General features: G+C 43.1%; 7 protein-coding genes across 10 annotated transcripts; 4 read left to right on the top strand and 3 right to left on the bottom strand.

Annotated features, from left to right (window-relative positions):
* The first annotated feature begins 9,454 nt into the window (after positions 1-9,454).
* On the top strand, positions 9,455-11,755 carry LOC118567135 (zinc-binding protein A33-like). Its single transcript, XM_036151427.1, has 2 exons — positions 9,455-9,665; positions 9,737-11,755. The coding sequence occupies exon 2, from the start codon at positions 9,754-9,756 to the stop codon at positions 11,137-11,139; it is 1,386 nt and encodes a 461-aa protein (XP_036007320.1). The 5' UTR covers positions 9,455-9,665; positions 9,737-9,753; the 3' UTR covers positions 11,140-11,755.
* Positions 11,756-12,224: 469 nt separating this feature from the next.
* On the top strand, positions 12,225-14,303 carry LOC118567251 (tripartite motif-containing protein 35-like). The gene is made up of 2 exons (XM_036151925.1): positions 12,225-12,229; positions 12,633-14,303. Exons 1-2 carry the CDS (start codon positions 12,225-12,227, stop codon positions 13,897-13,899), a joined length of 1,272 nt encoding a protein of 423 aa, XP_036007818.1. The 3' UTR covers positions 13,900-14,303.
* A 620-nt stretch (positions 14,304-14,923) lies between these two features.
* Positions 14,924-35,487, top strand: ergic3 (ERGIC and golgi 3). Of its 2 annotated transcripts, XM_036151425.1 has the most exons (14): positions 14,924-15,118; positions 16,412-16,482; positions 19,003-19,090; positions 19,165-19,284; positions 20,504-20,600; positions 20,689-20,854; positions 22,955-23,012; positions 25,562-25,576; positions 26,867-26,898; positions 26,994-27,090; positions 30,278-30,342; positions 30,459-30,595; positions 32,885-32,940; positions 33,016-35,487. In XM_036151425.1, the coding sequence occupies exons 1-14, from the start codon at positions 15,031-15,033 to the stop codon at positions 33,093-33,095; spliced, it is 1,170 nt and encodes a 389-aa protein (XP_036007318.1). In that variant the 5' UTR covers positions 14,924-15,030; the 3' UTR covers positions 33,096-35,487. The 2 variants fall into 2 exon arrangements, with proteins under 2 accessions (XP_036007318.1, XP_036007319.1); XM_036151426.1 differs by lacking the exon at positions 25,562-25,576.
* Positions 27,394-29,252, bottom strand: romo1 (reactive oxygen species modulator 1). Its single transcript, XM_012855893.3, has 3 exons — positions 29,111-29,252; positions 28,035-28,165; positions 27,394-27,631 (listed from the first exon to the last, which is right to left on the bottom strand). Exons 2-3 carry the CDS (start codon positions 28,163-28,165, stop codon positions 27,523-27,525), a joined length of 240 nt encoding a protein of 79 aa, XP_012711347.1. The 5' UTR covers positions 29,111-29,252; the 3' UTR covers positions 27,394-27,522.
* Positions 35,488-36,894: 1,407 nt separating the features above from the next.
* Positions 36,895-39,111, bottom strand: LOC118556673 (nuclear factor 7, brain-like). Of its 2 annotated transcripts, none has more exons than XM_036124759.1 (2): positions 38,762-39,111; positions 36,895-38,690 (listed from the first exon to the last, which is right to left on the bottom strand). In XM_036124759.1, the coding sequence occupies exon 2, from the start codon at positions 38,671-38,673 to the stop codon at positions 37,285-37,287; it is 1,389 nt and encodes a 462-aa protein (XP_035980652.1). In that variant the 5' UTR covers positions 38,674-38,690; positions 38,762-39,111; the 3' UTR covers positions 36,895-37,284. The 2 variants fall into 2 exon arrangements, with proteins under 2 accessions (XP_035980652.1, XP_035980653.1); XM_036124760.1 differs by having other exon boundaries at positions 38,790-39,111.
* Positions 39,112-59,431: 20,320 nt separating this feature from the next.
* Positions 59,432-79,187, top strand: LOC118567250. The gene is made up of 6 exons (XM_036151920.1): positions 59,432-59,515; positions 59,985-60,050; positions 60,205-60,287; positions 60,367-60,450; positions 60,532-60,737; positions 78,789-79,187. Exons 1-6 carry the CDS (start codon positions 59,432-59,434, stop codon positions 78,965-78,967), a joined length of 702 nt encoding a protein of 233 aa, XP_036007813.1. The 3' UTR covers positions 78,968-79,187.
* On the bottom strand, positions 75,729-78,612 carry LOC118567304 (nuclear factor 7, brain-like). Of its 2 annotated transcripts, none has more exons than XM_036152133.1 (2): positions 78,382-78,612; positions 75,729-78,282 (listed from the first exon to the last, which is right to left on the bottom strand). In XM_036152133.1, the coding sequence occupies exon 2, from the start codon at positions 78,263-78,265 to the stop codon at positions 76,880-76,882; it is 1,386 nt and encodes a 461-aa protein (XP_036008026.1). In that variant the 5' UTR covers positions 78,266-78,282; positions 78,382-78,612; the 3' UTR covers positions 75,729-76,879. The 2 variants fall into 2 exon arrangements, with proteins under 2 accessions (XP_036008026.1, XP_036008025.1); XM_036152132.1 differs by having other exon boundaries at positions 78,354-78,610.
* Positions 79,188-105,601: the final 26,414 nt, after the last annotated feature.

Raw genomic sequence — 105,601 nt, 5'->3', positions numbered from 1 at the left:
ATACGTTAGAAGAAGAATTTTAAATTCTATTCTTGATTTAACAGGAAGCCAATGAAGGGAAGCTAAAATAGGAGAAATATGATCCCGCTTGTTGATTTTCATCAGAACTCTTGATGCAGCCTTTTGGATCAGCTGAAGACTTTGAACTGCATTTTGTGCACTTCCTGATAGTAAAGAATTACAATAGTCCAGCCTTGAAGTAACAAATGCATGGACTAGTTTTTCAGCATCACCCCTGGACAGAATGTTTCTAATTTTGGCGATATTCCGGAGGTGAAAAAAGGAAACTCTGGAAATCTGTTTAATATGAGATTTAAATGACATGTCTTGGTCGAAAACAACACCAAGATTTTTAACTTTTTTTCCAGAGGCCAAGTTAATGCCATCCAGATTAAGAGACTGATTAAGAACTTTATTTTTTGAAGACTCTGGCCCAAAGATTACAACTTCTGTCTTGTCAGAATTTAAATGCAGGAAATTTAAAGTCATCCAGCTTTTGATGTCATCAAAACATGACTGCAGTCGAAGTAACTGATTGGATTCATCAGGATTTATGGATAAATATAGCTGAGTGTCATCAGCATAACAGTGGAAATTAATCCCATGCTGTCTGATAATTTTGCCAATGGGAAGCATATATATAGTAAATAGAATTGGTCCAAGGACTGAACCCTGTGGTACTCCACAGGTGACCCTAGAGTTTGAGGAAGATTTATTATTAACATGGACAAACTGGAATCTGTCCGACAGATAAGATTTAAACCAGCCTAATGCTTTTCCCTTAATCCCTACAGTATGCTCAAGTCTTTGTAGGAGAATATTGTGATCAACTGTATCAAATGCAGCACTGAGATCTAACAGGACAAGTATAGACACAAGTCCATTATCTGAGGCCATGAGAATATCATTGGTGACCTTCCCCAGAGCTGTTTCAGTGCTATGATGAGCTCTAAAGCCTGACTGAAACTCCTCAAGTAGGTCATTACTTTGTAAATGTTCACAAAGTTGATTAGCAACTACTTTCTCAAGAATTTTAGATAAGAAAAGAACATTAGATATAGGTCTGTAATTTACTAACTCATCTTGATCAAGAGATGGTTTCTTAAGTAAAGGTTTAATAACAGCTACTTTAAAAGCCTGTGGTACATATCCATTTACCAAGGATAGATTAATCATGTCTAAAATAGGACCACTGATCAGAGGGAATACCTCCTTAAACAACTTGGTTGGGATTGGGTCTAACATACAGGTAGAAGGTTTAGATGAAGCTAAAAGTTTAGATAGCTCAGAAAGCTCTACTGCTTTTAAACAGTTCAGACACTGCGCAGGTTCTAAGGATTCCTCCAATGCTGCCTCACTTACTGAGGACGAGGTAATCATGTTTGGGAGGATGCCAATTATTTTATTTTTAATGGAATCAATTTTATTTATGAAGAATCCCATAAAATCATTACTGCTAAGAGCTAAGGGTATGGATGGATCAACAGAGCTGTGGCTCTGGGTAAGTTTGGCAGCTGTACTGAAGAGAAATCTAGGATTATTCTTATTCTCCTCAATTAATGATGAAAAATATGCTGCTCTAACTCTGCGAAGGTTCTTGTTATACAACAATAGACTGTCCCTCCAGATTAGGTAGGATTCATCTTGGTGTGTAGAGCGCCAATTAAACCAAGGAGCCAGCTTCCTGTGAATAATCACCTTCTTTTTCAAGGGAGCTACATTGTCTAATGCAGAACGCAATGACGAAGTCATACCGTTTACAAAGACATCTATTTGTGAATTGGAAGAAACAACATTGCTGCCATCTACAGGGCATTTCTGCAATACGGAGGATATTAAAAAGGGGACAGACTCTTTAAGTTTTGATACAGCATTATCCGATAAAGATCTACTATAATGGAACCCTCTTTTGGGGGTGGAGAACTCAGTTAGATCAAACTCAAATGTAATTAAAAAATGATAAGATAGGACAGGGTTGTGAGGAAATACTATTAATTCTTCACAATCAATGCCATATGTCAGCACAAGGTCTAAAGTATGGAGCCAAGAGTGCGTCGGTTTATGCACATTTTGAGCAAAACCAATTGAATCTAGGATAGTTTTAAAGGCTACACCCACTATAATAACCTTATCAGTATTTAACACCAAATTAGATAAGAAATCTGACAACTCATCCAAAAACTGAGTGTAAGGGCCTGGTGGACGATACAAAACAACAAACAGAAGAGGTTTTATTGCTTTGCAGTTTGGATGAGGGAAACTGAGGGTTAAATGTTCAAAAGAACTGTAATTATTAATTGGCCTGGGACTAATTAATAAATCAGACTGAAAGATGGTTGCCACTCCTCCTCCTCTTCCCACAGGTCTGGGAATGTGGAAATTTGAATAATTGGAGGGAGTTGACTCATTTATACTAACGTAGTCCTCTTGTAGCCAGGTTTCTGTGAGACAAAACAAATCAATCTGTTTATCAGAAATCAATTTGTTAACTAACAAAGTATTTGGAGGGAGAGACATTATATTTAATACACCACATTTAATTGTTTTATTTTTAGGTTCAAGGTGAACCGTATTGATTTTTATTAGGTTTTTATGATTTGTTCCTTTTAGATAAGTTTTTGATCTGTTAAGTTTTGGCCGTGGGAAAGACACTGTCTCAATAGGATAATGGATGGGTAACAGTACAGAAGCTGCAGAGAGGTGTGTTAAACTACGGCTCTGCTTCCTGGTCTGGACCCTGGGTTGTCAGCATTTAGGAGAACTAATAAATCCGGCCAGATTTCTAGAAAGAAGAGCAGCACCATCCAAAGTAGGATGGATGCCGTCTCTCCGGATCAAACCAGGTTTTCCCCAGAAAGTTCTCCAGTTATCAATGTAGCCCACGTCGTTTTCAGGACACCACCTAGACAACCAGCGGTTGAATGATGACATGCGGCTAAACATGTCATCACTGGTCAGATCAGGCAGGGGACCAAAGAAAATTACGGAGTCCGACATTGCTTTAGCAAACTCACACACCGAAGCAACACCAACTTTAGTGACCTCCGATCGGCGTGACCGGGTGTCATTACCGCCAGCGTGAATAACAATCTTACTGTATTTACGCTTATCCTTAGCCAGCAGTTTTAGGTAAGATTCTATGTCGCCCGTTCTGGCCCCTGGCAGGCATTTAACTATGGTCCCTGGTGTCTCTAGTGCCACGTTTCTGACTATTGAGCTCCCAATAATCAGGGTCGGCTTCTCAGCGGGTGTGTCGCTGAGTGGAGAAAATTTGTTAGAAACGCAGACGGGTTGGTGGTGAACTGGGGGCTAAAATCTAGAGCTATGCTTCCTACGAACTGTCACCCAGCCGGCCTGCTTACCCAGCTGCTCGGGTGCTTCTGGAGGACCACTAAGTGAACTAACGCTAGGTCTATGTGGCTACGCGCTAGCAGAGGGGCGGCTATCAGCTGGTCTTTCCATAGCACGGAGCCGGGACTCTAATTCTGACACCCTCGCCTCCAAAGCTACAAAAACACTACATTTATTACAAGTACCATTATCACTAAAGGAGGCAGAGGAATAGCTAAACATCTGACACAGAGAGCAGGAGATAAGGGGAGACTTAGTCAGAGACGGAGAAACTGAAGTAATAGTAGGAGAGGAAGCCATTGTGGAGCTAAAGCTAGGCTAGGCTAAAGCTAGGCTAGCGCCCTTCTACCACGCCAAGAGAGCAAACCGTGAAACACGAGGAGTTCCCAAGCGTGATGTGCAGCAACAGAAAATGTTTTAAAAGTGCTTATGTGTTAGAAACAGATGTTACAGCAAAGAGATTAAAGATAAAAGCGAGAGAATCTGGAGCAACAAACCGTTGCTCACGCAGTGAAAACAGGAAGTGATACAATACCCCTTACCGCAAACAGGAAGTGACGTCAGCAAAGGAGGAGGATCATTTTTGGATTATGATTTTGACCACTGTTTTTCCCATATCAGCTCATTAAATCCTGCTTTTTCTTAAACCTCGATTGTCTGGTCGAATTCTGGGTCCTCCTGTCTCTGAGCCGCCCCATGACAGAATGAACTGGCCATACCAGACCCTTTCCCAGACAATCCAGTAGAGGTTTTTTTTGTCTCTCTCCTCTTTTTCTTTTTTTTCCCCACCATGAACCCGACACCAAGTTTGCAAACTGGACTTAAAATTATGATGGACACTTGGGCTGTGTTGGGGACAGAAGAGGACAGAAGAGGGTTCGCACACCGCCGCGGTGCCGGCCGGCGGGGTTCGCACACTGCCGCGGCTCCGGGCGGCCGGCGGGGTTCGCGCACCGCCGGCCGGCTGGAGCCGCCGGCCGGCCGGCCGGCCGTAGCCGCCCGCCCGTAGGCCGCCCGGAGCCGCGCCGGGGTTCGCGCACCACCGGCCGCCCGCCACCGCAGATGCTGTTACGCATTTTCCTCGCCCTTCCACCGGGCGATTCCCACAAACGTGGGAATCGCCCGGCGTTCCCCCATGACTCACAACAAATCTGGTGCAGATCGGTCGTTGCAGCGAGGAGATATAGCCGTTGGATAATGATAATGCATTTGGCCACCGGACCGGACTAAATTGTTCGGCGGGCCGGAAAATGTATACCGATTCCTGGACGGTGACTACAAACAGAAAAAAACTGCAAATGACACCATGAACGCCGAGCAGGAGAAAAACAACGACTTACCTTTCTATCAACTCGGCCCGTTTTCCAGTCTTTATAAGCCCTCGACACTCAAGCCATCGTTTGAGCTGAACGTTGGTATGTTGTTCCACAGTTCTACCAGTAAAATGGGCGCCTGGACATTCTTTTGTGAAAGTTTAACAGCTGTAAAGTCGGTCATATCGTTGTGTCTGTTGCATGTGTAACGGCTGGTTGCTACGTGCGCTCTCACACTGTTTGCCCAACCTGGGTTGGTTTAGTGTCTGTTCCTTTCCACGTGTTTTCTGTCAGCTTGTTTCCTCCTGCAGCCTCTTCCCTCCCTCTGATTACATCCACCTGTTTCTGGTTAATTGGCTCACTCTCTCTTCTTTGTTCTCCTGCCTTTTTAAGTCTGTCTCCTCTGCCACTTCCCTGCCAGTTCATCGTCAATTCTTGTCATGTCTATAGTGTCTTTCCATGTCAAGCCTCCGGTGAGTTTAAGTTCCACGTTTTCCTTTTGCCTGTTATATCTACCTCTGGATCATTTAAGTTTGCCTTCTCCCTGTATGAGTTTTTGGACTGCCATATTTGTATCATTTTTGGATTATGATTTTGACCACTGTTTTGCCCATATCAGCTCATTAAATCCTGCTTTTTCTTAAACCTCGATTGTCTGGTCGAATTCTGGGTCCTCGTGTCTCTGAGCCGCCCCATGACAGTAATGGATGCTGGAATTGTGAGAGTGGCTGGTCGGCTAAACAAAGCAGAAATGCCAAACATCCAGCTATCTTAACCAAAGACATGCATATTTCTGCTCTGATTCTGCGCCTCATCAATCAGCAGCTGGGCCACACAGGAAGAAATCATATGCTGTCCAGGTTAAGACAAAAGTACTGGATCATAAATGCAAATTCTGCTGCCAGCAAAGTTATATCTCAGTGTGTTGTCTGTAAACGCCACAGAGGAAAGTTTGTCGAGCAAATGATGGCTGATTTACCAAAAGAAAGAGTGTTGCCGGATCCAGCTCCATTCACTGATGTGAGAATGTATTATTTTGGGCCCATACATGTAAAAAGAGGACGAAGTTACCTGAAAAGATATGGAGTGCTTTTCACTTGCATCACTAGTCGTGCTTTTCATTTGGAAGTCGCCTACTCCCTGAATTCAGATTCCTGTATAAATGCAGTCAGATTTGTTTGCGGAAGAAGACCAGTTTCATCCATCAGGTCTGACAATGGCACAAATTTTGTTGGTGCGAATTGAGAGCTGAGAGAGAGCTTGGCTGCTTTGAATCATTCCAAGATCCAAAGAGGTTTGATTCAGGATGGCATAAACTGGAAGTTCAACACACCTGCAGCTTCTCATCATGGTGGTGTTTGGGAGCGCCTGATCCGTTCAGTGAAAAGTGTGCTTACCTCTATTCTTAAACAGCAGATTCTGGATGACGAAGGACTTCAAACTATCTTTTGTGAGGCTGAAGCAATTTTAAATGACAGACCCATCACCAAGGTCTCAGATGAATCAAATGATCTTGAAGCTCTCACACCCAATCACATTCTGACGCTTAAGAACAAACCCATCTTGCCTCCAGGCTTGTTTCTATATGCCAGAAAGCGATGGAAACAGATACAATACATGGTGGAGCTCTTTTGGAAAAGATGGATTTCTGAGTAACTAGCCGTGATGCAGGAGAGACAGAAGTGGACTGGACCTAAAAGATGTCTTGTTCCTGGGGACATTGTTCTGGTTGCAGATGCTACAGCCCCAAGAGGATCATGGATAATGGGAAAGGTTTTGAGTGTAAACAAAGATGCAAAAGGCCTTGTGCGATCTGTTCGCCTTCAGACGAAGACCAGCATCTTGGAGAGGCCAGTAACGAAGCTCTGCTTGCTGCTGGAGGCAACGCTCTAGAATCTAGGACTCCTTTCTTTTCCACATTCTTTCTTTTTGTCTTTTACAGATTTTCTTGGTAAACAGTATTGTAGAATAAGAGGGAAATAAAAGGATCACAGTAGTAGTTTTTGTTTGTATTTTGCAGTTGTTTAGTAGTTTGTTTCCTTGAGAGTATGGTTCCTTATAAGAATAACAGTAATAGTGATTAAGTGTAAGCACAATTAGGGGCCGGAATGTAGGAGGCAGGAACAGTCCATGGTGGGGGTGTGAGGGGTCCCTGATGATGTTACGGGACACGCAGCGCTGAGATGAAATGTCCTTAATGGAAGGAAGAGGAGCCCCGATGATCCCTTCTGCTGTCCTCACCACTCTCCTCACGTTCTTCCAGTCGGCGACACTGCAGCCTCCACACCACAAAGAGAGACAGCTGGTCAGAATGCTCTCTATGGTGCTTCTGTAGAAAGTCGTGAGGATGGGCGGGGGCAGGTGGGCTCTCCTCATCCTCCTCAGGAAGTACAAGCGTTTCTGTGCCCTCTTCACCAGTGACGTGGTGTTTACAGTCCAGGTGAGGTTGTCTGTGATGTGCACCCCCAGGAACTTGGTGCTGCTGACCACCTCCACAGCTGAGCTGTTGATGAGCAGTGGAGCATGGTGAGGCCGGTTCTTCCTGAAGTCTACGATGATCTCCTTCGTCTTCTCCACGTTCAGGATCAGGCTGTTGTCTCTGCACCAGCCCACCAGCTGCTCCACCTCCTCTCTGTAGTCCTGGTCGTTGTCGTCTCTGATCAGGCCCACCACCGTTGTGTCGTCTGCAAACTTCATGATGTGATTGGTGGTGAACCTGGGGACGCAGTCGTGTGTCATCAGGGTGAACAGTAGGGGGCTCAGGACGCAGCCCTGAGGGGAGCCCGTGCTGAGGGTGACGACATCAGAGGTGTTCTGTCCGACCCGGACCGACTGAGGTCTGTTGGTGAGGAACCTGCTGGAGTCTAAAATCCAAGGCGTGTTGGTCAGGTCTCGGGTTCAGAACATCACAGAGATGGATGCTCCCTCTAGCTTCTTCTTTAGCTTTGAGAGGAAACGCGGGGAGAGGAAGGTGATCAATTCTTTATGCTGGTGAAGATTCTTAGTAATGGTCATTTCACAAAATGGTCATTTTTTGAGGTTTGAAGACGTTTTGCCTACTATCTAGAAAGCTTTCTCAATTCTAAATGTCTGGAGTAGTGTTGTGCAGTTGTTTTTTTCTGAGCTGTATGAAAACGAAATGTCGTTCTGTATGCACTCTGTGCATACAAAATGACAATAAAGAAAGTCTAGGTCTAAATTTTGTTATTTAACTTTTTTGTATGATCCATTTTTTACTATCAGACACAGGGCAGCAGCTGAGTGAACCAGGCCAGATTAGGAGGAGGGCTGTCAATAAGGAGTCGCTTGAGGAGTTCTGCGCTTGGCTGCCCCAGGTCTCTGAGGAGACCATCGCACAGCTTCAGTGTCCCCTGGGGGTACAAAAGCTCCACACAGCCCTCTGGAGCATGCAGGGCCAGAAGGCTCCCAGCATCGATGGTCTCACGGTGGACTTAAGATGATGTACAGCAGCATTGAGAGCATGCTAAAGATTAACTCCTGTGTGCTCCTTTTAGAATGCGTAGAGGTGTTCGGAAAGGCTGCGCTCTGTCCGGGATGCTCTACGCGCTCTCCCTGGAACCCCTGCTTCAAAAGATACATTCAAATGTTCATGGTTTGGTTTTACCTGGTTTTAGGAGCAAAGTGGTTTATTTGCCTATGCAGATGATGTTGTTTTTACCAGAAACCAGCAAGATGTTGACCGACTGGACGAAATAACAAACAAGTTCTCTGTTTATTCTGCTGCAAGGGTGAACTGGAAAAAAAGTGAAGCCCTAGCCGTGGGTAAATGGCCTGAAGGGCTCCCGGTTATCCCTAAAGGGCTTTTATGGAAAAAAGATGTTTTTAAATATTTTGGTCTGGTGACTAAGGAAGACCATGGTTATCTTCAACAGAGGACTTTACACGGTGCCATCGCCATAAACTCGTTTTTGTCAGTTATTAATCACGGTTTTTCAAATGAGTGTCCTTTCTGCAGTCTGTCTGAAAATGTATTTCATATTTTTTTGGACTACATCAGACTAAAGACCATTTTTTGCTTTTTAACAAGTGTTTTTAGTCTCTTTGGTACCATTTTCTTATTTCTCTATTTCTTGGAGGAGTCTGCCAGACCAAAAGAAACAAGCCAAAGTTCCAATTTTTACATTTTTAATCAGCGAAGCAAAGAGGGCCATTTACTTGTCCTGTAGAGACAGACTGCAGGTGGGACCTCATCTGTAGCTCTGTGGAGTTGCAACGTTAAAGCCAGGATCAGGCTGGAGTTTCACTACCACAGAGTCAATGTGATGCGTATGAAAAAAGAGAACTAAAGTATAACAAGCTTCTTATTTAAGTATTTCAACTAAATGAAAATTGTTCCAGTATTTGAGCTATTGTAAATAAAGTTTTGTTAAAAGTCAAAAAGTCTTCTTCATCATCATTTGCAATCATATCGAACAGGTTTAACCTCTGCCCCCAGAACCAGTACAGGCCACTGTACTCTAAGCATTATGGGAACAGGAGTGTTACTGCTACAATAATGAAACAAAACTCACTTCATAGACGTCTGCCACAATAACTAAACAGTCATAATCAACACATATCACAGATATTATGTAACGAAAAAAGTTTGATTTGGACTTAAAAGAACTATAAACATTCAGGAAGAAAAACTTTATGAAAGGAAAAAATACATATTTCACCCACAAGTTCAAGAAGAGTAAACGTAAGAAAAAGCTTACATAATGTATTTTCTGTAAAACTGCAGACACACACATTCCTCTAGAGGGCGCTACATATCTGCCTCCAGGCTGATTACAACAGGAACCCTTTAAAAAAACAGGAAACAGTTCAGAAAGTGTCAGAGATTAATGGAGAATCCACCGTGAGGATCACCTTCATCATCACCTTCATCAGCTACTCAGGGCAGACTAACAGTGAACGAGGAGAACAGAGAGAGCTGAGGGACCGAGACGCTGAAACACAGACTGCTGCAGGTGGAAAGACAAGAAAATCAAAGTGAAAGTAAGAGAAGAAAGTTTCTGCAGGAGGGAAACTGACTTCCTGGTTTAACGATCTGTCTGCTGTGTTTTCAGCTTCACTCAGAGACTAAATGGCTTCCAGATTAGAGGAGGATCTCTGCTGTCCGGTCTGTCAGGACATCTTTAAGGATCCGGTTGTTCTGTCATGTAGCCACAGCTTCTGTAAGGAGTGTCTGAAGAACTGGTGGAGAGAGAAAGCAGCACAAGAGTGTCCAGTTTGTAAGAGAAGATCTTCTAAGGAAAATCCACCTGTAAGTCTGGCTCTGAAGAACCTGTGTGAGACCTTCCTACAGCAGAGAGACCAGAGAGCTTCAGAGGATCTCTGCAGTCTGCACTCTGAGAAACTCAAACTCTTCTGCCTGGACCATCAGCAGCCAGTGTGTCACATCTGCAGAGATTCAGAGAAACACACCAACCACAGATTCAGACCCATTGATGAAGCTGCTCAGCAACACAAGAAGAACCTTCAGGAAACTCTGGAACCTTTAAAGAAGAACCTGGAGCTCAGGAAGAAAGTTCTAGAGGAGTTTGATCAGACAGCAGAACACATGAAGGTCCAGGCCCGACACACAGAGAGGCTGATTAAGGAGCAGTTTAAGAAGCTTCATCAGTTTCTAGCAGAGGAAGAGGAGGCCAGGCTGGCTGCACTGAGGGAGGAAGAGGAGCAGAAGAGTGGGATGATGAAGGAGAAGATGGAGGCTCTGAGCAGAGAGATAGCAGCTCTTTCAGACACAGTCAGAGCCACAGAGGAGGAGCTGAGAGCTGAAGACGTCTCATTCCTGCACAACTACAAGGCTGCAGTGGAAAGAGTCCAGCGCTGCCCCCTGCTGGAGGATCCACAGCTGCCCTCAGGAGCTCTGATAGACCAGGCCAAACATCTGGGCAACCTGGCCTTCAACATCTGGAGCAACATGGAGAACATGGTCTCCTACATTCCTCTCATCCTGGACCCAAACACCGCTCATCCACAACTCATCCTGTCTGAAGATCTGACCAGTTTGACTTTAGGAAAGAAACAGCAGCTTCCTGATAATCCAGAGAGGTTTGGGTCACGGTGGTCTGTCCTGAGTTCTGAGGGCTTCAACTCAGGGAACCACAGCTGGGATGTTGATGTTGGAGACAGTGAAGCCTGGGAGCTTGGTGTGTTTCCAGAGTCTGTCCAGAGGAAGGGACTCATATACTCTGGAAGGTTGATTCTAGAGTTCTATGGAGGTAAATACTCAGCAGGGTCTCCTTCATCTCCTCCCATGGTTCTCTCAGTCCAGAAGAAGCTCCAGAGGATCAGAGTGAATCTGGACTGGGACAGAGGAAAGCTGTCCTTCTCTGATCTGGACACTAACTCACACATACACACCTTCACACGCACCTTCACTGACAAGATGTTTCCATACTTCTTCATTGTGGATAATGTAAAAATGCTACCGATGAAGATCTCAGTGAGCAAACAGCAGCTCTGATGTTCTCAGCATGAAGAACACAAAGTCCAGATGAAACCTTGATGATCTGATTGAAACTCTGGGATTTTAAACAGAATCTTGGAGCTTTTTATTCTGAATTACTTTGAATTTAAACTTAGTTCTTGGGTTACTTTATATTTTGGGTTATTAATCAGATTTATTTGTAGGTTAATTATTATTGAAATGTTTAGTAAAAACCACTGGATTAAGTTCCTTAATAAAATGGAAATGATTGGTGTAAAGCCATGTCTTGTGTAAATGAGCAAGTAGCTTTATACTTTAGAATAATATTCAATAACAAAGAAAATCTCTTTTAGCATTTAAACAACCTATTGATGCACACTTGATACGCATCAGGTTCACCTTCTTGTTATCTTGATGCATTTTCTCAACATTTGGACTTTTTCCTCAATATTTCAACTTTATTATGTTATAAAAATAAAAACAACCACCAGTTATTCCCTCTGAGTGAACCTGAAACTCCTTCATGGCCAATTTTAACTACATTTTAACAAATCAGACAAGACTAAACAATCTAACAGCCCACATAAAGAGAAGGTTCGGTTAGTTTTAAGGTAAATTGAGCCAAATCAGACGAGCTAACAGAGCTAAACTTCAGAGATCTTTGATTGGACTAAATCCAGTCAGGACATGTGGGGGTGGGGGGTGGTCCATTTAAATCTTAGGGTGGTGGTTTTACTATTGTCATAAAAGAGGAAACAAACAAAACCTATCACACACCATTTGTCTTTTTTCAGTTTGTTTTCACAAATGTAAATTTCTAACAGACAGGAAATTAGAATATTAAATTTAAAATATTTTATGAGAATTTATTGAGTTTTATTCATTTTTGAAGATTTAACTGAAATATTAAGCAATACTAAATGTTGATATATGATGTAAATGCTATATGCTAAAAAATAAAGTTTTGGCAATTGTCATGTTCGGCTTTATATGTTTGGCCCACATGCAGAAACACATTGGGCAACAGGAATCAGTTAAGCTGTTTATTGGTGATAAACGGTCGCTCAGGGAACGACAGGACTGAGACCCGTTTAATCACCAAAAGGGAAGGAAGGACGATTATGGGGTAAGTTAACTGGCAAACGATCTGAGGTACGTAAGCTTACCGCCAGACGCGACAACCGGACTGGGGGGGAGGACGGAGCGGACTCAGCGTGTTCATTGGAGCAGGTGTCAGGTATCTGAGTGACCGGTAGGGCGTGGGCTGAGGGTGGTCCGAGCATCGCCCAAAATCCAGAGAGCCAGGGCAGCAAGAGGAACCAGACTGACCTTAGCTTGGAGCCGGAGCAACAGGGAAACCCGAGAGAAGGACTCAGAGTTGACGACACGGGAGTGATCCTCCAGGAAGGAGACTAGGGTAGGCTACTCGAGAGGGAACCTGGGAGACACAAAGGTAAGCAGTTAGCTCAGGAAAATTGTCTCTTTGTCTGAGACAGGGGCCTTTAGTCATACCGTGACCGTGAGACCAGAGAGAAAGCAGCACAAGAGTGTCCAGTTTGTAGGAGAAGATCTTCTAAGGATCATCCACCTTTAAGTCTGGCTCTAAAGAACCTGTGTGAGACCTTCCTACAGCAGAGAGACCAGAGAGCTTCAGAGGATCTCTGCAGTCTGCACTCTGAGAAACTCAAACTCTTCTGTCTGGACCATCAGCAGCCAGTGTGTCACATCTGCAGAGATTCAAAAAAACACATCAACCACAGAATCAGACCCATGGATGAAGCTGCTGAGGATCACAAGAAGAACCTTCAGGAAACTCTGGAACCTTTAAAGAAGAACCTGGAGCTCAGGAAGAAAGTTCTAGAGGAGTTTGATCAGACAGCAGAACACATGAAGGTCCAGGCCCGACACACAGAGAGGCTGATTAAGGAGCAGTTTAAGAAGCTTCATCAGTTTCTAGCAGAGGAAGAGGAGGCCAGGCTGGCTGCACTGAGGGAGGAAGAGGAGCAGAAGAGTGGGATGATGAAGGAGAAGATGGAGGCTCTGAGCAGAGAGATAGCAGCTCTTGCAGACACAGTCAGAGCCACAGAGGAGGAGCTGAGAGCTGAAGACGTCTCATTCCTGCACAACTACAAGGCTGCAGTGGAAAGAGTCCAGCGCTGCCCCCTGCTGGAGGATCCACAGCTGCCCTCAGGAGCTCTGATAGACCAGGCCAAACATCTGGGCAACCTGGCCTTCAACATCTGGAGCAACATGGAGAACATGGTCTCCTACACTCCTCTCATCCTGGACCCAAACACCGCTGGTTCAGGACTCATCCTGTCTGAAGATCTGACCAGTCTGACTTTTGGAGAGAAACAGCAGCTTCCTGATAATCCAGAGAGGTTTGGGTCATGGTGTTCTGTCCTGAGTTCTGAGGGCTTCAACTCAGGGAACCACAGCTGGGATGTTGATGTTGGAGACAGTAAAGTCTGGAAGCTTGGTGTGATAGCAGAGTCTGTCCAGAGGAAGAGAGACATAAAGTTTGGATTTTTGGTTCTATTGTTCTATGAAGGTAAATACTCAGCATGGTCTCCTCCATCTCCTTCCATGGATCTCTCAGTCCAGAAGAAGCTCCAGAGGATCAGAGTGAATCTTGACTGGGACAGAGGAAAGCTGTCCTTCTCTGATCTGGACACTAACTCACACATACACACCTTCACACACACCTTCACTGACAAGATGTTTCCATTCTTCTACATTGTGGGGAAAGTAAAAATCCTACCGATGAAGATCTCAGTGAGCAAACAGCAGCTCTGATGTTCTCAGCATGAAGAACACAAAGTCCAGATGAAACCTTGATGATCTGATTGAAACTCAGTGATTTGAAACAGAATCTTGGAGCTTTTTATTCTGAATTACTTTGAATTTAAAGTTAGTTCTTGGGTTACTTTATATTTTGGGTTATTAATCAGATTTATTTGTAAGTTAATAATTATTGAAATGTTTGGTAAAATTCACTGGATTTTATTTAGGGGATTTAAAGGGAAGGGTCCTGAATGTCAATGAATGCCACACTTTTCAGATATTTACTTGTACATTTTTGTTTTGCTCCACTTAATAAAATCAGACTTATTGACATTTGTGTTTTTAATGCTGCAAAATGTGGAATAGTTAAAGGGGGATGAACTCTTCTGCAAGATGCTGGATGTGAAGCTGGATAGATTTTATAGATAAAGTCAAATTAATGAGAAAGAAAAAATATTGAGAAAAGTGTATAAGGTTTATTAATAAAATGGAAATGACTCAAGACGTCAAAGCCATGTCTCGTGTAAAGTAGGTTTACATTTTAGAGAAAGATTGAATAAGAAAATCTTTAAGCATTTACACATTCTGTGGATCCACAACGGATATGCATCAGACTCTTTTCTCGTTATCTTGATGGAATTTCTCAATATTTTGAATTTTTGCTGAATATTGTTTATTCTGTTAGAAAAAGAAATTCAATGACCAGCTCTTTTTTTTCCTTGAGTGATCTAAAAACTCCTTCATGGCCGATTTTAACTATTTATTTGGAAATTAAACAAGACTAAACAATCCAATGACTCACATAAAAGAAGAGTTTCAGTCTTTTTATTCAACTAAATTAGAACCACAAAATCCAGCTTCTCCGATCAATTAATGCAAATTGAGTTATTTATCAAATGAAACTTTGCTCATAAAATAATAAAGTTTATATTTTGTCTGTTGGTTCTTCTTCATTTGCTCTGTTAATCCTCCCGTTGTTCAATAAAGTTTTGTTGAAAGAAAAGAAGAAATTGACGCGGCTGCCGCTGATTGGCCCGTCCGTGCATGACGTGACCCGGAAGTGAAGTTACCGATGCGTTTGTGGAGTGGAGGACTAGTCCGACCAGGTTCTGCGGTGTTCGGGTGGATTTTCTGCGGGACGCGATGGAGACGTTAAACAAGCTGAAGTATCTGGACGCTTATCCCAAAACTCTGGAGGATTTCCGGGTGAAGACGTGGGGAGGAGCGACCGGTAGGAGGCTTTACCCGAGCGGACACGCAGGGTGCTAGCTGCCGCTGCTCCCTGCCGGGCTAAAGCAGTCAGATAAAAACACATTAAATGGTTAAAGGCTGTAGATTAAAGCAGTTTAGTGCAGCTGCCTGCCATCAATGGACAGAAAATACACCTGTTCTTTCGATAATCACTTCATTTTACCAGCTCTGCGGTAAGAAGGCAGATGTTGAGGTTTATATTAGCATTTTTATTTATTATGGAGCCCGTTGTTGGTGGATCTGATGTAAATCATGATCAAGCTGCAGAGAAATGAGGCTTTCTGATCAAATGAGCTGCAAACAACACAGCAGATGTTTTCAGTCTGTTTTTATTGGAGAAGTAAGACACGTTTAGGCTTTAAAGCTTTCCTTTAATCTACGCTGAGAGGGCAGATGTTGGTCAAAATGAACAGTATCATGATAGTTTAGATAAAATAAAGGTGATATAACAATGGGGGGGAAATGTATTACTGAAGCTGTACATCATTTCATGCTTTATTTCTAGTGTTTCTTGAAATAAACTAATTTACTCAACAGTATTTGGGGGACCGACTGGTTTGGTTTGTGTGTAGTCCCGTGACATTGATGCAGTGGAATGAGAAAAAGAAAGGAAATATATAACTTGGATAAAGATTGGTTATTATAACAGCAATCTTAGTATCTGATATTGATATTTGCCCAAATCGTTATATCGGAGCATCTCTAGAGAGCAAAATTCTTATTATATTAAATAACAAAGTGATTACAGATCATTTAAAGTCGGCTATTACGTGACGGTAATGAGTTCAGATCCTAAAGACTTTAATATTTAAGTAGACAAATTTTCATATATGTATTGCAAGTTAATTTAAATTAGGCCATAGATAAATTATATTTTAGTTAATAATTATTTATTGTATTGCCACTTTTAGCCAAATAGGAAAATAAAGAACCAGACGTAAAGAAAATTATGTATTTTTAGATTTTAACAGACATGAAATTGCTAAAATGGAAACGAAGAACAGATAAAAACCTAAGGCATGATTAGATTAGCTGATAAAGTGACCGTTGACCTTTTTATGGGTGAAGTTACAGTCATGTTTTCTGTCTGGATTAAAAGCTGAGGACAGTTTGTGGATCATCTCAGGTTTCCAGGCAGTTTCCCAGCTGAGGAGAACCTAAAATAAAAAGTGCTTCACATAATGTGGCTGAACCCTGCAGGGCGGCACATTAATGCTTCTTCCCCAGATTAAATGTAATGCTGAATAAAACATCCACCACTGTGTCTCCTCAGTGACCATCATCAGTGGCGTCATAATGTTGATCCTGTTTGTCTCAGAGCTGCAGTACTACCTGACTAAAGAGGTGAGTCCCCCCCCCCCCCACACATCCCTTCACCTCCTCTCCTCCATGTCAGATTAAATCCAGCTACGTGATTTAGCCTCTGACTCCTCTCTACGCCTGATTCTCTAAACCAGCTCAGAGTGTTTCTGCTGATTGAACAAACGCTGCTGCCTGTTTTTTTTTTTTTTATTAGGATTTAAAGCTGCAGAGGTTTATCTGTAAATCTGTTAATCCTCCAGTTATTGTTCACGCAGAGATTTACTTGTTCCATCTGTTTCCAGCTTTTTGTGTCATGTTTGAAGGAAACGAGGAAACGTTTCAGCCATTTGAGGCAGACTACCAGCGGGGGAAGCTGAGTTGGACTTTAACCGAGTTTAGAGAGAAACCGACGGGCGTGTTTCCTGTCAGACCGGTTTAGTGTGTCACAGTTTGCTTTAAAGTAAACGGCTAAATGTTGTGTTTGGGCTGATCAAGCTGGAAAATGTTGGAGAGAAGTCAGAATAATTGGGAACATAAAGTGTTTCCCTCCTTATGGATTTCTCTTGTTTCTGCAGATTTGTCCCAATTAAATTTCTCAGACCATCAAAGCAATGTTGATATTAGACAAAAATAAAGCTGCAAAACCAGCAGCTGTACTTGGAGGGTTTACTACGACTGTAAATGTGTCTCTGAAAAGACGGTGGAGGAGGTTTGACCTACTCTTCTTTGCTGAATGTGTTTAATTTAGAAACTGAGAATGTTCCATCTTTAACAGGTTCAGACTTTGACTAGGCCACTGTTGTTTATTATGCCATACGGAGGTAAACGTACTGTTGCTAAACCCATGTGAGCTTGAGTTTACACTCTAAACCAGGGTTTCCTCTAGGACACAGGTGTCAAACTCAAGGCCCGCAGGCCGAATCCGGCCCGTTAAGGTAAATAGTCCGGCCCTCAAGAGCCAAAAAAAAAAAAAGCATATCATGTCATAAAGTAGAGGCATATATCCTTTTAAAGTGTATAAAGTGGCTAAATCTGTGCCTCCTGTAAGTGTAACTCACCCCAATATCAACTTTTTTTGCAGATAAACTGTATAAACTGGGCCTAAGATTGCTACTTTTATGTCACTGTGCATTTTTTATACTTCTATGTGAACTGGAATGAAATTATGAAATGAAAAATGCCCTTTTCATGACTTCATGACGCCAAAGTGGCCCTATATAGAAATGAGTTTGACACCCCTGCTCTAGGATTTTATCCACCGTATTTTTCAGACCATAAGGCACATTAAATATTCTTCTAAGTGTGTAATATCACTCCTTCACGTCCACATCTGGAGAACAGAGTAGCTGGACTACACTGGCCTGTTTCTATCATAAGGCCAAAATAAACTTTTATAATGAATTAACTTACTAGGTTTATTGTTGCTAGCGCGTACTCCAGGCTGCCTTACATGAATGCTCTTCTAGTTTAGACATTACAGTCAGGCAGTCTGGTAGACAGCTCAGGGGTCCGAAGATATTGACCGTAATGCTCCTAATATCCATTAAGCGGAGCGGCTTCATTGCTAACCAAAGTCATATTTACACATTTTAACAGATTTCTGAGCACATTGTACCACATAAAATCAGCCAGTAAGCACAACGGTGATCATAGATAAGGCGCACCATCAATTTTTGAGAAGATTTAAGGATTTTAAGTTAGTTTATAGTCTGAAAGTCTGCTTATGAGACAGCGCTGAGGGAATACGGAAGGACTCTAGTAGTAACAGTAACGGTACAGATTGCTGCTTTCATGTGAAGCTGCTAAATCCCCAAAAACACAGAGAAAAGTCACTAGATTTGTTTCTAGTTGCTTTTTTTTTTAATAAAAGTTGCTAGAGGGGTTCTGAAAAGTCCCCAGATATTAGTCGCTAAGGTGAAACACTGAACTGTCGCCTCTAGTTCTCCTTCTCTAATGAGAGCAGCGCAGCAGCCGCCAGCAGCTTTACAGACGGGAGCGTTTTTTTTTTTTAAGTAAATAATATGTAATGATATATAAAAACTATTTTAAACTCTGATTATGATGAGAATAAGCGCACAATAATAATAAAAATAATAATATACAGTATACTACATCACATGCTTTACATTTTTAACAATTTTTTTCATTCATTCATTTTCGATTAATTCTTAATTAATTCTTCTGATTTATTTCCTGTATTTTAATCATGTAAAGCACTTTGCATTGTCTGTGTACTGAATTGTGCTATATAAATAAATTTGTGGCGACTTTTATTTTGGTGAGGCGGCACGTTCAATTACATGTAGCAGCCAGGAACCTTGTAAACTGATGATTACAGAAAGTCTCCAGGATCCCCGATTGTTTGTCTGCTAATCTGATTTTGACCAGTTTGTTGGTCCAAATGAAGCAGAAGATCCTGTAAAAAATATCTGAAAGTCATGGATTATAAAACGGGAAACAACCTGAAGTTGTGTCCCTTTGTTTCAGCTTTTGTTCAGTCTTTAATGTGTCGCTGTGGGACAGTTTTGTGTTTCCATAAATTAAGTTATCGTTTCCCCTCAGGTCCACCCGGAGCTGTACGTCGACACGTCGCGAGGAGACAAGCTGAAAATCAACATCGACGTGATCTTCCCTCACATGCCCTGCGCCTGTAAGTCCTGCTCCTGCCCCCCCGCCCTCTGCTCAGACCTGCAGGCGACCCGAGTTCATTAAGATGTTTCTCAGATCTCAGCATAGATGCGATGGACGTGGCCGGTGAGCAGCAGCTGGACGTCGAACACAACCTGTTCAAGCAGCGCCTGGATAAAGACCTCAAACCCGTCACCAACGAGGCAGAAAGACACGGTAGGCTCTCTGTTGGTTGACCTTTAACCTCTGGACAATGGTTAACCCCCTCCTGCCAGGCGGAGCGGTTCTGTCAGGAAAAGCAACGGGTCCTGCTTTAGTCCACCATGTTTAGACTCAGGTCCAGTTTGACCCGGTACTAACGAGCGTCAGTGCCTGCAGGGGTTCTGCTCAGTCTTTAAGCCTGGAACTGGTTTTTTAAACCGTTTTCTTTGTATTTATGGAACGACGTAAGCATAATATGCAATCCATAAAAATCATGATCATAACCTGGATGACTGAGAATCTTCACCAGCGTATGCAGAATATTGAAAATAACTTTTTTTTTCTTAATTTCCCTGTTTTTAAACATGATTTCTGAAAAGATTTCAGGAATATATTAAAGATTGAAGCCGGGATTTTCTGTCAGAATCTCTGTCAAACTCCAGGTCCAAATATCAGTGGTTCTGCCCCGTGGCTCAACAGTTGATTTGGGTCCAGATGAGACCTAATGCAGGACCGGTTTTTGGTCTAGATGGACTAAACTCACCTCGTTATGAGTTTGCAGGATGTTTCACTCCAGTCCTGAAAGGTTTTGGATCATTTGATAATTTTCCAGGACTGAATAAGTGCATAAACATTTTTTTTCTTTACTTACTCCATTTCTAAAAGATAAAAAAAGAAAATCTATAATTAAAGCATTATAGGGTTTCTTACATTGTGTGTAATTAGCATCCTTTATTCTTTATATGAGCACAAATTTCTTTTTTGATCCCCTTTTCACTGGTTTTGGTTTTAAGCTCCAAATATTTGTATATTTTTGTCCTGTTTATTTTTCTTAATTCTTCAATATGTAGTTAAAGTAAAACAAATTGAAATAAATATGAATTTTGGTTAATGAAAAAATAAATAAAAAGCAGAAATAAAATCAATTGGAGCGTTTTTGGGGCAGTTACTAAGCGTAGTACCACCAGGAACTTAGTCATTTACGTCAAATGAACGACACGGTTCATCGTAGCAGAACCATCTGGGCTTTCAGAACACGCAGCGGGGACAGTGGAACCTTCTCGTTCTGCTCGCCTTCAGAGCGTTTTCAGGCCGGGTCTCAGGTGTCCAATAATCCGACAACAACTCAGGAAAGAGTCTCCTGGGATGACTTTACGTTTACGGTGAAAATGCCGCTCTGGACTCAGACAACGCATCAAACTCGTGCTGTTTTATAAAACCTGTTCTGTTCCAGAACTGGGGAGAGCAGATGACGGGGAAGCGTTTGACCCGAGCACACTGGACCCCAACAGATGTGAGAGCTGCTACGGCGCCGAGACCGACGACCTAAAGTAAACCGCCGACACTCAGGCTCTGCTCCTCTGGAAGGTTCTAGTTTTCCTGCTAACTCTGTGTGTGCGTGTGTGTGTGCGTGACCAGATGTTGTAACACCTGCGACGACGTGCGCGAAGCGTACCGGCGCCGCGGCTGGGCCTTCAAGAACGCCGACACCATCGAGCAGTGTAAGAGGGAAGGCTTCACGCAGAAGATGATGGAGCAGAAGAACGAGGGCTGTCAGGTCTACGGCTTCCTGGAGGTCAATAAGGTAAACACTTCGACTCTTTACCGGGTCGACCCGTTTACCGTCTGATCAACAGGCTGATGGGAGCAGGGAGCAGATAGTCCAGAGTCCTGGTTCCTCTCTGGTGCTCAGCCCACATGTTCCTCTGAAGAAGGTTCATGTCTCGGGTTGTTTCTCCTCCTCAAAGATCCTATGGAGACCCGTTTGCAGTGTTCTAGTCGAGGCAGCCAGGTTTCTAGTCAACATTTTGTGCTATTTCAACACTCTGTGATGTCATGCAAAGATCCCAGAGCCTTCTGGAAGACACAACAGGCCCACAGCATCACAGACTTCCACTGTGTGTAAACTTTTGACACAAACTCAACTTATGTTCCACGACGAACCCACCGGTTTGGCTTTCTGCTGAAGAATCGTACATCAACGTGTCCTTTCACGTCATACGAGTCGACCCACTGAGATCATAGAGTGTGTGCGTTCAGATCGTGCTGCTGGGGTTGCAGAACCAAACAGGTTTGGGTTAAAGACCCGGCGTCTAAGATTTTCACACTGTCGCACCATCTAGTGGTGCGCTAAATAAATTACCAACGACTTTACCGTAGTTACTACTACGGAAGCCACGGAGTGTCATAAATGTCAACATGTCCTCCATGTGTTAGCGTCTGCTAATCGCTAACAGCTACGGCCATCGTGTGAAATGGTTTTTAGCTCTGTTGTCAAGTCTGTTTGTTTTTGTTTTTTTTCTAAAGTCTGCTTGTTAATTAAGTGAGTCGTTTTTTTGGTCTCCTTTCTGAATGTGCTGTCCCTTATTTGGGCTCTAATGTAAGCGACTATAAACGGCAGTAAAGAGACTTCTGGTGTTGCTCTACAGAAAGTGTGAACCGGCCGGTTCAGATATCCCTCCGCCGCTCCGTGTCCACACATAGAGGAGAGAGAGGAACGAACAAACGAGCCGTCTCCACCAGGAGGACAGAGTAGCTGCTGCTCTACACTCTTTCTAACATAACACCAAAAATAAACTTCACTGTTATATTAACTCACCTGTCCAACAGAAAGCTGCAACCTCTGCTTCTGTTTTAAATCCCACTTCCCTCATGAATTATCTCCACCTGGTAATAATAGCTGCGCCAATATAGACTCATATCTCCCGGTTATTACTTCTTTTTCTTTTCTTGATTACTTTCTTTTCCCTTTTGCTGGGCAGAGAGCATTGATGGTCCTCTGTTTCAACAGAAAACATTAAATAGATGATCTACGGTCGTCTTTGCTTGTTTTTATTCCTCCTCCACTGACAGCGTGTCTTCATTTAGGAGACAAGTTTGTCGCCTTTCAGCTGCTGTAATCAGAAATAGCGACACAACATGGCGCCTCCCAGTGACGCACCAACACCTAAGTATTTATAAACTACTAATTCTAAGTTATGATAACGCTTTCATTTCTGATGTGACGTTATTAGACTTTGCCAGAATATGTATTTATAAAAGCAATGCTTGATTTTTGCTAATTAAAAGCCAAATTAGTTACACACGGTCCCTTTAAATAACTTGCAGCACTTCATCATTACGTGCATTCAGGCTGAGCTGTGTGTCGTGCAGCCCGGCCCAAACACGTCAAACGAGGGTGTCCAAACCTTTTTTACACCATGGACCAGAATCACCAAGTGGAAACCACTCAGGGGCCACAATATATTTCTATAGAATATATTTCTATACAATCAAAATCACACAAAACCCATCTCGTTGTCACTGTCGGCACCAGAGTCACACATCACAGGATCTCCCTGTCACTCCTCTGTGCTTCACCTACAGATGGCGCTGCTGTGCCGACTGCCTTCGTTTCCCGACAGGAAGTCATGTACAAAATAAAAGCTTCTAGAAACTTGACCACTTTTTGATTTAGCTAAAAACTAATTTTTTTAAATATTTGACTTTTAATAGTTGGATTTTCTCCATGTTTTGCTGCTGCAATGACAGATTAAGTTGTTTTTATAGCTCTTTGCTCCTATTTACTAAAAATATAAAATCTCTGAATCCATATTTCTTCCATTCTCAATTATTATTAATTTGTTAAACCGCAGCGTTAAGCCAATCAAATTAATCCAGAGTCGTTTCAATCTCTTTGTTTTAGGTGGCGGGAAATTTCCACTTTGCTCCAGGAAAAAGCTTCCAGCAGTCCCACGTCCACGGTGAGAAGCGTTTCTTTAACTCGTCGCTGCAGAACCGAAGTTTGAAACGTCCTTTGTTACGTTTTAGCTCAGAAACCTCCAGTTTACAGACGCGTCTAAATCTCATGCGGTTTAACCAGCTCCTTTCTGGTTCAGGTTAAACTCAGATTTAAGTTTTAAGCTAATTTGACCTTTCAGGGAGCTGGAATAAAATAAATGAAGGATAAAAATAACATTTACGCAACAAATTGTGGCGTTGCCGTCAGATCAAAGGGCGTTTTCAAACTTGACTGGTTCCCATTGATCCATCCTCATGTTTGTCTGTCGCTGCTGTTCCACTCTGATAGCGTATAAACGGGTCCAATGGGACCCGCTAGGGATAATACCGGTCTCAGCGCCCCCTGGTGGCAGCGGTGTGTCTTCTGCAGCAGCCTTAGAGAGAGCAGCTTCACCGTGTTTCAGGAGTCTTGTTGGTTCCTGGGTTTTCCAGAACATCTCTAAGTCGGTTTGGATCAGATGTAGTGATTCAAACACACACTGATTATTTCCCAAAGCCCCGACCGCTAAAGTATGTTTATTTTATACCTGTATGTTCAGTTCTGAGTCCGTTAAAGGACCTTTATCAAACTGATTATGGTTTAGGGAGTTTTTAATAAGAACTTGGACTTTCTTTAGATTTTATTATCATCAATAGTACTAAAAAAATATCCTGATGCAATCTTTCCACCTCTAGACTACGAGTGGATTTTAACAAAATCCCACAATATTTTCACCCCTATGGACCCGATTCTTCTGCTGCTCCGTACTTGATATCTGTGCCAGTAATGAGACATTTTGAGAAAAATAAAAAGCAAACCTTTTGTTTTAAAACAATGTTATTGGTGTAAAACTTATTATAATAATGATAATGCTATGTTGACTTTTTGGTAATTTTTAAGGACCTGATTTTATGAAAAGTTTCTGGGGCTGCACGGTGGAGCAGTTTGGGGCTCTAGTGCTTAGCAGAGAGAGGGTCCTTGGTTTAAATCCCGTCCTTTCTGTGTGCTGCTTGTTCACCTGGTGCATGCATAGATTCTGCATGTTTTGCATTAAACTTTAATTTCACTGCATATGTTTCCAGTATTTTGCTCATCCAGAATGCATCTTATTATTATTATTATTATTATTATTATTATTATTATTAGTGATTTTTTTTTGCTTTTTATTGAGAAGCAAAAGACAAAATATTATAAATATAAACATATTCATAACATACACAGCCTGATCCCTCCAGAGAAACTGAATCAAACATATAATTAGGATCAACATAACATTAAAGTTATATAACAAAAATCAGTTACAAAAAAAGGTAAATAAATAGAAGTTCTCAATGTTTTAGTATTTTAATATGAAGTGGGGTCAGTCATCCTAGTGGGGCGGTCAGCATTATTTATATCTAAATTCAATTTTAATTTTATTTATTTATATAGCGCCAATTCATGAAACATGTCATCTTGAGGCACTTTCCAAAGTGAAATTCAATCAGATTATACAGATTGGTCAAAAAAAAAAGCAGTCATCCTGGGGGGAGGGGGGGTCGTCAGTATTATTTATATATAAATTCAATTAAATTTCAAATTTATTTATTTATATAGCGTCAATTCATGATACATGTCATCTCGCGGCACTTTACAAAGTCAGACTGGTCAAAAAATGTCCTATATAAGGGAACCAGTTGATTGCATCAAAGTCCCGACAAGCAGCATTTCCACTATCCCAAATATAGAGGTAATGGCAGAGAGTGTGATTATAGAGCATCCAGGCCACCGTAGTTCTGCCGCTATGAGAGCACACTTACACCACTGCAGGTAAATACCTTCTTCCTCTCCTGATGAGTTGTTTTCCTCCAGCTGAGCTGCTGCAGCGACACGTTGTCTGCTGCCACCAGGCGCTGCTGAAAAGTACAATTTTCCACTCAGTGTTCCTCTTCCTCTCTGTCACCGCTGTGTTTTAACTGACTCCTTCTGTAGCGTCTAATCAGGCAGGAAATTAAAACCAGGCTGCACCCAAACGTTCAGTCATCCTGCAACAAATTCTCTGCTTTCATTGGACTTTTACCAGGATTAAACTGGGTTCCCTGCTTTGGTTCTAGTTTCCTGCTCTGAGAACGCGTGCATGTCTCTGAACCTCTTTGTCTCGTTCACTTCTCACATTATTTAAAGTTTTAGCTGCAGAAATGAGAGATTAGAGGTTCCTGCTAGAACGTCCTCCTCGTTCTGGACGGATGTCACCGTCAGGCTCCTGTGGGTCGGGCTGCACAGTCGCTGTTGTTTATCCCACAAAATAACTTTCATTTGATATTTGGACAAATCCAGAGTTTATTGATCTGTTTGACTCGGTTAAAATTTAAATCCAACCTTTGGCAAAGTTTTCTGGGATCGTTGAGATCTCTAGAAATGTCTAAAAAACCTTTTAATGGTGTAAAAAGAGCAACTTGTCAGAGTTGTGCAGCTCCACCTTCAGCTCTCACACGTTTCACGGTTTGTTGTCTCCTGCACTATTCTTGTGACTCTTCTCTCTTCTTTCTGCAGTGCACGCTGTGGAAAGTAAGTCCTTCTTTCTTTGCAAATACGACCCGCTGAATGCATGCAGTAAATGTTAAAAGTATCAGTCAGTGGATGTAAAGCGTCCTCGGTATGAAGGTCGAGGAAACGTTTGTGGTCCGGTTCTGCTTTAAAGCCGATTTCTGATAACTTAATTAAATTATTACCGTTGTGTGGCCCCTGTAATGATTCTGGGTGCCCCCCAACTACATTTCAATAAAGATGGAAAGTTTTGTTTTTAATTAGGGCAAAATTATTAAAGTATCCTACTATTGAAAATGTTAAGTACAAAGTATTCATCTTTTAATAGAAACACTTTTGACATTCTCTTTAATATCATAACATCTAATGACATTTAATTACTCAAATGCAGACTTTGGTGCATTCAAATCTGCTTTTAATTCAATTATTAAAATTGGTTAATTGCAGCGAGTGTTTTCAAGGAACAACTGACCCAAATACTGTTCTTATATTGCTAGACCAAAAAGAGTTCAGTTTATTATTGTTAAAGAATCAAATTAAATTATTCCAAATAATCTGCAAACTGGATGAATATGACAAACGAGCAAAACCCTTTCAATTTTGGATCTACAAAGATTTGCACATTCATTTCCTACAAAAATTGACTAATTTATTTAAAATCATTTTGTGGAGCAGGTACAGGTTTTTTTTATTTAAGAAAAATTGTTAATTTTTTGGCCTTCAAGTTTCTTTTGACTTGACAATTTTGGCCCACATTGAAAAGTTTAGACACGCCTGCAGTAAATGCATCGGTTGTCATCTTTATTAACCTGGACAGATTTCCTTTGAGCTCTGATCTGATTCTAGTTTTCATACGAAGGGCAAACTTTTCTGAATAAAGAGATTTCTGGACCTTTTAAAATGTTACTCTGAAATAAAATAAAATGTGCTGCAATAGAAGCAGCGCCTTTAAATCAAACTAAATAGAGGAATTTATTTTCTACCTTTTTACTGATCTGAAAACTTCAGAACATTCTGTTGGACCCGATGCGTTCACAGACCAAAGAGAGTGGGAGTTTTCAGCTTCGATGCAATGATAAGGAAATAAAACTTAGTTTTCTGTGTGAGATCACATCCCAGAAACCTGGTAAATATGGTTAAAATGGGTTCTGTTGGTCACTTTAGCAGGAAAATCCAAATGAAGGACGTATAATACTGAGGTTTTTTTCCAGCTGCTTATTAATCTGAGTGTTTCTGATTTAATACTTTTATTATAAATTTAACTTCATGTTTTTGGATCACCTTTAATAACAGTAAAATCTCTGTTTGCAGTACACGACCTGCAGAGTTTTGGATTAGACAACGTAAGTTACTGAACACGTTTTTTTTTTTAAATGTTAAATTTAAAACTGATTTTTTTTTTTTTCACATTTGACCTTTTTATGCCGCTGTGCTGCAGATCAACATGACCCACCTGATCAAACACCTGTCGTTCGGTAAAGATTACCCCGGCATCGTTAACCCTCTGGACGGGACGGACGTCACGGCGCCACAAGGTAACAAACCCGGTTTAGGTTTTCTCTGAGCCATCTTTGTAGAAAAGTTTCTGTTATTCTCTCTAACCAAAACTCTTAAAGCTACTACCAAGAAACTGAGGATTTCATACATATGAAGTGTAATCTGGTCTATTGAATTAAAGTGTTAAACTCCAGTTTAACGGACCAGAACATGAAGTTCTTGTTAGTCCTCCAGCCAGATAAGCTAACTGTAACCGGCTCAGGCAGATGTTTGGGTTCTCCATCTTATCCCAGTTGTTCTGGTTCCGCGGACGCGTCAGAAAACACACGTTCTCCCTGGAGATCATTTAACAAACGTGAACTTTTATTAACACTAGACTGTGGGTGACAGCAGAGAGTTGTGGGTTCTTTGAAGAGTCCCGTGGCTGTACAGTTGTTGAAGGGAATAAAAGATGGAGGTTGTGGTTCTCATCAGCAGCGGATGCCCATTCCGATGGCCATGAAGGTGCCGAACGTCCCTCCGCTCTGCATCATGGTCTTCCCAACTCCTCCCATCAGCTCTCTGCCCCGCATCCCGATCCTGCACATGAAAAAAAAAAAAAAAGTTTAAGAGTCTTAAATTCACCACTGAGTCTGTTAGCCTAACAAGCCTGCATCTCCTTAATAATGCCGCTTTAATCACTGACAGACGTTTGTGTTATGAAGCAGTGTTCCTCATTCATATGGTGTGATTAAATTTTTGGTGCATGTTACATTTTATACCATTAAATGCATAAATAACATCTCCAGAACAACGTTACTAATCACAAACATGGTGAGGAACAACAGGTCTAGTTTCTTTTGGAACAATAACTTTAACCAAACCAGCATCAATCTTGAAAAAAAAGAGAAAATATGGGAGACGGTCAGAACCAGCTGGCTTCTGCTTCACAGCTGGATGCACATTAACTTTTTAATAAATGTTATTCTTGGTCCAAACTTACCTGAGACAGGAGAAAGTACCGAACATGGCGCCTGCAGCCATTCCTACAGCGAACCCCATCATGAAGCCCATCTTGACCCGATCAAAGCAGCTCGGCTGGGTCTGGCCGTACGGACCTACAGCTACCGGCATCTGAAACAGAACAGCAGCTTTAATAGTCACTGGGATAGAAAATAGTTCTACTGGGCAACAATATTTTTGCAGCAGACTCAGCTTGGGAAAGTCCAGTTTGATTTATTCTGTGAGTTCACTGAGATGATAACCTGCTGAGCACAAAGACGCTAAATGTACTCAACAGATAACCTCAGTAGCAGAAAATCTCATCATAGAGCTGTTGACATAAAGAGCCGTACTTTGACTCAGAGTTTCCCAGGTTTAAAGTTAAATTGAGGGATAGAAAGCACCTTTAAAGCTCTGTAGCAAAACCTTTAACTCAAACACAAGAAACCTTTCCATCATTTAAAAATCCCTTTATTCCTCTTTAGCCTGTAACATTTTGTTCTTTCATAAAATTATTGGGAAAGCTTTGCAGACTGTCAGCAGCTCAGGGAACTGCCTGATAATCCAGTCCTGACTTCTGCGCCATGATGCCATTCTGGATGCTTCACATCTTTACTTCCACACACACTAATAACCAGAAAATGAAAAACTATGTTTACAGCTTTATGTCTACGGGCCTGAAATATTAAAGTGTTTTTACTTCTGAAGTCTCTCTGGATTTATAAACCAAGGAAATGATGCAGAATTAGCTCCGTAGCACTTTAATTAGAGGCTCAACCTCGGTGTTAGCACAGCGATGCTAAGCTGTTAGCTCCTCCATGCTAACGCCTTAGCTCATTTGGCACGCTTTAAGTCCGCGGATTATAACTCGCAACCAAATACCGACCAGCTGGGTGTTTTATCAGTTTTATTCCACATCTGCAGCTGAACTGCTCCGTCCTACTCCAACCTCCCCGCTGGTTGTTGTGCTAGCTTACCGAGCTAACGTCACCTGTGGCCTTGATAGATAAGAGTTCACCTTCAAATCGACCCTTTTCCCCCTCAAACTCCGACCATTCCGGCTTATAGCTGCCTTACCTTCACTTATTCTGCTCTGATAAGTTCGCTGCTTTTTCTCTCCGCTAGAAATTAGCCCCGTTTTTCGAGCGCAGCAGCGTTTAAATGTCTTTTCTAGCAGACCTCCATAACCGGAAGAAGGAAGGAGAGACGGGGGAACAATTAGAGGCAGAAATAAACAGCGCCCCCAGTGGCCCAGTTTATGATCACAGCATTTCTATTCTGTAGCTGCAGGTTCAGGAGGTAATCTACCTTCAATAACCAGATTGTTGTTAGAATAATGCACTTTATCTGGTCTTTTTGTAACTGCGGTTTTAACTTTAATATACATACAGGGAAAAAAGTATGTTGTATTGTTTTTATATTTGGTAATTTCTAAGATGGTTTTCAACAATTATTATTCAATCATTTGAAAGTTTCAAGTTTCAATCCAACAACACCATGGAATGAAATGAAGCCAACGAATGTATCGGGTCTAGGAAGGAAATTGTTTTATGTTTACAACAAAAATATACATTTAAAATTGTAAAACTTGGTTACCCGGAGCCCGTCAGAAAATCCTACGTTTTAGTTGTTTCTATCACTAAAGAAGGAGCTCTGTTATCCAGGAGGAGCTCAAAGTAGAGCCGCTGCTTCTCTGGATCGAAATGAACCAGTTGAGGTGATTTGGAGACACAGGGGAAGACCCATAACTCACAGGGTGGGACTATATATCCTGTCGGGCCTTTGCATCCCCAAGAATGTTCCTGGGCGATGGGATGTCTGGGGTTCCCTCCTGGACATGTTGCCCCTGCACCCTGATCTTGGATAAGCAGAAAACAATAGATGGATGGATATCTACAGAAAACAAGGACAACTCATAAAGTAGTAATTTTACATCACTAAAACAGCTCCATAAAGGTTCAGTTTAAAATGATCTTTTCATTGATCAGGTGTTATACTTTGGATGAGTTTTTCTTTTCTTCTCTACTTCTCAGACTTTTCAGGACGGTCAGCTTTCATTGAGGAGTTGAGTGTTGCTCTAAAACCTTTAAAAATGACAAGGAACCAAGCCTGTTAGAAGCAGATTGTGGGGAAAGACTTTTGGAACGGACCATAAAGAGTTTAAAACTTCAGCATTTATTAGTTGAAAGTTTTCTAAAAGCTGTTGTTGGTCACATTTAATCTGACCAGCTTTCATCTTCACAGCGTCCATGATGTACCAGTATTTTGTGAAAATCGTCCCGACCATCTACGTAACTACAGAGGGAGAGGTGGGTTGAATAAACTTTAGTTTTTCCTTTCTTTTCACTGCTCTGATTGTATTTTATGCTCCTAGCAGCTCAGATAAGTTTTGTTGTTTTTATTGTGTATTTTTTTTTACCTCCAGGTGGTAAAAACCAACCAGTTTTCCGTCACCAGGCATGAGAAAGTTGCCAACGGTTTAATAGGAGATCAGGGTCTGCCGGGCGTCTTTGTTCTGTACGAGCTTTCCCCCATGATGGTCAAATTCACAGAGAAACACAGGCAAGTGACCCTCATGCCGTCTTCAGCTGCTGATTTAACCAGAACACAAATCTCCTCACTAGCTGCTATGTTTACATGCACTAAATTTCACAATCGGATTAAAATGAATTTGGATTAAAAAACATAAAATTGGATTGTACCGTTTATATGAGCAAATAATGAATTAGTGTAAGTACAACGTGTGTTTATATGCACCTGGCTTTATTCTGAATATGCGCAGTTATCAAATTCCCCTAAAAAGAAACCACAGAAGAAGAAATACTTCACTCTTTGCTAAACAACAAAAAAATAGTAAACAAAGTATTAAACAAAAATTTGAGCTCTGTAATTTTTTTCACCACTCTCCAACGCAGAAATCTGTCACATTTACGTCCGGCACACTCGGGTCAGTTTACCTCATTCAGAATAATTTGATCCTGACACGTTTATATGAACGTCGGTCAGATTATATAAACTACTCCTCTCATTCAGATTACAATTTCATTCCGATTGGCTTGTTTACACGGCGCATGTTTATTCCGATTATTTTCGTCCTTGTCAGCGTAGCCCGTGTTTCTTACAAACGTTGTTCGTGTTTTAACTGATTGCAACCACAGCTGTTAATGGATTTTACCAGAACTTTCTCCCTGACCCGTCTGCTGGATGTTCTCTGATGTTCTCTAAAGAACCTCTGAGGCCAGAAACAGACCAGCTGAAGTCAGACTTGGATTATTTACACTAAACTGGTCTCATTTTACCAATTTCTTGACCTCTGCTAGATTTTATTTAGGCGAATAGGAATAAAGTGTCTAAATAGAAACAAATACCATAGGTTTCACATTTACTTTTTTTTTTGAAAATGCATGGAATTTTTTTTTCTTCTGCTTTAAAATGAAGCTCCACATTGATCATTTATAGAAAAATGGGCCTGATTCAGTTCTAATAATCAGACTCTGTGGGGGGAGGTGGGATGTCTCTCTCTTAATAACAACTACAACTAATATTAATATAAATATACAACAATTAATATAAATATACAACAATTAATATAAATATACAACAATATAAATATACAACAATTAATATGAATATACAACAATTAATATGAATATACAACAACTAATATTAATATTAACATACTACAACTAATATGAATATACAACAACTAATATTATTATAAATATACAACAATTAATATGAATATACAACAACTAATATGAATTTACAACAAATAATATTAATATAAATATACAACAATAAATATGAATATACAACAACTAATATTAATATTAACATACTAAAACTAATATTAATATGAATATACAACTATTAATATGAATATAGAACAATTAATATTAATATAAATATACTACGACTCATTTAATATAAATATACAATAATTAATATAAATATACAACAACTAATATTAATATTAACATACTACAACTAATGTTAATATAAATATACAACAATTAAGATGAATATACAACAACTAATATTAATATTAACATACTACAACTAATATTAATATATATATATATATATATATATATATATATATATATATATATATATATATATATATATATATATATATATATATATATATATATATATATATATATACAACAATTAATATGAATATACTACAACTAATATTAATATTAACATACTACAACTAATATTAATATAAATATACAACAACTAATATTAATATTAACATACTACAACTAATATTAATATAAATATACAACAATTAATATGAATATACAACAACTAATATTAATATTAACATACTACAACTAATATTAATATAAATATACAACAATTAATATGAATATAGAACAATTAATATAAATATAAATATACTACAACTCATTTTAATATAAATATACAACAATTAATATAAATATACAACTAATATTCAATCAATCAATCAATTTTATTAGTCAACTGCAGTTTGCATTACAATCGAAAGTTCAGTTCCAGTACAACCGTCCATCACATTTTTGGGGAACGATTGACTGAGGCCTTGCGTTGCCAGGAACGCAGCCAGTCGGCCGCTGCTAAATAGCGCAAGCCGTTAGGTGCGTTCCTCCAAACTGCTCCAGACCCCGCTTTACACGGGGTCCCCAGGCGCTGCCCTATTAATATGAATATACAATATATTATAATATATACACTATATTAATAATAGTCTGATAATCAGTCATCTCTGCATCATGTGAGGAAATTGGTTTAACTTTGAAATGAGACTAGAGGTAAAACCCGTCTTCCTTCCTCTGTAACTGTGTTTAATCCTTTCTTCAGATCCTTCACACACTTCCTGACGGGAGTCTGCGCCATCATCGGAGGCGTGTTCACAGGTCAGTCCGTTTCTTTGCCGTCTGCTGACTAACGAGGCGCAGCGACGCTCGCTGACCCTCTGCCGACTCTTGCAGTGGCGGGACTGATCGACTCGCTCATCTACCACTCGGCGCGGGCCATCCAGAAGAAGATAGAGCTGGGCAAGGCGTCCTAACAGCGGCGCCCCCTGGTGGCAACGCAGACCGAGACGCTGAGAAACCAGAGGACAGAACCGGGCGGCGAGGAGGCGAGTTTGGGAGGCAGGAGGAGGCGCTTTGCCTTCCCTCCACGGCTTTGAGCCCAAACAGAGCGAGAGAGAAATCCACAGAGGTTCCTCTGCGTCCCTGATGGTGGAGAAGCTCAGGAGAGAAGGCGGCGGAGCTCTTTGGATTTTCCTCTCCACCGTTAGACGTGGAGGAAGGAGACGGACTCGGACTTGTGCCGCGGAGCAGAAGCTTGGAGCAGGGAGGAGGAGGAGGAGGATGTCCTCCATCACTACGTTCAGTGTTGGCTAGAAGAAGTGAGGAGCAGCACTTACCTCGTTCTGACCCTGATCAACGTTCTGGGGACAGATTTTTATTGCAGCTCCTCTGATTCACCTCGTTCAGACTCTGCTGACTCTGGGGGGATTTAATCGTTACTCCTCATCCGCAGCAGAAGCTCAGAAAATAACAAGCTGACCTCTAATAATAAAACCCTTCAGTCCATTCTCTGCTCCTCTGCATCTCAGCGTTTATCTGGTCTCTGCAGAACCATCCAGAACCGTCAGCGGCACCACAAAGGCCCGGTTCAGCAGCACTTTGGGCCCACAGCGGTTCTGGTGGTTGTCGGTTTGAACGCCTCACATTAACATAACAGCTCAGTCTTTGTCTCGTCCACCAGTCGTCTCTCTGGAGGACGTCTGGCCCGTCCGTGTGGACCGCTGCAGAACCCGGTCCAGATTGACGGTGCTGATTCTGGTCCACGGCGACACTAAACTGGTTCCAGAACATCTAAACCGGTTTGTTATAATCTGATGGGGACCGTTTGGGTCGGATGACTGAAGCCCGGGAAGAACCGGGTGTTGCAACAGAACAATTATCCAGAACTTCAGAGCTGGTTCTGGATGCAGCAGGCTGGAGTGGACCAGACTGAGAATGCATGGACTCCGCTCAGCAGAGTGTTGCTGGTCCAGGTACCAGTTTAAATGAACGGTACCGGTTCTGCCAACCATGCTGCTGAGAGATCCATCTGGGAACGGTGCCAGCAGCTGGTCCGCTCGTTCTGGACTTACCGGCGCTGGTTTTCTGTCCAGTGATCCCATCCTGGATGAAGAACGGCTCAAATAAATCATGAAAAGCAACAGAACTAACAGAACCATGATGACTGGGTTTAAAAGTTCTGATCAGAACCGTTTCTGAGCCCATTCTGTCTGAGCTGGATTTGGGAAACCACGACTCTGTGGAACGATGTCAGCTTAGACCGGGTTCTGCAGCAGCTGTAGAACCGAACCAGGAACTGGACTTTTCTGCAGTGATTCCTGGTTTGTTTGGTTTGCTGTTCACCGCTGGTAGTTACAGACCTGAAGGTTCTGGTTCTGGTTCTGTTTTCACCATCAGCCGCCGTTTCTCTAATCAGAGGTTTGTCTGAAATGAACTGAACTCCGGCCCGTTGAGCCGTGAGGAGAATCACGGAGTTCTGGACGGACGAGAAGGTCCGGGTTCTGGAACCGAAGCTGAGACGTCCGGCCTTCAGAACACCAACTGGGTTCTGGACGGGCAGAGGGGGAAATGTAAACGCTGTGAGAAGCAGAACGTCTGATTTCTGTCCTCTGGGCTTTTAAGCTGCCCCGGGACAGAGTTCTGGTCACGATCGACCCGTTTTGGGTCGGTTCGGGCAAAGCTGTCCTAACAGGTAAAGATCCAGCTTTCAGCTTCTGATGGGTCCTCCTGATGAGGAACGGGTCGGTACCGGGGTTCTGAAACGTATCAGAACCAGTAGAACGTTCCACTATAACGTTGCTGAGCTTTTGAATCAGATGTGTGGTTCTGCTGGTACTGGATGGATCATTATTACCAGAACTTTAGGTCCGTTTCAGGAGCATAAACCGTGTTGTTCAGCGCTGAGGAGCTGAGGTGAAGGTTTCTGCAGGTCCAGATGTAAACGGCTCACATGAGACTTTGGGACCTGGATCTGGTTCAGTCCAAACTGGGTTTGAGTCAGAACTTTGACCCGATGGTCCAGATCTTTTTATTAAAGCCAGAAAGATTCACTGAATCACTTCCTGTCTGTTCTGCTAACGATGACGTATTAAAAGCCCAGACTCTCTGGTACCGGAGCGTCTCTCAGCGTGTCCGGTACCGGCAGCCGGCCCAGTATTCCCTCTGCAAACGGACCCGCGTGCAAACATGTTCCCTCCGTCGGTGTTTGAGTCCTCTGAGATCCGGTCGCCGATGATCCGGTCGTCAACGGTTCGCTGCTGCAGCTTTGAATCAGGGTGTGAGAGAGAGATGTATTTATATTTTGATTGTCCACAAACAGTTTTTAAAGTGATGAAGTAAATGTGGAATAAAGCAGCTCCAGCTCTACTTCCTGCTTATTTCTGCTTTTTTTATTTTAGCTGAATAAATAAATCAGTTACTAAAGTTTCTGAGCCCCTCATATATTTATTATTTTTTTGCTTTTTTGGGGAATCAAACCTAAATGTTTCAAGGCAAGACAAATTTATTAGTATAAAACATTTTAGTACAGAGACAATGCAAAGTGCTTTACATGATTAAAATATCGGAAAATAAAACAGAATAAAAGCAAGTAGGAATAAAATGTAGAAACAAAATAGAACATGGGAGAATAGAAACTAAAAGCAAACATTAAAAACAGTTTTACTAAAAAAGTTGAACTAATGATGTTTCAGTAAAACAGTTTAACTAGAACACTTAAAATCCTAAACAAATGTGTTCTAGAGGATTTTTGCACTGTTCTGGTTACAGTGGACGTTAATTAAATTAAAGGTTTAATCAAAATTACAACGTGCCAACATTTAAAATATTGGAATAATTAATTCCATGTATTTTTCTTAGAATAATCACTGTTATGTGCAAAAATAAAAATAAGAAGGGTATTACAAGACACACACACACACTGATATTAAGCACAAAATCATTACCAAAACTTTTTTATTTTTTAGTAAACAGAATTTACATCATATCAACATTTAGTATTGCTTAATATTTCAGTTAAACCTTCAAAAATTAATAAAACTGAATAAATTGTCATAAAATATTTTAAATTTAAAATTCTCATTTCCAGTCTGTTAGAAATTTACATTTGTGAAAATAAACTGAAGAAAAAGCAAATAGTCTGTGATGGGTTTGGTGTTTGTTTCCTCTTATATGACAATAGTAAAACCGCCACCCTAACATTTAAATCCCCCCATTAAAAAATCCTGGAGGTGCCACTGAGTCCACATGTCCTGACTGGATTTAGTCCAATCAAAGTTCTCTGAAGTTTAGCTCTGTTAGCTCGTCTGATTTGGCTCAATTTACCTTAAAACCATCAGAGAAGCTGAACTTTTTGTCTTAAATGCTCCAAATTAAGATGAATAAAAAGACACAGAAACTCTCCCTTTATGTGGGCTGTTAGATTGTTTAGTCTTGTCTGATTTGTTAAAATGTAGTTAAAATTGGACATGAAGGAGTTTCAGGTTCACTCAGAGGGAATAACTGGTGGTTGTATTTCTTTTTATAACAGAATAAAGTTGAAATATTGAGGATAAAGTCCAAATGATGAGAAAATGCATCAAGATAACAAGAAGGTGATCCTGATGCATAATAAGTGTGCATCAATAGAATGTTTAAATGCTAAAAGAGATTTTATTTGTTATCGAATATTATGCTAAAGCTACTTGCTCATTTACACGAGACATGGCTTTACATCAATCATTTCTATTTTATTAATAAACTTTAAAATAAAATTCATTAATTTGACTAAATAAAAACTACCCAGCTTCAGCTTCATCCTCATTTAACTTTTCCACATTTTGCAGCATTAAAATCTCAAACTTCAATAAATCTGCTGACATTTTATTAAGTGGAGCAAAACAAAAATGTAAAAGCAAATATCTGAAACGTGTGGCATGCATTTACATTCAGGACCCTTCCTTTAAATTCCCTAAATATAATCCAGTAAATTTTACTAAACATTTCAATAATTATTAACCTACAAATAAATCTGGTTAATAACCCAAAATACAAAGTAACCCAAGAACTAACTTTAAATTCAAAGTAATTCAGAATAAAAAGCTCCAAGATTCTGTTTAAAATCACTGAGTTTCAATCAGATCATCAAGGTTTCATCTGGACTTTGTGTTCTTCATGCTGAGAACATCAGAGCTGCTGTTTGCTCACTGAGATCTTCATCGGTAGGAGTTTAACTTTACCCCCAGTGAGGAAGTATGGAAACATCTTGTCAGTGAAGGTGTGTGTGAAGGTGTGTATGTGTGAGTTAGTGTCCAGATCAGAGAAGGACAGCTTTCCTCTGTCCCAGTCCAGATTCACTCTGATCCTCTGGAGCTTCTTCTGGACTGAGAGATCCATGAAAAGAGATGGAGGAGACCGTGCGTAGTATTTACCTTTATAGAACTGGAGAACCAACAATCCAGAATCTATGTCTCCCTTCCTCTGGACAGACTCTGCTAACACACCAAGCGTCCAGACTTCACTGTCTCCAACATCAACATCCCAGCTGTGGTTCCCTGAGTTGAAGCCCTCAGAACTCAGAACAGAACGCCACCATAACCTAAACCTCTCTGGATTATCAGGAAGCTGCTGTCTCTCTCCTTTAGTCCCACTGGTCAGATCTTCAGATGGGATGAGTTCTGAACCAGCAGTGTTTGGGTCCAGGATGAGAGGAGTGTAGGAGACCATGTTCTCCATGTTGCTCCAGATGTTGAAGGCCAGGTTGCCCAGATGTTTGGCCTGGTCTATCAGAGCTCCTGAGGGCAGCTGTGGATCCTCCAGCAGGGGGCAGCGCTGGACTCTTTCCACTGCAGCCTTGTAGTTGTGCAGGAATGAGACGTCTTCAGCTCTCAGCTCCTCCTCTGTGGCTCTGACTGTGTCTGAAAGAGCTGCTATCTCTCTGCTCAGAGCCTCCATCTTCTCCTTCATCATCCCACTCTTCTGCTCCTCTTCCTCCCTCAGTGCAGCCAGCCTGGCCTCCTCTTCCTCTGCTAGAAACTGATGAAGCTTGTTAAACTGCTCCTTAATCAGCCTCTCTGTGTGTCGGGCCTGGACCTTCATGTGTTCTGCTGTCTGATCAAACTCCTCTAGAACTTTCTTCCTGAGCTCCAGGTTCTTCTTTAAAGGTTCCAGAGTTTCCTGAAGGTTTTTCTTGTGTTGCTGAGCAGCTTCATCCATGGGTCTGAATCTGTGGTTGGTGTGTTTCTCTGAATCTCTGCAGACGAGACACACTGGCTGCTGATGGTCCAAACAGAAGAGTTTGAGTTTCTCAGAGTGCAGACTGCAGAGATCCTCTGAAGCTCTCTGGTCTCTCTGCTGTAGGAAGGTCTCACACAGGTTCTTCAGAGCCAGATTACAGGGTGGATCTTTGGTGAATGACATTGTCTTACAAACTGGACACTCTTGTGCTGCTTTCTCTGTCCACCAGTTCTTCAGACACTCCTTACAGAAGCTGTGGCTACATGACAGAACAACCGGATCCTTAAAGATGTCCTGACAGACCGGACAGCAGAGATCCTCCTCTAATCTGGAAGCCATTTAGTCTCTGAGTGAAGCTGAAAACACAGCAGACAGATCGTTAAACCAGGAAGTCAGTTTCCCTCCTGCAGAAACTTTCTTCTCTTACATTCAACTGGATTTTCTTGTCTTTCCACCTGCAGCAGTCTGTGTTTCAGCGTCTCGGTCCCTCAGCTCTCTCTGTTCTCCTCGTTCACTGTTAGTCTGCCCTGAGTAGCTGATGAAGGTGATGATGAAGGTGATCCTCACGGTGGATTCTCCATTAATCTCTGACACTTTCTGAACTGTTTCCTGTTTTTTTAAAGGGTTCCTGTTGTAATCAGTCTGGAGGCAGACATGTGGCGCCCTCTAGAGGACGTTCTGTGCATCTGCTGCTTCATAAAAACACCAGTATAGCTTTTTCTAATAGAACTGGTTGAAATTGAATGAACATTTTATTATTTTCCAGTCCTAAAGTTCTTGTAGGGTCTCCACTGACTGGAACATCCAGATGCTCACATTTCATGCTCTGCGTTCTTGTTTCTTCTTGTTTTCCTCTCAGATTCAGACTCTGTGGAGGTGAAGGTGGTGTTTGGTGTTGAGGGAAACTCCTCGTTCCTGGAGTGCGTTCCTCGGTCGCTGCAGGCTGAGCTCAGCTGGACGGTGCAGCTGTCAGAGAGCCAGCAGGAAACTGTCAGACAGGTGTGTAGTGCAGACCAACACCTCAGGTCTGACCTTTAACCCCCGTTTACCTGCTTCCACCAAGGCTTTCCCCATGACATTAGATCTGGTTAAATTAACCTCCTTTGCTGCAGATGATGTCCTGAAACCTACAAGATTTATTGTGTTTAATCTTGTTGCTGTTCTGATCCAAAGAGGTCAAAGTTTCCTTTAAATGAAGGATTCTACTTTTGTTATTTAGAAATGAAGGAAAAGCTTTTAATAAATAATCTAAAGTAAATTCATGATCAGTTATAGATTCAAATTGGGATGAATTTAAATAAAGGGGTGCTGCGGCCTAGTAGTTATCACAACTTACTTTTACCTCAAATTAGGGCTGTGCAATATATAGAGATTATAAAAAGATATAAGATTTTCGTTTATGAGGTTCTACCACAGGGTTTAGTCCTTGGACCAATTCTATTTACTATATATATGCTTCCGATTGGCAAAATTATCAGACAGCATGGGATTAATTTCCACTGTTATGCTGATGACACTCAGCTATATTTATCCATAAATCCTGATGAATCCAATCAGTTACTTCGACTGCAGTCATGTCTTGATGACATCAAAAGCTGGATGACTTTAAATTTCCTGCATTTAAATTCTGACAAGACAGAAGTTGTAATCTTTGGGCCAGAGTCTTCAAAAAATAAAGTTCTTAATCAATCACTTAATCTGGGTGGCATTAACTTGGCCTCTGGTAATAAAGTTAAAAATCTTGGTGTTGTTTTCGACCAAGACATGTCATTTAAATCCCATATTAAACAGGTTTCCAGAGTTTCCTTTTTTCACCTCCGGAATATCGCCAAAATTAGAAACATTCTGTCCAGGAGTGATGCTGAAAAACTAGTCCATGCATTTGTTACTTCAAGGCTGGACTATTGTAATTCTTTTCTATCAGGAAGTCCACAAAATGCAGTTCGAAGTCTTCAGCTGATTCAAGATGCTGCGGCAAGAGTTCTGATGAAAATCAACATGTTATGCCATAAGCTGGTTGAATATGCTTATTATTATTATTAATTATAATTTGGTATTAGAATTTAAATAATAAATCATTCAACTCAAAATTCCGCTATAACAAATATAGTTCAAATGGTGGTGATGTTAGCTATAAGCTTGTAAGTATTTATACCACTAATGCATTAGTTAATTTGCTGTTATGAACTCATTTATGCTGGAATAAATGATCAGGTCGGACTGTTAACCGACGAGGTTTATCCAGCAGGCTGTGAGAACCCCAATGTAACTGCAATTAGAGTTTAAATCCTTATTTCTTATCACCATCCAATGATATTTTCTCTGTATTAATCTCAGATGTTAACTCCAAAGGAGGTTAGCTCTGATTTCTGAATACCCAGGCAACTGTGAATTGAATTGAACTCAAAACAATGTCTATTCCGCAGTCGTTGGTTTTATTGAACCAAAAGCAATTCCCTGTTACAGTAATTCTCTGATTCAACAACTTTGGAATTCTTACTCATTACTAAACTAACATGCAAAATATATATGTGGAAAGAAAGAACAAAACAAAAATAAACAATGGATTAAAATGAGCGGTTAGCAGATCTTAACTTAACTCACAGCTCAGATACACGTCACCCTCCCAAGATGGCTGCTACGATGACGTATGAGAGGAGGTCCTAATGACGTAACCACGCTTACGCTGATGGGATAATGCCTCGCTTCAAAAGGGCGCAGCTAACTGGGAGTTTAAAGCAAAGCCCGCGACTTGAGCTCGGACAAAGAGATTAAATTGATAAAAAGAAGCGAAAAGAGAGAGGGGGGGAAAGCAGGGAAAGAGATGAAAAGAAATGAAGCAGTAACCCACGGCGGGGTTCTTGATGGATCACAAATCAACACAGCAAAACCAATTGTAAAATGCATGCACATACAAAGAAAATGTTCAGCAAAATAATTCCAACTTCGTCGTGGAATAAAAGCATTAACCAACACCTACAAAGTTCTAACGCCTGCCCAGGCACTTCTAAACACCCTGTTGGTGAGACAGAAATAAAAGGGGAGACCCCGTTACTTTGAGGTGCCTCGGGGCTGGTCCGGAGCGCTCCGAGTAGTGGCTTTCTGGACGCGTCTTGACGAGCGCAGTTGTCCACAGGCTGCAGCGGGACGGGGAAAAAGCTCCTTCGTTTCTTCCACCGGGTTTAACAGTCGCTTTGTTGGCCAGACAAAGCGGGGTCCTCTTCGATCACTGGGAGATACGGCGTCTCTCAGTCTTTTGATCAGAGGGAATTTAAAAGTACTTATTTAAGTCGACCTCCTGTTATAAAAAGCAGGGAATAACCGTTGCGTCGAAAAATCTCGGTCCAGCGAGTAATCGAACACGTGGCGTGGGATCACCCCAACGGAAACAGCTGTGCGTGTGTGTCTTCTCGGGTTGGCTAAAAGCCAGGGAAGAAGAAAGATTGTCGTGTGTGATCGGCTTTTATAGCCATCACCATAGCAACCTTATCTTGATCGGCGGCCATTTTGCCGTGTTGCGTGATGGGAGTTGGTGGCCATTTTGACCACATTGCATCATGGGTAACGCAGTCCGTCACGTCCCGAATTGATGCCCGCTTTTTGTCACGTATGAACTGGCACAACATACCCCCCTTTAGCTTTGAAGAGTGGGATGCTGGTCACAGTCTTTAAAGCTACAACCAAGTCCATTCTGGCGTGACGAAAATCCGTTGTGCATGAGTGGAACAACCTAATAGTCTTTCTAGTAGTCCATTGGGATTCATGCAGTTCAGTTCATCATCCAAGAGGAGGAAAAACAAAGCATTCATTGTGCCTGGGTCAGTGACCTAGCCTGGGCAGGACTAAGCTATAGCTAGTCATTTCTATTGGCTAATAAGGCAACAATAAAGTAATAATAAAAAAAAGAAATGCAAACTTCACAATCACCATTGTCAATACATTCATTGGTCATCAGGTTTGAACTTTGAACCAAAGAAAGGAGAGAGGGAAAAAGGCAAAGGAAAGAGACAGCGGTTCGTAGTTTAATCAGCTTGTGGCCTTTGAGGAGCTGATGTTACGAACCTGGGGGCGACGAAGGTGAGGGTGTCAATCCTGGTTTGCAACTGTTTGATCTGCTTGTATGCTGCATACGCCATCGCAGTAGTGATGGCCCATCCAAATACAAGGAGAACCACAATAATGGTCATAATGTGAGTGTCGGTCGACTCTGTAGCTCTGGGGAAGCGAAGCAGAGGGACCGAGCTCAACGCTGATGGAGTGAGACTGAATTTAATCAGCTGGGTGCCTGCAAGTAAAAGCTGTCTTTCAATGCCGACATCAATGCTGAAATTGTATCCCTTAAAGACATCTATTATTTCAATCTCTGAGTCATATTTGTCAACGTCAAGGTGATGCAGAACCATGTTTCCAATGTGGACTACAGCACCTTGAGGTGGGGAACAGAAAATGGTTTGGTTGGGCAGTTTCAGTCTAGTAACTGTGTCATGCTGCTCGTAGGATAACGGGGCTTCTGCCTCCGGGGTGCTAACGAGCCAGCGGTTACCTGCCCGCTCAATTTTGGTTTCCACACCTGCATCTTTAAGGGTCATTCTAGCCTGACAGTTCTGTTCAGGGGATTCATTTCTTAGACCACACAGGTAATTCGTAACGTCTCTGATAAATGAGTTGCTTGGGCATACCCAGTGGATGTCTTTGGTTTTGGTACACAAATCCAAATTAGGGACTAAATAAAGTTTGGGGTCAGCATCATGATAGGCCAATATTGAGGGAGTTTGTAGATGTACGTGGGTCTCACCTTGCCAAAAACCGACATTCAATACTGATTTAAGCCTATACACATTAGCTCTTTCAATGATGGGAAGGTTTAGCATAAATCCTATCTCCAAGTTGTCAGGATTTACAAATATCGGAATTGCACTACCTAGGCTATACGCCAGGTGTGTTTGTGGTGGTTGCAGTGTTTTACTAGAGGCAGATTTGAGAACTTTTTCAACCAAATCTACTGGTACCAGGTACGGAGGAATCCGTCCTTCAGCAAGGCTATTTATGGATGAACTACCCTCTCGAGTCAGGTCCTGCATTAAATCTCTAACAACCTGAGTATACATCATGTCATTCTTTACCACTTCTGTGAGCGTTTCCAAAGCAATGCATGGTGTTATGGCTGAGTGTGAAATTATAGACGTGAAGTTATGTATGGACACTTGCTTTTATTAGTGCATGTTTAAAGTGTCCTGATTGAACATGCACTTGTCCTATTTAATGCTATGCATTGTTCTCTTCGGCGGGGGCAGAGTTAGGCTCCGTTCCCTGTGAGGAGAGTTTGGTGGACGGTATAGTTCGGTTCGCTTGAACCCATGTGTACTCTGGACTTTGCACGCTGGCTTCTAGGTTCTTTCGAGGCCACGCGAAAGTCGTTCGGAGACGGTCTTTTAAATCAGTGACGCACTGGTGTGCAGTGTAGACGGTTGTCACACTGACGTCTTCGGGCTGGTAGATGAGATTCAGGGGAAGTGTCCTTTGTCTTCCTGTCATCATCTGGAAAAGTGTCACCCCTGTGGAGCATGGTGAGGTAGAGCGGACTAGCATTAGGACCAAGGAAAGCTTTGTATCCCGGTTCCTGCCATGGCTGCTGGCATGTTCCTTTGACATGCTGACCACGGTGCAGTTCATTCGCTCCACCTGTCCGGATGACTGTGGGCGGTAGGTGATGTGGAATTTAACTTCCACGCCCAACATGTTGAAAAGCACGGTCATAATGTTTGACGTTCCTCTGTCCGAGTCGATGGACAGGGGAAGGCCCCACCGGCTGAAAACGTGATTTAGCAGCAGGGCTGCTGTGGTGACAGCGGTGTCATTCGGTGCCGGCAAACATTCGACCCATTCTGTGAAACTGCCTGTTATTGTCAAAAGATATTTGTTATTTCTTAACGATTTGGGGACTGCACCAATCCAGTCAGTCTGCAAATGTGACCACGGAAATATAACCCCCCTTCGCTGAAGCAGGGCTTGGTCTGGCGGTCGTGTGGGTTGTAACTGGCTGCAGGTTAAGCAGCCTTGTACATACTCCTGGGTGTCCTGGGCCGTTAAGGATAAGGACGCCATCTGTTGGAGAGTTTTCAGATTAGCTTTGCAGCTTCTGTGTTCTCCTACTGGTGAGTCATGGACGTGTGTCAATGTGATCCCAAGTTCGTTTGAATCTTTGGGCTGAATGGGCTGAAACTCATAAAACAGCTCCTTAAGTGCTGTTTCCTCTGTTTCAGTGGTCAGTGCATCAGCTTTTCCCAGCTGTTGCATAATTTCTGTTTCGAAACCAGGGCAGGGCTCAGTGGGTGAGTCCCGGTTCTCTGGTTGATTTGGTGCTGGTTCTGTTGGGTTGGTTGCTGTCGCATACACCAACAGATTTCCTTCAGCTTCAAGCGATGCACCACAAATGGATCCAGCAGGCAGAGCTTCATGTCGCCTGATTTGGATCATGTTGAAAGGAAAAGTAAACACGGTGTCTGGGGAGTCCTGTCTGCCGGTCAAGGATAAGGGCAGGTCTCCGATGACGGGAATGCTCAGCTCAAAGTTTTGGAAAGAGCTTTCGATGAGCACCCCAAGAGGTTTCTTCGCCACCACTTGGATCGGCATGTGGGTTGGATTCTCCACTAACAGGTAAGCTGAGCGATTGTTCAGCTCAAGCAGGGGTGTGCCCCGGATGACCAGGTTGGATTCCTGGAAATAAGAAAGGGGTTGGAAGAAAACCTGCGTGCTCTGCATTTGTTGTCCTTTCAGGATGGCTAATCTGATAGGTACACCTGCAGTCTGTGGTGGTATTAGCATGTTTGTGTCGCTAGCCACCTGGCAGGCCTGTGGGATGGTTTGCCCTGATCGCATGGCTTCAGGGGTGCCCAGGAAGGAACTTGGGGTCACGTGAGCTTGGGCCCACAGGACCTGGTTACAAGTGTCCAGCTGTGCACCCAGCCGTACCAGAAGATCAGCACCAACAAATACTGGAGGATGTAAATTCTCCACAATGCTGAAAGGATGAGAGAGCTGTCTTGTGCCAATCTGTGCATAAAGTATGCACACCCCCGTTGCTTTCAGAAGCCGGCGAGGCCAGTCTGCTGAGAGCAGGTAGTGGCTGTGTTTTGTTTCAGCCAGACGGGGCTTTTCACGGCACAGAGAGCTGTACAGATCTCTGCTGATCGCAGACTTCTCTGACCAAAGAGCCAGCAACACGTCTGGCATGAATGTGCTTTCCAGGTGCACACCTTCGGCCACTCTGGGGTTATAGGGTTCAACTCCAGAGTGTTTAAGTGAGCAGAGGAAAGATGTGTGGCTGCAGAGAGAAGTTCTCTGATCGCTGAAAAGCGGTGGTGTGTCAGAGGATTTGGAAATCGGCTCTGTTGAAGGCAGAAATGGTGCCAAGAGTTCTTTGGGCTCTTCTGAGCAGGTCACCTGGTGGATAGGGGCGGACAGTCCACTTCCAGAAGTGAGGGGCTTGGGAGTCCCCACTTGGGCCCAAAGATGACCATGATAGCAGTCAATGAGTGGGGCTAACCTGTTCAACAGGTCCTGACCCACAAGAAAAGGTTCTGTGTCCAAAGTACATATGTAGATGGGGTGCACCAGGGTCATGTCATGGAAAGTGATGTCTAACCACGCCCGTTTGGTGATGCATGACTGATCCTGAGTGTAGCTGGTGATGCCCACGTTACAGGTCTCCACCTGGAACGGTTTCCCAAGAGACACCATAGCTCTGGTCACCTCATCAAACAAATCTGAGCACATTAGACTGATCTCGGAACCCGTGTCTAAAAGAGCATTTGCAGTTACACATCCTCCGATAACTGTCGAGCAGTATAAGCGGTATGCACTTTCATGATGGTTTAGCTCACCTAAAAACCTTAGAAAAGGGGCTTTCTGATCACCTGCTGATGGGATCTTAGAAGGTTGTTGGTGATTTTTCGGTTGGTTCCCCCACTTAATCAGATACACTCTGTTAGAAGGGGGAGCCTGGTCCACGCCTAGTCATGCTGGCGGGGGTTTTGGGCCTGGCTTACCTGGAGGGTCGACAGGATTGGATGATGGCTGGGACGGCTGCGGCGCGATCTGATGCACTGTTTCGGCTAGCAACCTGCGAAAAGTCTCCTCTATCTCCTTTCTCATTGACTCCTCCATGCGCAGGTTCCAGCCTTTGTTGTCATGTGTGCTTTTCGGCTTTTCTGGCCTGTCAGTTTGCTTACCGTATCGGGCTGGATCCGGCCTGTGCCATTTTTGAAACCTCTCACCTTCCATGCTGCCATGCTGACCTCTCCTATCCTGGGAAGCTTTCTTCTGCTGCGGCTCAAAACCATGTTGCTTCTTAGGACCAAATATAGTTTTAGGTTTGAAGGGAGGCATTTCATGTCCCTCCAGACCTAAACTCTTTTCTGGTTTGGCTTGAATCTGCAGAACCTTTTTATCACTATCGGCTCCTTTGTTGGGCCGGACACGTGTTTCCCATGCCACCTGCGCGTATTTCCTGATTTCCTGCATGGTAAGTTTCTTGGTTCTACAATGCATGGTAACCTCATAACGCACGATTTCATGAAGATTATGGAGGAACAAAGATTTGAAAGTGTGGTCTTCCTCCAAGCCGGGAGCATTTCGTCCCTGAAAGTAAGCAGCCCGCAAGCGATGGTAGTACTCTTTTGGTGCTTCAGTTCTCTTTTGCTGAATTGCAAAAGCTCCAAGAGTGGCCGAAGCTGGGTCTGTAAACGCCGAATATTCTTCTCTTAAAGCCTGACAAAGAGCTGAATAACGGTCACGTGTAGCTGGAGGGAGGCTTTCTATGAAAACATGGACACTTCTGGACGTGGTTTTCCAGATAAGCTTCAACTTTTCTCGAGCTGAGGGGCTATATAAGTCTAGCAGACAGCGCTCTACCTCTCTGAGATAGTCATCAATGGTGGATTCTGTATTGCTAGGATCAAAACGCTCTATGTCTCGGGCCAGGGACTCAAGTTGACGCATCCGCAGTCCCTGTTCAGGGATCGGAGCTGGTCCATCTGAGTCCTCTCCTGACGACTCCTCCCTGCGGTCACCACGATAGGAGGGAGGCTCCAGTTCTGACCACCTACCTGGCGGAGGCGGCCGTTCGTGGGACGCCGGGGGACCCTCCTTGTCATGAACTCTTGTCCGTGGACGCAGTTCAGAGGAGTGGGGTTCACCTGTGTCCCAGGAACGGTGCTCCCGTCGCCCTGGTGGGGGGAAAAGATCGTAGCAGGCCGTGTCAGGGGTCAGGTGGGAAGCAGGTGTTTTCCCATGATTTACATCATGTGGATCAGTCCTGATTGCCACCGTAAGTTGTTTAGGCATTTTTTTCTGTATCACACTGCTATATCTGTCCTGACCTTCGCTTACCCTTCGCTCAGAAGGTGTCTGAGGGCCCAGTTCATCCAATGTCCTCCAGGTGTGATCTCCATGTTTTCCTTTGGAGTTCTCACACTCAGATCCTTCTGTCTGCAAGCTAATGCGATCCTCCTCTCGCTCCTCTGTGAGATGACAGCTGCCCTGAACACTTCTCTGTTCTAGCTCCCTGATTCTTTCCTCAGCTAAAACACGCCTCTCAGTTTCTATCACTAACCTTCGGTGGTATAATGCAGATAACTCACCCAAGACATCTGCTACCAATCTACCCTTTGGCTTGCTCTGGACCTCCTCCACCAATTCCTGAATTCTCCTCTCACAGTCTCCTATGTTAAACTGATTCAGACGGGTTTGTTCGTCCGGTGTCATTTTAAGCAGTGAGCTAATGACATCCTGGGCCTCCATTCCAATGGAATGGTTTGGACCTTCAGCTCCTTTGACTGAAGAACCGCTACTATCCATTCTTTGTCAGCTATGGATAACAACACAACAAGTAACAACACTGTAGTTTAGCTCAGCGCTAAACGACAGACAACAAATAACAACGCTGTATTTTAGCTTAGCACTAAGCAACAACGCATACACTTTAATTTAGCTCAGCGCTAAACAACAACTGCTAACAACAACTGTTAAGTGGCTTCACTTTAACTGTTAACAGCAAACACATTAGGCTGCGCAGGGGAAAATCAACCCTGCGACTTACAACTCCTATGTTTTAGGAACGGTTAGTATGCTTGTTTAACTTTGAGAATATTAACTTTGAGTGACATGGACCACTAACCTTTCGGCCAGTGATTAAATGATAAAGCTGTGGCTTTGTTTGTGATGTAAGTTATTTCAGAACAGGTGCTCTACACATGTGTGGAAAAATAGCAAAGTGTTTTGGAGCTTCAGAGGTGGCAAAGAATGACAGTTGAAAACCGCTAAATTGCAACCTTAGTTTCAAAATCACAGCTCAATTTTGACCACTTATGGTGAGCAGAAGGGGATAAGGGAGGAAAGAAAAGAAAAATTTTCAAAATAAAATAATAATAAAAGTAAATAAAAAAAAAATTCAAAAAGGGAAAAAAAAATTAAGATATGATAATAAGTTGGGGAAAAATTAATAAAATAAAATTAAAGTGTAAAAAGGGCGTAACCATAAGGCAAGTTTAAAGAAACTGACTTTCAAAACGGTCCCTCCGGGACACTGAGCGATCTAAGCTGTCTTTAAAACCGTGACTGCAACTACCTATCCTGGCCACCAGATGGATGCAGGGTGCCCTTCACTTTGGGAAGACTGAGTTGTAATTACACACAATGTCCAGCCGATGGGGAATCGGGTCCCTCTTTAAAACAATTATGCTGCAATTACACACAACGTCCACCAGATGGAGGCAAAGTCTCTCTTTTCAAAGCAGAACACGACACAGACTCTGATTGACAAGTAGCAGACGCTGGCTGCTGTCTATTTCAATCTAGCTGACTTCCAGTCCAGAAATCAATATTCAAACCTCCGGTTAACAACCTCAAACCACCACAAACACGTATATATTTAGTAATGATACCTCCTTAATCAATTATGACTGAATAGCCCTTTTGGCAAGGTGAGCAGTCAAAATGCTGGAATATGGATTGTGTTCATTAAATTCATAAGTTGCTGGTTATTCGATTTAGTCTAAAGGAACGCCAATAAGTAGACTCCTGCCCACTCAGGGACGCCAATTTATGTTATGCCATAAGCTGGTTGAATATGCTTATTATTATTATTAATTATAATTTGGTATTAGAATTTAAATAATAAATCATTCAACTCAAAATTCCGCTATAACAAATATAGTTCAAATGGTGGTGATGTTAGCTATAAGCTTGTAAGTATTTATACCACTAATGCATTAGTTAATTTGCTGTTATGAACTCATTTATGCTGGAATAAATGATCAGGTCGGACTGTTAACCGACGAGGTTTATCCAGCAGGCTGTGAGAACCCCAATGTAACTGCAATTAGAGTTTAAATCCTTATTCCTTATCACCATCCAATGATATTGTCTCTGTATTAATCTCAGATGTTAACTCCAAAGGAGGTTAGCTCTGATTTCTGAATACCCAGGAAACTGTGAATTGAATTGAACACAAAACAATGTCTATTCCGCAGTCGTTGGTTTTATTGAACCAAAAGCAATTCCCTGTTACAGTAATTCTCTGATTCAACAACTTTGGAATTCTTACTCATTACTAAACTAACATGCAAAATATATATGTGGAAATAAAGAACAAAACAAAAATAAACAATGGATTAAAATGAGCGGTTAGCAGATCTTAACTTAACTCACAGCTCAGATACACGTCACCCTCCCAAGATGGCTGCTACGATGACGTATGAGAGGAGGTCCTAATGACGTAACCACGCTTACGCTGATGGGATAATGCCTCGCTTCAAAAGGGCGCAGCTAACTGGGAGTTTAAAGCAAAGCCCGCGACTTGAGCTCGGACAAAGAGATTAAATTGATAAAAAGAAGCGAAAAGAGAGAGGGGGGAAAGCAGGGAAAGAGATGAAAAGAAATGAAGCAGTAACCCACGGCAGGGTTCTTGATGGATCACAAATCAACACAGCAAAACCAATTGTAAAATGCATGCACATACAAAGAAAATGTTCAGCAAAATAATTCCAACTTCGTCGTGGAATAAAAGCATTAACCAACACCTACAAAGTTCTAACGCCTGCCCAGGCACTTCTAAACACCCTGTTGGTGAGACAGAAATAAAAGGGGAGACCCCGTTACGTTGAGGTGCCTCGGGGCTGGTCCGGAGCGCTCCGAGTAGTGGTTTTTTGGACGCGTCTTGACGAGCGCAGTTGTCCACAGGCTGCAGCGGGACGGGGAAAAAGCTCCTTCGTTTCTTCCACCGGGTTCAACAGTCGCTTTGTTGGCCAGACAAAGCGGGGTCCTCTTCGATCACTGGGAGATACGGTGTCTCTCAGTCTTTTGATCAGAGGTAATTTAAAAGTACTTATTTAAGTCGACCTCCTGTTATAAAAAGCAGGGAATAACCGTTGCGTCGAAAAATCTCGGTCCAGCGAGTAATCGAACACGTGGCGTGGGATCACCCCAACGGAAACAGCTGTGTGTGTGTGTCTTCTCGGGTTGGCTAAAAGCCAGGGAAGAAGAAAGATTGTCGTGTGTGATCGGCTTTTATAGCCATCACCATAGCAACCTTATCTTGATCGGCGGCCATTTTGCCGTGTTGTGTGATGGGAGTTGGTGGCCATTTTGACCACATTGCATCATGGGTAACGCAGTCCGTTACGTCCCGAATTGATGCCCGCTTTTTGTCACGTATGAACTGGCACAACAAACAAGAGGGATCATATTTCTCCAATTTTAGCTTCCCTTCATTGGCTTTCTTTTAAATCAAGAATAGAATTTAAAATTCTCCTTCTAATGTATAAAGCCCTTAATAATCAAGCTCCATCATATATCAGAGCTCTGATTACCCCGTATGTTCCTAACAGAGCACTTCGCTCTCAGACTGCAGGTCTGCTGGTGGTTCCTAGAGTCTCTAAAAGTAGAATGGGAGGCAGATCCTTTAGCTATCAGGCTCCTCTCCTGTGGAACCAACTCCCAGTTTTGGTCCGTGAGGCAGACACCCTATCTATTTTTAAGACTAATGTTAAAACTTTCCTTTTTGACAAAGCTTATAGTTAGAGTGGCTCATACCCTGAGCTATCTCTATAGTTGTGCTGTGATAGGCTTAGGCTGCTGGAGGACATCAGGGTCTAATTTTCTCACTCTACTGATTTCTACTGTTCTTCAGTCTACTGTTCTCCAGTTTTGCATTGTATTACATTAAAATGACTGTCATCATTTCAGCTTTTAACTTTCTGTTCTCTCTCTTTTTCTTCATAGTAGGTACACCTGGTCTGGCGTTCTGTTAACTGTGACATCATCCAGAGAAGACGGCTCACCCGCTACTACCATCTAATGTAGAACAGATTACTAGATCAATGTGTGCTTCTGTGCTTTTTTGTCTCTCTTGTGTCTCTGCTCTGTCTTCTGTAACCCCAGTCGGTCGAGGCAGATGACTGCCTGTGAGACATTTGGGGTAAAGCTTTGAGTCAGAGATGCCTTTTTATGATTACTTTATGAAAAGACAAACATGTCAGAATTCAGCTTCAAAACTGGTGATTATTTTGTTCGATACCACCCAGCCCTACCTCAAAGTTTATAAACTGTAAAAATATGTTGGTAATTTGGCACCACACTGCAAAATTTGGACTAAAAATTAGTAAAATTGTCTTGACATGGATATTTGTTCTTTATTTGAGCAGGTAAATAACATTATCTGCCAATGGATTAAGTATTTTGACCCCTAAAATAAGATCATTAGACTGTACTTGAAATAAGATAGAGATGAATTGTTACTATTTAAAGTTCAATATCTTATTCCATTGGCAGATCTTATTTACCTGCTCAAATAAAGGACAAATGCATTAATTTCAAGAATATTTCACTTAATTTTATTTCCCTTTTTGCAGGGCAACACACTGCTATGACATCTGCTTTTAACTTTAAAGCTTAAATACTAACTAGAGAAGAAAACAACAAAACGACACTAAAAGAAAACCAAATCTTTTTAAAATGTCCTTTATTTGTCATCACACAACATTTTTCAACATGAATCCACCATTTTTGAGCATCAGAACTTAAAAGCTGTAACTATTAACTGAGACCAGCACTTCAACCCGATTGGCTGACCTGTGAGATCAGAGAAAGCTGATTGGCCAAACAGATCTGAGGAAGAATCTGAGGAAAGCACGGCTGTGACACATTTTAAAGCCAATTAAATAAAAGCACATGTTAAGAAATAAAGACTGAGGAAGAGAAACATTTCAGAAGACCAGCGGGTCCTTTGGGGCTTTAATTGGCAGCGTTACATCCAGCTGAAGCACCTGGGTAGGCACTGAAGGAACCCAGTCAGCCTCTCAGGAGATCCCCGTCTCCTCACAGAACGTGATTACAGTTCTAATTAAGTGCTAAAAGGAAACAGCGTTGACGCAGAAACCCAAATACGACCACAGAATGTCGACATCCCACCAAGCTGCTGATCAAGTTGAACCTGAAGTCACTTCCAGACAGGAGAGATGGGACAGGCCTCCAGGACTGAGTGATTCCTTCAACAAACAGGGAATGGCATTAAACTAGAGGAATTTTCTCTGAGCGCCACAGAAGCACCAGGCGTTTCAGAAAAGTCTGCATGAGAGCGAGGAGAGACGGCGGCACGCGTCAGAGTGTTGGTGAGCAAACAACAAGAAGAAGAAAGGGAGTTCAGGGCAGTCAAACTTTTTTACAGTAGCAGGCCACGCACCATCAGGTAGGAGGGTGCACTTATGCTGGTGCCTGAGCCCCGGAGAGGAGAATTTTGAAAAATAGAGTCTCCCTGATGTATTTTGGAAGCTTTCAAGACAGGTGATTATTTAAAGAATAGAGTCAGAGTGCAGGTTTTAAATTGAATAAAAGGCAAAAAAGTGAATGATCAATTCTTCAAAAACAACCTTTGTTTTTTTATTATTATTCTTAAAACATTATTTTTTTACATGATGTTATCATCATGTTTTAACAAAGTAAGGTAATCTCCATTAGCATAAAATTAGTTTAATTTGAATTACTAGCAGCACATAAAACAGATCAGATTAGGTGAGGTCTATTCATCTTATTATTATTCACAGTTCTGTTCTAAAAACGATTGTAACATTTCTTCACGAACCAAGTCGAATATTTATGATAAAAATACAGGGTTGGAATTTGAAATTGAATTTACATGTTGAATTTATTTCAGTCATATTGCTCTTTCGAAATCTCTTCTCAGTTTAATTTCACTTGCACTCATCACACACACGATTCTAGAGAGGAACACAAAATGCATCCCCTGAAAAACTTTGATAATTTGCTGCTGTAATATTATATGTAATATTATAGTTTTTTCAGAATAAAAAGCTAACAGATCTGCATAATCAAAAAATATCAGAAATACAACTATAGAGCATTCAGTATTGTAAGAAAGCCCACGCTGTTTCTGGAAAAATACATTACTGTATGAGTTAAATTCTATTCCGTTTTATGCCTGTTTCCTTGTAAGTTTGAAATGTCCCATGCTCCTGAATGCACCATAGCTTTCTGACGCTCGTGAATGCATCACACTGGTCTATGAACGCGGTGCTATGCACGTTTTATCTTCCGCTTAAAAAACTTTGCAGTTTCAAAACTCACGTCGGCTCTCACGGTTTTATTGCACTTTTCGGCATAACACCGGTCTGTGTTTTGATCGGAAAAGTAGCATCTCGGTGGGAACAAGGAACCCAATCACTCGTTAATGTTGCTCTCAGTGGAGTCAGATGCTAAGGTGATTTTTGGGATGTATAATCGGGTGGGGGGGGGGGGCATTTGCCGCCGTTGACCGGCTACTTTTGACTGCCCTGGGAGTTTAATTATTTCTAGTCAGGAAATCTGCCTTTTTGGACCCTTCTGTCAATAAACCTTCTGCCTCCTGAAGCTTTTAGTTTCATCCTGCCTCCAATTAGCTGGCGGCCACATCTAACATGTTTAGGGTTCAGTAAAAAGGCGATGAAATGAGGGAAAAGCGTCTGGATCCCTGAGATCTGGCTGTGTTGAACCAACCATGGGCCTCAGAGTCCAAGCTGCTCCACCAACATCTGACCACACCTCCTCCACCTCCAGGCTAACGGGCCGCTCAGTAGCGATAGTGGTCCGGTTTGAAAGGCCCCTCGGCGGGCAGGCCCAGATATTTGGCCTGTTTGTCCGTCAGTTTGGTCAGCTTCACTCCCAGTTTATCCAGATGAGCGGCGGCCACCTGCTCGTCCAGCTGCAAGACAAGAAACACCAGAACCTCCTTAAACCAGCAGGACACGTCGCTTCAGTGATGAAATATAGAACTACAGAGAAAAAATACCAACGCTAACAATAATATTCTGTTTTTGTTAGAAAATTAAAGCATAATGAGGAAGAACAGCTTCATTCAGACAAGTCTGCCTCCATCATTCCGGTGCCAAAGAAACCTCAAGTCACCTGTTTCAACGACTACCGGCCTGTTGCACTGACTCCCATCATGATGAAGTGCTTTGAAAGGCTGGTAAAGGAACACATCGTCTCCAGTCTCCCATCAACACTCGACCCGTTCCAGTTTGCCTACCGACGGAACCGCTCCACTGAGGACGCCATCTCCTCTGCTCTTCACCTGAGCCTAGCACACCTGGAGGAGAAGAACACGCACGTGCGGATGCTGTTCCTGGACTTCAGTTCAGCGTTCAACACCATCATCCCACAACATCTGGTGGGAAAACTGGAGCATCTGGGCTTCAACACACCCCTACGAAACTGGCTGCTAGACTTCCTCACCAACAGACCTCAGTCAGTCCGGGTCGGACAGAACACCTCTGATGTCGTCACCCTCAGCACGGGCTCCCCTCAGGGCTGCATCCTGGGCCCCCTGCTGTTCACCCTGATGACTCATAACTGCGTCCCCAGGTTCACCACCAATCACATCGTGAAGTTTGCAGACGACACAACGGTGGTGGGCCTGATCAGAGACGACAACAACCAGGACTACAGAGAGGAGGTGGAGCAGCTGGTGGACTGGTGCAGAGACAACAGCCTGATCCTGAACGTGGAGAAGACGAAGGAGATCATCGTCGACTTCAGGAAGAACCAGCCTCATCACGCTCCACTGCTCATCAACAACTCAGCGGTGGAGGTGGTCAGCAGCACCAAGTTCCTGGGGGTGCACATCACAGAAAACCTCACCTGGACTGTGAACACCACGTCACTGGTGAAGAGGGCACAGAAGCGACTGTACTTTCTGCGGAGGATGAGGAGAGCCCGCCTGCCCCCGCCCATCCTCACGACCTTCTACAGAAGCACCATAGAGAGCATTCTGACCAGCTGTCTCTCTGTGTGGTGTGGAGGCTGCAGTGCCTCCGACTGGAAGAACGGGAGGAGAGTGGTGAGAACAGCAGAAGGGATCATCGGGGCTCCTCTTCCCTCCATTAAAGACATTTCATCGCAGCGCTGTGTGTCTCGAGCCCGTAACATCATCAGGGACCCCTCACACCCCCACCATAGACTATTCTCCCTGCTGCCCTCTGGAAAGAGGTTCCGCAGCATCCGCTGCAGGTCCACTAGGTTCTGCAAAAGCTTTTTCCCTGCTGCCATCAGACTGTTGAACTGCTGAAGTATTAAAGTGTACCACACTAGATTCGCTGATTTGCACATTTGCACATTGTATCGTATTCTGCAAAATTGATGCTGCACCATAACCGGAAACGTACTGCAAAACTGTGTACAATGCAACTGTCTACTTTTAAATCACTGCTGCACCCTACTGCATATTTGTCTACATTTGGTTTACATTGTTTACATTTCAACTGCCTACTGTTCACTGCTGCACTTTATCCGGAAGTAAATTGAAATTTATCCTGTAAGTGACTGCGACTGATCACTGCACTCTATCATGTACTGTAATTCACTGCAAGGTATCCTGTAGAGTTACTGCAATATTTCTGAGCTATGTGAAAAAACGAATTTTCGTTCTGTATGCACTCTGTGTATACAAAATGACAATAAAGAAAGTCTAAGTCTAAGTCTAAAAACAGTAAAGATCTGTAATGATCTGGCTTGGAGGTGAACCCGGAATTCAACCAAAACACTGCTATGTGGTTAACGGATTTATTTGAGGGATGATGAGGAGTAGGGAACAGACAGGCAAACAGACAGGCAACACTTGTACGGGGCAGGCGGACAGAACTTGGCAAAAACAGACAGAACAGGGTCAATAAAACAGAACTAAGGTGCTGGGAGCTCTTACCAGAGACGGGACCAAAAACAGAGGATGCACTCAGGGGAATGACGGGATGGAGTGCGTGAGTGAATGACAGACGAACCGACAACTAGCTGAGGAGGGGGTGAGGCTTAAATAAACAGACAAACAGGTGAGCGGAGTGAAAAACTAATTAACAAAAGGTGGAAGCAATTGCGGAACTGACAGGAGCTGGAGAATAAACCAAAATCCAAGGACAAAAATGAAAACAAATCGCAGAACTAAAATCAGAACTAATACAGAAAACAGGTAAGGAAAATAATCAACAGGCTAAACAGAACTCAATGATCTAGAACGCAAATAAACCAAGAGGCAGGAAAATACTTAACCAACTAATAAACGTGAACAAGAACAGAATATAAAAAAACAGGCTAAACCGGACTTCAGAACTTAAAACACAGTAAACGTAAGGCAGGAAAATTCTAACTTAACCGAATCATAAACAAGAACCAAGACTGAATATTACAAGATCTGATGAATTAAGCAAAATTATCCTGTAAACGTCCCGCAGTGTTTCATTCACACAGAATAATCTGAACAAAATAAACATTTAGTCTGACTTTAGGTCCATCATCTTAGCAGCTTTTCTCCTAAGAATCGACCATTAATACGAGTTAATGTGTCCTGTGAGTCAGAATAAATGATGACAAAGTCTGTTATAACTGAGTGATAAAATTCCCCCAATGATCCATTAAATGTGGACCACTGATGTTAATCTGCAGGGAGCTAAAAAAGAAACATCTGCCAGATGCAGGAACTTGTATTTCCTCAGCCCCGTGGATGATCAATACGCTTTTTATGTCTCTGAGAGGGAAAAAGTGGATATAATGCTTCCACATGCAGTGAGACTGAAAGAGGAACTGTTAGCTGAGAGGTGTATACAACATCGGCAGAGTGAGCAAAACGTTGCTGAAGACTAGTAAGATGCCCTCAATAGGCAGCAGACAGAAGAGCTTCAGCCCATCGGTTCTGATCCGGATGATTCCCAGAATGTGAAGGAAAAACAGACTCAGAGATCTGGGGGGTCCCTTCGTAGGTAACACCATATGTGGTTCAAGTTGTTACCGTTCATCGCAGAGGACCCAGAACTTGAGGAGGCAGAAGCAGAGATCAAAGAGGAGAGGGATTTTATTCCTGGGGACCACAAATCAGATCTGAAGCTAGTGGATGAATTCATTTCTGAAGACCTTTCAGTGATGAACAAGGCAAATTATTTTATCTCTGGGAGTGACAGCCAGAACAGGAACTCCGAGAGCTGGCTGTCAGGTTTGAGGGAGTAAAGGTTGACGTCTCTGGGAGGACCAGTAGGTTCTTGGATCCTTCCGGGGTTTCGATGTCTTGGACCCTCTACTAGGCCCTTGGGAACAACCAACCCGGAGAGGGACCCGAAGACGTCTACATCTCCCTCTGCATGACCCTGCATGTCTTCATGGCCAGGCGATTATCACAAACTCAGGTTACACTCCACTTGCTATTGACTGGTGTAGGAGCCATTTTTCCTTTTCTGTGTTTATCGCCACCAGGGGGCGTATTTCATTTTGAGTTCTGAGTGTCTGATGGGGGATGGGGTTATTTAAGGTCAACCATGATTGTGTTCAGGTGTTGTTAATGGGAAGAGGCAACAGTTTTCTAGTGTGGTTGGTTTGGATTGAAGTGGAATGTTTGTGGATCTAAATGGAAACAGTAAGAAAATGGACATTGTTCTGATAATAAATGATTTTATAATAAGTCAAACTGAAGATCGGCCTGGCGAATCTTAATCGAGCGCACGTAAAACCAACGCCTTTCAGAAACAACAACCAGTAACGTAAAATACAGGATTTTAGCCGCTACAACTGGATTCACACTTTTTGGAGTTTGCATTTTGTCTCAGTGAATGCGCAGGTTCTCTCCAGGTACTCCAGCTTCCTCCTATCATCAAAAGAGTTAAAGAGGTCTCCCTTGAAAAAGAAACTGTGTCTAAATGGGACTTGCATGTATACATAAAGGTTAAATAAACACTATTTAAACTGAGTTCCCTCTCCTCGGGCTAATGTAACCCTGGTTTCTGAGCAAGCACTATCCACACCTCTTCTTGCTGCCTAGTTTCTTTCTTTATCTTCGCAGAGTAAGGTAAGCCTACCTCCTTTTATTTGCTGCGTCTGCCTTTTTTTTGGGGGGGGGGGGGATTATAGTAAATCTGGTGTCTGCTCCAATCGATGAGTTTATGCCCAAAGAGCGCTACACCTTTAGCTCTGTCATTGGCAAATACACAAATCTCCACGCAGAAACGTCCCAAACACACCAACAATAAAAGAGAAACGAAATACATTCAGGGGGTTTGAAACAAAGTTACCGCCACATGAGAGTAGAAGCCCAAAGGTACGGATTGAGACGGTTTTTACTTGCACAAGTAAAACTGGATTCTGCCTTTTAACATAATTGCTATTTGAATATATTTTTTTAAACTTTTTGTCCACAGTTTCATAATCATTAAGGTGATAATACTTTTCTTCATGTCAACATTTTTCACATACAAATATGTCATGAATTGGTCAATTTACTCTGTCTGAATGCCATGCTCAGCACACTGATGTTGATATACCTTGTATGCAGGCACTACTTTTAATTCCCATAAAACTTGAATTTGCAGGTGGGCATGGAAAGAGGAGAATGACCGCTGTCGCCTTAGAGTCAGAGGGATACACTGGCTCTGTTCTCAGAAGTGCCTCTGCAGGAGGGAAGCTTATGTTATATATTGCTCCTCTGCAAGAGAAGATTGTTCTGACACCACTACCAGTGGATGCTCCAGAGTTCAGTCTCATGCCAAAGGCGACATGCACACAGTGCAAAATGGTCATGCCTTTGCAAATGCTGGCCCTGCATGTTCAAGGTGATTGTGAAGGGACGTCTCTGACAACTCTTTGTGATTCAGAGGTGAGACGCCTGTCTTGTCACATTTTTCCACTTAATACAAGTTAAAGATGGATGTTGTCAACAGGCAACTGTCCCTGAATATTCCTGAAAAATTGTGTCGTTAATCCAGAAGTGAATCAAAACTATCCCAAAATCCATATGGTGTTTTTTTTTTTCTCTCAAATTGTTATCATGTGTATCTGTTATTGGCATGCAATAAATCATGAGGAAGAAATTAAGTTTAGTCATGACAAATTTAAGAAATTCTTTGAAACATGAACCTAAATATTAGTAATACATATATGAAAGCTGATTGCCTGATAAGCATCCACAAAAGTATGAATGAGTAAAAAAAAATACCAATAACTATAAAAAAAAAACTGGCTTTAAAAGTTTATATTGCGAATTAGCAACTCTTGGTTTGTATGAATAATAAATGACTGACGACTGCCAATCAGGTTATCTGACACACATTTGGCTGCATTTTCAGCAAGAAGAAGAGGAGCTTGATTCTTCCCTTCCTGTGAGTTCAGATGTAGTGCCATCTTCAAACAAGGTGTGGTTCTATGTAGGACAGAATATTTATTGCTATAATAATAATATAATGGTTTATATTTTTAGGACTCCTGATTTTGAGTGAAACCATAAATGAGCATTTACTTTTGCTATCAAAACGTGAACTAATTATGTCTGTACATCTTCCCATTTAGCAAAGTAAGATAATATGCCCGATATGTAACAAATACTTCCCAATCCAGAACATTGAGTTCCACGCTAGTACCTGTGGAGCAAGGTAAGTCAAGTCACATAACATCAAATATTTTGGTTGGCTGTAATTCGTTGGAATTCATCAGAACTTTCATTAGTTATAGTCGTGTAAGGAGCCCAGATGCTGGACCTGAAAGTCCCCATCATCTGCCAGAACCAACACAAGATCTAATAGATGACATCTCATGGTACAAAAAAGGATCTTGAAATTTTGATTTATCTGCCAAAATATATTTAGATTTTTAAGACGCAATAATTTATTTTAACAGTGAAGAAGATGTTCTGCGTTGGGTTGACTCAAAAGTTAAGAGGGGGAAGACCTTTGAAATTTGTGTCTGGAGGGACAACATGACGGAGAGAGGTCTAAAGCTTTGGCAGCGGCAGAAGACTGGAGGCCCAGCAAACGCATTAAAAATCACCTTCATGGGAGAAGCTGGCATCGACACCGGGGCATTAAGAAAGGAGTTCCTGTCTGGTATGTAGTGAGCCAGTCACAAGGATGTAATACTTGGAAATCAACAATAAAACCCTGAGACTGAGGCTGTCCTCTGGTTTATGTCCACAGAGATGATTGCTGGGATAGAGATGCAACTCTTTGAAGGGGGGGAGATCCCAAAATACTCCATCACTGACCTGGACAAAAACTATTTTAAGTTTGTCACTCTTATTTATATTCTCATATTAACGGTACTTATTTACTTGTGTTTACACAATGGTGTATACTATAATGGTGTGTCCAACTACTCACTGCACATCACAACTAGAAGACTCTCTCCTGATTCTGTAACATGAGGCACCTTGGTGTACAATTGTACCCCCTGTACATGATGCTGGTATACCAAAGGGACTTGAGTACATGGGAATGAATTTAGATTTTGACCGTGTACATCCTTGTTTATGCTTCCATGGCTGGATGGCATCACAATTTGTCTTAATCTATCTTAATAGTACAATGTTGCTGTGTCATTTAGCAGATGCTTTCATCCACAGTGATGTAAACTGAGAGTTCCTGCAACACAAGCATGAACTTTTGTAGTACGTCCTGTTCATGGTAACTTGATATCTCAGGACAAACAGCTTGAAAGAATTTGATTAAAAGTACCCATAAGATCCTGTTCGGCTCTGAAATAATAAGGTTTTGGAATTCAAAGGTCAAGGTCCATGTAATATCACAAAGTGGTTTTAGAATGAGCAATGTGATCTTTGGGATGGCTTGATAAATTAGTCACAATTAGCCTAAATATCCAGTTTCATATTTAAAATATATTTCCTCAGTCTTCACCACATGGGGTAAACAGAGGATGTTGGATGTTGATGTTAAACAGTGTTAAAGATTGGGTTTACCGGGCTGCTGTTACATGTCTATTGAAAATCCAATTTACCCCAGTTCCAGATTTGGCCGCAAGTGAGAAAATATTAATCAAGAGGTAGAACAGTTTAAAAGCATATTTAAATCATAGAAATTAAATATAGAGACAGAGTTTACATTTATCAATCAAGATGATTTCACCGCGCGGTCGTGAAGTCTGTCTGAAGTAAGTTTTACCAAGACATTCCTTTTTATTAACTTTATAACGCCTCCTGCTCGCTCGGGGGGTGGGGGGGGGGGAGGGGTGACTGACCCCCTCTTCTTCTGACCCCCGGGCAATAAAACTCCATGCTTATCTTACGCTGGAGCAGGGAGAGACAGACACCACTCTGCTTGACTAAGATATTTTCTTAACAATTTCCCTCTGTTTTGATCTCACAGATCAAACTAATAACCAGGCTAAACTAAGTCTATGTCTTGAAACCCTTAAAGTGTAAATGGTAAGATGTAATATTGTAACCCACTGTCCCCTCTGTTGGCGAGTTATGAAATCAAATTAAGTTCAAATTTACCCCTTAAATGTAAAATAGCCCAAGTATAAGCTAATAAGCTACTAAACCTATCTGAATCTCTAACCTACTAGAATTAAGAAAAGTAAGCACCTTTATCCGAGAGGTGTAAGGCTAAGATAACTTTGCAACTACCAGAAACTGTTATATGATCTAAAAATGACTTTGAGTCCTAACCTAGATTAACAAAATGTATTTTTAGAAATTAATGTAACCTGTGAAAGCACTACACTCAGATCAAGCCACAGAATAAAAAAACAGATTATCATGCAATGCAGAACCAAGATTCTAACAGTACTAGCATTTAACATCTAAGGAATATGTAACTCATATGGGAAATACAGTGATTACAAAATCCTTTTTTGTTTGTTTTTTACACAATGCATTCAATTGTTGTCATGATGTCTTGCGTCTCAGAGATGTATTCTCCTTGCCCTTAAAGAAGATGGTTTATAGAGTCATTGTTCCAACTGCGATCTTCACACAGCTGTATGTGAATCATTTTATTAAAAATAAAAAACAGAAACAAAATAAAAATCCAGCAGCCTCGTCCGCGAGTGGCAATCGGTGCGTCAAGCTGCCCTGTCACCTGTTGGTGCAGGTGGGCGGTAGTTGAAAACCCTTCCAGCCAGCCAGTCTGACCCGAAAGCTGGCCCGGTGTTGTTCCCTTAACTCTCCGTGGCTGGTACACATAGCACACATACTTTGGTGAGGATCGCCTTGTCTGTAAAATCAAAAATTAGTTAATGCAGTTTTGAATTTAAAGTACATTTATCCTGTAAGAATGTCAGCATGCTTTTTGGATTCAAAAAATTACCAGACATTGCACACAAAATATCTCAGCATTACACCACTCCATTAAACTCTGTAACCTCTGCTCCAATTACAGATGTCCACTCTGTGTGCTGCGAAAAAGTTCCTATTTTTAATCTGAGAGAAAAAACAAACCCCCATTTTGTTCACCTATTGTTCTATCACGTATTCAAACCCTCATCCAGTTAACTCCAACACGAGATATGCGGCTTTGAATCCTATTTAAACAGGGTCTTTAATAGAATTAGTTTACATTAAGTTATCATCTGTTTTTCTATTTTATCCAGTTTTTCTTAGTTTATGTAGTTGTTCTATTTTATTTAACATTCACTTTATTGTACTGCTAAAACTGTTTAAGCCTTCCAGGAACACAGAGGGGGCTGAGCTAACCGGCCTTGTGGAGTCTTTGTCCAGCAGATACGTTCTATCTGACACTTCGCCCATTAAATCTAATTTATGGTCCAGGCTTGTGTCTTGGGAGTCAACTAAACCAACATTCAGACAGTTCTTTTTTTTTTTTTAAACAACCGTTATCTAATTTACAACGCAGTCACATACCTCCCCTTGGGTCCTAAAAAGAACCCTTCATCCAGGTTAATTAACGGTATCCCCTTTCCATTTTGTGTAGTTTTTATTTTAATTTTGTGTAGTTTTTATTTTATCCTGTTATCCTTCCATGGATAATAGGATAATCTCACAAGGTGGTTTTAGAATGAGCAATGTGATATTTGGGATTGCTTGATAAATTAGTCACAATTAGCCTAAATATCCAGTTTCATATTTAAAATATATTTCCTCAGTCTTCACCACATGGGGTAAACAAAGGATGTTGGCCTAGATGGCAAACTGACTCTTATTGCTTGAGGAATACTATACTCACATCAGAATCAGAATCAAGTGTGTTGCCAAGTAGGTTTGCACTTACAAGGAATTTGATTGGTGTTGATGGTGCAGACATAACAAAATAAAATAGAACAGATATATATACAGAAGCTATATACATTCAGTAAACTGTGTATTAATGTAACGCAGAAGCTTGTAGTCCTGAACGGGGGAGAGAGACAGTGTCCAGATTAACAGGTGGCTCTGGGCCTTGTTGGTAAGACCGGTAGCAGATGCGAAGACACTGTTCTTGTGGCGTGAGGTTGTGTTCCTGATGGAGCGCAGCCTCCTGCCTGAGGGAAGTGATTGAAATAGTCTGTGACTGGGGTGAAGGGATCAGCCACAATCTTCCTGCACGCCTCAGAGTCCTGGAGGCGTACAGGTCCTGGAGAGATGGAAGATTGCAGCCCCCTTCTCTGGAGACCGGATGACACGCTGCAGTCTGCCCTTGTCCTTAGTGGTAGTACCAGCATACCAGATGGTGATGGAGGAGGTGAGGATGGACTCAGTGGTGGAGGAGTAGAACTGCACCATCATTTTCCTTGGCAGGTTGAATTTCTTCAGCTGCCTTCTTCAGGAAGTACATCCTCTGCTGGGCTTTCTTGGTGAGGGAGTTGATGTGCAGCTCTGTTATGCCATCATATGCCATGATAAATAGCTGAACACAGATTGAATCCTGAACAGTGGATGATTCAACAAAGAAAGTCCACTCCTGCTGCAAAGGACAAGGGGGACCAGGAGAAGCCTTCCTCTCCCCCTCTCTCGCTCGTCCCTTCTTCACTCCAGGTGGTCCTGCTGAGAACCCGCCTTACAAATAAAAACCTTCCTCCCACAGACAAAGGCTCTCTTCGCTTCTCTCCTTCTCTCTGCTCTCGACTTCTCCACACGCTCCTCAAGAGATGACCAGCTCCCAAGGAGGCGGGTCTCCTTTCTTCGCAGCCATGTGACGGAAGGCCCTGCAGGAGCCATACACAGGCCTGAAAGAATGCCTGGACCATGAGGCCTGGTCAGGCCTCACCGAAACACCAGCCAGCAGCTGAGGGAGATTCCCGGAGCAGAAGAGGACCTGACTGAATCCGGACAAACATGTCCGGGCAAATACAGAGCTAAGTTGCTGTCTTAACCCGCAATCAGATGCAGAGCAAAGATCCTGCATGCGAAACAGCTCTGTGTATTTTTCCTCAGCCTGTACAGGAAAGCAAACCCCGATGCAGCTGAAGGCTGGAATGCTGAGGAAAACCCCTGCTCAAATTGGACTGCATCCCGGTCAAAGAACATGGCCTCCAAGCCATCCAGACCACGCCGTTAGCCACATGCTGCTGCAAGGCTAACGCTAGCCTGGCAAGTAGAAACCAACAACTTCCTCCTTCAACGCCCCTTCCGTGAATGGCCAAACTGAACAGAACTGAAAAGAACAGGTTTGGGCAGCGGTCTGACGGTGAAGTTAAAAAGGTTTATTGGGAAATGTCTTGTAAACCGTGTATACCTGGCGTTTTGAACAAACGCTAGCAATATAGCATTGCTAGCATTTGGTACCATGTCACTGTCGAGTGCGTTTTAAAGTTTTACCAGAAAGGTTACCTCCACAAGGGTTTCATACATTGATGGGACATTAATGTTTATGTTATCCAGCCACTCAATATGACTAAAATTAAAGCAAAAGCTTTAGCGTCCGCTAGCTAACAGGATATTAGCCATGCTGACATCCGGTCTCGGACATTTCAAAAAGGAGTTTGTTTTAAAGCATAAAGCGTAACTGTCCTGCCCCGCCATCCTCCGATGGTGTTATGAGCCTTATTCCCGCATCAATATGGTATATTAATGCCGGTTTTCAAGACAATTTTGATAACTATAGATTTTAACCAGGTTAGCGACGATCACTGTAGCACCCCGTAGCGGGTGGAGATAAAATCGCATAAACAAAGGCAAGCGATTCTGAATTAAATGATTTTACAGGACAAACTGGTCCTCAGAATATTATTTTAACAAATAATGTTTTGTTCAACTTGGGCTTTGCATTGTGAATGGATTGAAATACATGGCAAATGTTTTAACTCCATTCCATGTTTTTCTTAATCAGATCTGCAGTGAACCAGGATTCAATGAAGTATTCTGATTATGACCAACCACTTTTGTTTTGTCTTTTGTTTGTTTTGCATGTAAATAGTTCCTTAGCTTAGCTTCTTTTTATCTTCATTTTGCTTAGTAGTTTAGTTAAGTTTCGCTAGCCTAGTAGAGAGGATTTATTAATCAAAATATTGTGTTAATTCAGGTAAACAGCATCACACAGTGATGCTCTCTAGATCTTCATTTTATTTCTGTTATTAAATTCTTGAACTTGAAAAGAAGTTGTCACTCCTTTATTCTATGTGTGTGCAGGTTTTGCTGTTAAAAGATCGCTAGTGCTCAAATTCATCCCTTTCAACCATTGTCCTGATATCAGCTTAAGAGCTGATCATCACCAGACAATACTTAACAGACAGAGAGTTATTTATGAAACATTAAATAACTTCAAACAGTGTATAATTGCACAACATTTATGGTGTCCCTGGGTGGGCCTTCGTGAACACAGCTTGAACTGCACACATATCAGAATATAACCTGTGACGTTTTTAGACTTTTAGGAAAATAAAAATTAACTAAAAACTTCTCAGCTAGTGATAATAAACTTTACTACAAAGAGCTTAAACTCAGATGCTTGAGTCAATCAAGGTATCCGTCATAACCAACAGTCCCAGAGTAGATTTAATTGTAAAGTTAAGCTTACTGACTGAACAAATTTTTGTTGCACATTTGTCTCCAGATGATGTGACTTATCCTCATGTTTGCTTAAACCACAAGCATTAAATGAAAGTCCACATTTATGCGCTTTCAAAATTAACTGCCAGTCCAGGAAAGTTAGATGCTCAAATATCTAACCTAAGATGCTTTGCATATTTGTTTAACAAGACACTTTGAGAGCTTACTTGTGTTGTGTGGAACATATTTGTCTCCAGATTTAACTCCTAGTTTATCTGAGGTGTCACCCTATTTGTGGAAAGGGGGGTGATGCTCTTAAAGCTAAAAGTGCTAATTTCCCTTAGAAGAAAGGTGAGAAGCACAAGCTAAAAAGCTAGTAAATCCTTAAAAGGTGAAGCCTTGCGCAAAAGCTAGTAAACCCTAAAGAAAGGTAAGCAGTCGCTACAGAGCTCGTAAGTCCTAAAGGTTTAGTATCTTAACACTGAAAGAATAGTGTCATCATAAGTCGCACGTTGAACAGTCAACCTGCGCATTTGTTTCTACACACACAAGTATTTGCAAAATGTATGTTTAAACATAAAGGCATAGCTAAGCGTGCACAGACTGGATCTTATGTTATTTTGAAAGTTTGTCATAACTTGTTTTTGTTTTGTGTTAGCTAGATGGAGCCAGAACGTCTCACATCTGAAGCTGCACCTTTGGTGGACCAAGCAGACATAGAGAGGCAGAAGGTTGTCATTGGCGACCTCATCAAGTTATCTGCAGATGAGTTCAATAATTCAAACAATCTTAACCTTGCTGAATGCGATAAAATGATTAAGGAACTAATGGATTTTATTGCAAACCCAACTAAAGATGCTCTGATTACAGATGTTCTTTGCCAGATCACCCTGCTGCATCAGCAAAGATCCCAACTGAAAGCTAAACAGTTTCTTCAGTTACAGGTTGAGCATCAGATGGTTTTAGACAGTGTGAGTGCTGCCTGGAGCTCTCAGAGACCGAGGTGAGGATGGAGGAAGCTGATGCTGACACCAAGGACCTCGAAGCTCCTGATGTCAGCGAGGCTGCATCTCACCAGAGAAGTGAGTCCTCCACCCTTCAGGTGATATCTTCAGATGATCAACCTCAGCAGGTTGAATCATTGCAGGAGCTGGAATCACAGAACAGCCCTGCAGTTTCTAACGCAGCACCTAGAACAGAACCAGTCTTGCCAAAATTTAGAACAGAACCTCTAAATTTTGAGTTTACAGGAAGTACTTCCACAGACTCCATGGGAGATGCTGGAAGTCAGACTGTCCATGATGAAGCCCTGCTTCATCCTGCTGCAGTGGACAGCCCCAAAGAGTACCAGGTAAACAACTCTGCAGACACATGTGGTTCAGATTGGAGGGATGAGCAGACATCACACCTGACTCATACCACCATCTGTTCTGACTCTGTACCGCCCCCTAAGGACCAGAAGAGTCACACAAGTGGTCCACACCAACCTAAGCCCCCACCACATGTCAGAGTTCACACCTTGGAAAACTCTCAATTAGATAAGGAACATTCTTCCTTACATCAAAAGTTAGTTCACAGACCTCCATCAGGTCACGAACATAAACGATTTGACTTCCCAGGTGGTCCAGGGCCACCTCATAATTACGGTCTCCGTTTTCGCCAACTTGAGTACCTTGCTCAGGACATAGAACAGTTCGACTCAGATAATCATGATTCCAATATCCATAATTATCTGCAGGAAGTCGAACGCTGTCTTTTTGACCTGCCATTTCCCTCATCTCGTGAGAAACTAAAGCTTATTTGGAAAACAACAGCTAGAAGCGTTCATGTTTTCATTAAAGCTCTACCTCCAGAGATTCGTGACAGTTATTCTGCTCTTTGCAAAGCTTTAAGAGAAGAATATTCTGCGTACAGGGATCAGGCTTCAATAACTCTTGACACTTTCAGCATTATTCAACAGGAAAATGAAACACCCAGAGATTATTACTATCGTTTATGGAACGTTATTCTCAGGGATTTAATTCTCCAGGTCCCGAAGAGGACCCACTTTTCAAGTCTTTGTTCCTTCATAGAGTCTTTAACCTTCAGACAGGGAACAGGCCTAAGAAAAAACACAAAGCCAGTTCTCCAGTGATACAGCAGACCAAAAGGTTTGTGGACAGGCTGCCACAAAAGCCTAAGCAGCCAGATGATTCTGATTATGACCAACCACTTTTGTTTTGTCTTTTGTTTGTTTTGCATGTAAATAGTTCCTTAGCTTAGCTTCCTTTTATCTTCATTTTGCTTAGTAGTTTAGTTAAGTTTCACTAGCCTAGTAGAGAGGATTTATTAATTGAAATATTGTGTTAATTCAGGTAAACAGCATTACAAAGTGATGTTCTCTGGATCTTCATTTTATTTCTGTTATTAAATTCCTGAACTTGAAAAGAAATTGTCACTCCTTTATTGTATGTGTGTGCAGGTTTTGCTGTTAAAAGATCGCTAGTGCTCGAATTCATCCCTTTCAACCATTGTCCTGATATCAGCTTAAGAGCTAATCATCACCAGACAATACTTAACAGACAGAGAGTTATTTATGAAACATTAAATAACTTCAAACAGTGTATAATTGCACAACAGCTCCCACTTTAGGTCCTGGGAGATGATAGTTCCCAGGAAGCGGAAAGACTCCACAGTGTCAATGGTGGAGTCACAGAGGGTGATGGGGGTAGCTGGGGCTGAGTTCTTCCTGAAGTCCACAACCATCTCCACTGTTTTTATAGCATTGAGCTCCAGGTTGTTCTTCCCGCACCAGGTCACCAGATGGTCAGCCTCCCACCTGTAGACGGACTCGTCACCATCAGAGATGAGTCCGATGAGAGTGGTGTCGTCTGCAAACTTCAGGAGATTGACAGACTGATGACTGGAGGTGCAGCTGTTGGTACAGCCCTGGGGGGAACCAGCGCTGATGAGCTGTGAGTCAGAGTCGTGTTTTCTAGCTTTACGTGCAACTAGTATTAATATAAATATACTACAACAAATTTTAATATAAATATACAACTAATATTAATATAAATATACAACTAATATTAATATAATTATACACCTATAAATATGAATATACAACTAGTATTAATATAAATATACAACTAGTATTAATATAAATATACTACAACTAATTTTATTATAAATATACACCTATTAATATGAATATAAGTATACAACAATTTGATGTATCAGCAAATACAGCGGATGTCGGTAGCCATTTGGCCTTGATCAGGCTGCCGGCTGCATATGACGCGCTCACTAAGGCGGTGAACAGACAGATCTGGAAGGTGGAGGAGCAGAGCCGAAAGCTGGATATGCTGGTACGCAGACTGGCTTTGGTGGTTGAACTCAAAGGGGTGATGGGATAAAATCTGGAAGTGAAGCGCGGAAAAGCCCAACAATTTGGAAAATTGCACAGTGTCGCAGTGGGTAGGACTGTTGCCTTGCAGCAAGAAGGTTCAGGGTTCAAATCCAACCCTGGGTCTTTTTGCATGGAGTTTGCATGTTCTCCCTGTACATGTGTGGGTTCTCTCTGGGTACTCCGGCTTCCTCCCGCAGTCCAAAAACATGACTGTTATGTTAATTGGCTTCTCTAAATTGTCCTTAGGTGTGAATGTGTGCGTGAATGGTTGTATGTCCTGTTTGTCTATGTGTTGCCCTGCGGCAGACTGGCGACCTGTCAGAGTGTACCCCGCCTCTCGCCCAATGAACGCTGGATATAGGCACCAGCACCCCCGCGACCCAATGAGGGATTAAGCGGATCAGAAAATGGATGGATTATACCATTTGGAGCCAGCAAAAGACTTAAAGCTGACGGGAAAGTCAGTGCAGCTTGCCTCATAAAAAATAACACATTGGTATGCCCTCCCTATCTCTACTACTGGATTGTTATGGCAGAGAATGCTCAGAACTCTACCCCACTCCCTCCTCCCCCGCTGACATCTGCGGATGCTTTCTGAACTGTTGGCCGGCTAATAACATCAAGGACAATGGCCTCTGGAGAGTGTTCAGGGAAAAATAAACACTTTCACCCAAACAGACACACATAACTGATGCTCATATAAACTGATCAACTTACACATGACTAGTCTCAAATGTTTACCTTCTGCTATATGTGTCTCGTCTTATTTGTGCTTTTTGTGCAAGAGGTTTTTTAATACCTCAAACTGTATCCTGTAATAGGATAAAGTATGAGTTATGTTTTTTCCCTCCCACCTTCCTTTTGGTTCCCTCTATCTTTTTACAGAGTAATGGCAGCGCCATGTGGGCACTGTGCAAGGTGGTTCCTTGGCAGCATGACCTCAGTAAATCGTCTCCCCCTGAAATGTTTGTGATGTTTGTTTGTTATGTTATGGCGGTTGTACTGAAACAGCAATTTCCCTCTGGGATTATTAAAGTATTTCTGATTCTGATTAATATTAATATAAATATACACCTATTAATATGAATATGAATATGCAATGATTACTATGAATATACAACAATTAATATTAGTATGAATATACAATATATTATAATATATTGTATATATTATCCCACGACCCCACGAGGGATTAAGCGGGTTAGCAAATGGATGGATGGATGGATGTATATATTATAATATATACAATATATTAATAATATATTGTATATATTCAATATATTGAATATATACAATATATATTTCTGTTCTGTCTCTCCTCGAGGTTGGTCAGTTTTTCTTCAGCTCTCCAGAGCTCCTTACCTGCTTTTACCCCTGCCCCCACTCTCCTGCTATTTGCTTCGTTTTGTGTCTTTTGTGCCATTTCTTCGTAGCAACCGAAAGCTGTAAGGCAATTATGGATCTCGTCAGCTGGTCTCTCAACGCAATTGATCAAATTTTTTTAACTGGAAAGCAAAGGACCGGGGACCGTGCCTGTCCCGACGGAACTTTTTTTGCGGGATACATCTTGGACCCGTGGCAGAAATTGTCCACAGTGTGCCTCCTCAATTCTTTCTGTTGAGAACGTCGAAGATGTCTACTTATTCGGATTTACGATACTTGGATTCCTCTTTTTTTGCCTCAGAGGATATTTAATGTATCAACACCTTCAAAAGCTGCTGGCGGTCAATATGGCCTTGATGAGACTGCCAGCGGCAGTCGACGTGATCACGAGGTGGTCGTTGAATGAACAAAACGGATGGCTTGATAAGCTGACTGCGGTTGTGGTACAGAGATGAGATGGGATAAAACCCGGAAGTGTGAACGTTACTAGCCCATCGATTGGATTATTGGAATATTGGATCTTGGAGCCAGCGGCGAAAAGACTTTAAGGCTGACAGAAAAGTTGGTGTCAGCTTGTTCTCATAACAAATTCAGTTTTTTCAAATCGGACTCCCCGCTATCAAATTCTCCCTGAGTTGTTATGGCGACATCGCACAAATCCCCTGCTACCCCACATTCCTGCGGACATCTGTGGAGGAGTCAAGCTGGAGCTGCGAAGTGATAGACTTTCCATCAAGGACACTTGCCTGCCGGAGGGACGGCCTTCATGCACATACAGATTTCCCCACAACATGCACCCAGACACACATATGCTCACAAATACAGATGACTTTACCCGACCAGCACTCAAATGTTTACCTTCTGCATATATGTGTCTCGTCATTGATTGTGCTTTTCGTGCAAATGAGGTTTTTTGTTGGATGCTTCACATTTTGTGTGAAAACACAAATTGTGCAGCACCTGTCTTTTTTATCTCCCTCCACTCCCCCAATGTAAATCTTTCTTCAACAGATTCAAGGGCAGCGCCTGGGGACCCCGTGTAAAGCGGGGTCTGGGGCAGTTTGGAGGAACGCACCTAACGGCTTGCGCTCATGTAGCAGTGGCCGACTGGCTGCATTCATGGCAACACAAGGCCTCAGTCAATCCCCCAAAATGCTTGTTAAGTGTATGTGATAGACAGTTGTACTGGAACTGAATTTTCGATTGCAATGCAAATTGCAGTTGACTAATAAAATTGATTGATTGATTGATTGATTGATATTGAATATGCAGTGGCGGGACTGATCGACTCGCTCATCTACCACTCGGTGCGGGCCATCCAGAAGAAGATAGAGCTGGGCAAGGCGTCCTAATAGCGGCGCCCCCTGGTGGCAACGCAGACCGAGACGCTGAGAAACCAGAGGACAGAACCGGGCGGCGAGGAGGCGAGTTTGGGAGGCAGGAGGAGGCGCTTTGCCTTCCCTCCATGGCTTTGAGCCCAAACAGAGCGAGAGAGAAATCCACAGAGGTTCCTCTGCGTCCCTGACGGTGGAGAAGCTCAGGATAGAAGGCGGCGGAGCTCTTTGGATTTTCCTCTCCACCGTTAGACGTGGAGGAAGGAGACGGACTCGGACTTGTGCCGCGGAGCAGAAGCTTGGAGCAGGGAGGAGGAGGAGGAGGATGTCCTCCATCACTACGTTCAGTGTTGGCTAGAGGAAGTGAGGAGCAGCACTTACCTCGTTCTGACCCTGATCAACGTTCTGGGGACAGATTTTTATTGCAGCTCCTCTGATTCACCTCGTTCAGACTCTGCTGACTCTGGGGGGATTTAATCGTTACTCCTCATCCGCAGCAGAAGCTCAGAAAATAACAAGCTGACCTCTAATAATAAAACCCTTCAGTCCATTCTCTGCTCCTCTGCATCTCAGCGTTTATCTGGTCTCTGCAGAACCATCCAGAACCGTCAGCGGCACCACAAAGGCCCGGTTCAGCAGCACTTTGGGCCCACAGCGGTTCTGGTGGTTGTCGGTTTGAACGCCTCACATTAACATAACAGCTCAGTCTTTGTCTCGTCCACCAATCGTCTCTCTGGAGGACGTCTGGCCCGTCCGTGTGGACCGCTGCAGAACCCGGTCCAGATTGACGGTGCTGATTCTGGTCCACGGCGACACTAAACTGGTTCCAGAACATCTAAACCGGTTTGTTATAATCTGATGGGGACCGTTTGGGTCGGATGACTGAAGCCCGGGCAGAACCGGGTGTTGCAACAGAACAATGATCCAGAACTTCAGAGCTGGTTCTGGATGGAGCAGGCTGGAGTGGGCCAGACTGAGAATGCATGGACTCCGCTCAGCAGAGTCTTGCTGGTCCAGGTACCAGTTTAAATGAACGGTACCGGTTCTGCCAACCATGCGGCTGAGAGATCCATCTGGGAACGGTGCTAGCAGCTGGTCCGCTCGTTCTGGACTTACCGGCGCTGGTTTTCTGTCCAGTGATCCCATCCTGGATGAAGAACGGCTCAAATAAATCATGAAAAGCACCAGAACCAACAGAACCATGATGGCTGGGTTTAAAAGTTCTGATCAGAACCGTTTCTGACCTAATTCGGTCTGAGCTGGATTTGGGAAACCACGACTCTGTGGAACGATGGCAGCTTAGACCGGGTTCTGCAGCAGCTGTAGAACCGAACCAGGAACTGGACTTTTCTGCAGTGATTCCTGGTTTGTTTGGTTTGCTGTTCACCGCTGGTGTGGATGACCCGAGGTTCTGGTTCTGGTTCTGGTTCTGTTTTCACCATCAGCCGCCGTTTCTCTAATCAGAGGTTTGTCTGAAATTAAATGAACTCCGGCCCGTTGAGCCGTGAGGAGAATCACGGAGTTCTGGACGGACGAGAAGGTCCGGGTTCTGGAACCGAAGCTGAGACGTCCGGCCTTCAGAACACCAACTGGGTTCTGGACGGGCAGAGGGGAAATGTAAACGCTTTGAGAAGCAGAACTTCTGATTTCTGTCCTCTGGGCTTTTAAGCTGCCCCGGGACAGAGTTCTGGTCACGATCGACCCGTTTTGGGTCGGTTCGGGCAAAGCTGTCCTAACAGGTAAAGATCCAGCTTCTGATGGGTCCTCCTGATGAGGAACGGGTCGGTGCCGGGGTTCTGAAACGTATCAGAACCAGTAGAACGTTCCACTATAACGTTGCTGAGCTTTTGAATCAGATGTGTGGTTCTGCTGGTACTGGATGGATCATTATTACCAGAACTTTAGGTCCGTTTCAGGAGCATAAACCGTGTTGTTCAGCGCTGAGGAGCTGAGGTGAAGGTTTCTGCAGGTCCAGATGTAAACGGCTCACATGAGACTTTGGGACCTGGATCTGGTTCAGTCCAAACTGGGTTTGAGTCAGAACTTTGACCCGATGGTCCAGACCTTTTTATTAAAGCCAGAAAGATTCACTGAATCACTTCCTGTCTGTTCTGCTAACGATGACGTATTAAAAGCCCAGACTCTCTGGTACCGGAGCGTCTCTCAGCGTGTCCGGTACCGGCAGCCGGCCCAGTATTCCCTCTGCAAACGGACCCGCGTGCAAACATGTTCCCTCCGTCGGTGTTTGAGTCCTCTGAGATCCGGTCGCCGATGATCCGGTCGTCAACGGTTCGCTGCTGCAGCTTTGAATCAGGGTGTGAGAGAGAGATGTATTTATATTTTGATTGTCCACAAACAGTTTTTAAAGTGATGAAGTAAATGTGGAATAAAGCAGCTCCAGCTCTACTTCCTGCTCATTTCTGCTTTTTTAATTTTTTTTTTTATTTTAGCTGAATAAATAAATCAGTTACTAAAGTTTCTGAGCCCCTCACATATTTGTTTTTTTTGCTTTTTTGGGGTTCATCAAACCTAAATGTTTCAAGGCAAGACAAATTTATTAGTATAAAACATTTTAGTAGAGAGACAATGCAAAGTGCTTTACATGATTAAAATATCGGAAAATAAAACAGAATAAAAGCAAGTAGGAATAAAATGTAGAGACAAAATAGAACATGGGAGAATAGAAACTAAAAGCAAACATTAAAAACAGTTTTACTAAAAAAGTTGAACTAATGATGTTTCAGTAAAACAGTTTAACCAGAACACTTAAAATCCTAAACAAATGTGTTCTGGAGGATTTTTGCACTGTTCTGGTTACAGTGGATGTTAATTAAATTAAAGGTTTAATCAAAATTACAACGTGCCAACATTTAAAATATTGGAATAATTGTATTTTTCTTAGAATAATCACTGTTATGTGCAAAAATAAAAAATAAGAAGGGTATTACAAGACACACACACATGATATTAAGCACAAAATCATTACCAAAACTTTTTTATTTTTTAGTAAACAGAATTTACATCATATCAACATTTAGTATTGCTTAATATTTCAGTTAAACGTTCAAAAATTAATAAAACTGAATAAATTCTCGTAAAATATTTAAAATTTAATATTCTCATTTCCTGTCTGTTAGAAATTTACATTAGTGAAAACGTACCTGTGATGAGTTTTGTGTTTGTTTCCTCTTATATGACAAAAGTAAAACCACCACCCTAACATTTAAATCCCCCCGTAAAAATCCTGGAGGTGCCACTGAGTCCACATGTCCTGACTGGATTTAGTCCAATTAAAGATCTCTGAAGTTTAGCTCTGTTAGCTCGTCTGATTTGGCTCAATTTACCTTAAAACTATCAGAGAAACTGAACTTTGTGTCTTAAATGCTCCAAATTAAGATGAATAAAAAGACACAGAAACTCTCCCTTTATGTGGGCTGTTAGATTGTTTAGTCTTGTCTGATTTGTTAAAATGTAGTTAAAATTGGCCATGAAGGAGTTTCAGGTTCACTCAGAGGGAATAACTGGTGGTTGTTTTTCTTTTTATAACAGAATAAAGTTGAAATATTGAGGATAAAGTCCAAATGATGAGAAAATGCATCTAGATAACAAGAAGGTGACCCTGATGCATAATAAGTGTTCATCAATAGAATGTTTAAATGCTAAAAGAGATTTTATTTGTTATTGAATATTATGCTAAAGCTACTTGCTCATTTACACGAGACATGGCTTTACACCAATCATTTCTATTTTATTAATAAACTTTAAAAAAAAATTCATTAATTTGACTTTTCCTTAATTTGACTAAATAAAAACTACCCAGCTTCAGCTTCATCCTCATTTAACTTTTCCACATTTTGCAGCATTAAAATCTCAAACTTCAATAAATCTGCTGACATTTTATTAAGTGGAGCAAAACAAAAATGTAAAAGCAAATATCTGAAACGTGTGGCATGCATTTACATTCAGGACCCTTCCTTTAAATTCCCTAAATAAAATCCAGTGCATTTTACTAAACATTTCAATAATTATTAACCTACAAATAAATCTGATTAATAACCCAAAATATAAAGTAACCCAAGAACTAACTTTAAATTCAAAGTAATTCAGAATAAAAAGCTCCAAGATTCTGTTTAAAATCACTGAGTTTCAATCAGATCATCAAGGTTTCATCTGGACTTTGTGTTCTTCATGCTGAGAACATCAGAGCTGCTGTTTGCTCACTGAGATCTTCATCGGTAGCATTTTTATTTTATTCCAGGTGTAGAAGCATGGAAACATCTTGTCAGTGAAGGTGTGTGTGAAGGTGTGTATGTGTGAGTTAGTGTCCAGATCAGAGAAGGACAGCTTTCCTCTGTCCCAGTCCAGATTCACTCTGATCCTCTGCAGCTTCTTCTGGACTGAGAGATCCATGAAAGGAGATGAAGGAGACCATGCTGAGTATTCACCTCCAGAGAACCCTATAACCAACAATCCAGACGCTATGCCTCCCTTCCTCTGGACAGACTCTGCTAACACACCAAGCTCCCAGTCTTCATTGTCTCCAACATCAACATCCCAGCTGTGGTTCCCTGAGTTGAAGCCCTCAGAACTCAGGACAGAATACCGTGACCTAAACCTCTCTGGATTAACAGGAAGCTGCTGTTTCTCTCCTAAAGTCAAATTGGTCAGATCTTCAGACAGGATGATTTCTGGATGAGCAGTGTTTGGGTCCAGGATGAGAGGAGTGTAGGAGACCATGTTCTCCATGTTGCTCCAGATGTTGAAGGCCAGGTTGCCCAGATGTTTGGCCTGGTCTATCAGAGCTCCTGAGGGCAGCTGTGGATCCTCCAGCAGGGGGCAGCGCTGGACTCTTTCCACTGCAGCCTTGTAGTTGTGCAGGAATGAGACGTCTTCAGCTCTCAGCTCCTCCTCTGTGGCTCTGACTGTGTCTGAAAGAGCTGCTATCTCTCTGCTCAGAGCCTCCATCTTCTCCTTCATCATCCCACTCTTCTGCTCCTCTTCCTCCCTCAGTGCAGCCAGCCTGGCCTCCTCTTCCTCTGCTAGAAACTGATGAAGCTTCTTAAACTGCTCCTTAATCAGCCTCTCTGTGTGTCGGGCCTGGACCTTCATGTGTTCTGCTGTCTGATCAAACTCCTCTAGAACTTTCTTCCTGAGCTCCAGGTTCTTCTTTAAAGGTTCCAGAGTTTCCTGAAGGTTCTTCTTGTGTTGCTGAGCAACTTCATCGATGGGTCTGAATCTGTGGTTGGTGTGTTTCTCTGAATCTCTGCAGATGTGACACACTGGCTGCTGATGGTCCAGACAGAAGAGTTTGAGTTTCTCAGAGTGCAGACTGCAGAGATCCTCTGAAGCTCTCTGGTCTCTCTGCTGTAGGAAGGTCTCACACAGGTTCTTCAGAACCAGGTTTAAAGGTGGTTGAACCTTAGAAGATCTTCTTTTACAAACTGGACACTCTTGTGCTGCTTTCTCTCTCCACCAGTTCTTCAGACACTCCTTACAGAAGCTGTGGCTACATGACAGAATAACCGGATCCTTAAAGATGTCCTGACAGACCGGACAGCAGAGATCCTCCTCTAATCTGGAAGCCATTTAGTCTCTGAGTGAAGCTGGAAACACAGCAGACAGATCGTTAAACCAGGAAGTCAGTTTCCCTCCTGCAGAAACTTTCTTCTCTTACTTTCACTTTGATTTTCTTGTCTTTCCACCTGCAGCAGTCTGTGTTTCAGCGTCTCGGTCCCTCAGCTCCCTCTGTTCTCCTCGTTCACTGTTAGTCTGCCCTGAGTAGCTGATGAAGGTGATGATGAAGGTGATCCTCACGGTGGATTCTCCATTAATCTCTGACACTTTCTGAACTGTTTCCTGTTTTTTTTTAAAAGGGTTCCTGTTGTAATCAGTCTGGAGGCAGATATGTGGCGCCCTCTAGAGGACGTTCTGTGGATCTGCTGCTTCAGAAAAACACCAGTATAGCTTTTTCTAATAGAACTGGTTGAAATTGAATTAACATTTTATTATTTTCCTGTCCTAAAGTTCTTGTAGGGTCTCCACTGACTGGAACATCCAGATGCTCACATTTCATGCTCTGCGTTCTTGTTTCTTCGTGTTTTTCTCTCAGATTCAGACTCTGTGGAGGTGAAGGTGGTGTTTGGTGTTGAGGGAAACTCCTCGTTCCTGGAGTGCGTTCCTCGGTCGCTGCAGGCTGAGCTCAGCTGGACGGTGCAGCTGTCAGAGAGCCAGCAGGAAACTGTCAGACAGGTGTGTAGTGCAGACCAACACCTCAGGTCTGACCTTTAACCCCCGTTTACCTGCTTCCACCAAGACTTTCTCCATGACATTAGATCTGGTTAAATTAACCTCCTTTGCTGCAGATGATGTCCTGAAACCTACAAGATTTATTGTGTTTAATGTTGTTGCTGTTCTGATCCAAAGAGGTCAAAGTTGCCTTTAAATGAAGGATTCTACTTTGGTTATTTAGAAATGAAAGAAAAGCTTTTAATAAATAATCTAAAGTAAATTCTTGATCAGTTCTAGATTTAAATTGGGATGAATTTAAAAAAATGGGGTGCTGCAGCCTAGTAGTTAGCACAATTCAATTCTGTGCAATATATAGAGATTATAAAGAGATATAAGATTAGATCATGTCGTTTATGAGATGTATTCAATTAGGTTATTTTTAGCCGTTTCTTGTATTGATCTACAGCTGTTTGTTTAAAAAAAGTGCCCGAGAGACATTTGGGATAAAGCTTTGATTCAGAGATGCCTTTTTATAATTACTTTATGAAAAGACAAACCTGTCATAATTCAGCCTCAAAATTGGTGATTATTTTGTTCGATACCACCCAGCCCTACCTCAAAGTTCATAAACTGTAAAAATATGTTGGTAATATGGCACCAAACTGCAAAATGTGGACTAACAATAAGTAAAATTGTCTTGACATGAATATTTGTTATTTATTTGAGCAGTTAAATAACATATCAGCCAATGGATTAAGTATTTTAACCCCTAAAATAAGATTATTAGATAAACTATACTTGAAATAAGATAGAGATGAATTGTTCCTATTTAAAGTGCAATATTTTATTCCATTGGAGGATTTTATTTACCTGCTCAAATAAAGGACAAATGCATTAATTTCAAGAATATTTTAAAGGGCAACACACTGCTTTGAGATCTACTTTTAATTTTAAAGCTTAAATATAAAATCAGACAAGAAAACAGCAAAATGACACTAAAAGAAAACCAAATCTTTTTAAAATGTCTTTTATTTGTCATTATCACACAACATTTTCAACATGAATCCACCATTTTTGAGCATCAGAACTTAAAAGCTGTAACTATTAACTGAGACCATCACTTCAACCCGATTGGCTGACCTGTGAGATCAGAGAAACCTGATTGGCCAAACAGATCTGAGGAAGAATCTGAGGAAAGCACGGCCGTGACACATTTTAAAGCCAATTAAATAAAAGCACATCTTAAGAAATAAAGACTGAGGAAGAGAAACGGACATTTCAGAAGACCAGCGGGTCCTTTGGGGCTTTAATTGGCAGCGTTACATCCAGCTGAAGCACCTGGGTAGGCACTGAAGGAACCCAGTCAGCCTCTCAGGAGATTCCCCGTCTCCTCACAGAACGTAATTACAGTTCTAATTAAGTGCTAAAAGGAAACAGCGTTGACGCAGACACCCAAATACGACCACAGAACGCCGACATCCCACCAAGCTGCTGATCAAGTTGAACCTGAAGTCACTTCCAGACAGGAGAGATGGGACAGGCCTCCAGGACTGAGTGATTCCTTCAACAAACAGGGAATGGCATTAAACTAGAGGAATTTTCTCTGAGAGCCACAGAAGCACCAGGCGTTTACTTTCTGGACCGGCACAGCTGCTGCAGGAAGTCCAGGTCTGCAGTGACAACATTTGAGCTTCTGACGTGTCGCCCAAACGACGTTCCTCCTCATTCAGACAAGAACCAAATGCTAATAAGGAAACCAAGTTTATATTCATAACCCAAAGGGAGCAGAAACATGCAAACTCTACAAGAACAAAACAAAGTAGGGATGCACTGATATGGAAATTTAGGCTGATATCGATATCAAATATTAATACTGCTGTTATGTCCGATAACCGATTCTTACCGATATGTGTATGAATAAATACACATGTTTATGTTTCTGGGATGATTAAATTTTGATCAGTTTTGTCCCGACTGAAAACTCTGCTAACTGAATTTCTGAATGTGAGTCTAGATTTACACGCTACCATTCGTATGTCTTCTTTCGACACCGAGAAAAATAACCACACTGCTGACATCACATCTGAGCTTCATTTAAAACCTCCACAATCATGGCTGCGATGCATCACTGTCTCATGGCCTAAACAACAACAAACGCATGACTCCTCCTCAAACACAAATGACAAATAGATGGAAATAACATCGGTTGTTAATATCGGCCCAGTTTTACTTATCGGGACGATACCGATATGTTAAAACATGATTAATATCGGCTGACAACGATGTTAATGCTGATAGATCTCACATCTACGGTGGCCCTGAGGTGCAAAGCACTACAACATTAAGAAACCCGGAAGAGGTGCGTCCCAGTGAGAGACCTAAGAAATCGCTGATTGGACTACAGCTCGGTTTTACTTTTGAACCAGAAGTTATTCTGGCTTTACTGTGTTTTTTAAAAACATGAACGTTCTCGGTGATCCAAATGGTAAAATTCAGTCTAAAACGCCACTTAGCCTGTTTATAAGTTTCGTTTTTATTAATTATGCTTTTTTTTAACTCTAATACCCAACTCCCCCTTAGCAGCAGCGGAGGCTGCGGCAGAGCGTCATGCGCGTCAGTGCTGGTAGATGTTTAGAAGCTCAGCTGCTAAGGGGGGGGGGGGTATTGGAGGTAGACGCGATAATTTTATTTCCACAACCTTTGTTATGATGGTTGTGTTGTTGTAACTGCAACCGATTTTTTTCTTTTTTTATACTATTGTAGTTGATAATGAAACTACAGCTTATCATTAATCTATCAATGTTGGTCTAATTTGTGAATGAGGCGGAGTTTGATCAAGCCTAGAAGGTCCAACATTTTCCCCTCAGTTGCAACCCTTAAATCATACAGGGCTTCACACTGCGTCTTTACAAATGATCCAGCTGCTCTATTTTACCCTGGTGCGGTGCACGCAAGGGATAAACAGTGGGCAAAATGCATAAATAAAGACTGTAAAGGGCTTCTTTAGAGGCAAGAGAAGAAATAATGGGTCTGAGCTGAAGCTCCTGATGTTACAAGTTTCTTGAAATGACCCTTAAAAGTGCACACCTAAATTATATGTAACGTAATTTTGCACATCTGAATTCAAACCAAGGCACCACACCCACTGAAGCGCCACTGGTTCTGTGTCGTTAAAAAGAAAAGAGCATGAAACACAGCTACTGACTCTACTATTGGTTTTAATTGGGACATTTTGGTAGGAGTGGAAAGACATTAAACGTAGTGACAGGCAGGGGCGTTTCCAGCTTTGAAGGACATCCGGGGCTTAACCCAGACCATTTTATGTAAATACAGGATCACTCGAAGTGTTTTTTTATTATTATTAGAGTAACAATTTACTTTCAGTCAAATACATCTTTAACATTATGCACAAACACATTCTCTCTCTCTCTCGCTCGCTCTCTCTTTCTCTCTCTCTCTCTCTCTCTCTCTCTCTCTCTCTCAATACACACACACATACCAAAACAAAGTCAACTTAACTGTATACTTCATGCCCTGGAAATCTTTGTATTTTATATTGGATATTTTCAACCTATTGAATTTAGTGCACTAGTTGATCTTTTCTTCATAAGAGAACAGCACTGCAGCCAAAATATGGCCTTTTTTGACCTGCTGTATATCAGCCAGTCCCTAAGCTTGATGTATCATGAAACTGTTGACCTTTCGGGTTTTGTGATTTTTATTTTATTATTACAATTAAATAATAATAATAATAACGTTCATAGTGTTTTTCCCTAATCCACTTCTTATATATTTCAACCGTATGTAGTTTTGTCTGTGTTGTGTGCACCTGCCTGTTGCTTTAATCCAATAAATTTCCCCGTCGTGGGATAAATAAAGCATTTGTCATGGTATAAGTTTTGTCTGGCTTCTTTCTTGTTATTTTGCAGTTCATTCAGCTCTCCCTCGCTCAGCTATTAGTCACACCTCTGGACACTAATTAGTCTTTATTCCCGTCACCTGTCAGGCTGCAATTAACCCTGATCTGTTGCCACCTGTGCTCACCTCTTTATAAGACTCACCTCATTATGTTCTTGTTGCCGGTCCATATTGTTCACTCCGCTCAGTGTCTGCAAGAATCCTTTGTCAGCTCAGTTTTTTTTTTGTTACAGTTAGCCAGAAGACTTCCTTCAACTTTGTTTCTTTTGTTCCAGTCAGCCAATAGACTTTCCTTCAGCTTGTTTTTGTTCCAGTCACTGCCTAGATCCAGCTCAGCTTTGTTACCACTCATGTTCTCAACTCCTGGAGAGCTGTTCCAGTCTCAAGTCCTCGGCTCTGATGATCTGGTCTCAAGTCCTCGGCTCTGATGTTCTGGTCTCAAGTCCTCGGCTCAGATGTTCTGGTCTCAAGTCCTCGGCTCTGATGTTCTGGTCTCAAGTCCTCGGCTCTGATGTTCTGGTCTCAAGTCCTCGGCTCTGATGTTCTGGTCTCAAGTCCTCGGCTCTGATGCTCCGTCCTGGTCTCAAGTCTTTGGCTCCAGAGTTTTTCCCGGTCAGTCTCTCTGCACTCCTCCTGCCGGCCAGCTTCTGCACCCTACACCTCCGTCAGTTAAAAGACTCAGGTTCTTCTCGTCATCCATCATCCACCCTGTTCAATAAACTCTCTTCTAAGAACTAGCTCTGTGTGTGCTTGCTGTGTCCGGGTTCATCCTAGAAAAATATCATGACAGCATTATCTAATGTTACCTTGTCTTAAATAACACTTTTTAATAGGATATATGTACTGGGTTCTTTTCAAGGTCTTAATAAAATTTTCTGTGTGGGCTCCAGTAACATATGATAGATAATATCTACATTGAAAGTTAACATGAACTGCTGCTGAAGATGACCACTCTGATCTACCTGGATGTTCCATGGAGGACTGAAACGTCTCAGTCAGTGACGTGGGTCTGTGTCTGTCGGGGCAATCAGAGTAGTCTCGTCTCTCCGTTTCTGTCGCTTGATGTTTTCTCGCTCATTGTTTTTCACGTGCTTATATAAAATCGTTGTGTTTCCACTGAATTTAACCGGCTTTTTACAAAACATACAGCTTGATTTCATTTATGGTATTAAAATAAAGCCAAACGGCGCTTCTTTCCCTCTTCAAGTTTTTCCGCTGCTGTGGTCTCTGTCCGAGTCTCTCGGACGGAGAGACAGAGAGGGCCCAGCGTGGTTGTTTGTGTGAGAGCTGAGTGGGCGGGCCAGGCTGAGCCTGCGTGCTGATTGACTGGCGGCGCTGAGCCATGTACGAGAGGGGAGGGGGAGCAGCAGTGTGCCGTGACGACTGGGAGACTGAAGCTGGCGCAGTCGCGCATGTGCTGACTGACACTCTGACCATGTGTCAGTTTTGCCCCCCCCCCCCCCCCCCCCCCTCTGTCCTGGGCCCGGGAGAACTGACCCGTTTTTCCCCCCTGTCGGCGGGCGTGGTCATTACATTCGGGGCTTCACTCAAAACATTTGGGGCTGAAGCCCCGGCAAAATCAGCTGCCGCCGCCACTGGTGATAGGGCTGGCCACTGATAAAAGCCCCTAGGTCCGAGGGGAGAGGAGCAGACCAGAGCGTTGAGGTACAGAAACACAGCGCACGTAGTTAAAAAAAGCATAATTAATTAAAACAAAACTAATAAACAGGCTAAGTGGCGTTTTAGACTGAATCTTACGGTTTGGATCACCGATAACGTTCATGTTTTAAAAAAACACAGTAAAGCCAGAATAACTTCCGGTTCAAAAGTAAAAACGAGCTGTAGTCCAATCAGCGATTTCTTAGGTCTCCCACTGGAACGTACCTCTTCTGGTTTAATGTTTTAACGCTTTCCTTAATGTTGTAGTGCTTTGCACCTCAGGGCCACCATACACATCCCTAAAAAAGTATTGAATTTTTTCCAGTATTCTAACAAAAGTTCCAAATTTAGTATTGATCATTCCACAATAAAATACTTTATGAATATTGATCTTCAGACAGAGTTATGGTTTATTTGATTTCATGTACACTAAATATGTAAAAACTTACCATTCTCTACTGTTTTTCATGATTTTGTTATGAAGACAGATTTTAAATAAACTTTAAACATTTTTTAAATGGTTTGCATCAAACCTCATGTTCTAATAGTTATTGAGATGGCTAAAACGGTTTATAATCGTTGATATTTGCATGTTTATTTAATTAAAATTTTTAGCATTTATGTTCTTTAGCCTAGAATTAACTTATTCTTATATGTTTATTCTTTATTGGTTTTATTATGCATAGACAACGAAATACCAATTTGTTTTAATTTTAATCACAAAAGTTAGAAATAAAGTTGTTTTATTGTCTTTTATTCTGATCGATAAGAATCAACCGAACACGTTAATGATGAAACTCGTCACCGTGTTCACTGTGGCAGTAAAAATAGGATAAATATTTGTGAGTCAGTCTTTGAGCTCAGCTTCTGCAGCTTTGTCCCCTGACAGAGCCCAGATCTTTAGGGCCACACCCGTTTCGCTCAGAGACAGCAGGGGCCCCTGGCTGGCATCTTGGCTGCAGTTTCTAGGTTTCATTATCAGGCGCTGCCACTAGATGGCGGCATCGGTCCAGCTGTAGCCACGTGGGGCCCGTATTGTTTCATATTAGAGCCAAGTCATGAGAGAAACCAGAGTCTGAATGAAATTACAGCTGCTTTGGGAAACTTCCTGTGTCTGAGTGTCAGAGCCACGCAACGCTGACTGGTCCGGCCCCCCGAGTCCTGGGAGAATCCTGACATACTGGAAATACTATTATGTGCATACTTGTGTTCTGAGATGTCTGTGAAATTCAGCACATATTCCTTCTCTGAGCTGGGAGCTCCTCATAAGGGCAGAAGGACCTCAGCGGGGTCCCAAAGGGTCTCATCTGCTGGGTGGAGGCAGTTCTTCCTCCTGGAAAGCTCCGCAGGATTCGCTGGAACGGGGCGAGACGTTCGGCTAAATGAACTCTGTTGCAGGGATTTCTTAATGTTGTGCAACAGGTTTCCACATGTGTTGCTGTTTGCTCACAATCATCATGATTAAGTTTTCCTAAGAGGTTAGAAAAGGGCAGGTCATCCTGCACATGAACTCCAGGGGAACCTTCAACGATCTGGACCTTTATGGCTGTTCTCCCTGTTTTATTTATCTGATGGTTTCCTTTGTGCATCAGAGTCTCTGCGTCTTTCTCTGCTCCGGCGTAACGAGCGTCCTGTCTGTTTACCTGGAAGACACGATGACGACAAGCAGCTGACCACATGGCCTTCCAGCAGACCCGATTTTCATCTCCCTGCAACATGTCATCTGGTTCTGTGCGTCTAATCTGGATCCAGATAACCAGGTTAATTCGGACGTAGGAGAACACAGAACACTCTGCAGACTGAAGGTTGATCAAATCTGCCAGAACGCGTCTGCAGCGTCACCGGGTCACAATTCAATACGGGGGGGGGCGTGTTCTCCACCTCTTCCTGTTGAGTTTAAAAGTTCTCGTATTCTTACAGGACAAGACCTTCTCACCTGTTGGCAGGTAACAAGCAGAAGCTTCGATGTGTCTAACTGGGATTTTATGGGACAGAACCATGCAGTGGGAGGAAGATTATTTCTAGGTTTTGACACATTGTTGAGAGATAAAATTCTGAAAAGTGTGCCGTGCGTCTGTAGTCGCCCCCCTGCAGTGGACCTCTTGAAGAACCACCTTCCTCTGCAGGTCTTCAGAGGTTCTGCAGAGGTTCTGCAGCTGCTTTTGAAGCATCAACGCACCAACCTTTTTGTCATAAAATGGGTTAAACTCAGTGAGACTGGATGATGTTTGTGAAGATGCTTTTTCACACATTATCAGTTGGAATCAGGTCTGGACTTTGACTAGACCATTCAAAGAAATTAGTATGCTTTGAACCAAACCAGGGCTTGAGAGGAACCCTCCAACAGCTATTTTGTTCATAATGAGCCGTTTATTTGATCCAGGTGTGTTGGAGCAGGGACGCATCTGGAAGCTCTAGCGTATTGGACTAGGAACCCCCTGATCTAAACCATCCCATAATATCTCCAGCTGCATGTTCAGGGTGGTTCTCCTGCTGGAAGATGAACCTCCACCTCAGTCTCAGGTCTCCTGCAGCCTCAGACAGGTTTTCTTCTAGGATCTTCCTGGATTTAACTCCATCCGTCTTCCACTGACGCCGACCAGCTTCCCTGTTCCTGCTGAAGAAAAGCCTCATCATGATGCTGCCACCACCATGTCTCACTGTGGAGATGGTGTGTTGGTTTTCATCTGTGCAGAAAGTTCAGGTCTTTGTCTCGTCCGATCTGAGCATATTAGTTGTCCCTACCGTAGCCTGTTGCGAACTGCAAACACCTCTATTGGCTTTTTGTCTCCATGCCACTTTTCTATACCCTGTTAACCAGGGACTGTTCTAGACAGGGGCCAACAGGGGCCAGGGCCCCTGTAGAAATGGTCCTAGCCCCTGTTATGGCCCCTAAAGATTTTATGATTATATGCACTGGCAAAGAAACCCAAACTGAATGGTCACTTTGACTAGTTTTACTATTTTACCTTCACAGTTTCACTCTAACAAGGATTTCAAAGTTAATGTTTCATGTTTAGCTTCAGCCGTATTGAGCTGGGATGACAGTTTTCATCGGCTGGGTCAGGGGTCTGAAACCTGCAGCTCCAGAGCCACAAGTGGCTCACTTAATATTGTTAAACCTTTGAGTATTGCCCTGTTTTATTGCCCCACCTTGGCCCCCCTGGTAAATCTGGGCTAGAACCGCCCCTGCTGTTAACAGATTTTCCCTCCTGAGCTGAGGACCTCTCCAGCTCCTCCAGAGTAGCCCTGGCCTTTGCATGGCCTGTCCGTTTAGGTGGACGTCCATGTTTTTGCAGGTTTGGACATTTACCTTCTACTTTTAAGGTGACAAAATGAAAACCTTTGGAAGGCTCTGGATATTTATCACAGTCATAAACCTGAATATTGCTGGAGATTAAAGAGTTTCGGTGTGAAAACAAAGAGAAAGAGTTGGTCCCACAGGTCTGGTTTCCTTCCTCCACCGGTGTCTCACCAGGGCGTCACCCCTCCTGGGCCCTGCTGTGCGTTACCCAACCTGACGTCTTTAAAGCCTGGTTCTGATTTATCAGAGGTCACGCATGTCTGAGGAGAGATTCCACCAGATCGTGTTTTAATCCAACTCCCCCACACGGCGTCCCACCCTGCAGCACACACCCTTATCTGGCTCTTTGGAAACCCCTCCAGAACACAGCTTACTGTAACTTTCAGCTGACATTATCAGAAATGATAACCACACACACCCACAGAGCGAGGTCAGAGAAAGTTTGAGAGGATTCCTGTCAGCAAAGTTCAGCCAAAATGACGAAGAACGAAATAAATGTTCCCATTTCTGGTTGCACCTTTCTGCACCGATGCCTGCTACAGGATGATAAACTGAGGTATATCTACAATTAGTTTAAAATGATTACTTTAAAAAATGCTTTATTCCAATTATAGATCTGTGCCTGAATCTAAAGATCCAGCAGATTATGTAATCAGGGGCGGCTCTAGATAGCGGTCAACAGGGGACCCCCAAAAATGTTCCTGGCCCCCGTTATGGCCTCTGTACTAAAGACATAACATTAAATACACTTATTACGATTATATGCACTGGCAAAGAAACCATAACTAGTTCTATTTTCTAGCTTTACAGTTTTACTCTAACAAGGATTTAGAAATTAAGGTGTTTCACGTTTAGTTTCAGCCAAATTGACCGGGGATCAGTTTCCATCTGCTTGGCCAGATGTTTTTTGTTTTTTCAGATTAAGTGTGGGGGTGCTTTTTGTAGGGTTACTCAGTCAAAGATTAACAGCAGTGTTTTCAGTTATTTAGCCTCTTGTAAAAGAAAAAAAATGGGGGTTTATTTTGTAAAGTATATTTTGACAGCTTGAGATAAGGGCGTTGACTCAAAATATTGCCTGTATCAAAATAATTAAGTTTTTCAATTCAGTTTTATTTCTTTTCTTTTTTTTTCTTCTTTTTTTTTTCCTTTTTTTTTCCCTTTTTTTCCCTTTTTTTCCCCTTTTTTTCCATTTTTTTTCCTTTTTCCCCCCCTTTTTTTTCCCTTTTCAAAAAAAAAAAAAAAATTCAGTTTTATTTCTAAAGCACCAATTCCATCACGTCATCTCAAGGTTCTTTCCAAAATCAGACTCCATCAGATCCTCCAGGTTGGTCAGAAAGTTAGAGCCACAGTGGACAGTCGTCTGCAGTGTTGATGGCTTTGCAGCAATCCCTCATACTGAGCATGCATGAAGCGACAGTAGAGAGGAAAACTCCCCTGGGTCGAGGCTCATCTGCCTCGACCCACTGGGGGTTAACTGCTGTTAATTTCTGACCATATATCCTTACAAACAGAACCAGATACAAAGAATTTGCAAACTTGATGTCTTTATTTAAATATTGAAATAGATTAATGTGACGTAATCTACAACGATTCATACATATGATCATGTTTCTCTGTTAAAACACTGTTTAGTTAAAAAATATATTTTTTATGTGACCCATGAGTCCTTTTGCTTTGATAATGTGACACAAAGTATGAACACCCCTGATTTAGCTGCTTCCCTCTCCAACACGCCTGAATAAAATGGCCGGACCCGATCAGCAGCCTTCAGTCATCTGGCTCTGCTAGTCCTTCGTTTGATGCAGCGGTGCTGGAGAAAGGACGCACCTGACGGCTGCAGGGCGGCAGCTGGACACCCCCGCATTAAGTCCTTACTCCTGCTACTCTTTGGTAAACATGAATCCCATTCCTGAAATGATCGCACAGGAAGAGGTGCTGCATGAAGGCGATTTCACAACTGAAGCCTCCTCTAATGACTCCAAACTTTATTCAGGGAGACGCACATTTTCACGCTTTGATTTATCAAGAATCAAAAAAATGTTTATCGTCACCGCGTGGTACGATGGTGAGTTTTCTTCAGGACGCACACAGACAACTATGTTAATGGAGCTGAGAATTTCCCGTTCTGTGAGTTTTTCCGTCAGAGGCCGACGGCTTTACTGGAAGTTTGTTTAACAGATAAGAGGAGATGCCTCTGCTCAGACTTTCCTGGAAGCGTCTGGGCGGCTCTCCTCACCCGGCGTTCCCTCTCTGGACTTTCTCTTGGAGCGATCGTCTGCCTCCATCGCTCCTATCTTCGCTCACAGAACCAGAGGTGGGTCCAAACAGCACACAGCAGATACGCCTCCTGGTAGCAGAGAACATTCCCTGTAGAGCATGTTGTCCTCTGAGCTGTCAGTGATGAGGGGATCAGGTTTTCCAGGGGTTTCCTTATGTTTGTGGTACAGACGCTTCAGTTTCACAGATTTTGTAAAAAAATATCTGTTAATGCAAAACAAAATCAGTTTTTCTGTTTTTATTTGTGCCTCATAAATGGTTGAAACCTTTAAACATTTCTGTAAATGAAGCACTTCCCTCCTCCTTCCCCAGCAGACGACTGTAGACGTCAACATAAAACCTAACTCAGTTAAAGTTAACAGAAAATACAAACTTTAGACCGTTTTAAACTGAGCAGACTGCAATATGTTGTAGAAATGCTCAGCAATGTCCCCCCCCCCCCCCCCCCCCCCCCTGCAAACCCAAAGTCAGCTTCCATCAGATCCTCCAGGTTGGTGAGAAAGTTTCCTCTCTAAGGAAACCCAGCAGGTTGCATCAAGTCTCTCCAAGCAGCATTCACTCCTCCTGAAAGAGCGTAGAGCCACAGTGGACAGTCGTCTGCATTGTTGATGGCTTTGCAGCAATCCCTCATACTGAGCATGCATGAAGCGACAGTGGAGAGGAAAACTCCCCTTTAACAGGGAGGAGAACCTCCAGCAGAACCAGAACCAGGCTCAGTGTGAGCGCTCATCTGCCTCCACCCACTGGGGCTTAGAGAAGACAGAGCAGAGACACAGAAAGCTCAGAAGCTCACATTGACCCAGGAGTACTTTCTATGTTAGAGAAGACAGAGCAGAGACACAGAAAGCACAGAAGCTCACATTGACCCAGGAGTACTTTCTATGGTAGATGGTAATAGTGGATGATCTGCCTCCCCTGATGATGTCACAGCTAACAGAACGCCAGACCAGGTGTACCTTCTATGAAGAGAGAAAAGACAGAGAACAAACCTGTATTCCCTGCTGCTGCTCTGATATGTGAGGATCTGGATAAACGGCCACCTCACCGTTAGCCACGGTTGTTGGTTCTGTGTGCAGGGAGTCCGTTTCCCTCCACAGACGCAGGAAGTCAGACTTCCACAGAACTTTTTTCAGATAACAGTTTCTCTCTGCGGAGCAGTTCAAAGGGACAGTGAGGACATACTTTCCCTCGTTGTCATGTGTGTGTGTGTTCCACTCATTTCCTGCCTCGGATTATGAGGCCATCAGCGCGAGCTCCTGCTCTATCAGCTGGGATCTACCAGCTTCGGATGTTAGCTTTGGGATTTAAACACACACTCACGCCGGGCTGCTGATGGCGGGAGGAAGAGGCCCAGTCAGCGGTTCTGCTGACCACATGTGTCGGCTGGGAATCAGGAATAAGCTGCAGAGCAGATCAGATGCTCTCCTCCAGCTGGCTCCAGGTCAGCTTCTGGCCGTCCTCCAGGTTCAGTCGGTGGTTCTGATCCGACGGTTCTCAGAACACAGAACCTGAACCTGATGACCTTTGGTCACATGTTGGTTTATTTGAGCCCAGCTGGAAAAGTGTTTTGTTTGGGTTTTATGAGGCGGGCGGGAAATGAATCATGAAAAGTCTGCTGAACATTTGCTTTGAGCCCCTTTTTGCTCTGAAACCCCAAAATAAACGGACCAGCTGCCTTCAGAAGTCCAGCTGGTCCGTTTCTGGCCTCTGAGGTTTTCTGGAGAACATTCAGCATCATGGAGACCAGGAAACCCAGCAGACGGGTCAGGGAGGAGGTTCTGGTCCAGTTTACAGCAGGTCAGGTTCTACAGAACCTCCCAGAGTTCTGATCATCACCTGGACCTGGAGAGAGGATGGAGCACCTGCAGACCTACCAGGACATGGACGTCCACCTGGACTGACAGGCAGGAGGACCATGGTGGCTCTGGAGGAGCTGCAGAGATCCACAGCTCAGGTGGGACAACCTACTGACGTCTGAGCTCTTCTTCTCTCGATGCTTCTGACTCATTTCCTGTTTTTCCAGAACACCTTAATCAGAACAATCCTCAAATCCAGACGAAGGCGGATCGGTTCTCCCTCTTCCCAGATCCGGTCCTGGACTGTCGCCTTTGGTCCTCGTGTGTTTCTGTTAGAAATTAACCGAGCTGTGCCTTAAAACGTTCTGCTTCTTATTCTAACAGAACCTTAAAGAGGAACCGGTCCTGACACCATTTGGGCCGTTTTTCACGCAGTCTTCAGCCGCTATGACCCGCCACCTCCAGCCGACGGTTCTGTTAGACAGGCAGACCCAATGGTGGGCGCAATACTTCACTTTAGCAGCTTTTAGAAAGTCAGAGCCAGAAAAGCTCATTAGTAATAAATATTAACCTCACAGGAGTCCCCTGTGAGGCGGAGCTTTAACTCCCACCTCCGGGAGAACTTTAAACACGTCCCGAGGGAGGCGGGGGACATTGAGTCTGAATGGACGATGTTCCGCGCCTCTATTTTTGAGGCGGCTAGTCGGAGCTGTGGCCGCAAGGTTGTCGGTGCATGTCGTGGCGGCAACCCTCGAACCCGCTGGTGGACACCAGCTGTGAAGGAAGCCGTCAAGCTGAAGAAGGAGTCCTACCGGGCTTTTTTGGCCTGTGGGACTCCGGAAGCAGCTGATGTGTACCGGCAGTCGAAGCGGCAGGCGGCTCGGCTGGTCGCCGAGGCAAAAACTCGGGCGTGGGAAGAGTTCGGAGAGGCCATGGAGAAAGACTTCCGTACGGCTTCGAAGCGATTCTGGTCCACCATCCGGCGTCTCAGGAGGGGGAAGCAGTGCAGTACCAACACTGTTTATAGTGGGGGTGGTGTGCTGCTGACCTCGACTCGGGACGTCGTGCGTCGGTGGGCGGAATACTTCGAAGACCTCCTTAATCCCACCAACACGTCTTCCATTGAGGAAGCAGAGCCTGAGGACTCTGGGTCGGGTTCTCCCATCTCTGGTGCTGAGGTTGCCGAGGTTGTTAAAAAGCTCCTCGGTGGCAAGGCTCCGGGGGTGGATGAGATTCGCCCTGAGTACCTTAAGGCTCTGGATGTTGTGGGGCTGTGTTGGTTAACGCGGCTCTGCAACATTGCGTGGACATCGGGGGCAGTTCCCCTGGATTGGCAGACTGGGGTGGTGGTCCCCCTATTTAAAAAGGGGAACCGGAGGGTGTGTTCCAACTACAGAGGAATCACACTCTTAAGCCTCCCTGGTAAGGTCTATTCAGGGGTTCTGGAAAGGAGGGTCCGTCGGATAGTCGAATCTCGAAATCAGCAAGAGCCGTGTGGTTTTCGTCCTGGCCGTGGAACACTGGACCAGCTCTATACCCTCAGCAGGATTCTTGAGGGGGCATGGGAGTTTGCCCAACCAGTCTACATGTGTTTTGTGGATCTGGAGAAGGCATTCGACCGTGTCCCCCGGGGGATCCTGTGGGGGGTACTCCGGGAGTATGGAGTACCGGACCCTTTAATAAGGGCTGTCAGGTCTCTGTACGACCGGTGTCAGAGTCTGGTCCGCATTGCCGGCAGTAAGTCGGACTCGTTTCCGGTGAGAGTTGGACTCCGCCAAGGCTGCCCTTTGTCACCGATTCTGTTCATAACTTTTATGGACAGAATTTCTAGGTGCAGCCAAGGTGTTGAGGGGATCCGCTTTGGTGGCCTTAGGATTGCGTCTCTGCTATTCGCGGATGACGTGGTCCTATTGGCTTCATCAGGGCGTGATCTACAGCTCTCACTGGAGCGGTTCGCAGCCGAGTGCGAAGCGGCCGGGATGAAAATCAGTGCCTCCAAATCCGAGACCATGGTCTTGAACCGGAAAAGGGTAGAGTGCCTTCTCCGGGTTGGGGAGGATGTGCTGCCCCTAGTGGAGGAGTTCAAGTATCTTGGGGTCTTGTTCACGAATGAGGGGAAGATGGAGCGGGAGATCGACAGGCGGATTGGTGCAGCGTCTGCTGTGAAGCGGGCGCTGTACCGATCCGTTGTGGTGAAGAGACAGCTGAGCCAAAAGGCGAAGCTCTCGATTTACCGGTCGATCTACGTTCCTACCCTCATCTATGGTCACAAGCTTTGGGTCGTGACCGAAAGAACGAGATCCCGGATACAAGCGGCTGAAATGAGTTTTCTCCGTAGTGTGTCTGGGCTCTCCCTTAGAGATAGGGTGAGGAGCTCAGTCATCCGGGGAGGACTCAGAGTAGAGCCGCTGCTCCTCCACGTCGAGAGGAGCCAGTTGAGGTGGCTCGGGCATCTGGTCAGGATGCCTCCTGGACGCCTCCCTGGTGAGGTGTTCCGGGCACGTCCCACCGGGAGGAGGCCCAGGGGAAGACCCAGGACACGCTGGAGGGACTATGTCTCCCGGCTGGCCTGGGAACGCCTTGGGGTTCCTCCTGAGGAGCTGGCCCAAGTGGCTGGGGAGAGGGACGTCTGGGCCTCCCTACTAAAGCTGCTACCCCCGCGACCCGACCCCAGATAAGCGAAAGACGACGGACGGACGACGACGGACGGACGGATTAACCTTCATGAACGCTAAACCTGACAAACAGTCGAGATCATGAAGGCGTACGCATGGAGGAGGTTCTGGGACCACGTATTACCCATAAGCCATCATTACTAGATGCAATAAAGGGTTATTGTGACAAGAACACATCTGATGTTTGTAGACCGCTTCTTGCATTTTAAGCATTTAATCAAATTATTTAGATGGCAGGGATGTACAGTGATGCCGTTTGTAGCAATAAGGTCTTGGGTTCAAATCCTGCTTTCTGCATGGAGTGTGCAGGTTCCTCCTGTGCATGCTGGGTTGTTTTACTGTTTCCTTTGATCCTTTCAGTCATTATTTCATGCAAAGTGCAGTTATTTTGATTGTCCGGTGCGGTTCAGATGGATCGGGGGTTCTTGTTCGTTCTCTCTGGGTCCAGTTCTTGTTTGTGGACTGAAGTGATCTCTGACAGGATGACTAACTGATGATTTCCTCTGTAAACAAAGTTCAGGCCCTTTTAGAGACGGCTGACGGCTGAATTTGGCTCAGTATTGTCTGACGGTTTATTTTACTCACAGAAAAATGGAAAATATTCACCATGAGTTAGAAAGACTCATCTTTGTTTGTAATGATTCCTTTTCAGGCTTCCTGTGATCCACGGTGAGTCAGTCTGTGGTTGTTCTCTCAGCAGATGGGATTTGTTTCCACGCTGATTATATAAAGCCTGCTTGGTCATGCAGTTATGTCTGCTGGTGGATTCCTCTTTTCTGGTGCACTTTGGTTTAAAACGGCTGAAAACTGATGAAGAACCAACAGATGAACATGATGGGGGAGGATGGGGGTCTGCGTTAGGAGTCCTTTAATTTTAAATCTGTTTTCATGGGTTTTTGTTCTCTGTAAATGTTGCAGAAAAGTTTTACGTGATTTCTGTTTGCTTCTCCAGCAAAACAAAAATTTATTTCAGTGAATAATAAAGAAAACCTAGAGGCTGGAGACCTGAGACTGCGGTGAAGGTTCACCTTCCAGCAGGTCGACCACCCTGAACACGCAGCTGGAGATATTATGGGATGGTGTGTTCGACTCCAGTCCATCAGAGCTACCTGCCTGCAGCTCTCAGCTGCTCCAACACACCTGGATCCCCTCATCTACAGCTGGTCATGCAGCGCTGCAGAGGTTTGGTACTGATCTGTACCAGGATGCATCTAACGGTTGCAGGATTGTAGCTCTGGAGGGTCAGACCCTCCAGAACCCGTCGGTCCAGATCTCTCTGCTTGTTGTTATTTAGACAAAACTTCATAATACACTATGACGGGATAAATGAACTCAGTGCAGACTGTAAACATGATCACATTTATGACGCTAAAATGTCATTTTCTGCTTTTAAATCGATCAAATTGAGTTTTCAGTTTATTCACACAAAGCAAAATCACAACAAATATTGTCTCAAGGCAGAAAAAAAGCTGAATAAAAACTCAATCCTGTCATACAGATTCATACTCAATATGATTGTAGTTATGCAATAAAAATAATAAAGTTCCGTTCTATCCATCCATCACCTGCTTATCCATGCAGGAGGCACACGGCTAACCACCATGTTCACTCACCCCTGAAGGCAATTAGAGAAACCAGGTACCAGTCGTGCATTTGGACTGTGGGAGGAAGTCAGAGTACCCAGAGAGAAGCCCGTCATGCACAGGGAGAACATGTGACTCAATTCATCTTCATTCAATGCTATTTTATTTATATAGCGCCAATTCACAACACATGTCACCTCAAGTCAAATTCTATCAAATCCTCCAGATTGGCAAAAGGTTTCCACTCTAAGGAAACCCAGCAGGTTGCATCATTTTTATTATTATTATTATTATTATTATTATTATTATTATTATTATTATTATTATTATTATTATTATTATCATTGGACCTTTATTTTAACCAGTTCACAATGTCTGCAGATACTAGTTAAGAACAGAAGAACCTGTGACATTAAAGTAAAATGGGTAGAATATCAATACAGATGCTGATGTGTGTTGAAAGGGGCAAACGGTGCAGTGGTTTTTAACTACATGCAGTCTTTGAAGGAGGTGAAGCGAAGTGATGTGGAGAGTTTGGGGCTCTGTTGTAGATTATTCCAGTTAACTTCAGCAGAAAACTGGACAGAAATGTGAATGATTGCTGTACGGACCCAAAGGGCAAAGACTGTGGCGTAAGGTGCGGACAGTCGCTGGCATAGTGTGGTACACTTTGCAGCAATCCCTCATACTGAGCATGCATGAAGCGACAGTGGAGAGGAAAACTCCCCTTTAACAGGGAGGAGAACCTCCAGCAGAACCAGAAGTCAACGATGCATCATGTCACACTTTTTTCTTGTCGTTCTGATAGTAAATTATATTTATTTTATTTTGAAAACACAGGAGCAATGTTACGGGGGCGGACAACCAGCAGGGGCGGGTTCCTACCTCTGCCTGTATGGTGAGGCGCCCTGGCTCTGCGCCTCTAACGTCTGCAGAAGGTTTGCAGGTTGTCCACAAAGCTGCTCCCAGGCTTCCTGCAACATCAGCCAAGGTTTTATATGAGACTCCGGTCCTGATGAAACCAAAGTGTCTCCTGGTTTACTTCAGGTGGAGGGGGGGGGGCCAGTACCGGAGAAGGTCTGGACCCCGACGGGCATAAGGTGTAACGACAAGGAAGGATGAGGGTGAAGAGTTCAGGGAGTTTTCAGGGCTCAGCTTCAGCCTGATGAAGGAAAATGAGGTGAGAGATCAAAACAGCCTTTAGTGAAGTTAGTTTTTATCAAACCGGCGGGTCTTTAGGAGGATTTCTGCTAATTTTGATCATTCGTCTGCAGGAGCGGTGCTCCAGCTAACCCGTTTCCCTGCAGCACAAACCGACATTCTCTGTTTAAAGATGGCGAGCATGAAGCTAACAGATCTCTGGAAGCGTTTGCTCTCGTTAGCAGGTGGAGTCTGAGGACTGGCCTGATGAGCTGGAGCTGCGGTTCATGGACCCGTCATGATGGATATTTGCAGATGAGGAAGTGAAACTGAGGCCTGACTCTGTGTTTCCTCCAGGGCCGTTTGTCAGGGGAACTAAAAGGAGGCAGCGGCTCCCCGGTGACTCACGCTAACGCCTCCTGCTGCCTGAGGCCTCCTCCACGGGCTGAGAAGCCTCGGCTGGTAAATAAAGAAGCTTCTTCACTCAGGATGACTGCAGCCAGACGGCTGGAAGGCTTTGGACAGAAGACACTTCCTGTTATTGGTTCCTCTGAGGGACGCGTCCATCCATCCGTCTGTCTGTCTGTCTGTCTGTCTGTCTGTCTGTCCGTCCGTCCGTCCGTCCGTCCGTCCATCCATCCATCCATCCATCCATCCGTCCATCCATCCATCCATCCGTCCATCCATCCATCCAACAATCCATCATCTGTCCATCCATCCCTCCATCATCTATCTGTCTGCCTATCCATCCGTCCGTCCGTCTGTCTGTCTGTCTGTCTGTCCATCCATCTGTCCATCCATCCGTCCATCCATCTGTCTGTTCATCCATCCATCCATCCATCCATCATCTGTCCATCCATCCATCCATCCATCCATCCATCCGTCCATTATCTGTCCATCCATCCATCCATCCATCCATCCATCCAACAATCCATCATCCATCCATCCGTCCGTCTGTCTGTCTGTCTGTCCGTCCATCCATCCATCCATCATCTATCTGTCTGCCTATCCATCCATTCATCCGTCTGTCTGTCTGTCTGTCTGTCCATCCATCTGTCCATCCATCCGTCCATCCATCCGTCCGTCCGTCTGTCTGTCCATCCATCTGTTCATCCATCCATCCATCCATCATCTGTCCATCCATCCATCCATCCATCCATCCAACAATCCATCATCCATCCATCCGTCCGTCTGTCTGTCTGTCTGTCCATCCATCCATCCATCATCTATCTGTCTGCCTATCCATCCATCCATCCGTCTGTCTGTCTGTCTGTCTGTCTGTCCATCCATCTGTCCATCCATCCGTCCATCCATCCGTCCGTCCGTCTGTCTGTCCATCCATCTGTTCATCCATCCGTCCGTCCATCATCTGTCCATCCATCCATCCATCCATCCATCCATCCATCATCTGTCCATCCATCCACCTGTCTGTCTGTCTGTCCGTCTGTCCATCCATCCATCCATCCATCCATCCATCCATCCATCCATCCATCTGAACATGAAAAGAGGATGGACCACCAGCAGACCTGTCAAGACATGAACATCCCTCTACACTAAGAAAAGTGAACCAGAGCAGTTGTCCGCTTTATGTTAACATTTAATTTCCAGTTAACACTAAAAAATGTGTTTGTTGGGTTACATTTTTTTTTTCTCGTAAACTTTACATTATTGCTTGTTTTAACCCAACAAATCTCCTTATTTATGTTAACTGGAAATGAAATGTGAACATAAAGAGGACAAGGGCCCTGCTTTCCTTGTAAACTGACGGGGAGGAGAGCACAAATCAGATAAACGGTCCACGGTGGCTCTGGAGGAGCTGCAGAGATGCAAAGCTCGGGTGTGCAAACTACTTCATATTTTAACTGGTATCTGTGGAGGCCACAGATTTGGTGTTTATGATAGAGCGGTGAGATGAAACTATTTTTGAAAGACAGTCATGAGGAGTCCAGTCTGCTGTAAGCCATGCAGGGCAGCAATCCCCAACCTTTCCTGCACCAATATTTTACAGACCGGTGATGTGTCGACATCACTGAGCATAATAAACTCTGTGCCGATGATGTTCTCCGTACTTTGATTCTTCATGGCCCACTAAGCTTTGTTCCTACTGCCTGGAACCCAACCTGGTAAAGGCTGCAGAAGACCATAAACAGCCAGAGATACCAGGAAGGGTTTGGATCGAAGCAGTCTGAATGGCCTAGTCAAAGTCCAGACCTAAACGCAGTCTGTGCCAAGAGTTCAAAACTTGCGTCCAAAGATTTTCGCCATCTGATCTGTTTTGCAAAAAATAAGCAGATGTTTAAAGCAGAATGAGACAAAACCCAAAAGACCCACAGCTGGACCTGCAGTGGATGGGGAAGGGGGGGGGGGGGTTACAAAGTGCTGACTTTGTCTTCTGGACAGAATCCCAACATAAATGCATCTAAGTTTGTGGTTTTAACGGAACAAAGTGTAAAAACGTCCAGGAGACATTAACACATTTGCAAAGTTTTCATTTCTAACCAGGAATGCTTAGCAGGGACTCCCGGAGGATTCACTCTCTGATGTTTTTTTTTTTTTTACATTCCTGTATTCAGCCAAAGTCCCATTTAAGGCCCTGCAGTATTTATTTTTGCCTCTTAAAAACCGGACATTTTGTTTTTCCCTCCGAGTAGCAGCTCAAAGGATCGAGTTACCGGCACAGAAGAAACGAAACAAGAGCCGTAGACACACCCCTGCAGGCCCTCAGGATCCTTCTTGATAACCTGATGAGATCACTTAAGACTTTTACAGAACGCTTTGGACGCCAGCAGGGGGCTGGGTGAATAAAATCTGGATTTTAACTCGGATCAGAAGCCAGGCACCGGTCCGGTGTGTTTAACCCTTACAACCCCGATCAGAAAGAGATCAATGGTCAGAGAGGCTCCTCTCTCTCTGCGGAAACCAGCTCCCACAGACACATTAAAGATTTACACCATTATTACAGGTCTGTCTGGTGAGGTGATGCTTTTTGTTCTGGTCATTGGGACCTTTAAAAACGGCCTTCCCCTTTAAATCTCTGTCGCTGATTAACTGTGTGTTTTTTCCCCCTCCGCACACTTTCCTCCACGTGCCGTGTGGACGCCACGTCAGCTGGCTCCGCCGGGCTCTCCAGAAACATGCGTCTGTGTGGATTTAAAGGGCTGCGTGCAGCTGCAGGGCGCATGCTTCCCTCATGGTTGCTCTGCACATGTGGCTTTGATGCCGCCACAAAGATGCAGCGAAGCCCCCCCGCAGACGCAGGAAAGGATTGTCATCTCTCATCTTCTCAGTGTTGGTTTGGGCTGACGCCCCCTGTGACCCCGGCAATAAATAACAACACAACCCAGAGCCGCTGCCCACAGCTTTAACATTTCACCGAGCTGGAAGTCAGGACTCGGGCCTGTCCCAGTCAGAATATGCACTGCAAAAATAGACCTAAAAATAAGGCATTTTTTTTCTTGAAATTAAAGTATTTTTATTTTCACTTTATTTTTTTAGTAAATTATCCAACATTAAACACAGGAAACAGTAAAAAAAACCAAAAAAACAACGATAAACAAACAAACCCACAACTTACCAAAAAAAAAGGAATAGGCTGAAGCAAAGCTTATTATTGCCTACCCTGTTTTATACTTACAAACCTTTACAACCTACCAGGTTCTTTACAGTACATATATAAATATTCAAAATTACATAACATAGGATTTTATCATTTTACATTTTAAAAATTCATCAAGAAAGGACATAACTTTAAATCGTCATTCAGTTCATTCCACAGTTTCACAAAGCTTCATGCTCCTTAAAATTAGCACCACCACGACACCACACTGCAAAAAGAGAACTAAAAAAAATTAATTTCTTGAAATTAAAGTATTTTTCCTTGATTTGAGCAGGTAAATAGGACTATTTGCCAATTGAATAAGAGTTTTGCACTTAAAATAGGAACAATTCTTCTTATTCGTCTCAAGTGCAGTTTATCTAATTATCTCAATTTTAGGGGTAGAAATACTCATTCCATTGGCAGATAGTCTTATTACCTGCTCAAATCAAGGGAAAATACTCTTTTTGCAGTGTGGTGTCGTCGTGGTGCTAATTTTAAGCAACATGAAGCTTTGTAAACTAGCTGCCAAAACACAGAACGGTTATTTCAGTTTGGTACCAGAACTCATCGGGGGACGACCCCAGCGTCACAGACTGGCAGAGAAAAAGCAAAAAGCTTTGACGTCCACGTTGAGCTGCTGTCACTTGTCTCCTGCCTGTCGTGTTTAAAGTTGCATTATGTGGGTCTAAATGTGAGAACTTTGACAAACTGTCCCGTCTTACCGTGTATTTATCTGTATATGCCAGATTGAACGGTGCACGTATTTTGGGATCGACGGTGTGGAATTCAGTGTTTACCTGCGTCAGGACGAGACGCATCGCTTTTTCTCCTTCGTCTCATTTTAAGATGCGTATCAGCTGAATGAATCGGAAAGTAGGCCTCTGGCGGTTTCATCCGGCATCAGTGCAGAAAGTGCTGCGTGAGATTAAACGTTGCTGTTGGATCAACGCTGAGCGACTGGAGCAGCAGCGATGCACGTCTGGGGGAGAAACATGTTCTGAGACAGCCGTGATGCTCATACGAGGAATCGTTCTCTGTGTGCCAAAAAACATCTGCAGCAGTTGGTGATGAAGCAGCTTCTGTCACAGCGGAGGGCGGATGAAGGTAGAGATGCTGGTGTGGTGTTCATCTAACACGGCGTATATCCCTCTGCCCTGAAGTTCCTTGTTAGAAAAGCAAAAGCAACAAGACTAGAAACAGAACCATAGACCATTTTTCTGCTCATGAACCCTTCTAGAACCAACCTGAAGGCAACCTGTAACTGCTTGGATGAAACTTCCCAAAAGTTACAACAGATCCTCGTAATCACAACATTCCTCATCCGTCCATCCGTTGCATTCTGCATGTCCTGCACGGGTTCAGCAGAGAAACTCGGATATCTGTCCCTCCAGCAACTTCTGGGTATCCCACAAAGTCTCTTCCCTGTAGACGGTACCAAGCAAAGCTCCAAGGGAAGCTTCTGGCTCCAGCCTACTCTGCATACCTAGAACCAGAACCAAACATGGAGAAGCAGCATTTAGTTCCTATGCTCCATTTATCTGGAACAAACTTCCAGAAAACTGTAAAAGTGCAGAAAGCCTGAGTTCCTTTAAATCAAGATTAAAAACACATTTGTTTAGGATTGCCTTTGACTGTTGTAGTTAACTGAATCACCGCTTTTTTGTTCTATTTTCTATCTACATTTTATTCCTACTTGCTTTTATTCTGTTTTATTTTTGCTATATTTTAATCATGTAAAGCACTTTGCATTGTCCTTGTACTGAATTGTGCTATATAAATAAATTTGCCTTGCCTTGCCTTTCCAGAAGCTCTCCTGACCAGATCTAGATGTTAGCTGACTCCTTTCAGTCCATAAGAGCAGATATTGGACCAATTAAGGGTGTTATGTCTCAGTGAGAGGTTGCTGCTAATAAAGAAGCATGTTTTCTGCAGAGTATTTTTATATGAGGTGAGTGCGCTGACAACCGGACAAAATGGTTCGGTACTGGACTGAAGATGAGTGAAAAATCAGCCTAAAATAAATCTGAAGAACGTTGATCAAAGTCACAGGAAGGTTTGGTTAATTAGAAGCAAAGTATAAAGAAATAAGGGCTGAGTCTGAACTATAATAAACCTTAGCTCTGATTTATATAACAGCAATGATCCAAATAGATCCTTCTGAGCAGAGTTTAGGCTTCCTTAGAACGTTAATCTGGGAGTGGGATGTCTAGAGAGCAGAGTTAGATGTGAACACCTGATAAATCTCGTTTTTTTTTTTCTATTCTGGGGTCGTATCTGCAGCGAGGTGCGGCCAACACATTCCCGCCTGAAATAGAGCAAGTGTGGGATTTCATCACGCTGCCCAGCTCAGCGGCTCTGCACACATCGTGCCCTGGCCGATGACACGCTGCTGAGGAAGGACCGGCCGATCGTAACCGGCGGCACCAGCACAGCGTGGGCTGGAGCGGCTGAAGCCCGGCCAGCCAATCAGAGGCGATGGCGCCAACTCGCCTGAAAACGAGGTCAGAGGTGACGGAGTGCAGCGTGGACCTCTCCCAAAGTGTTTCGCTTTAACTGGACGGGAACGCCGCGTGGCTTTGTGACCGGATCATCATCTGCACAGAGCACACCTGCTTCCTCTCATTCCCCTGAGGGTTTGGGTTTTAGTGGACCCCTCAGTCACATGCTGCAGGTCAGCACACCCACCATAATACCAACGGTAACCTGAGAAAATACACAATCTAGTTTTCAGAAGATGATTTCATTTATTAAAGAAAAAAAAAAGTTATCCAAACCAACCAGATCCAGAAAGTTCATTTTCACTAAAACATCTGGAAAAATAACACATCATGTCTCAATTCACAGAAATTCAACAAAACATAAACTTAGACTTAGACTTAGAGACTTAGAGACTTAGACAACTTTATTTGTCATTTTGTATGCACAGAGTGCGTACAGAACGAAATTTTGTTGCATATATCTTGTAAATTACAGTATAAGGTGCAGCAGTGAAGTAATTTACATCTATCAGTCTGGAAGGATTCATGAAGCCATTTCTAAGGCTTGGGGACTCTAGAACCACAGACAGAACCATTACAGGCAAACGGAACCGAGGAGAACCTTGCTACCAAAATTACTCCAAGAGAGCATCGGCCACTCATCCAGGAGAGATCTGCAGCTCTGCACGCCTCACTGTTCAGAACCACTGCTGACCCAAAAGAACACAAAGACCCGTCTCACATTTACCAAAAAAAAAAAAAAAGAACTCTTGACGATCCTCAAGACTTTTGGGAAAATATTCTGAGGACTGACGAGACAAAAGTGGGCCTTTCAGGAAGGTATGCGTCCTGTTACCTCTGGAGTAAAACTGACTGCATTTCAGAACCAGACAGTTCTGTTCTGCTTCAGAAACTGGACCACGACCCATTTCTGCTCTCTGACCATTAATTAAAGGCATCAAGCTTAATCATACTTTGGTTCTGCAGCAGGACAGTGATCCAAAGCACACCAGAGAGTCCAGCTCTGAAGTTCTCATCCCATCCACACAAAAGGAACCGCAATGAAGGTTTTAGAGTGGCCTAGTCAAAGTTCAACGTAGAGTCACGAGTTAAATTTAGCTGAGATGTTCACAGTTATTTGATGTGTTAAAACTTAATTAACTAAATTCAGTAAAGCAGATTAGCTTTACTGAATTGATGAGCGCTACCGCAGGTCGTTCATCCCTGCTGCCATCAGACTTTACAATGCTGCACTATAACTAACTATAATTGCAATAACTTGTGCAATAACTAATGTGCAATTACTATTTAATACCCAGTGCAATAACCTGTGCAGTAATGCTGTTAAATAAAAGACTTCAGCTGTTATAGTTATCTCACTACCTCACTGTTGTTCTTTACCTGGTACCACTTTGTACAACGTCAAATCCACATTTATATAAGTCACCTTAAATGTACATAAGTCATCTTAAATCTCTGCTTTATTTCTTTCTTTCTTTTTACGACCCACTGTATTTACATCACGCACCTTTTCCTCCTTTTGGCACCTTTTTTTTATTATTGAGCGGATATGACACGTGAATTTCTCCACTGTGAGATCAATAAAGTCTAACTTATCTTATCTTATCTTAGATTAGGTCAAAATCCCCCCAGTTATCACAGATTCTATATATAATAAAAAATTAATCAGAAAATAGTTTGATGGTCTAAGACATTTAAGTGGGTCAAACTAGAGAAGACACGTAACTTTCAGAGAGCTCTGCTAACTCTGAGGAGGGACTGCAGCCAAACGACCTTCTGGCGCGATGTTGTTCTGCAAACCCTTGGTCACCTGAAGAGGGAACCCAATCTTCCCGCCTGCCAGCTGTCCTGCCTGCAAGCTGCTGCCTTTGATTCCCAGAAGATCACCCAGTGAACCTGAAAGAGGAGGAGAGCGGGCGGCGGTGGGTTCGCCGGGTTCTTGGGTCGAGTCCCAGCGGAGGAATGTGTGAGTGTGTGGCTGCAGAGAGCTGCCAAATAAGGGCCTGCCAGACGAGCCCCCCCAGCAGCTCCACTCACTGTGCCGTGGAGCGAGTCGGCGTGCTTGGAGAGCGCCGTCAGTCGGTGCTGAATGTCGTCAGTGATCTGGGGATTTATTCCAGGGGTAAAGTGTTCGCTTTTCACTTCGTTAGCAGCTGGCCCTCTGGTTTGAGACCTTTTTTCTCTGCAGGGAACATCAACATTTAAACTTCAACTGAACTGCTGTTCACCGTCAACTCTTCTAACAC

The sequence above is a fragment of the Fundulus heteroclitus genome, chromosome 20, assembly GCF_011125445.2.
Source record: "Fundulus heteroclitus isolate FHET01 chromosome 20, MU-UCD_Fhet_4.1, whole genome shotgun sequence".
Classification (NCBI taxonomy): domain Eukaryota; kingdom Metazoa; phylum Chordata; class Actinopteri; order Cyprinodontiformes; family Fundulidae; genus Fundulus; species Fundulus heteroclitus.
Note: the sequence above shows the minus strand (reverse complement) of the source record. Positions and strands in the feature narration are given on the sequence as shown.

Bases quoted from the DNA above. Each gene is read 5' to 3' on its own strand.
- LOC118567135 (XM_036151427.1), top strand. From the start codon at position 9,754: ATGGCTTCCAGATTAGAGGAGGATCTCTGCTGTCCGGTCTGTCAGGAC.
- ergic3 (XM_036151425.1), top strand. From the start codon at position 15,031: ATGGAGACGTTAAACAAGCTGAAGTATCTGGACGCTTATCCCAAAACT. The intron at 19,091-19,164 runs GTAAGTCCTGCT...GATGTTTCTCAG, and splicing joins CCCTCACATGCCCTGCGCCT to ATCTCAGCATAGATGCGATG. The intron at 20,855-22,954 runs GTAAACACTTCG...TCTTTGTTTTAG, and splicing joins GCTTCCTGGAGGTCAATAAG to GTGGCGGGAAATTTCCACTT.
- romo1 (XM_012855893.3), bottom strand. From the start codon at position 28,165: ATGCCGGTAGCTGTAGGTCCGTACGGCCAGACCCAGCCGAGCTGCTTT. The intron at 27,632-28,034 runs GTAAGTTTGGAC...TTTCATGTGCAG, and splicing joins GGTACTTTCTCCTGTCTCAG to GATCGGGATGCGGGGCAGAG.
- LOC118556673 (XM_036124759.1), bottom strand. From the start codon at position 38,673: ATGGCTTCCAGATTAGAGGAGGATCTCTGCTGTCCGGTCTGTCAGGAC.
- LOC118567250 (XM_036151920.1), top strand. From the start codon at position 59,432: ATGGTCATGCCTTTGCAAATGCTGGCCCTGCATGTTCAAGGTGATTGT. The intron at 59,516-59,984 runs GTGAGACGCCTG...CTGCATTTTCAG, and splicing joins CAACTCTTTGTGATTCAGAG to CAAGAAGAAGAGGAGCTTGA. The intron at 60,738-78,788 runs GTATGTAGTGAG...TTTTTCTCTCAG, and splicing joins AAGAAAGGAGTTCCTGTCTG to ATTCAGACTCTGTGGAGGTG.
- LOC118567304 (XM_036152133.1), bottom strand. From the start codon at position 78,265: ATGGCTTCCAGATTAGAGGAGGATCTCTGCTGTCCGGTCTGTCAGGAC.